Source organism: Mesoplodon densirostris, chromosome 14 (assembly GCF_025265405.1).
Source record: "Mesoplodon densirostris isolate mMesDen1 chromosome 14, mMesDen1 primary haplotype, whole genome shotgun sequence".
Classification (NCBI taxonomy): Eukaryota; Metazoa; Chordata; class Mammalia; order Artiodactyla; family Ziphiidae; genus Mesoplodon; species Mesoplodon densirostris.
In genome coordinates this window covers 88637658-88750410 of record NC_082674.1, presented here as the reverse complement: position 1 = coordinate 88750410, position 112753 = coordinate 88637658, and the positions used below count along the sequence as shown (strand labels likewise).

At 43.2% G+C, this 112753-nt stretch overlaps 2 protein-coding genes and 1 non-coding gene across 7 annotated transcripts; all 3 read right to left on the bottom strand.

Moving 5' to 3' along the window:
* Positions 1 to 5311: 5311 nt before the first annotated feature.
* On the bottom strand, positions 5312 to 5384 carry TRNAA-CGC (transfer RNA alanine (anticodon CGC)). The gene has a single exon. It is a non-coding gene; the product is annotated as a tRNA-Ala (tRNA).
* Positions 5385 to 18032: 12648 nt separating this feature from the next.
* On the bottom strand, positions 18033 to 54076 carry DGUOK (deoxyguanosine kinase). 3 transcript variants are annotated; one of them, XM_060117332.1, is made up of 7 exons: positions 53901 to 54076; positions 42115 to 42227; positions 29362 to 29549; positions 25098 to 25245; positions 19413 to 19528; positions 18719 to 18818; positions 18033 to 18273 (listed from the first exon to the last, which is right to left on the bottom strand). In XM_060117332.1, the coding sequence occupies exons 1-7, from the start codon at positions 54049 to 54051 to the stop codon at positions 18247 to 18249; spliced, it is 843 nt and encodes a 280-aa protein (XP_059973315.1). In that variant the 5' UTR covers positions 54052 to 54076; the 3' UTR covers positions 18033 to 18246. The 3 variants fall into 3 exon arrangements, with proteins under 3 accessions (XP_059973315.1, XP_059973316.1, XP_059973314.1); XM_060117333.1 differs by lacking the exon at positions 42115 to 42227; XM_060117331.1 differs by lacking the exon at positions 18033 to 18273 and having other exon boundaries at positions 18674 to 18818.
* Positions 54077 to 61169: 7093 nt separating this feature from the next.
* ACTG2 (actin gamma 2, smooth muscle) lies at positions 61170 to 84705 on the bottom strand. Of its 3 annotated transcripts, XM_060116810.1 has the most exons (10): positions 84601 to 84690; positions 81415 to 81543; positions 75141 to 75310; positions 74610 to 74738; positions 69080 to 69190; positions 68735 to 68819; positions 66965 to 67126; positions 65960 to 66151; positions 63826 to 64007; positions 61170 to 61391 (listed from the first exon to the last, which is right to left on the bottom strand). In XM_060116810.1, exons 3-10 carry the CDS (start codon positions 75264 to 75266, stop codon positions 61248 to 61250), a joined length of 1131 nt encoding a protein of 376 aa, XP_059972793.1. In that variant the 5' UTR covers positions 75267 to 75310; positions 81415 to 81543; positions 84601 to 84690; the 3' UTR covers positions 61170 to 61247. The 3 variants fall into 3 exon arrangements, with proteins under 3 accessions (XP_059972793.1, XP_059972792.1, XP_059972794.1); XM_060116809.1 differs by lacking the exon at positions 81415 to 81543 and having other exon boundaries at positions 84601 to 84705; XM_060116811.1 differs by lacking the exons at positions 81415 to 81543; positions 84601 to 84690 and adding an exon at positions 84431 to 84574.
* Between the last annotated feature and the right edge of the window lie 28048 nt (positions 84706 to 112753).

Sequence of the window (112753 nt, the reverse complement as noted above, 5' to 3'; positions counted from 1 at the left end):
GAGATTTCCACTCTAATGGGTGTCATTCCTCCCACTATGCATGTTCAGAGATTTAGATTAGTAGAAAGAAACCTGAGTTGAGGGAAGCATGGTGGGAGAGGAGAGTGACAGTGGAGCAAACTCAGTAGAAAGTAATGTGTAAATAAAAAAAGAATCCAGAAAAGGAAGGGACTCAGTGTATACGTCACCAGGGGCCTGCCTAGTACAGAAACTACTAGAAGAGCACAGCTGTGGCAGAAGCATTTCCTGCCTTCTTGCCACTCACTCCCACTCATCCTTCCTGGCTAAACTCAGGTGACACTCTGGGAAGCCTTTGATGATCTCTCGAGACTGGGCCCACCAATCATATCATAAGAATGAGTCACTACACAGTGGATGGGGACCATATCTTGTCCAGTGCCAGCTTCAGTCTGGGGTCTTGGAACAGAGGCAGAGAAACCAGTTGGAAGGCTGTTGCAGGAACCCAGGTGACAAAAAAATGATGGCCTCCATTAGGGCAGTGGTGGTGGGGATAAAGAGAAGTATGTATTGGAGAGATTTAGGGAATCAAATAACAGGAAGGGGCTGATTGGATGAGGGGTGGGGAGGAGATTTCTGGAAGAGCAGCAGGGTGGATGGTAGCACCAAGGGGCCTAGAGGAGGAGCAGTTTGCTAAATGAGGTCAGCAAGGACATGTTCCATTTGAGGCTCCTGTGGGACCGGCCCACAGAGAGACCCAGGAAGCAGCGCATAGAAGGGCCTGGGGTTCAGGAGGGGAAAGTGGCTGCACTCAGATCCTAGATCTACCTCTCGGTTAAACTTCAACATCAAATCCTCAAACGAGGTCATCATTTTTAAAAGGAACTTTAAAAAAAAAAAAAAGTGGGGAGTTAGGGGGAGGAAGCCACAGAAAATACGTGAAAATAAAAATTGTGAAATTCCTGAACTACAAATCCTGAGAATCCAGTTAGAGGAGTGCAAAGGCCTCCCTAAAAGATCGGTTCAACTTCAACCAGTTTGTCTCAATAACTTATTTCCGTATGTGGTTTCCATCCCATCTCCTGCTGAGCAGGGGCCTACTTGTCCCACCTGAGACCTGAACTTGGTATCAACCCCTTTCATCCTTGAGGGTCCCCTTCCCCATATCCTTTTATGGGTGAGGGTCAAGTCCCATTTGCAGGAACAGTGCAGGGCAGGGGGACAAATCTTCAGAAGCCCTACCAGAGACCCCTTTCTTCCCACTCAGCCACTGTGATACATAGGTGCCCTGAAGATTGAGAAGCTCTGCTTTAGAAGTCTGCAGGGGCTAGGGATAAGAAGGCTAGAGATGAAAAGGACACAGGTGTCCCCCATGGACCTGGGAGAGAGGTTCTTGGAAGTACCTGCACTGATGGATCCAGTCATTCAAGGTCACTCTAGCCTCGTTCCTGGGGAGGTATTCTGTGTTCCCAACATTGTACTATTTATCTGCTAAACCAGGGAGGGGATTATCAGCTTACGTCTCAGTCTACTCGCCAATCTCTAGGATGGTCCTAATGGTGGCATGACTAGGCCATCACCCACACCCACCTGATATTCAGCCATCTCAAACCACAGTAAAACTTGAATTTGAACATCGAGCCTTCGGGAAACAATCTAATTATTTATAGTGAATCAAAAGCCTGTAAGATAGAAAATGGGTGTTCAGGCAGAAAGAGGCCACAGTGAACAAAAAGACTGGCCATTCAAACAGGGATATAGGGATTTCCCTGGTGGCACAGTGGTTAAGAATCTGCCTGCCAGTGCAGGGGACACGGGTTCGAGCCCTGGTCCGGGAAGATCCCACATGCCGCGGAGCAACTAATCCTGTGTGCCACAACTACTGAGCCTGCACTCTAGGGCCTGTGAGCCACAGCTACTGAAGCCCGTGCTCATAGAGCCCATGCTCTGCAACAAGAGAAGCCACTGCAATGAGAAGCCCACGCACCACAACGAAGAGTAGCCCCCGCTCGCCGCAGCTAGAGAAAGCCCGCGCACAGCAACGAAGACCCAATGCAGCCAAAAATAAATAAATAAATTTATAAAAAAAACCAAAACAAAACAAAAAACAGGGATGTGCGTGGGCTAAGGGCACCTGAGTGAAGCAGTGGTGAGCACCCAGCAGGGCCTGCCCAGGTCCACAGGCCCAAGAGGAGCCTCACAGCTGCTGGAAAAAGAAGGAAGAAGAACAATGAAGTACAGGAAGTCTGGAAGCACCCCCCCACACACACACCGAGAGACCTGGAGAAGAGCTCAGGTTTACAAGCACATGCTGATCTCTGTAGGAAAGTCAGTGAGTAGGGTTTTTTGAAGATATCTCTGGGGCCTCTTGGCTGCGGAAGCCTTCTTTGGAGGAAGGCAGGTAAATGCCTTCGTGTGGTATGCCAGGTCTACCTACTGTTGTCTATGGGCACTCCTGGGACGTGGGCTCCAACATCAACACTGAAAGAAAACTCAGGATTAAGGTTGCCAGATTTAGCAAATAAAAATACAGAGCGTCCAGTTAAATTCAGAAGTCAGAGAAACAGCAAATAATTTTTTAGTGTCCATATGTCCCATATATTACAGGCCAGAGCAACCCTACTCAGGATTAGAGTCTGTACCCAAGGCATGGGACCAGGGCGGTGGGCGGAGGGGGTGCGGGGGTTGACCTGAGAGGAAGTTTCTACCTGAGGCCCAGTAGTACCATCCTAAGACCCACCCTGTTTTTTTTACAGGCTCCGGACACGCAGGCTCGGCGGCCATGGCTCACGGGCCCAGCCGCTCCACGGCATGTGGGATCTTCCCGGACCGGGGCACGAACCCGTGTCCCCTGCATCGGCAGGCGGACTCTCAACCACTGCGCCACCAGGGAAGCCCAGACCCACCCTGTTTTTGAATACAGAGTGGAAATGGGCTTTGGTTAGTTTGAGGGTGGGCAGTCTTTTGTGAGAGACTATGTCATCTAGTTTGCTTTTTAAACGTTTTTCCCTACAAAGGTGGGAAGTACCAACATGTTTTTTTTATATGTATCGGGTGGGGTAGTTCAAGGAACGTATACAATAAAAGGATCGTAGTTTTGATAATTCCAAGTCTGGTTCCTATAGGAGATGGACTGTTTCTTAGTTCAGACCATTAAAATCCTGCTTAACCAGAAAATTTTTTCTCACTTCAGCAGGCATTTATTCATTGAGACCTGTAGAAGAAAAATGGTAACTATTTACCTAATCAAGCAATCAAAAAGTATTTCTAAGCATAAAATCACTACATCCTTCTGCATGTCAACAACCCAAATTAAATGATAAATTCAGGGAAAATATTTGCAAAACAAATGAAAAGGAAAAGTGTTATGTAGTTGATACGTAAGAAAAAATCGCCCACAAGGGGACAAAAAGGCAAAGAATGTGAACACTCACAAAGAAGAAATACAAATGACCAAAAAAGATTGAAAGAGTCCAACCTCATTCATAATCGTAGCGAGCTGACAGATCACAAGATGAAAATACAGTTGCCTCTTGAAGAATACAGGTCCACTGAACCTGGATTGTTTTCAATAGTAAACACTACAGTATTACACCACCTGCAGTCGGTCGAATCTGAGGAGGCAGAACGAGGGCTACAGAGGGCTGACTACATTATCCTGGGATTTTGGACTTCCCAGAATGTCAATGTCCTAACCCCCGTGTTGTTCAAAGATCAACGGTACTCAGTGTTGCAAATACTGTTAACGGTTTTCTTTGCCAAGATATGCCACTGATGAGACCATAAACTCACGTACCCTTTTGGCAAGCAATTTCACATGCTTGTCAATACCTTCAAAATGTTTATACCCTCTCAGTAATCTCACTTCTAGGAAAGCGGTGCACAAAAATCAAGGTACAAGGGTCTTCGTGGAAGGCTTATGTATAACAGCAGAATTAGAAACAACCTAAATGTCCAACATTAAAGAATGATTAATTCATAAGATGTAAGTACAGCAGAACATGATGCAGCCATTCTAATAATTTCATTAATTTAAAAATTAAACAAACACAAGTTAATTATAGAAAAATGAGTATACAAATGAGCAAAAAGAAAAATCTGAAAAGAGTCTGCAGTCCAGTGTTAATCACTATTAATGTTGTGGACCAAACCTTTAAAAATCTTTTATGTCTTAATATTAAAATAGTGCTTTTGAAAAATATTTGGTAATATTGGAAAATATTTACCATATGAAGTCAAAAGAAAATAATCAGTATATATTGTATTATCAAGAATTTGTAAGTCAACATGCACAAAGATTGGAAGGGAATACCTACAAATATTAATAACGGGTCTCTGGATGATTTTTGTTCTTTATACCTTTCTTCTAAAATTTCTACAATAAATGGATATAATTCCTATAATTGAGAAATAGAAAATTATTATTGAAAATGCAAGTGGAACATTTATGCCTTAAAGCAGGTTCTCGAGAGAGCAGGAAGCAAGTAATAATGATTAACAGAATGGTTTTGACTTTGCACACTGGAGCCACCCTAGAGAACTTAAAGAAGCCATTGCCTGGGCCCCACCCTCAGAGATTCGTGCTGAACAGGGGCCAGGGCGTTATGCCCTTGGCAATATCTAGTCACTCTTGGGTGGGGGTATAATGTGCAGCTAGGCTGGGATGTGTTTATACGAGCCATCACAAGTTTCCCCAGGAGTCTAGGCCACTGTGGTCTGGCAGAGGAGGAACTGCAGGACCTGATTTCAAGCCCCAAGTGGCCTCTCTAGCTGTGTGCTTTAGGTGAGTCATTTAACTGCACCTTAGTCTATCTGCAAAATGGGAATATGTAATGCAAGATTTGGGGCGTGGCTTCAAGGAGAGGATGAATGAGAAAGTGCTGTGTGAAATAGAAAGCATATAGAATGTGCTGTTTTTGAGAACCTGGAAACTTAGATGATAACAACTGTCTTTGATCAATGAAATATCCTTGGCAACTTGGGAACCCATGCAAATAAACAGGTTTGTTTCTAAGCTGTGTCAGTCTTGTAATTTGATTTGATTCGGAGATCCTGTAGGCAGGTGCTGTCCAATGTGGATGCCTGGGGCAGTCCTACCCTGAGGGCTCATGGGCAGTGGACAGCAGCCAATAGATCTGAGTTGGTTCAGACCACTAGGTCATCTTGCTTTGAAAGGTATCTGGCCTCTGGAAGCCAAAGCTCTGTTCTCATGAAAATGTGCCTTTGCATGCTACACAAACACCCCAGAACGTCTACTTTTTCTTTTTTTTTAAAAATGAAAACAACAACAACAACAACAAATTATTTATTTATTTGGCTGCGCTGGGTCTTAGTTGTGGCACGTAGGATCTATTTCCCTGACCAGGGATCGAACCCAGGCCCCCTGCATTGCGAGTGTGGAGTCTTAACCACTGGACCACCAGGGAAGTCCCCAGAGTGTCTACTTCTAAATAAATGTTCGTATCTAAATCATCTCCTTGGGAGATTATGTGGTCATTGCTTAAAATGTCTTAGTAATTCCTCTTTTGAGATTGCCTTTGTCTAAGCTACATTATTTTCTGAGTATTTTCAATCAGTGAATTCATTCTCCATCCTTTGAAGAGAAGCTTAATTTTAGAAAGCAGCCAGAAATATCTTTCAGAACCAAACCTGACAAGTTAGATGGTATTCAAGCCTAGGTTAGATGTTTTATCTTTTAAGCGAAGAGGTCCCTTGTAAGGTACACATGTGTGTCTGTCTTGCTACCCAGTGTATTCCCGGCAACCTGTACAGCACCTGGGGCTTTGAGTGGTGAACAGAACCTGGCTCTCTACTGGGACCCAGAAACTTGCTCAAAAGGTAAGTCTGGAAAAGTTTTTGAACAAAGCAGCCTGTTTGGGAGTAATAATTTCTAGCTTGTATGTTGACCAGAAATCTGTCTCTTTCTTTTGATAAGTATGCTGTGGGTACACCTTGTGCATTTGGCTACGGAGAAAATGATGCAGATCCTTCCTCTTATTGGGGCTAATACTGGATTTAGTCTCCTAAGACAACACTAATCAGCAACACTGGACAAATCCAGGCATTTCTGGAATTATTTTTCATGCCAACCCAATCCACAAAACATGCAAACATGGTATTGTCAACAAGGACAATACCCAAAACATAATTCACTTTTTCACACAAGAATTTCAAGACACTGACATTAATCCAAGTTAGACTTGCAAATGAGCCAAGGTCCACAGCTCCAGGCACTAATGAATTTGAGGAGTACACAGTTCAGCAGCTCCTAGCCAGGACTCAGAGCATCTGCCTGCGAGTCAGAGCTCCTGGGTTGATTCTGCTCAGCTGTTAACTAGCTGTGTGTCTGGGGCGCCGGGGCCCGGGGCGGGGGTCGGATTTCACACCTCTCCCCTTGTTCTGTATCCATACAGTGATCTCACGCTCTTAAAGCCACCAGTCCTAAGAACAATGAAGGCGGACCGGAAGCACGGAGAGCAGGTTGCTAACAGCAGGCACCCCGCTGGCGGCCGTGGCGGGAAAGCAAGGTGCTGCTGCAGGAGCGGAGCCTCGGGGGGCGGCAGGAGCCAGTCTCCGCTGAGACGAGATCCCTGCTCTGAAGGAAAAAGAAAGCCAAAGACAGAGCTCAACTGCTCCTGGCAATGGAACCGTTTCCAAGAAGGGAACACAGAGGTCATCTGAGGTCAAGTTCAGGGCACGCAGCCAGCAGCCAGGCGGGAAGGAAGTTGCAGCGAATGCCCGCCTGCTCTCCCAGCCCTTCGCCTTCTGAGCACAAGTCCCGCGCCAGCCCCTTTGCCAGGGCGCCCCGGGGACTTCAGAGGTTCCTTCCAGACCCCGGCCTTCTGGCTCTGGCCTCGCGGACGCACCCCGCGTGGAGGCGCCGCGGAGAAGCAGGTAGAGTCAGCGAGTCTTTGGGAGCGCTGGGTCGGCGCCGGGCCGGCGTGTCTCGGCCGCCCCGAGCGCTCTACGGAAAACCTTCGAGGCTTCTTCGTCCACTGCCGCCCTCCTCCAGCCTCACGGCCTCCCCTGCCTCAGGCACACAGGACTCTTGCTTAGCTCCCTGCCTTTGCTCTTGGCGTTTACCCCAAAGCTCTGGAAATCCTGCTCTCATTTAATGCCCAGCTCGAATGCCATGTGACCCATGAAGCTCCCGTAGGGGGAAGTAGACCTGTTGCCATGTGTCCTGCGTCACACTTAGGGTCATGTTGTCTCCCTCCATTTGGGACCACGTTGTATCCATCCGTGACCATCGCATCATGTCTCTTCCTTCCTTGGCCCGTCCTGCCCGCCTGCCTGCAGGTCCTTGCCTTCTGCCGCCACCACACCCCCCACGTCGTCCTCCAAGGCTCAGCTCAGAGACAGACTGTGAAGGACTTTCCCACTGTCACCACCGCTCCACCCACACGGACACGCTGGCTCCAGTTTTTGATCGGCTACTTCTGTGCCCAGAAGTTTAGCTCCAGTATTTCTTATCCTTGGAACACCCTTGCAAAGTAGGTGCAGAGGTTATTTCACTTTCAGAGGTAAGAATAGAAGCTCAGAGAGGTTAAGGGTGCCCGAGTTGCACTGCTGGCTAGTGTGGCGCAGCCAGGATTGGAACCTAGGCTTGTCTGACACCAAACCCAAGCCTTCCATCCATTCCATGTGACTTCATTCATAGGGCAAATATTTTGAACATAGGACTGTAAGGATCTTGAAGATTATCTTTGTTTTCAATGCAAGAAACCTAAGGTATCAAGACTTGCCCAAGGTGACACAGTTTCTCCCTACACGCTTTTCTCATTCCTCATCTGTCAACTTCAGGTGGTCCCTAGTACCAGGTAACATTCCCTGGGGTCCCCATTTGCAAGCCATCTGACACAACTGCCCTGCAGCAGGGCCCCAAATCGGGCAAGAGAGAATGTTGCAACACCCTCAGAACCACAGCTGTACATATTGAAAAAATCCCCAATGACAGTCACTTAGAGTTTCTTTCTTGTGTAAAAGGAGTCTGAGGAGGGCAGTCCACAGCTGCTGCTGCTGCAGTTTTACCAAGTCAAGCCCCGGGGCTGCTGCTTTCTTCTGCAATTCCCTCCTCAAGGGGCACTCATGGTCCCCAGTGGCTCCAGGATCACCTGGGGCAGGGGCGCTGCCAGCAGAATCCAAGGGCTCACTGCCCATCTTCTATTTCTGCCATTTACTCTACGGATCACACAATCACATAATCTAGTCCAGAGGTGGATAAGCTGCTCAGAGCCTAGCTGGGAGCTGGCCTGGGACTTGGCAAGCATGTAGCATGTCGCTGTGAGCATAAGGGGTGAGGGCGTAGGGGACATGTCATTGCTTAGTCCAAGGGGCCCTTATTTTATTCATTCATTCATTCATTCATTCATTCATTTATTTTTGCTGTGTTGGGTCTTCGTTTCTGTGCGAGGGCTTTCTCCAGTTGCAGCGAGCGGGGGCCGCTCTTCATCGCGGTGCGCGGGCCTCTCACTATCGTGGCCTCTCTTGTTGCGGAGCACAGGCTCCAGATGCGCAGACTCAGTAGTTGTGACAGATGGGCTGAGTTGCTCCACAGCATGTTGGATCTTCCCAGACCAGGGCACGAACCCGTGTCCCCGGCATCGGCAGGCAGATTCTCAACCACTGCGCCACCAGGGAAGCCCCAAGGGGCCCTTCTTAAGCTCAGCCTACTTCTTTCCATTTGTTTAATATTTATTGGGCTCCTCACTCGTATGTGCCAGACACTGGAGAGACAAAGAGGAATAAGACTCACTCTGAGTCTAATAAAGAGACGAAGAAACAGATCCTTTTAATGCTACGTGGCAAGTGCCACAATAAGATATATGCCAAAGGCACACAACAGGAACACAGTGACGGGCACCTGACCCAGGTGGTGGGGGCGAGGCAGTCAGCAAAGGCTTCTTGAAGAGCGTGCTTGCTGCTGAAACAGATATGAGGCATATTAGGAGGGCTGTTACTAGCCTCAGATGATCGCCTGGATAGTGGGGATGAGTGAGAGGAGGAGTCAGACGCTCCCGGTGGCTGCAGGAATGATAGGAGAACACTGCACGCTGGATCTTCTCACAGATGCCCTGTGCTTTCTTGCCTCAGATCAGGTGGTCGCTTCCCCAGTGTTGCCTTTCCCATCGCTGCTCGCAAAGATGTGAATTTGGGCCCTTCTCGCTTTCAGGGTTTTAACCCAGGTACCCTCAGGAGGTGAAGTCCCCCTGACCCTGACCTAGTGAATCAAATACAGGAGCACGGTCTGCACCATGCAACCTCCAGGCCAGACCCAGCTGGAGTTTCCCAAGTGTCACCTGAGCCCGATGGTCCCTAGTGGAAACTTTGGCTCTAGAAAATCCATCTGTAGTGAACATCTCCCACTGTGTGAAGGACCACTGTGTTGGAGGTACAGCCCACCTCCCACAGTGAAGATGAACTCAGATACTGTTTTTCCCAGACTCCCTTGCAGCTACTTGGCATGTCAAGGGCACGTGGCCTAGATTCTAGGAGTCAGCTATCCCTACCAGAATCAGGTCCCTGAGAACTTTCTGTGACAGCCACAGTTGCAGGGGGGTCACATTCTCACCACAACTGTGGTGGACCCTCTGGGGCCTTGCAGATGACGGGCCCTGGGGCTTCATCAGGTTCACAGGAACTTGCTTCTCATTGCAGTTTCGGGCCATGATGGAGTCTTTGGTTGTCATCAGTCCAGCAGGGGGTGAGGCTAGGGTAAATGTGGGGACCAGGAGAGCACTGCTTGGTTCAGAGGACAGCGAGTTCAGAGGACTGTTGAGCTGGAACAGAGGGTTCTTTCACAGGGTCAGGGGAAGATGAGGCTGGAGGACCCCAAAAGCCCAGTTAAGGAACCTAGTCATCATCTTGCAAGAGGCACTGACATTTTTAAAAAATGAACTTTTATTTGGGAATAATTTTGGATTTACAGAAGAGTTTCAAAAATGGCACGGAGAGTTTCCATATATCCCTCACCCAGTTTTCCCTAGTGCTAACATCTTACATTATATGGTACATTTGTTAAAACTAAGAAGTTGACATTGGTACATTACTGTTACCCAAACTCCAGACTTGATTTGGATTTCACTAGTTTTTCCACTAATATCTTTTTTCTATTCCACGATCCAATCCAGGATACCACTCTGCACGTAGACAGCAACCTTTTTAAAGGAGAATATTAACATTATTAAAGGTGTTTTAGGAGAACCACCTGACACCAGTGGACAGGTTGGTCCAGGAAGTGGGATAGGAAGGCACTTGTAAAGGCAATCCAGAACCTTTGAACTTCCAAATACACCCCACTGCCCAGCATCTGAAGGGGCTTACCACCTTGAAGATGCAGGGCCTGCTCAGGGCCCCAGGGGGCCAAAGGTATATTTAGGATACAGCTGGGAGCCAAAAAAGAAAAAAGAAAAACTCCTTCCTCGGGAATTCTCTGGGGGTCCAGTGGTTAGGCCTCTGCGCTTTCACTGCCAAGGGCCCAGTTTCAATCCCTGGTTGGGGAACTAAGATCCTGCAAGCTGCGTGGTGTGGCAAAAAAAAAAAAAAAAAAAAAAAAAAAGATACACCTGGGAGCCTCCACCCAGCAGTGCTGGTAAGCTAGAAGGTCTTCCTACCCAGGCAACAAGAGCAGGCTGGTAAAGCCAGACAGGCAGCCAAAGAAATACATGCTTGCCCTGCTTGCCCTCTTTTCTGAAAGTCTAGACTTGTCTCCCTTACAAGCCAGTTTTTTTTTTTTTTTTTTTTGCGGTACGCGGGCCTCTCACTGTTGTGGCCTCTCCCGTTGCGGGGCACAGGCTCCGAACACACAGGCTCAGCGGCCATGGCTCACGGGCCCAGCCGCTCCGCGGCATGTGGGATCTTCCCGGACCGGGGCATGAACCCGCGTCCCCTGCATCGGCAGGCGGACTCCCAAGCACTGCGCCACCAGGGAAGCCCCCTTACAAGTCAGTTTGATGTGGAAGAGAACAGGCTCTGCAGGGGGTCAGGATGGACCAGGGTTTAAGTCTGGCTCCATCACTTACTGAGAGACCATGTGTGAGTTACTCAACTTCTCTGAGCTGCAGTTTCCTCACTGATAAAAACTGGAATATTAAACTTCCTTCATAAGATTATTGAGAGGATTGATTAACATCTACACAGTGTTCGGGAGGGGCTGGCACACAGTAGGCATTCAATAATCAGCTCCCTTTGACAACACGAGGGTGGGGTCTGGACCTATAATTTTCTTGTATATCCTCAAAGTGCTTAACATTTGGAAAGTAATTCATACATTGATGATTGTGATATGGAGCTCACACACCCAGTGACCTCAGAAAGGGCGGATCATGACTCCAGTTACAACATTCATTTATTTAGCAAGTCTCTGTTAGTCACTCACTACATATCAATAAATAGATACATGTCAGGCACTGTGCTAAGTGACTAAGATGGTCTGTGTTGAGAATGGCAAAGCCCAGGAGGGAGAGGTGCCTCCAGACAACTTTATTCAGGTCTGATACGTAGTTTGACATAGTTTAATAGGCAGAGGGTCCCAGGCACAAAGCCTGGATACTTGTGTGAGGGGCGAGGGACGAGAGGAGGAGCACGCTCAGGACTGGCAGAATAAGTGGGTCTTCCAGTTAAAGAAGAGTGGGGAGAAGGCGAGAGGGAGGGAGAGAAAAGCGTTGCGTTAGGCGGGAAACACAGGCTGTATTCTGGAACCTAGGTTAGTCTTGCAGTTTTATGGAATGAGTGGTGGGAGGTGAAGTTACAAAAACATGGCAGCTGGGATACTTCCACACGGGAAGGGCTGGAGGGCAGCTATCTGGTGGCAGGGGTGGGGCCTGAGACCCGACCTGAAGCCGTTCTTCTGCATAGCAACCACAGGTTTTTAATTCATGGTGTAGTTGAGGTATCTCAGGAAAGAGACGATTAGTGGTAGTAGTGATGGGCGGGCTTTGGCCGGGGCTTGGCCGGTGAGTGGGCGTTAGAGCCACTCCAGGCTTTGGCCACCCGCACCGAGAAGGGAGCCCTGTGAGCTCCATGACACACCAGGTAGAGTGAATGAATGCTGGCGAGTCCACTACACCTGCAACTAGAGAAACACAGTGAGGCGCAGAGAAGATTTGAGAGACTTCAGAGGTGAAGAGGTAGTCTTTGGTGAAAAGAGAGGGGACGGTGAGAGCTGGAGGGGCAAAGAGGACTCCGAAGCTTCTAGTGAGTCAACTGGGTAAATGGAGAAGCAGGAGAAACAGAGTTTGCTGGCTGAGGTGGGGGTGGGGTTGAGAACTCTGTCTTGTACACACTGAGCATAAGGGGTGTCCAGGTAATGACATCCAGAGGTCAATATAGCTGTAGCTTTAAAAGTCATCTTTCTGTCTGTGATTTGCTTCAAAATCATCTGAGAATGGTGGGTAGGCTATAGATGAAACAGAATTGGCTATGAGTACATAACTGAAGTGGGTGAAAAAGTAAAAATTAGCTCATGCTCAGGGGAAGAAAAAGCTGCCCTGCCATTCATCAGGCTGGGAGGACAAAGGTAAGGCTAGCTACAAAGTTACTATGAAACAATATTCCTCCCAAGGGCACACTGTGGCTAAAGTATCATAACCACCCCCTTTTTTGTGTGACTACTGCTTTCCGACTCACTGGGAAACCTTGTTCTCTAAAATGATAGACCATCAGAAACTTTGCTGTTTGAAATTTTATCAGTAAAAATGAATCACCCTTCTGTTGCCAGGAGGATCTAAGTCACTTTGACACAGGGAAGCAGTCTTTTTTTTTTTTTCTTTCTTTTTTGGCCTTACCACGTGGATGCGGGATTTTAGTTCCCCAGCCAGGAATCGTACCCATGCCCCCATCAGTGAAAGCGTGGAGTCCTAACCATTGGACTGCCAGGGAATTCCCAGGGAAGCAGTCTTGATTTGCAACCCAGGTTCAGAGCTTCAGATAAGGGGCTTCTGAGCACAACATTCCATGTTTATCTTAACTTTGCACTTTCTAAGGAAATGAACCTCTCCTTAGTGCAGTTCAGACCAGATGTTGACTCCTGCTTTGCACTGAGCCTATCAAAACATTGCTTCATTTAAATTTTACCAAAATTCTATCCTTACCCTAAGTCCTAGAACTCTCTCTTTGCCTGTTTGGTGAGACATGCATAGTTTCTCTGGTATGTGGGCTCCTTCATTTCAATGAGTTAATTAATCTGATTTTTGTCAAAATACAGGTCTGTTCCCAGTGATCTTGGGCTGATTGGTTATGACATGAGCAATAGGCCTATGGGAGTTCTCTGTACTCTTCTCTCCGCTATTGCAAATGATCCACATTTTCCATAACATCTCCAAGTTTTTAAAAAGTCCTCACCCCATGTTAATAGTGCACACCTTGACAGTGTTTGAGATTTGTGCAAGGCAGAATGATTGCCCCACGCCAGAAAAAGTCCACATCCTAATCCCTGGCACCTGTGAATGTTATTTTACTGGCACAAGGGACTTTGCAGATGTAGTTAAGGCTAAAGACCTTGAAATGGGAGAGTATTCTGGATTCTCCAGATGAGCCCAATGTAATCAAGTGGAACCTTAAAAGCAAAGAACCTTTCCCGGCTGTGGTCAGAGAGAAATGTGATGATGGAAGAGTCAGAGATGCAACATTGAAGAGGAAGGGACCACAAGCCAAGAAATGTGGGCGGCATCTAGAAGACAAAAAAGGTAAGGGAACAAATTCTCCTCTAGAACCTCCAGAAAGGAACACAGCCATGTTGATAATTTGATTTTAACCCAATGAGACCCATGGTAGAGTTCTGACCTACAAAACTGTGAGATAGTAAGTCTGTACTGCTTTAAATCACCTTTATGGTGACTTGATATGGCAACAATAGAAAACAAATACAAGACCACAAACAAGAGGAGTGGGTAAATACAGAAGTGAGCCAAGGGTGCCTAGGGCAACAGCAACACCTCAGAGGAGAGGAATCAAAGGTGAGCCGGCCAAGGAGACAGAAAGGGAGACACCAAGTAGTGGAAAAGCCAGAAGAGACCAACAAAGGAAAGAGTTCCAAGAAGGAGAAAGTAGGGACTTCCCTGGTGGTCCAGTGGCCAAGACTCCACGCTCCCAACGCGGGGGGCCAGGTTCAGTCCCTGGTCTGGGAACTAGATCTCACATGCTGCAACTAAGAGCTCGCATTCCGCAACTAAAGATCCCGCATGCCACAACGAAGATCCCGTGTGCCGCAACTAACGCCCGGCACAGCTAAATAAATAAATACTTAAAAAAAAAAAAAAAAAAGAGTCCAGAGATTTAAACTGCCTACTCTTTAAAGTGAGGGCTGAAGGTTAGTCTTTCAATTTTAAAATACATGTTATTTTCTTGCCTCATTTTCCCAGTGATTCTCGCATTTGTATATAAAACAGCCTCTTTCACCTGAAACTTCACCTTCTCCCTTCATGTTAAAAGCCTGAGAGTTTCAGAACTTTCACAACCTCAGTCCACGTTATAAACCCATTAAGGTAATTATTCTGGTTCTAGAACAGGTTTTACCACATCGTAAGCAGGAAAGAAATGTAGCTGTTTTAATGTGTTAATCCCAGTTATTTGACTCTGGGGGACCGTCTAATCCAAGAGTGAGAACAGCCCACCCAGACCGGCCTGCCAGTGCTGACCTAATCTCCATACTTAAACACTTCACCCGGACCTACCCCCACCCCCATCCTTAGAGTCCGAAACTACTTCTCAATAAATATGTACTCTCTCTCACCAGACCAGCTCAGCTACCAATTTGGAAAATGGAAAATTATTTCACCCAGGTGAGGCTGTTGATGGCTTTGACTATCTTAGAGAACATGTACGTTCTAAAGGCAACGTTTCCAAACAGGAAGAAACGCTGAATTTGTAGATTTTCAGACTTTAGAAGACTAAGTGAAGAGTGTGGAGAGGTGGATATTCTTAAACGATAAGCTCATCAACCTCAGCAAGTTTTGACAGTCTGGGCCTAATGCCTCATTCTCACATGAAGGCCTTGGCACACAACATTTTTCTCTGCCTAAATACCCCACTCATTCTTCAGAATTCAGAATAGATGTCACTTTCGTAGGGGGACTATCCCAGATTATGTTGGCTCCTCCTGTTATAGGACCCCACGGTACACCTGTACATCTTTTGAAGCAGTCACTACACCTGCAATACTTGTTCAGTGTCTATCACCCTCTCCATTAGATGACAAGTTCTGTGAGGTGAGGACAAGGTCTGCGTTCTGTTGTGTTCACTGTTATCTCCTTGGTCCCTAGCATATGGCAGAGAGTCAAATATTTGTTGATGACTAAATAAATGAATGAAGGGTGGGGGCCTAGTGCTGTTACTCTGGGTTTACAGGTGATTTCTACATTAGTGGCTCCTGGAAACTTAAATGGGAATGAAACATTCAGGCCCCTCAACGCTAAAGGACCCAAACCATTGAGTTTCCAAAACACACCTAGTACCCTGTGTTCATCGCTGGTCTTGTCCAAAGCCTGAAGCAGCAAATAAACACAAGAACAAGTGGGACAGATTTTCACCATGGTGCCAAGACAATTCAATGGGAGAAAAGATTCATCTTTTCTACAAATGGTGTTGGAATAACTGGATATACACATGCAAAAGAATGACGTTGAATCCCTTCCTTACACTCTACACAAAAATGAACTCAAAATGGATCACAGACCTAATGTAAGAGCTAAAACTATACAACTCTTAGAAGAAAACATAGGAGATGTTTGTGACCCTGGGTTATTCAAAACTTTCTTAGACATGGTGCCAAAATAAGTGACAAGAATAAATTTGACTTTATCAAGATAAAAAAACTTTTGTGCTTCAAAGGACACTATCAAAATAAAAATACAGGCTTCCCTGGTGGCGCAGTGGTTGAGAGTCTGCCTGCCGATGCAGGGGACACGGGTTCGTGCCCCAGTCCAGGAAGATCCCACATGCACGGCTGCTGAGCGTGCGCGTCCGGAGCCTGTGCTCCGCAATGGGAGAGGCCACAACAGTGGGAGGCCCGCGTACCACAAAAAAAAAAAAAAAAGGCCAAATAACAGAATTGAAAAAATGGACAAAGGATTTGAATAGACATTTTTTTCCAAAGAAGATATACAAATGACCAATAAGCACATGAAAAGTTTTGCTCAACATCATTAGCCATTAAGGGAATGTAAATCAAAGCCACAATGAGATACGACTTCACTCCTATTAGGATGGTTATAATCAAAATGATAGATGGCAAGGCTGTGGAGGAAGTGGACACGCATACATTGCTGGAGGGAATGTAACATGGAATTCTGGAAGTTTAGCAGTTCCTCAAAGAGTTAAACGTGGAGTTATCATTTGACCCAAAAATTCCGTTCCTCGGTATATACCCAAGAGCAATGAAAACATACGTCCACACAAAAACCTGTATATGAATTTTCATAGCAGTGTTATTCTTAATAGTCAAAAAATGGAATCCACATGTGCATCAATGGATGAATAGATAAACAAAATGTGGTATATTCACAAAACGAAATATTTAGTCATACAAAGGAATGAAGTACTGATACGTGTTACAACTTGGATGAAGCTTGAAAACCTTAAAGTGAAAGAAGCCAGTCACAAGAGGCCACATATTATGTGATTCCATTTATATGCAATGTCCAGAATAGGCCAATCAGTAGAGACAGAAAGTAGACTGGTGATTGCCCAGGGTGGGGCGCATGTGGGTGGGGATCGTGGGGGAGTGACAGCCGCTGGTGTGGCATTTCTTCTGAGGGTGATGAAAACATTCTAGAATTGATTGTGGTGATGGTTGCACGACCCTATGATTATACTAAAAACTACTGAATTGTACACTTTAAATGGGTGAATTGTATGGTATGTGAATTACATCTCAGTAAAGCTGTTAAAATTGTTTTAAGCAGGATAGGGGCTTCCCTGGTGGTGCAGTGGTTAAGAATCCGCCTGCCAATGCAGGGGACATGGGTTCGAGCCCTGGTCCGGGAAGATCCCACATGCTGCGGAGCAACTAAGCCTGTGCGCCACAACTACTGAGTCCATGCTCTAGAGAGCCCGCGAGCCACAACTACTGAAGCCCGTGCACCTACAGCCTGTGCTCCGCAACAAGAGAAGCCACCACAATGAGAAGTCTGCGCACCACAACAAAGAGTAGTCCCCGCGCACAGCAATGAGGACCCAAGGCAGCCAAAAATAAATTTAAAAAAAAATTTTTTTTAAAGTAGGATAAAGAAATGCCGTGCTATTTCAAAACATCCCACATTTGTTAGAAACCAATCTCACACTCGTTCTCCCAAGCATCAAGGGAAACACAGGTTTGTCTCCTGGGACACTCTGGGTCCCAAGCTCATTCATTTTCCTGCAGGCCTGTGCAACTGTCAAGGGCTCAGTGCAGGAATTCCGATGCCGGTGAATCGTGGACCTGCAGTCTTCTTTCAATGAAGCACTTCCATTCTATAGAGCCATGTATTTTTCTCTCTTAACAATAAACTGTCCTTGAAGCTTGAAGTGCAACACAAAAAATTTTCTTTCTTTCCAGCATAGACAGATTCACTCCATTAAGGTCACCTGAAACGCACTGGGTCAGGTGTTTGGAGCAGGCCAGAGTGCCAGGATGACCGAACCCTAAATATCAGATGCGGAACTTTTAGGCTCATGATTTGCTCTCTCCCTCCTTCCCTCCCTTTCTTTCATCCAGGTTCTCCAGCTCTAAGACAAAGGTCTAAATCCCACCCCATCCCCCAAACCAAGAGTGCTGGCTGGGAAGAGACAGCAGAGCTTCCTGGAGTTCGGGCTCCATTTCCTGGCTCTGGGGACTCACACGTGAGCAACCACCCACTCCTGAGTCACTGTACTTCCCTGCTTCATGCCTAAGGCAGAGCTTGGTTAGGGGTCCTAGAAGCAGTTCCCGCCCTGGCATGTCAGAAGGAGCCAGTGAACACACAGGGAAGTCTGGCTGGTGAAGCATTCAAGAAGAAGAAAAGCAAAGACTTTTCTCACGTGAAAATGGCCAGTCTAGAGGGGAGCTCAGAGCAGGCACCCGTAGATACACGCTGAAAGAAATGAACTGGATAGCAAAATCCACAAAAATGTAGACTTTATTTAAGAAGTCCTTGAGATATAAAAGAAGACAAAGGCAGGGTCCAAGGATAACAGAAACCTAACCCCTGCATGTCAGAGCACTCTAGGTGTAAAAGGAGATGGAAGTGGGGATGGGAAGGTGGGTGACTTGGTATTCTTCTGGCTTCAAAAAGTCAGAGAGCCCAGATCACAGCTAGAACATCCTGGTACTGGTTATAGATTCTTTACAAAGGTGTTTACCTGTGGGAAAGGGAACAACCAGAAGTTAATTTCACATTTTCAGGAGACAACACAATAGTCCATCCATAATGCATATGTAGCCAAGCCCATGAGTTTTTGTGAGGAAGGGAAAATAGGTATGGAAAGGAAATGTGACCTGCCCAGGGTCCTACGGTATCAAGTGGCAGAGCTGGAGAGAATCCAGAAGTCTCCTTTCCCTACTTCTAGAACACCTTAGAGGAGGGAGTCAGCTGGAAAGCACACGTTACAAGTCAGGTATTTAAGTTACTGGCCCCAAATATTATCGAGAATAGGGATTACATTAGTAACTTCTACAAGGCCCCACAGGCTTTGGAGTGTGAAATGCAATTTGAGGCACAATGCACGGGGCCCATACTGAAGTCTGAAGCAATAAACGTGCAAACAAGGAAAACTACTAGAAAGCAGGAGTTAAGGTCTTCCCCACCCTCTTCATGAGCGCTTCTTGTCTGGTTACTTCTTCAGAAAAATCGTCATTGACATCCAACACCAGCACTGGAATGTCCAGCAGGGCCTCAGAGTGGAGCCTGTAAGAAGCACGAACATTTAGGGAACAGAAGAAAGATGGCAGGTTTCACACACTCACCAGCCTTAATTCAGAACAGATCTAAGGCCACATACCTTCTTAAGGAAATTTCATGTAAACAGTAGCTTAAATAAAGGATTCAATAAAGCTGGCTGGGAAGATGAGGCTGAAATTCCTCTTTAGTCTTGAGACTGATACTGAAGGTCAGGGCCTCAAACATTTAAATGGACACCACATCAAGCCTGAAGGGAGGAAAGGCTGAAACTAGGAATGTCAACTTAGTACACTGACAATTTCTCTAAACTTTTTCAGCCCTTTACCCTGAGCCAACTATGTCATCATCATCAATCACCATGGTCAGTCAGGGGATGTCAAAAAACAAAAAAGCTGGAGAAACAGAATCTAATAACAAGTTTCTTGGAATATATAGATTATATCCAATGTTAAATTTCTGATTTGGATAATGCTTGACAATTCCAACCGCTTCCAGAACATTCTGAACCTGCTTAGGGGCTGCATGTTGAACTTCCTGTATTTTAATGACCGGCTGCAGGAAGGCAGGCCTCTGTCCACTGCTGCACTCTTCTCCACTTACGGGGTTGTTCTGCGGACAAGCCAGGCTTCGTGCTGAGCGTGAAGCTGCTCAAGATACGCCAACTCAATTCCTTTCTCCTCTTCCCTGGCCCTCAGGCGTAGTCTCTTCAAACAAACCTGGAAGACAATCCCCAGGATCTGCTGAGCTCTTTGGTTATTTCGGCTGTTACAAAAGCTGGGGTGCTCTCAGACCCACTTGCCATGTCTATCCTGGGCACTAGCACGACGACTTTGCTTCTGCTGCCTTGTTTTCTTATTCAACCACAGGTTAATAACAAACATCACCTACCCTGGGAACCTGGAATTAACCTCTTTTCCTCCTCCCGGCCACATCCAGGAAGTCCCCGAGTTCTCTTCAATCTCTCTTCAGCGGGCTCTCACCTCGCCTCTCTCCCCTCTGCCCTGGGCAGGCCCTCAGCCTCTCTCACCTGGACTACGAGCACGCGCCTTCTGGCTCCCTGCCTCCCGGAAGCGGTGAAGCATGTGGAAGGAGCACAGGCCCTAAAGTCTGAAAGTCCAGGGTTAGATTCCCGTCTTCAGCAGGCAGCAGCGGGGCCTGCTGGGTGGGCTTCCACCTCCTCCCCCTTCATCAGTCCCAGGGTCGCTGTGAGGATTTACAGGGGGAGCCCGTCAAGGTCCTGGCAAATGCTGTCCCTCCTCCCAGCTTTCCTGCTCAGCCCACCCTTCCAGAGTATTCCAATATACAGCTGTCCCTCAGTATCTGTGGTGAGCGGGGGTTGGTTCCAGGACCCCCTGAGGATACAAATATCCAAGGCTGCTCAAGTCCCTGATGTGTATGAAATGACAGTGGGCTCCCCGCATCAGCGGCGTCTGTGTCTGCAGATATGGAGGGGTGACTGCAACGGTATTCCTCTCCTTGCTTAAAATCCCTCACAGGGTCCTTATCGCCTTCAGCCTGGATTCAAGTAAGTATGCGTAACATCATATTTACCAAAGGGTAAGTAATTTGAAACATCTCTTTCACATCATGTCAAACACTCACTCTGGGGCACAATGCAAATTCTGCACAGGTTAAAGGTAAAGAAGTGAAATAAGTGAGGCTGAGACCAACTCTCCATCCTCCACTCCTTCCAGAGCGTGCACAGTTTCACTCTGACCAGAAAGTTTGAAGCACAGTGGCTCAGGGAATGTCAGCTTCTCCTCTACTGGTCATACAAGGCCACTCCCGGAGTCTGGCCACCCCTCCTAACTCTCCACTTTCACCTTCCTTAGCTCCTTCCTCCCCTGGACCCACGGCTTCAGCCAGACTTGACCTCCTGCCCGTGGTACAGATCAAGCTCTTCCACATCTCAAAGCTTTTGCTCTGAATGTTTGCTTTGCCTGAATTGCCTTCCCTCCTCTCTCTGCCTGGCAAATGCTTTATTATTCAATGTCACCTGTCCTGGGAAGCACAAGTACATTAACTCACTGATTTAGGACTTCTCTCTTTCAAACATTTAAACTTTATTGCCAAATGTAAACTTGATCTCCAAACGCAGGGTACAATATCCCTAAAGATGCACAGTCTTTGCTGTTTCCCTCTTGTCCCATCTTTCCTCTAAGGAAAGAAAATCATAAAAACACATTTCATTTATGATCTTATGTCCAACTTTTCAAACTGATTAACACGGATCTAACATGTTAATACTTTTAGCACTTATCCCTTTTCATCTCTTTCCCCTGAATTAAGAACTGCTCTAAACTTAGATGAAGTCCTTGTCCTAGGGATTCTATAATCTAGTTAGATAACAAGTAAAACGACATACGCAAAATAGCAAATCAAGTGCTGAACTGGGAGGTTTGGATCTTAAGTGCGGCGGTCGGATAAGGGAGGCAGCATTTGGGCTCAGGCGGTCAGAGGCGCTTCCCGGAAGAGGCAGGGCTCTGCCGTTACCTCTGGTGCCATTTTACTCAGCACCACTCTGCGGCCAGGCGCTACGCTAGGCCCTGGACACACACAGACCCCCGGTGGTATTTCAGCTGTATCAGGTGACTGAGGGAGGTCTGCACAGGGTGCTCTGAGGGCACAGTGACTGGGGGAGACCCAGGAGGCAGGCCAGAGTCCGTCTGGTTCAGGGCTGAGCGCAGGGCCTGGTAGAGCAGGTGGTCGATAAATATTGGCTGCACATGCTCACGGAACGTTTCCATCTCTGACCTAGTCTGTCTCTAGCGACCTTTCGCTCCTACTTGACTCTTTCCCATTCCTGCTTTCCTTCACTCTGGACCTCCTCTTCCTCCTCCGGTCATCCTGCCCCTACTGGCATCCTCATCCTCATCGCTGACCGCTTCCAGATGTCTCCCCGTGTTCCCCTGTCTGCCCATCACACAGCTTCACACCACCGACTTCCTGCTACCCAGTTCTCCGCCCCACTGAGGACAGATGTTAGTGACTTGTTGTATACTTTCAGAAAGATGCATGCATCTCACATTCTTAACCCCACCTTTAAAAAAAAACCCATACATGTAAAAGGTCTCCTACGATGCACTTAGTTCTTATTTTTCTTTACTTAACGTCTTGAAGATTGTTACATGTCAGTATAGTACTTTCTAGCTCTTTTTCATGACTTCAGAATTTATCAGTGCATGGATGGCGCATAATCTATTCCACCGGTCCCTACTGATGACTACTGGGCTGTTTACAATAACTTGCTATTGTAAACAATGTTGCCTTGCACATGCACCATTTTGCCTACGTGGGAGCATATTTATGGAGTAAATTCCAAAGAGCATGATTAATAGGTCAAAAGTATGTGCACTGCTAGTATACGCTGCCAAACCGCCTCCTTAGAGGCTGACCAATTCACATTCCTGCCAGCAAGGTAGCTTCAGGATTTCTAAATATAGCAAAGCTACCTAATTTTCCTGAGAGAAAAATATTATCAGAATTAATGAAAATGCGTATTTTTTAGAATGTGGCTTTATGGTTTCAATTATACACAGGGCAGAGCAATTCTTTTTATAAAAGCTATAATTATTCATTCATTGCTGGCAGGCAAACATTGATGCTAAAGTCTCTCCTGCTAAACTGGGCTAACATTTCCCTTTGCACTGTTAATTTGCTTAATAGAGCAAACTTTTCTTCCCTCCAGAAGCCTAGGTAAACTTCTATTTTGAGCATTTGGCATAATTGTTGCTTTACTGATATGGTTACAACAAGTTCTTAAAAAAAAAAAAAAACCTGTGCAGACAGTGCTTTAGTCTGGGCCCTCTGTACCTCAGCCCTCGTGGGGAGGACACACTGAACGTGAACAGGAAAGACAGTGCAGCTGGACATGGCAGCTGCTGCTCCACTCCCCTGCCCGCCGCATCCCCACCCCCGGAAGAGCTGCTGTCCAGACTGCTTGAAGCCAGAGACAGCAACTGGACACTGCCTGCTAGTGCGTCTGGCCACTGTGCTTCCCAAGCCCAGCATCCAGATGCCACTTGTTCCCAGGCCTTTGCAGCACGCTGTGTCCAGGCTGCAAACACGGCCTGGCTCTTGGAGGCACACTGGCCAGCTGCACTCTTTCTTCCTGATTCCATGGGCCACTGAGGCCCAGCCATTTCTCTTCTGATTTTTTACTGTTGGCCCGCTTGCTTTTTACAATTTAGGGGAGAGTAGGTGGGAAAGAGCAAAAGGCCCCACTTGAGCCCATCCCTCGAGCGCTGAACGTAGCATCTGCCAGGGGATTGAACACTTGCGCAGCTTTCTACACAGAGATGTTTTCACTTCTGTTCTGCTCTCTCTTAGGTGTAGTTCCCTTTGGGTCTCACAGAAGAGGTCCGTGGTGACTTCAGGGGAAGGATATCGACATTCCTGGCTCTAATGCCATCAACACAGCACCCAAATCCCCATTCAATATCAAAATGAATCAGCTATTTTTTTCTACCATCAAGTTGCAGTAATCCTTCAACCCTTATTGTACCCCAGCTGAAATGCCTCAGTTCGTCTCTCCAAAAAGATGTATCAGCCACACCATAAAAATAACAGTCACCACCACCGTCATCATCACCGTCTCTTCTCACAAAGTCATTCCAAGTACACAAAGAAGTGAGGAAGACGTTCTTCCTTCCCTTGCTGGGTCCCAGTGTCCCAGCAGGTTAGGTTAGGTTAGGTTAGGTTAAGAACCAGGAAAAGGCCAGGTCAGTACTTTCAATTCTTCTCTTAATGCTTAGCCCCTCAACCTACTTCTGCTTTCAACTATTCATCCCATGAACTCCTACTGGAAACCTGTCACCTCTTCAAAATCCAACCACAGTCTTCACTCAGTTCAGGTCCACAAGGCTCTGACTCATCCACGAGCCCTCCTGGGGGCCGGAAGTTTCCTCTCATCCTGAACCCCACACTCAGCTACTTCAAACCATCCTTCTGGCAGGGGCCTCCTTTTCCCCTAATCTGACACCAATCCCCACCCCTACAGTAGAGTCACCCTCATAATTGGCCTCCTCTATTCCTGCTCCCAGGCAATGAAGACTACTGTGCAAGAAGTCATAAATAAGCAAGGCAGCTACTTTCAGCTTCATTATTTTCACAGAAGGCTCTCAGCCCTCTGGCTTCACTGCATCTCTAGCTGAGTTTAACTTTAAACCTGAGACCCTATTTACTCCCGTGGAATCTCTTTATTTCCTCCTATGATCTAGCTTCTGCCTCACAATCTTCAGAAGCTCCTGACACAAAGAGCCCCGATACCTGGTCCCTGTCACACCCAAGGCATTCAAACTGGTCAGGCCCTTCCATCCGGTCCTCTCGTCTCTGGCTCCTGTGAGCCTGTGCAACTGGGGCTCTCCCACCCGTTTTCTGATCAGTCAATCTGCTCTCAGCCTTCCCCCTTCCACAAGACTCAGTCCTGTCTCTAGAAGCACGGCCTCTAGCCTGAAGGGAGCTTTCCCTCCCAAGATAATGTGGTATATCTGGCATTTGACCATATATCAGATAGTTGTCTAAAAAGGTGAGAACAACACATCCCTCAAAAAATACCCCCTGCCTTGACCCCCACTCCGGAAGAGCCCTTAGAGATCACTAGTCTGAGACACTGGATTTGACAGACAAGGACCCCTCTGGGGAAAGGTTTCCAGGGCCTGAGCACGGTCACTGCCTGTTGGCAGAGCCAAGGATCACTGCTATCTCCAGAGACTCCAGTGCTCCTGCCATAACATCACCCTACTGTGTGCTGGGCTGGCTCCACGGTCCAAGTCAGAGGGTCATGGGATGCAACTTCCACAGTCCATCTTGCCTTACCAGTGGCACCCTTAAGGTTCAAAAGGAGACTATAAATTAGGATGGTATCAGGATGAGGTGAGGAAACCCTTTTCCTCCGCCTGACGTGCTATTCAGGAAGCCATCAAGACCATCACAGACTCTGATGACCCAGTTAGAGGGAAGGAAAAGCTAAGGCAACTGGCTGCAGGTTAGCTGATCAGAGGGTCGAACCTTCAGACCCTGGTGATAAACATAAAGCCCAATTTTCTCTATGTGGTTGCTACATCAAGAAGGACACTTTCTATGCACAGTCATTGGCTTTAGCCCTCTATTTCAGAAAGCCTGTGGGTGCTCACGCTAGGATGGGAGGGTACGCATCCATGGCTCTCCGTGCTCCAGGTAATACCCACCATCGACTTTCTCCAACTGGAAAATCAGGGGCTCAGAGAACATCACCTCTTAAGTTTCATATGGCCCTAAAGTCTAAGGCTTTAAATTCGGTGTTACCTGGGGAGCAGCCTGGAGGTAGATGAAGCCATGTAATCTGAGCCGGCTGGCAAACTCCTGCAGGAGAAAATAATGCCAGTCCTGATAGATATGCCATTCGATGTCACTGAGGGAACCATTTTCAAAAAGAGTCTTTGCAAAGATATACCTGATTGGAAATGTAAGTAGGAAGGGGAGAGGGGAGGAGAATGGGAAATGGAATGAAAGGCCGAAGAGAGAGAGAAGCAAAAAAAAAACATCAATAACCAACTTGTTCCATGTCTGTCCAAACCACTTAACCTTTCTAGCACCTCATCAATCTTTTTTTTTCTTTTTTTCGGTACACGGGCCTCTCACTATTGTGGCCTCTCCTGTTGCGGAGCACAGGCTCTGGATGCGCAGGCTCAGCGGCCATGGCTCACGGGCCTAGACGCTCTGCGGCATGTGGGATCTTCCCGGACCGGGGCACGAACCCACGTCCCCTGCATCGGCAGGCAGACTCTCAACCACTGCTCCACCAGGGAAGCCCTCTTTTTCTTTTCTAACTGAAGTATAGTTGACACTTAACCTTTCTGGTCCCTCATCCATCTTTAAGAAATCTGAATTCTTCACCTATGTCTCTCCCTCCTTGCTCAACACTAAGATGAGAAGAGAATTTAGACTTTAGAGGCCAAAATCACAGCTCTCTGGATGGATTAATCCACTGGAAGAAAAGGGACACTGAAAGAGAATATCATTGGTTGCTAACCATTTTCCCTGCTGGAAACCAGTCAAAACATATAGCAAATGGTGCATGTAAACTCAAACTTGCATGTAGACTCAAACTTTTAAGATTGCCTTATTATTACTGCAAGTAAACCCCCAAACCAAAAGCCAATCTAGTATAAAGCACCCGCCACTTTTAATTTAAGGACTCAAGGCTTCTGAGTCTCCAGGCTACTGAGCCACCCTTTTGTCTACTTGAGCAGTAGAGCAGGAACTGTATTTAAGTGGTGTCACCTATGGAGCAGTAAACGCACTTCCTACTAACTGCACTGTTACCAAGAAAGCAGACCCTCCTCCAAAGCAAGCACATAGAAGCTCTTGCTTCCTCTGCTTCTGAGCTTCTAATCCAGATACAAGAAAGCTAAGCCTAAAAATCAAACTAGTTTTGCCCCTTGCTTACTTCCATAACTAAAGGAGCATCTGGTGGATAGGAAATACGAGTTAACTAGAAACCATCATGTCAGGAGGGTCAGTTCTGCTTTCAAACCTCAGGCATCTGGATACAAAACACAATTTACATCCTGAACAATGAACTCCGGTTTCTAAGGCAACGCTCAGCCACTGGCTACTTCTGGGAAAATGAAATTCAGAATCCTTATCTATGAATGGCTCAGGGAAGTATACACTGCAAGGCTGCGAGTGTTGCAATAAGAGAATGGCTTGCAGAGTCACACTCCTGAGTCTGGCCTGGCTTCAAAATTCACTAGCCGTGTCACCAGGGGCAAGACATCAAACTCTCAGCCTGCTTCTCCCTCTGTACAAAGATAACAGTTGAGGATTTCCCTGGTGGCACAGTGGTTAAGAATCCGCCTGCCAAGGCAAGGGGCATGGGTTCAAGCCCTGGTCAGGGAAGATCCCACATGCCACGGAGCAACTAAGCCCGTGTGCCAAACTACTGAGCCTGTGCTCTAGAGCCCACGAGTCACAACTACTGAGCCCACGTGCCACAACTACTGAAGCCCACGCGCCTAGAGCCTGTGCTCCGCAACAAGAGAAACCGCCACAATGAGAAGCCTGCACACTGCAATGAAGAGTAGCCCCTGCTCGCTGCAACTAGAGAAAGCCCGCACGCAGCAATGAAGATCCATCGCAGCCAAAAATAAATAAATAAAATAAAAATAAATAAATTAAAAAAAAAAGATAACAGTTGAACCTAACTCACAGAGTTGTGAGGACTGTACAGTGAGGACTGTAGGCACACTCACAAGGTGCTTACAAGAGTGACTGGCACACAGTACTCAAGACACCTTAGCTGTCACTGTAACTACTTCATCGTTAGGCTATGAAGGCACTGATTTGGGAGCTCCAGAAGTCAACTCTTCCAGCCTGGAATGGCTTAGCTACAGCCTAGCTGAAGGCAACAAAGAAAAGAGGCGAATTTCTAATTCAGTATCTGAAAAATGTTTTCAGCTTCTTCACAGGTAACATGGAAATTAAGATCTTATAAAGAGAAAGTAAATATCTGTTAGTAAGTCCTATAAAAGGGCCCTCGCCTTTTTTGAAGATGAGCACTTCTTTATTTCTGCAGAGCTGGTGGTGAAGGGGTAAGAGGGCATAGAAGGCCGTGGTGCTGCCTGCTGAGGGGAGGGAACCCTGCAGCCCGGATGCAGGGGCTGCAGGGAAGAACCAGCTTAAAGACCTAGGCGTAACGGTCCCTGCTCTAAAACCACATGCTATTATTTTCTTTCAACTCAAACAGAAAAGATTTAGATGTCTCCCTCCCTGTCATCCACTCTCCCAAACAAGCCATATTCCTGCTTTGGAACACATATGACACACGTGAGCACACGTGCAGTCTCAAAGTTCCCTGTTAGACTAAGGTCACCGTGAAAGCAGGGACTGGGTCTGCTCTGCTGACTGTTGCTGTCCAGTGCCTAAACACAGGCGGCATTCAACAAATCTGTGCCGAGCAAATGAATAGATGGATAAATGTTTAAAGGAGTGGAAGTCCCAAGATCTTGTACCTTCTAAACAAAGTATTTCTATTTCTAAGGGGTCTCTCACATGTCTATCTCATTAAAGGGCTGGAAATCAAAAGACTGGTGGTAGGGACTTCCCTGGTTGTCCAGTGGTTAAGACTCGGGGCTTCCACTGCAGGGGACACGGGTTCGATCCCTGGTCAGGGAAGATCCCACATGCTGCACAGCGAGGCCAAAAAAAAAAAAAAAAAAAAAAAGATGGTGAATATGTTTCCAAGCAGGTAGTAATATGTAATTCATCTTCCTAATTCAAGAGGCATGGCTTGGGAGAGGGGAAAGGAAAATAGGTAGTAGTATATCCAACAGTTGAAAAAGAACTAAAATCTATAGCCCAACCATTTATAATTCACATATTTCGCTTTTATAAAGAGTAGGCTCTCTCTTGGGGTCCACAGAGAAGGGATGCCTAGTCTATAGGGTTTGTTTTACATATCTTGAATGATTTTTAAGTAATGTCTAAAAAAAAAGTCACAGTACATTTACAAATGTATCCTTATTTTTTTCCCTCCAGGAGGCTTTATGGGAGCACTAAGGAGCACAGCTAGTTTTTCTAATTTGGAATTAAATGGGTAAGCAATCTGGTGTTTTCAGAAGTGAATGGACAATAAAAAGGCACCATTTTCCATTCTGGTAACTCAGGGGGCTTAATATAGACTATCAGGCTTTAAGCCACCATTTCACACTGACAGAGGTCATCACTCATCACCTTCAGATAAAAAACCCTCAGTGATGTCCAGATTAAGGCACCCTCACTTCATCTTCAAATGGATTATACACAAGTCAGAGACTGGTTTTGTGGCAGAACCAGGAATTCCAGAGCATAGATGGACTAGCGCCTCTAGAACAGATGGGCTGAATTCCCAAGCTATCTGCTAGCTTTCATTAAAAGTGACTCCCCGTCTCACTCCCTCAGGTGGTCAGGATGATGCTCTTCGTCTGACCTGTAAGAGACTGGATGTCCCTTACAGACTCTGGCCAACAATAAGCCCTGCCACACAACAAAGGATCAAAAAAGGTTAAATCCAAGACAGAAGCCAATTTTACAAATCTGCTATTTCTACTCAGAAATCCTTTCTTGAAGAATTTTTAAAAAGGGATAAATTTCTTTCTCCTGTCATTTTAGGAACACATTTTAATTCCGACTGCTTTTTTCTTCCAGGTGATAACCAACCACTGATTCATTTGGTTTGCTAGAACATATGCTGCTACTTAAGTGTCTATTCTGTGCCTTTTAGCATGTAATGGTTATACTAGGTAGCTACCCGCCTGCTTCTATGCTAGGAAAGAATAAGGAAACATAATCAGTGCCAATGTGAGAAATTAAATGCATTCAGATTATGAAAAACGCAGTCTCCTTTCTTGACATATATGGTAACTGTGAAATTATAAGTCTGAACAAATCTGTAGAGTGTTGTCTTTAAAAAGACACTTTTTTCAAGTATAATTTTCAATGACAAGAGCAGTGCAGAGTCTGAGCAAGAGGAGAAAACATGCAGCGCTAAGCACAGAGCCTGTGACGGGCGGAGGGCTCAGGGTCTTACCTGTCGCTGTATACAGACCTCTCAAAGATCTGTACTGCCTTCTTGGCCTCTAAGAGTTTCTCAGGGAAGGGCTCCAACTGTGCTTTCAGGCGGCTCATAAAAGAAAATGTCTGGAATGTGTAGCACCATCGTGCTGGCTCCTGGTACATCATATCCAGCAAGTTTCCGAGACTGGGGGCAGTGCCGGCCTAGAGGTAAATGATGGAAGAGGAGAACTTCCTAGAAGGCATGTTTACTTCACAGTGTTTACCACCCGCTACCCACCTGCCCACAAGGGTAACAATCAATGAGAGACGCAATCACAGAAGTTTCCTTCCACTAAACAGATATCATCACATCCCTCAGCTTAGTCAAAGCTACATAATCAAGGAAGAGATTTTCCTACCTTACGAGACAAGAGTCTGACCGAGGGAGATGACAATGCCACCTTCAGCCTACCAAGGGACAGCAGAGGAAGAACCACCCATAGCATCGGCACATTCACTGATTGGTGGGTTTGTGGAGCGTGTTGGAGGAGGGCTTAACAATCAACAACCATCTGAAACGCTACCTGGAATCAGACATTTCCACTGCAACACTATGCTGCTTCTCTTCTGAGCTTCCAATTTGTGGCTATTTCTTTCTAAAACTTCAACCCAGACAAGAAAGTAACTGATTATTTGAAAATCCAACCAACCAAACCGAGTTCTCTCTCTCTTAGAGCAAGGCTACAGTTGGTTAAACAAACAAATGAACAAACAAAAACAAAGCAAATCCCTCCTCCTCGATTCTAGACACTTTATGAAAGGCATGTGAAGACCCACTTACTCAGCATGTGCAGGTGGGAACGTGTCTAAGACACTCAGGAACCCTGGATTCTTTCCTGGGCTCTGCCACTGACTCAACGCAAAAGTGAGTTTTGCGAAAAGCACTCTGATCTGCGTTCATTCAGTCACCAAGAACTGAAGGCCTGTGTGGATAAGATGCTACGTGAGCTAGGTGCTCTAAGGGGTACAGAAAACAAAACTAAGATTTATCTCAATGTTCACTGCGCTATGTTATCTCATTTAATCTTCAAAACAGCATCATGACTGTTATGCCCATTTTCTTGAGGAGAACATACACTCAGAAAGGTTAAGGAACTTACTTGTCCAAAGTTTCATGGTAAGTGTTGAATGGGGACTCAAAACTGGCTTCCTCTAACTTCTTCATTCTAATACTTCTCCATATAAAGGTGAGCAAGACACGGTTCCCAAACTCAAGTAGCTCATAATGCATACGGAAAGGGGGTGACAAAGATATGGAGAGCTAGACTATAAAGCAGAACATACAACAAAGGGGTGATCACGGTATGGTGGAGGGAATCTGAGAAAGTTTCTGGGAAAAAGTGGAATTAGGCTGGGAAGTAAATGATACATGGAATCTCCACAGATGCAAATAGGGATTAAGAAGAAAGTATTTCAGGTAGAGACAAAAATACACGGGGTGGGGGGAAAGGTTAGACAACCACAGGTGGTCCAGTTTGGCTAAATATCACCCCTGGATTCCAAAGAGGGGTCCTATGCTTTGGAAGGCTTCAGCAGAGCATGTGTGTAGAGCAGAGTGGATCACAGAACAACCTCCCTGCCTTCAATCCTGCAGCCCACAAACACACTCCAGCCTCCCAAATGGCCCCTGGCTGAGAGCTGGAGGTTAAGGCAGGAGGACAAATGTGGATCTACTCGAGTCTCTGGTGGTGTCACCGGAGACTGGAGGGAGCCCATGGTTACAGCGTAGCTCTGGGACTGCAGGGCACTGCGATTGCAGACGCACTAGGTTGACTGGGAGGCGGGGGGATTCTACCGGCAGGCTTTGGGTTACCAAAGGGAGCCTGTTCCAGAATAAAAAACTGTACAGAGGGCTACCCAATTTCTAAAGAACCTATCTCAGCTACAGAACGTATGCAAATATCCCTTCAAACATATAAATGATAGAGGGACAATCATTGCATATAAAAATATCCAGCAATTCAAAGGAGTGGACCCATCCGTGTGTTCAGGACAAGCAGCCTCTCAGGAGACAGCTATTGACACAAACAGGAGGAAACAAAAAAATCTCAATGGGACTCGAGACTGCCACATTGATAAGAAGAGGCTATCATAAAAGAGGAACAACTGACTTCCCTGGCAGCCCACTGGTTAAGACTCTGCACTGCCACTGCAGGGGGCATGGGTTTGATCCCTGGTCGGGGAACTAAGAGCCCATGTGCAGCGTGGCGTGGCCAGAAAACAAACAAACAAAACGGAGCAATATGAAAAGAACGTTCTTAGAGGAGAAAAACGCAATTGCCAAAACAAAACTCCCAATGAAGATAGTAACCAGCAGACTGTAAACTGCAGTAAACCTAATTAGTGAATATCATACAGAATATAAACTCAAGAAATTTCCCCTAAACTAAGAGAAGAAAAGCAGAAAATTATGAAAGAAATAAAAAGAAATACAGTTTAGGAGATCCAATATACATTGTTATATAGTGGTAGGGTATTTTTCGTTTTTTCTTTCTTTTCTCTGAAAAGATACGTCAAGATGTAATGTCACTTGTGTCCTACCTGACAGCAGTGAATACAAATTTGTATCAAACAACTTTTCAAACAAAGGCTAAAATGATGTGCAACTTCACAGTACCCATATCTCAGACAAAGCTACCTAACAAAAGCAAACGGTTTTCCTTCTCATGAGATAAAAGTCCCATACAGAATGGTGAAATGCCACCCCCAATAAAAAAAGAGATCAGCAGAGGAAGACCACTACTCATAAGGTCTCCTTCTCATCAAATTTCACCATCACTGAGAATCACTGTCTAATAGAAACATGACATATCTCTAGGTATTTTAGAACAGAAAGGAAGTTTAAAACCATGCTACAACTAGGAGTTATAGTCAGGGGGAACTGATCAGATGAAAAAGAAGCCAAAATCAAAGAAAAAATTGAAGAAAATCTCTGAAGATGTGAGACTTTCCACCAGAGAAATTCACTAAGTACCAGAAAGGATTTAATATAGATTTACATATACAGCTTTCACACACACACACACCCAGACCTAACCTAGCAAGATGTCAACAATTCATGAAAGCAAAACAAAACAAAAACTTAAGGAGGGGAGAAAACATTAATTACTTATTTTAAAAAAAAAGATCAGAACCATATAACACTTCCCTACAACAGAACTAAAGACATGTTAAGACAAGCAATCACTCAGAAATTATACCAACCACGTTCTGAAAAAAAAAATCCTCTAAAATATATTTCAACCAATTGAAAAATGAATCAAAATAAAGAATTAAGAAATGGGAAGAAGTAATAAGAAGACAGTGGTCAGTGAATGACCAGTAGAACAGTTAAGTATAAAGTAATTATTATGAATGTGGTGAAGAAGTTTACTGCCAATTTCTATAGTTAAAAGAGAAATTTCAGGGAATTTCCTGGTGGTCCAGTGGTTAGGACTTGGTACTTTCACTGCTGGGATCCAGGTTCAATCCCTGGTCGGGAAACTAAGATCCCACAAGCCTTGTGGTGTGGCCAGGAAAAAAAAAAAAAAAAAAAAAGAGAGAGAGAGAAATTTCACTACGTAAAAACATTCTGGATCTATAAAACTAAAGATTTCTATACATGGGGGATGGAGTCTGGAGAAGAAAGTAATAAAAAAAGTAGTAAAATTTATTTTTTTCTTTCATAGAGACCCCATTAACATTGATAAATAGGTTTAAACATTTATATATACATATTTTATTGAAGTATAGTTGTTTTACAATATTATATTAGTTTCAGGTGTACAGCATAGTGATTCTGTATTTTTGCAATTTATACTCCATTATAGTTTATTACAAGATAATGGCTATAATTCTCTGTGCTGTACAGTATACCCTTGTTGCCTCATCTATTTTATACATGGTAGTTTTTACCTGTTAATCCTACATCCCTAATTTGTTCCTCCTCCTTCCCTCTCTCCTTTGGTAACCACAAGTTTGTCTTCTATATCTGTGGGTTTTAAACATGTATATTTTTAATTTAAATGTTTCCACTAGTAGAGTAAAAATACTAAAATTTCCATACGAATGAAGGGGAGAAAAATGAAAGAAATATTCAAATACAGCAAAAAGGAAAAAAAGGAGATGAAAGCACAAAGTAAGGTGGCAGGAATAAATTAAACATAATCATGATAAAAGAGGAAAATTCCCAGGAAAGGCAAACCCTAAGATTGGGTAAAAGCTAAAAATCCTGTTCATAGGTGAAACGCCTAAAACAAGATGACATACATTAGCTGAAAGTAGAGCGGCAGCAAAATCCACCAGGTAGATGCAAATAAAACGACTGTAGATGTGGCAAAGCTGTATTAAGAAAAAAAAAGCACTGGGACTTCCCTGGTGGTCCAGTGGTTAAGACTCCATGTTCCCAATGCAGGGGGCCCGGGTTCGATCCCTGGTCATGGAACTAGATCCCGCATGCCACCAATAAGAGCCCGCATGCCAAATAAATTAATTTAATTAAAAATTTAAAAAAGCATTAAATGCTACAAGACTAGTAAAGCAATAAAGACTCCACAAAAAAGTCATGAACCTTTTTACATGGACTAATAAAGCACTGAAATACAAAAATATAAAGTCAATTAAAAATACAAGGAGAAATAGACAAAACACAATAAAAGCATAAAACTTTAGTACACTTCTCTCAGAATTTAATAAAAAACAGTAGACTCTCAAAATAAGAACTTGGAGGATAAGACTCTTAATCATTATTTTTTTTCACATATCTGAAACTGGGATACATCTTATAATGCTTACTAAACGTAACAGACATTTTAATTATTCCTTAGAAGTGTCACTAAATTGATAATGTCTTAGAATCAATGACATCTTGGAATTTATAAAATATGTCACATCAAACTACATATACCTTACAGATAATACATATTCTTCTTAAAAGTCCATGGCACACTTATCAAAATTGATCATACATAGTCAATGAAGAAAATCTCAGTAAGTTTCCTCAGCGAGAAACTGTATAAGCCACATTGATCATAACAAAATAAACTTAGAATTAACAAAATAATAAGCATACAAAATCTACTCAGAATATGTAAAACACTAAAAAGAAATCTTAGGCAAAAAATAACTTAAAACTACAATTACAAACTCTTTAGAAATTTCAGTTAAATTCTCATATGTCAAAATCTAGAAGACAGGGCCAAAGCTTATCCCATGAAAAAAATTTCCTGTTGCAAATGCTTTTATTATTAAGGCAGAAAAAAGGGAAAAATACACAAATTAATCATTCACACTACGGAACTTTAAAAATGCAAAGAAATTCTGAGAAATAAATAAATTTAAAAGCAAAAATTAATGAATTAGAATGCAAGCCCCAATAGAATTAAAAATTAAAATCCATTAATTGGGTCTTTTTAAAAAGGACAAATAAATAGACAATCATCTATCAAACCTATTCCTCCCAAAATATTCACACAGATAAGCAACATCAGACAAAAGATACAAAAACTCTTGATACAGAAGAATTTAAAGTATAAAAGAATACATGTACTAATTTTACATTATTAAATTTGAAAATCTCAATAAAAGGACGATTTTCTAGAAAACAAAATTATCAAAACTGATTAAAAACCCTGAATAATAACTGAGGAAGAAACAGTTGTCTAATAACTATCCCCCCCAAACAGCACTGAATCCATGTAATTTTAAAACTGATTTCCGTCACACCTTGAAGGAATAGATAATTTCTATGCTAAAAATGATACAAAGCTTCCAATTCATTTTCATAACCCTGATGGTAAAACCTGTCAAAAACTATACACATAAATATAATACCAATTAAATTGATTCATACAAAATTCCAAACATATTAGCAAATTAATGCAACAGTGCACCATGACCAAAAGGGTTTATTCTAGGAATGTGAGGATGACATCATTATCCAATCTATGACTAAAACTAAGAGATTAAAAAGGAAGAAAGAAAGAAAGAAAAATCCCACGGTTATCTCACTAGATGCTAAAAAAGGCTTTTGATGAAAACTCAACATATGTTACTGATAAAAACAGTTAATATTCTAGTAATAGAAGTACCTCCTCCACATGGTCTATTGAAATGAATGACAAGCACAGAACTTAACAATGATACATTAGAGGTACTTTCACTAAACACAGAAAATATAAAAGTGACTACCATCACTGCTATTATTCAATATTGTTCTGGAACTTCTATCCAACAAAAGAAAACAGAAATGAGGTTTGGATATTGGAAAACTCTTACAAATGATTAGTATTTAGAGAAAACTATTATTTTCTAAAACCTCAAGCAAATAAAGCAAAAAAAAATTAATGTGAGAATTAAGTCACACAAGACATACAACAATCAACTGCTTTTCTTTCAAACAGCAATAACCACTTTGAAACAGATGATGGAAAAACAGATCCCAGTCACAATAACAACAAAATATATAACCACTCAGGAATAAACTAAACAAGACTATTACTGGGAATTCAGATAACAACTTGGGGAAAATCAGACTCCTGCAACTTTTAAAGTGACACAAAGAATAAAATCTTAAAAGCAAGAGAAAGAAAAACAAGTGCCTGTTTTTATAATCTTGGGCTGTAAGAGGTCTTTTTAAACTTTCACATCAAAGGCAGTAACTATGAAGAAAACAATAGACTTGACCACATAAAAACTTAGAAGTATTATATTGCAAAATACATCATACAGAAAAGGAAAGCAAAAATGACAAACTGGGGAGAGTATCGACAATATATGACAGAGTTAAGATTTTTTTTAACATCTTTATTGGAGGATAATTGCTTTACAATGGTGTGTTAGTTTCTGCTTTATAACAAAGTTATACATATACATATATCCCCATATCTCTTCCCTCTTGCGTCTCCCTGCCACCCACCCTATCCCATCCCTCTAGGTGGTAACAAAGCACAGAGTTGATCTCCCTGTGTTATGCGGCTGCTTCCCACTAGCTATCTATTTTACATTTGGTAGTGTATATATGTCCATGCCACTCTCTCACTTTGTCCCAGCTTACCCTTCCCCCGCCCCGTATCTTCAAGACCATTCTCTAGTAGGGCTGCGTCTTTATTCCCGTCTTGCTCCTAGGTTCTTCATGACCTTTTTTTTTTTTTTTTTATAGATTCCATATATATGTTAGCATACGGTATTTGTTTTTCTCTTTCTGACTTACTTCACTCTGTATGACAGACTCTAGGTCCATCCACCTCACTACAAATAACTCAATTTCATTTCTTTTTATGGCTAGGTAAAAACTGTATATGTATATATGTGCCAAATCTTCTTTACCCATTCATCTGTTGATGGACACTTAGGTTGCTTCCATGTCCTGGCTATTGTAAATAGAGCTGCAATGAACATTGTGGTACATGACTCTTTTTGAATTATGGTTTTCTCAGGGTATATGCCCAGTAGTGGGATTGCTGGGTCATATGGTAGTTCTATTTGTAGTTTTTTAAGGAACCTCCAGCCTGTTCTCCATAGTGGCTGTATCAATTTACATTACCACCAACAGTACAAGAGGGTTCCCTTTTCTCAACACCCTCTCCAGCATTTACTGTTTGTAGATTTTTTGATGATGGCCATTTTGACTGGTGTGAGATGATATCTCATTGTAGTTCTGATTTGCATTCCTCTAATGATTAATGATGTTGAGCATTCTTTCATGTATTTGTTAGCAATCTGTATATCTTCTTCGGAGAAATGTCTATTTAGGTCTTCTGCCCATTTTTGGATTGGGTTGTTTGTGTTTTTGATATTGAGTTGCACGAGCTGCTTGTAAATTTTGGAGATTAATCCTTTGTCAGTTTCTTCATTTGCAAATATTTTCTCCCATTCTGAGGGTTGTCTTTTGGTCTTGTTTATGGTTTCCTTTGCTGTGCAAAAGCTTTTAAATTTCATTAGGTCCCATTTGTTTATTTTTGTTTTTATTTCCATTTCTCTAGGAGGTGGGTCAAAAGGATCTTGCTGTGATTTATGTCATAGTGTTCTGCCTACGTTTTCCTCTAAGAGTTTGATAGTGTCTGGCCTTACATTTAGGTCTTTAATCCATTTTGAGCTTATTTTTGCATATAGTGTTAGGGAGTGTTCTAATTTCATTCTTTTACATGTAGCTGTCCAGTTTTCCCAGCACCACTTATTGAAGAGGCTCTCTCTTCTCCATTGTATATTCTTGCCTCCTTTATCAAAAATAAGGTGACCATATGTGCATGGGTTTATCTCTGGGCTTTCTATCCTCCTCCATTGATCTGTGTTTTTGTGCCAGTACCATACTGTCTTGATTACTGTAGCTTTGTAGTATCGTCTGAAGTCAGGGAGCCTGATTCCTCCAGCTCCGTTTTTCTTTCTCAAGATTGCTTTGGCTATTCGGGGTCTTTTGTATTTCCATACAAATTGTGAAATTTTTTGTTCTAGTTCTGTGAAAAATGCCAGTGGTATTTTGATAGGGGTTGCATTGAATCTGTAGATTGCTTTGGGTAGTAGAGTCATTTTCACAATGTTGATTCTTCCAATCCAAGAACATGGTATATCTCTCCATCTATTTGTATCATCTTTGATTTCTTTCATCAGTGTCTTATAATTTTCTGCATACAGGTCTTTGTCTGCTTAGGTAGGTTTATTCCTAGATATTTTATTCTTTTTGTTGCAATGGTAAATGGGAGTGTTTTCTTAATTTCACTTTCAGATTTTTTCATCATTGGTGTGTAGGAATGCAAGAGATTTCTGTGCATTAATTTTGTATCCTGCTACTTTACCAAATTCATTGATTAGCTCTAGTAGTTTTCTGGTAGCACCTTTAGGATTCTCTATGTATAGTATTATGTCTCCTGCAAACAATGACAGCTTTACTTCTTCTTTTCCGATTTGTATTCCTTTTATTTCTTTTTCTTCCCTGATTGCTGTGGCTAAAACTTCCAAAAGTATGTTGAATAAGAGTGGTGAGAGTGGGCAACCTTGTCTTGTTCCTGATCTTAGTGGAATTCGTTCCAGTTTTTCACCATTGAGAATGATGTTGGCTGTGGGTTTGTCATATATGGCTTTTATTATGTTGAACTAAGTTCCCTCTATGCCTATTTTCTGCAGGGTTTTTATCATAAATGGGTGTTGAATTTTGTCGAAAGTTTTCTCTGCATCTATTGAGATGATCATATGGGTTTTCTCCTTCAATTTGTTAATATGGTGTATCACATTGATTGGTTTGCATATATTGAAGAATCCTTGTATTCCTGGAATAAACCCCACTTGATCATGGTGTATGATCTTTTTAATGTGCTGTTGGATTCTGTTTGCTAGTATTTTGTTGAGGATTTTTGCATCTATGTTCGTCAGTGGTATTGGCCTGTAGTTTTCTTTCTCTGTGACATCTTTGTCTGGTTTTGGTATCAGGGTGATGGTGGCCTTGTAGAATGAGTTTGGGAGTGTTCCTCCCTCTGCTATATTTTGGAAGAGTTTGAGAAGGATAGGTGTTAGCTCTTCTCTAAATGTTTGATAGAATTCTCCTGTGAAGCCATCTGGTCCTGGGCTTTTGTTTGTTGGAAGATTTTTCATCACAGTTTCAATTTCAGTGCTTGTGATTGGTCTGTTCATATTTTCTATTTCTTCCTGGTTCAGTCTCGGCAGGTTGTGCGTTTCTAAGAATTTGTCCATTTCTACCAGGTTGTCCATTTTATTGGCATAGAGTTGCTTGTAGTAATCTCTCATGATCCTTTGTATTTCTGCAGTGTCAGTTGTTAGTTCTCCTTTTTCATTTCTAGTTCTATTGATTTGAGTCTTCTCCCTTTTTTTCTTGATGAGTCTGGCTAATGGTTTATCAATTTTGTTTATCTTCTCAAAGAAACAGCTTTTAGTTTTATTGATCTTTGCTATCATTTCCTTCATTTCTTTTTCATTTACTTCTGATCTGATCTTTATGATTTCTTTCCTTCTGCTAACTTTGGGGTTTTTTTTGTTCTTCTTTCTCTAATTGCTTTAGGTGTAAGGTTAGGTTGTTTATTTGAGATGTTTCTTGTTTCTTAAGGTAGGATTTTATTGCTATAAACTTCCCTCTTAGAACTGCTTTTGTTGCATCCCATAGGTTTTGGGTTGTCGTGTTTTCACTGTTATCTGTTTCTACGTATTTTTTAATTTCCTCTTTGATTTCTTCAGTGATCTCTTGGTTATTAAGTAGTGTATTGTTTAGCCTCCATGTGTTTGTAGTTTTTATAGATTTTTTTCTGTAATTGATGTCTAAGATATTCAACATACGAGTTCTTATGAAGCCATTACAAAAACCTGAAGATCTCAATAGAGAGAAAAAAAAAAGCAAGCAGTTTGAATAGGCAATTCACTGAAGAATACTAATAAATGGCCAATAAACATTAAAAAGTTCAATTCACTGGTAATCAAAGAAATGTAAAATAAAATAACACACCATTTTCTCACCTCTCAAATCAGAAAGGATGAAAAAAAGATAACACCCAGTGTTGCTGAAAATATGAGAAAAATAGTACAACTTTTCTGAAGGAAAATTTTATAAAATATAACAAAAGCCTCAACGAAACATGTTGTTTTTTCACATCAAAATTCCAGTTCTAGATTACCCTCAAAATTAGCTATTAAAAATAAAAAAGATATAGCTACAAAAATATTCATCATTGTGACACTGCTTATAATAGGGAGAAATTAGAAAACTAAGTATTCAAAATAAAAGACTGAACAACTAAATGATAGTACACCATATTATGCAGTATACAGCAACCATTAAAATGACATTACCTTGTAAATGTAAAAGGAAGAAGACCTTGGATATCAAGTGACACGCAAGAGACAATCACAGTTATTGTTTTAAAAGAGGTAATGTATATATGTTCTATACATTTATATAAGTGTATATAAATATATACATTTTCTCCTTTGTAGATAGAAATCTAAAAGGACAAAAATGTTAACTGTTTTACTACTGGATAATGGGATTATGGGAGTATTAGTTATCTAAGTTTTGACAAAATTTAGTGGTTTAAACAAAAAACATTCATTAAATCCATTTCTGTTGGAAAGGAATTTGGGACACAGCTTAGCTGGGTGGTTCCGCCTCAAGGATTTCCATGAGATTTCAGTCACGACATTGGCTGAGGCTACAGTCATCTGATGACCTGACTGGAGATTGAAGGATCTGCTTCCAAGACTCACTCACAAGGCTGCTGGCAGGAGGACTCAGTTCCTTGCTGCGTGGGCCTCTTCACAGACAGGTATGCTGCATTATATGGCAGCTGGCAACATCAGAGCCAAATGATCAAGAGAGAACAAGATGGAAGATACAATGTCTTTTATGACCTACCATAAAAAGCCACACACTGTTAAACCTGCTACACTGTATTCATTAGAAGCAAGTTACTAAGTCCAGGTCACACTCAAGGGGAGAATTAAGGTCCACTTCTTGAAGGAAAGAGTGTCAAACCATTTGAGGATATATTTTTAAATCCCCAAAACAGGGGACCTGTGGCATACTCAGAAAAAGATAATTTATTTTCTAAATGGAAAAGTTAATTTCACAAATACACACACACACGCACACATATACATGTACACATATGGCGACAGTTTAAAAAACAAATATCCTCAATAAGTATATTATTTGTCTGCCAAAAAAGGTAACACAATCCTAAGTTGGAATAACACATAAATGGCACCCCGAACAAGTTCTATGATATTCTATACCATTTAGGCTACATCCAGAATGTCCTGTTCAGCTCTGAGTACCACTCTTACTAAAATCTAGGTGGAAAACTAACAAACTGGAGCACATCTCCTAGATAAAGTTACTTCAGCATGAGAAATAGTCTGGAGGAAAATGGTATTTGGTTTCAAAGAGAGGAGACTGGAGGGGGAGAAAAAGCAGTCAAATCATTGCCTTAGAATGTACGAAGGGTTGCCATGTGGAAAAGTTAAAAGACTTAACAGGCAGAATCTGAACCAATGAGTCAGAGTCACAGGTATGCAAAGTGGCTCATACAAGAACTTTCTAACTATAGGTTGTAAAAACAAGAATGATGCGCTCAGTGAACGTTCCCAGGACTGCCGGAGTCTGTGGAGACTGAGGCGTGGTGCTGCCACTCCCTCAGCTGCCTCTAGGGTTCACGTCCAGGTTGGTTCTTCCCTCCTCACACTGATGTGGCTGGTGGTTTGGTGCTCTCCCAAAGCAACTACCTGACACTAGGGCTTAAGCCACGAGGCATACATGGAATGTACAGTGCTTGGGATAGCACTGTACATAGTATGCACTTTATATAAACGTTAGCTATTCTTTCTGCATTGGCTCAAAATGTGACAAGATGCTCTCTTAGGTCCCTTTCAATTTCTAAGACTTCATCAATAAGTTAAAATCATTATAATTAACTACTAATCCTTATGGTCAGTTTCAGTAATACACTTAAAGGTAGGAATGACAAAATTAATCTTCAAAGCCAGGATGGCTGGACATGCTTTGGGAAACCACAAAGAACAGAGACAGTCACTTATATAGACATGTAAAAAACACGAAAATCAAAACTAAACATATTCAAACAAGTCATATCCTCTCTGGTGTACATGGTCTGCTTTAGGCAATGAAGGTGCTAATATTTTAAAAAGGAGATTCAAACTGGACTACTTCACCTACTCAGAGCAAACTAGATTATTACAATTAGTTTATTCACCTATGCCTGACAACTACCCATCACAACTGAAAACTTACGTTTTGGGTGCCAGCAGCCTGGACATTCTGCCATGTTGCTACAGGTTCTGTAGCTACGTGCCACTCTGGGTAAGTTTGCGTGAGTAACTTCACAAAGGTGGATTTTCCCACAGCTGCAATGCAAACAGCATGTATTGGGATGCATCTCAAATCAGGGTTGCAGGAGAAGGCTGCTACTAAACTCTGCCACAAATGCCCAACTCAAGGGAACAAGTACCAGGTTTTCCAATTTCAGAACTCAGCAGCCACATCACTGTCAGACTAACCAGTCACCATAATGAATGCAGGCAACAGGGAGGAAAAATACCCTTAAGATTTGATTTGTAATTTTCATGTCCCACCTCTCAGAGGAAAAGAGTATTTAATAACAGTTAAAAATGGAATAGACTCTCAAAAGTAGACGAAATCAGCTACACGTGTTGTAAAGCTTGAATCGCACAGTCCTATTTACTCGGTGACAGTATAAAAATTACAAGTTTTTCAAGATAGAAAATGAAGACAATGACCCTCATTCATTCAACAAATCCAACCAATAGTCAGGGAGTGCTATTATGTGCTCAGACTGTCCGGCACTGGAGGTACAATGGTAAACAAAACACAGGATGGATTTTGCCCTCACAGAGCTTGTATGAGAGACAGATACCAAATAAACACATGAGTAACTAATAACAAATTGTATTAAGTGCTAGGAAAGAAAAATGCAGGATGGCTCTAATGTAGCTCAGGAGATCAAGGAAGGTTCCTCTGAAAAATGTTACCTGAGGTGAGACCTGAAAGGCGAGGACTGGTCAGGCCAAGAGTGGGGGAAAGGTTGGGAAAAGAGAAAAACGGCGCACAAGAAGACAGAAGAGGCATCTGTGGCCTTGAAGTGACAGTGTGATCAAACGAGGGAGAAGAATGGCTCAAAATGAGTGCGGAGAGGCTGGTAGGCAGGCCGGGGCCAGGTCACATGGGGCCCTGTACCACGGTAAAAAGCTTGAATTCTAGTCTAAGGGCAATGGGATATCCGTGATGATGGGTTTTAAGCAGGGAAATGACCATGTCATTTTTAAAAGACCACTCCACCTGCTGTTGCACTGATGTAGAATTAGGCAGACCAGTTAGAAGATAATAGTAGCTTCAACCAAGGAGAGCGCAGAAGAGGTGGAAAGTAGTGATTGCCTCGAGAAATATTTTGGAGATGAAATTAACCTAGTACCACAACATTCAAGTTCTCTTTTCCCATTTACACCAACATCTAGCCCATAACTTCCTGAATTCCAGACTCACTAAGAGCCCTCCAGACATTTCCACTTGGATATCCTACAAACAACTCAAAGTCAATATATTCCGTAAATGAACTCATCATCTTCCCCACCAAACTGAGCTTTCTCCCATATCCCAACCTCAGGGTAAGAGAGCACTATCCACTCAGTCAGGACTTCTTCCTTCTCTGCCAAACCTCCAGTGGCCACCAACTGCTTTTGAACCTGCCTTCTAAAATGTCCACATCTGTCCTTTTCTCTCTGTTCCCGCCTCCTGCTCAAGACCAGGCTTTCATTTCTTGCCTCTCCAACTCTGGCCTTGCCCTCTTCAATCCAGCATTCATACTGCAGCCACACTGAACACAAAGTAACACTGCTTAAAATCCTCTGGCTGCTCCCAATTGCCTTCACAACAAAATTCAAACCCTTTAGCATGGCCTACAAAACACATCAAAATCTGGCCCCTGCACAGACCTCTCTGCCTCACTTCCCTTCAGGCATCCTGAGCTCCCACTGGACCAAACTCTTCGCAACTCTAATCATGCCATGCTGTCTGCTGCAAATGTGACTTTGCATATGCTTTCTCCTCTCCTGGCCAACTCCTGCTCAATCTTCAGATTCTGCTCAGATACACCTCCTGTGTGAAGGCTTTCAGGACCCTGATGCCTCTAAGTTGGATTAGCTCCTTTGTGCTTGGCCTGGCAATCTGGGTAAGACTCCATCACTGCCATCGTAATTCTGTTTCTCTAGGTAGAAGATGGGGTTCCTTCAGGGCAGGAACCAAAGCCCAGACTAATGACCTAGCTGAATGAATAAAACATGTAATACATTATTAATTCCAGTTCCCTACGAAACCCACATTTGTTAAAAATCAAAACATGAACCATAACAATGTGCTTGGAGCTCAATCTCCCCTATGAGAGGTGATCTTTCTCAAGTGAGTTCTACCCTTAGGAGGAACCCAAATGGAAGGAAGAGAAGGAAGGGGGAGGCACCCTTCCAGGCAGTTCTATCAGCCACTCATGGTTACTGATCAGGAGCAAAGAGACATCTCAGCAGAAGAGCCCACACATCCGACATCCGACATTCATTACACACCACTCCAACCCCTCTCTGAACACACAGGGTGAAGAACAAACACATATATCCGTACACCTTGTACAGTCACACTCATCTCTCAGTCCCACCTCCACCCGACTCCTGTGTGCCTCTGCACATGTGCTCAGCCTCTGCTCTCCCACACTTCAGTGAACAAATGCCTTCCCCTGCTCTGCTCAGCCTGTGTCTAAATCCCTTCCCCCACTAAGCATAAGGCCCACCTCTTCCGCAAAGTTCAGGACATCTCCAGCTCACACCAAATTCCTACCATATTGGGCAGCTGAATCAAACAAGCAATATTTATTAACTGCCTCTGATACATTTAGCATTTAATTGTTTTGATTGTTTCATGAGCCTCAATTTTGGTTTCATAACAGGATCTGAATCTCTGAGGTTGGATCCCAGGAATCCACATTTTTAAAGCATGCCCCAAGTGATGGTGATGCAGACTTATACTGGAGATTGCTATCTAGAACAATCTGATCACAATCAACAAAGCTGGTTTTTTAAAAATATGGGTTCCAAAACCACATCCCAGACTACTAAATAAAACACTTTGGGCTTGTCATGGAGTGCCCAACAGAGTTGCAGGAATTACAAACTGGTTGAATTTGTTTATTATCAGATACCTACCTGTCCTGAATAGTCCCTACTTTAAAATATTTGGCACAGATAGTCAATATTTAGATTGCAGGTTGGTGATTAAGCCTAAAACATGGTCTCTGGCTATGGGCTGAAAAATTATTTTAATTAATATGAGAAGATGAAGGTAACTGATTTGTTAGATGGGTGGGGTTGAATGGTTGTTAGAATTACTTAAATTTTTTAAAAGTTAAAAACAACTACCCAAGGAACGACTGCAGATGGAAAGGAAGGGCCCTGAGGGTTAGGGCGCGCCAACTTCACCCTGAGATCAGACACTGTTAGTTCACCCAAGGGCACTCAGTACTCTGAGAAACCGAATTATGCCATTTAAACACACAAAACCCGGAATGCCAGTAAATGAGATGTAATGGGAAATATACAGTTCCAATTACTGGAACAGTCACACCAGGGCAACATCCCCACCTTACCCACCATTCCCCATTCCAAAGCTTTTGGAAATCCAGTTTAGCAATGAGAAGCCAGAGTTTCAGCAAAGAATGACAGTAAATGGTGGTGGAAGGTCCTAGGAGCTTTGCTATCCATGATGCTGTAGGGCTTGGAGAGCCTGGGTAATTTTCCATAGGGCGGCATTTCTTAAAACTGCATTTCAAGGGAACTCAGCTGTGCCAGGCACCACCCACAGATATGGAATAATTATTTTAAAAAATAATTCAAAATTATTTATTTATATTAAAACTAGACATAACTTTTTTAAAGCTATGATACCTGACTGTAATAGTTTTTTCCTTCCTTTTAAGAAGTTTTGTAAAACAGAAATATAGATCAATCGAACAGGATAGAAAGCCCAGAGATAAACCCACACACATATGGTCACCTTATCTTTGATAAAGGAGGCAAGAATATACAGTGGAGACAAGACAGCCTCTTCAATAAGTGGTGCTGGGAAAACTGGACAGCTACATGTAAAAGAATGAAATTAGAACACTCCCTAACACCATACACAAAAATAACCTCAAAATGGATTAAAGACCTAAATGTAAGACCCGACACTATCAAACTCTTAGAGGAAAACATAGGCAGAACACTATGACATAAATCACAGCAAGATCCTTTTTGACCCACCTCCTAGAGAAATGGAAATAAAAACAAAAATAAACAAATGGGACCTAATGAAACTTAAAAGCTTTTGCACAGCAAAGGAAACCATGAACAAGACCAAAAGACAACCCTCAGAATGGGAGAAAATATTTGCAAATGAAGCAACTGACAAAGGATTAATCTCCAAAATTTACAAGCAGCTCATACAGCTCAATAACAAAAAAAACAAACAACCCAATCCAAAAATGGGCAGAAGACCTAAATAGACATTTCTCCAAAAAAGATATACAGATTGCCAACAAACACATGAAAGAATGCTCAACATCATAAATCATTACAGAAAGGCAAATCAAAGTTACAATGAGATATCATCTCACACCGGTCAGAATGGGCATCATCAAAAAATCTAGAAACAATAAATACTGGAGAGGGTGTGTGTGGAGAAAAGGGAACACTCCTGCACTGCTGGTGGGAAAGTATATTGATACAGCCACTATGGAGAACAGTATGGAGGTTCCTTAAAAAACTACAAATAGAACTACCATACGACCCAGCAATCCCACTACTGGGCATATACCCTGAGAAAACCATAATTCAAAAAGAGACATGTACCACAATGTTCATTTCAGCTCTATTTACAATAGCCAGGAGATGGAAGCAACCTAAGTGTCCATCGACAGATGAATGGATAAAGAAGATGTGGCACATATATACAATGGAATATTACTCAGCCATAAAAAGAAATGAAATTGAGTTATTTGTAGTGAGGTGGATGGACCTAGAGTCTGTCATACAGAGTGAAGTAAGTCAGAAAGAGAAAAACAAATACCGTATGCTAACACATATATATGGAATCTAAGAAAAGAAAAAAAAAAGGTCATGAAGAACCTAGGGGTAAGACAGGAATAAAGACACAGACCTACTAGAGAATGGACTTGAGGATATGGAGAGGGGGAAGGGTAAGCTGTGACAAAGTGAGAGAGTGGCATGGACATATATACACTACCAAACGTAAAACAGATAGTTAGGGGGAAGCAGCCGCATAGCACAGGGAGATCAGCTTGGTGCTTTGTGACCACTTAGAGGGGTGGGATAGGGAGGGTGAGAGGGAGATGCAAGAGGGAGGGGATATGGGAACATATGTATATGTATAACTGATACACTTTGTTATAAAGCAGAAACTAACACACTATTGTAAAGCAATTATACTCCAATAAAGATGTTAAAATAAATACATAAATAAATAATAATATATATATATATATATATATATAAAGAAGTTTTGTATTTTTTTTAAGACAAATGTTTTAAAGTATTCCCAGGGGTCGCATAAGAATGGCATTCTCTGCTTTTCCACTGCTACACTGGCCTCCTCCTAGTGAGCAGAACATCTGTATGCACCAAAGTCTCTCTTCTTCAGGCAACGCTGGGCCAAATGACAAATGCCTCCCTCTGGTCTCTATGCTGAGCACTAGCCTCTTTTGATATCATTACCTCAGACTTATCACAATTAAGTTAGATCCCGGCTTAACTGTTCTCTTTCAATATACTTTTTAATATCATGAAATTTGGGAGGTATCAGATGTCATAAGCAGCATTAAATCTCCCTTTAGGGCCTTGGCTATCACTGTACTTTATTATGCGTGCCATGACTTGAGAAAGGGTGGGAGGTACTTTGTTAGAGTACATTATATCAACATGTTGATTTTTATTAGCACAGGGATCGTCATTCCACAGGCTGGACCAAAGAGTTCTGCTGTTAACATTCATCTCTTCCTAAATAATAGTTCTTTTCTCCCACAAATTTTTCTATAAACTACAATGCCTGTTATAGCTACATTATACTAAAACCTAGTAGTAAGATAATAGTATCTGATGTAACACTCAAAATGATGTATTATTTTAAATTTAATATAGTTGTAGTTCATGGCAGCCTCTTTAAATATACCATCATCTTCAGGCATTTTCTTTGGAACAAGATGTAAAACCCTGTACCAAAAAGCAAACAAAAGCAGTAAATATAAAGCTGCCTATCTTTAAACAAAAAAATTCTTCCAAAGAAAATTTAAAGCCTTTATTTCAGGAACCACATGTGATGCTGCATTCATTCATTCAACCAACAGATGTTTACAGAGTAGCGACTAATGGTGGGTACTATAACAAAAATGATGAAGTGAGCTGAGATGCTGCCCTCAAGGAACTTATATCGAGGCTAAGCACCCAGGATCAAATAGGCTCTGAGCCTAAAAGCATTCTGGGGAAAAAAAATCACTCAGCTGACTTAAAAGAAACTTGATATATTTCAGCCCTGATTACTTTTATCTTCTTTTCATGAGAAAACAAAATTTGTTGTTTAAAAAAAAAGTTCCTCACAGCTTCCAGAGTACAACTCAAACTTCTGTGTTTAGCACGAGACCCTTGCTGATCTGGAATGCCCTCACCACCTCTGCCCACCAGTTGATTCATCCTTTCACTGTCGCCTTCTCAGTGAGGTCTCCTTGAACTCCCTCCAGCTCCACTTTATCCTTGGGCAGAGTTAATTACTGCCTGCTCTGGTCTACAGAGGCATCACACTGTAATTATTTGTTGACTCACCACTCTCTCCAGCTAGACTGGGAGCTCACTTTCTGAAGACAGGGACTAACTTTATTTCCTTCGCATCCTGAGTCTCTGGCCAGGTGCTAAGAATGGAGATGGATGGATGGAATGAGGTGAATCACAGAAACAGAGAATCCAACTTATTCCAAACATTGTATATTGGATACAATGTTTGGATTAAATAGGTCTTTTTTCCCCTAGAATTCTTGCCCAAATGTTTATACTTAATGAAAGTAAAAGATGACATTAGTGATGTTAAATCACTAATTTTGAATGCTGGAGGATATGTTATTTAGGGAAGCTCTCCACTGCTTTACATACAAGTCTCTAGATGGCAAAAGTGAGGTTTCTTCTCTGTTGGGTCTTTGAAAATCAAAATGAAACAAACAGAAACAAAATAAAACAAAGTGAGACTAGTCTGAGTTGACTCACTGACTGTATTTCCTGCGGCGATCCTTTCTTCAATTTAGGTTTGTAATCATAAAATAACTGGCTTTGGAAGGAGATAATACACTTTAGTGATGAACAAACTTAATAGATAGGCTAGGTATTTTATTTTTTAGACTTTAAGGGATTCTAGGTTCCAAGCTTTTGACTCTTAATCACACATGGCATATGGCTCATAACACAGGCTAGATGCCCTTACCTGCTACTTCACTGATCCATTTTCCTTACATGCTGCTATCTGCACCCACAGGATCAGCTTAAGATTTAGAGCAGCAGGACTACAAGAAAAGCATATCTAACTCTATGATAAACATATCTAACTTCAGCTGGGACAGGGGTTCACCTTCCCCTGTTCCGGTTTCCTGAATGGACACTCTCATCTGGGGGGATGCCACCTGTGGTTAGAGAGCAAGAAAACTATTTGATCTGATGGTAAGAGCAGTTTACCGTATTTCCTCTGTGGACACCAATGAGTAACTTCCACATGGATATCACGGCGCAGGATTCAAGCATCTGGTAAACACTGAATGAGTAGGACGGGCCAGGTGTGGGTTAGCTGCTGGTGACACAAAGATGAACAGGACACTACATGGCTAACCCAGGGAAGGTACTGAAGGTGCGGACAATCCCAACAGAACTCAAGTGCTTGCAGCAGTTGAGGGTACAAAACGTTCTGTGAGCACACCGAGGAGGAGGTGCCCCATTCTGTCTGGGGAGAGTCATCACAGTGTGTGGGGTGATGGAGAATAACAGGAGACAAAAGTAGAAAGAGCCAGATTAAGGTCCCCCAGTCCACTTCTCATTAGTCACACTTTCTTTAGGCAACTGCCTTCACTTCCAAGGCTTCAACAACTCCCCCCACAAGTCAACAACTTCCATAGCTGAGATCTCAGCTCCAATCTGTCTCTTCACCGCAGGCACTCACCCTAATCTACCTCAGAGCATCTATCTCTGTTTGTCTCAGAGGCCCCTCCTCCAAGCATCACGCTTACCTCCCCAGACTTCCTCTGCCTTTATTCCCATCCTCAGGTTTCAGAGTCACTGTCCAAATTGAACCTCCTTATCCCTCACCCCCAAGGGGCCACCAAGTCCCGTCAATCCCACTTCCAAGCTCTTTCTCAAACCACCACGTCTTCTCTGTTCCGCCATCCTCTCCGTTCAGGCCTACACCTTCCCCCCCTCCACCGACTACAACAGCCAGAAAACCTAGTCTGTCTACTCCAAACTCTGTTCCTATTCATACATTCAACAAATTGGATGCAAGGTACGATGGGTACTACAGCAAACGAGACATACAAAGTGCCTGCTTTATGAAGCTTTCTTTTTATTTATTCGTTCTAGCCAATTCCCTTTTAAAAATTAATCTGGCCATGGCACATACTGGCTTTAAGTCTTCAGTATCCTCCCACAGCCTACATGAGAAACTCCTAGCTGTTCGACATCTGGCGTATCCTACCCTTCCAAACTCTTGTTCTGCTCTCCTCTCACAGGCCCTTTAAACTCCAGGCACAAGCCTGATATGAAAAGTGCATGTTTCTTCAGGCTCTGCGTTGGCAAGTGTTCCTTCCTGTGCCTGGAACACTCCTTCCTCTGGGGTAGGAATTCCTACCCCAGAGATTCTGAGTTTCCACGTCCAAACATAGCACTCATCACACAGCACAGAAATTATGTTTAGAAGTCTGCTCCTCCCACTTAGCTGTGAGTTCCTTAAAGGACTGCATGAGAAAGCAAGAAGGATGCACAGCAATCTGGAAAGGTGAAGAAGCAAAGGTCGGGAAAATCGGGAGAGGCAGCTCACACCTCACCTGATGGTCTGTCCAAACCAATTACTTTGTGAAACACTCTGTACCTCTCTGGGCTCCGAGGACAGAGCTTCCTTTAGGGGCGTGTTTCCCAAAGTACGGGACAGAACATCTTTAAATAACACCACGAGGCAGGCAGCCCTTCTCATTCCTTTCAATGTTTCTGATCTGGCTGGAGAAAAACACACAGCTGTGGTGACTGGTCTCACTTTAAATTCAAGACCACTCAGTCCAAATGGGTCCTTAACGCCGCCCAGCAATTCTCTATTTCTTCTGCTCACTCACCAGACTATTTCATGCCTTTCCTCTCTCTTCACACTCACTCATAGCTGATCTTTCTTCTTATTTCACTGAGAAAACGGACACAACCAGAACACCTTCCCCAAGTTCCTGCCACGCCTGCTCGAGTCAGTAATCATTTATGTTGCCGTTCTCCCCGTTATTAGGGATCAACTGTGCTCCAGGTAAAGCCAACCTCTCTCCACTTGGGCAAGAGATTCCATTCCTTCTTGCTTACTAAAATCACTCTGGCAAGTCTATCCTCTCTCCTGTTTCACCAATCTTTTCCCTCTCTACCAGCTTATAAAAATCATCTAATTCCTCTAACAAAAAGAAAAAAAAAACGAAAAAAACAACCCTTTCAACCCTCTTCCCATTTCAGCTACCATTCCACGTCTCCCCTTTCTAGGAGAACTTGCAAATAGTTGTCTTAACCCACTGTCTCCAATGCCTCACCTCCCATTCTCCTGGAACTTATGCAATCAGACGTTCACCCCTCCCACTCCTATAGATTGCTCAAGTTCACCAAAGAGCTCGATTACTTAAACAGCATTACACAGTCGATCATTCCTTCCCCGAACACCTTCGCTTGGTTTCCAGCATATCATTCTTTTGGCTTTCCTCCTATTTCAGTGGTCACTCCTTCTCAGTCTCTTTTGCTGGTTCCTTCCTGTCGCCTCTATCTCTCTAACGTTTGCGTGCCCCGGACGTGGTCCTTTTCATCAACACACATACGCTCCTGGCTTTAAATACCATCTACATGTGTAACTCCAGTCCAGGGAGGCTCTCAACTCTGGACTCACATATCCAACTGACTATTCAACAACCCTACTTACATATCTAGGAAGCATATAAAAACCTAACATGCCGAAAACCAAAAACTTGACCCTCCGCCCCCGGGCTGTTCTTCCCACATTTCTCCATCTAAGAAAACTGGAACTCTGTCTTTCAAGTTGCTCAGGCCAAAATGATTAGAGTCATCACTGACCCCTCTTTATCTTATACTCCACATCCTCCTGTTACCAAATCCAGTGTACCCTACCTTAAATGAAAGTAGAACCTAATCACTCCTCACCACCTCCACTGATACCATCCTGGTCCAACACACCATAACTCATCATTGCAACAACTTCCTGACACCTTCTATTTTCAACATTATCAGCCAGAGTGATCTTTCCATAATCTAAGTCATGTCATGTCACTTGACTGCTCAAACCTTCCAACAGTTTCCCATCTCAATCAGAGTAAAAATCCATAATGGACTATACAGTCTATACAATCCAGCCACCGCTTACCAACTGACCTCATCTCCCCCCACCTTCTCCCTTGTGCACTCCACTCCAGCCACAACGGCTTTCCGCCTGTTCCCTGAACACACTTCCCACCTCAGGGCCTTTGCACTTGGTCTTCCCTCTGCCTGGAAGATTCTTCTCCCCATTATCCACATGGCTCACTCCTTCACCTTCTTCAGGGTTTTGCTCAAATGTCACTTTCTCAGTGAGGCCTGTCTTGATCATTCAATTTAAAATGGCAACTTCCCTCAACCCCTCATCCCTGAATCTTCTCCATCACATTCATTATTATCGAACATACTGTTTACTTTGCTTGCTTTATATTGTTTATAGTCTGTCTCTCTCTACTAGGCCTCCCTGAGAGCAGAGACTTTTATTTGCTCTGTTCACTGCTGTATTCTCAGTGCCAGGAACAGTGCTAGAATATGGAAGTGGCTCAAAGGGCTGTATGTTTAATTTGTAAACTGAGAGATTCTCGGTTTGCTGCTAGAATGTCTTCAATACTTAACACTTGCTAATCCCTTTTTAGGGCTCAGCACTTTAGCAGGTAAAAGCCTCAAGTAGGAATTTAGTAACATTAGAAACATTTAGTAACACTGAAATGTTTTGCTTTCATTTTATTTTAAAATTATTTTTATTTAAGGTACTGGACTTCTATTCTCCCTTATAACAGTTATTTTTAATTTAACACACATTTTTAAGTTTAAAAAGTGAGCTGCTTCTAAGAAAAATGCTAAGAAGTTATAGTGGGAACTGCAAAGAGACATGGCAAAAATAGTGAAAGTGGTATTTGAATGACTGGAGTTTAGGAACTCTCTTAGGGTAGGGTTGCCAGATAAAATAAGGACACCCACTTAGATTTGAATTTTAGATTTTTTTTTTTTAGTGTATGTTCGAAATATTGCATAGGACACACACTAAAATATTATTCGTTATCGGAAATGCTATTTTAAATGGGCATCCTCTTTTTCTCCCCTAAATCTGGCAACCTTACCTTAGGAGAACAAAGAAATTGCACCCTGCTCCTGGTCGCATCCATTTTTCTCTACCAAAACAAGCTAGCTCTTGTCTTATCTACGGACTGCGTGGCTTTTATGCTTCAATAAACCTGTCCCTGTGGGAGAGTACTGAGGCCTGACGTCTGAAAAATCCAACTGGCAAAGGCCCACTGCGCACCTTGAGGGGGGAAAGGTTTGGCAGCTTAGAACAAGCAGTCCGGCCGCATCTGCTCGAGAGGGAGGGGGTTCCAAGCCCCCTTTCCCAACCTCTCAGGCACCTGCTCTGCGGAGGCCGAGGCTTGGCAGCTACTTCCCGGCCCTTACCAATGTTGCCTTCGATGGAGAGCCTTCTGGGCCCGCGCCCCGCGTGTAGACCCCTGGAGGGCGGCACACCCTCGAGTGGGCTCTCAGCCATGGACTTGGAGGATGCTCGCAGCAGCCTTAGATATTGCCGGCCGGCGATCATCCCACCCATGATTCACGCAGCGATCACTTCCGCTGAGAGCACTTCCTCCCACGGTGTTCAAGCGCTCCGGCGCGCCGCTGACGTCAGGCGAGAAGTGGGTGGGTTGAGTTGGCTTGAGGGGAGGAGCCAAAGGGACCACTCTCTTCTCGCGATGTTTGTAATAAAGTGTTGCAAAAAGGAAGAGTCCTAATGTGGGGAACGGGAGAATTTAATGGCAATTGGAGTTGGTACCGCGCGGTTCGCCCCTCCGTTTCTGCCCACTGGACAAACAACGTTTAAAACGACACATAAGTCAAGAATTCCATCACCTTTGCACTTTTGTATCGCTTTAGAATAAATTTCATAACTAAAGACAAATAAAAATAATTGTAACTTTAAACGAGCTTTTTTTCCCCAAGTGTTTGTTGTCTGGCTTTTATCCTAACATGGGAAAAAATTGGACAGTTTTAAGTAGGAAAATGATGCAATCTGATGATTTACACAAATTAACTTTTTCCCATTCCCTGTAACTTGCACCACAATGCCGGCACCTTATTGAATAAATTAACAAATTAGTTTGTCAATTACACCCCACCTCTTATTTTGCCTCTTGAATAAAGTTCACTCAATCTATTTGCATCGTAGCCAAAAATTCCATGAGAATAAAGAGGGTGGCGGCTTAGGGACTATGTGTGGAACTCGTTTAAACCAGATAGATTGGGTTCTGTGGGGGTGAACCATGGCGGGGTGAGGAGGGGGGCGGGGTGGCTGGTGGGGATTCAGAATAGGGTTTGTAAAAGCTTGAGAAGAGCAAGGGTAGAGAGAGATTTGCTGGTGTATAGAACTGGAGTCTAGCTGTTGGTGGAGAATTGTGTTCTGCAGAGAGACAGGGACAATTCTGAGCTGCTGCCAGACTGGCTTTTTCCTGCCACACTCCATGGTCATAATGACTTCAGAACTAAGGATTTATGAAATATTGTCAGAGGGTGCGTCCACCTTCCCCGCTTGACTTCCACAAGAGTCAGACCAGGAGTTAACAGGCAATCTGGCATTCGGGCGGCGCTCTTAGACATGGGAGTTTTCAGGAAACCAATCTGATTGCCAGAAGGTTTGGAGAGGGGCTGGTGGCTGGGACTGTTGTAGGAACAAATGGGGCACAAGAGGGTGGTCATGTCCCAGGTCTCGGGTGAGTCCCTGGGACAGGCTGCCAAGTGAGGGTCCTTGACTTCTCGCTGGAAAGAGTTCAAGAGCGAGATATAATAAAGTGAAAGGTTTATTTAGGGATATACCCACTCCGTAGAGCGTGGGCCATCTCAGAAGGCAAGAGCACCAGAGGTGCGGGGGTGGTTAGTTTTTAAGGGCTGGGTAACTTCATAGGCTAACAAGTGAGAGGAATATTCTAACATCTTGAGAAGGGGTGGGGATTTCCAGGAATTGGGGCACCACCCACTTTTCGGCCTTTTTTGGTTGGCCTTGGAACTGTCATGGCACCTGCGGGTGTCATTTAGCATGCTAATATATTACAGTGAGTGTGTAATGGGTCTCTAGGTCTACTGGAAGTCGACTCTTCTGCCATCTTGGGCCTCATAGGGTCTAATCGGCTTTTGTGGTATCCCGTTCTTCTTAATGGCTGTGCCATTCTTTTAATGACTGTGCCCTCCCGCCTTCCTTCCTGTCTCAGGGTAACTGTTTGCAGAGCAGGCACAGGACCTTTTTCCTATATTGTTGTTTATATGGGATGGCTGAAGTGACATTTGTTTATCACATTAAGCACAATCTATTAAAACACAGATTGCAGATTTATTTAGGATAAGCTGAGTGGAACACTAAAGGATACTGGAGCAGCTAAAGTCTGTCCCACCCCCCACTCCCTCCCCCGCAGCCACCTCTCTGTAGAAATACTACTTACATTTCTCTATCTATGTACACTCTGACTTGGGAAAATATTCATCCAAAAAAGTCTGAGAGGCCGTCTGCACCCTTATGGTTTCCCTTGCCTTCATTGCCCTCAGGGTCACTGTGAAGGGTAAATATGGAAGTTGTTGGCAGGTTTAGGTGCAGACAGGCAACTAATCTGTTCCTAAAAGTTAGAGCACCTAAAAGTCATTTAAAAAAATTTTACAGTGAAGTACAATAGATAGTGAAGAAAAGAGCATGTATTGTAAGTGTACAGCTTAGTGCAATTTTCACAAGCTGAGCACACTCTATTACCCAGGTTCAGATCAAGAAACAGATTACCAGCATCCCCAGAATCCATTTCCCCTACCAGTTACTACCCCCAAAGGTAACCAATAACCTGACTTCTAACAGCAGACATTAGTTTTGCCTGTTCATTACATAACTGAAATCATGCAGTAAGTACTTCTTTCATTCAACATAATATCTGTGAGATTTATATATGTTATATATGTAGTTGTAGTTCATTCGTTCTCACTGCTGTATGGTATTCCACTATGTTGTTATACCACAATGTGTTTTATCCATTCTACTCTTTTTTTTCCAATTAATTAATTTATTTGGCTGCGCTGGGTCTTAGTTGCGGCATGCGGGATCTTCGTCGTGATTTGCGGGATCTTCTAGTTGCAGCATGTGTGATATAGTTCCCTGACCAGGGATCAAACCCGGGCCCCCTGCATTGGGAGCATGAAGTCTTAACCACTGGACCATGAGGGAAGTCCCCTTATCCATTCTACTCTTGATGGACATTTGAGAGTTTCTAGATTAAAGCTATTATAGATACCATTGCTATGAATACTCTTTCTTCTTTTATATATATATATTTATTTATTTATTTGGTTGGTTGGTTTTGGCTGTGTTGGGTCTTTGTTTTTGTGTGCGGGCTTTCTCTATTTGCGGCAAGTGGGGGCTACTCTTTGTTGCGGTGTGCAGGCTTCTCATTGTGGTGGCTTCTCTTTGTTGTGGAGCACGGGCTCCAGGTGCGTGGGCTTCAGTAGTTGTGGCACGTGGGCTCAGTAGTTGTGGCTCGCTGGCTCTAGAGCGCAGGCTCAGTAGTTGCGGTGCACAGGCTTAATTGCTCTGTGGCATGTGGGATCTTCCCGGACCAAGACTCAAACCCGTGTCCCCTGCATTGGCAGGCGGATTCTTAACCACTGTGCCACGAGGGAAGAAGTCCTGCTATGAATATTCTTGAATACGTCTTTGGTAAAGTTAAGTACACATTTCTCTTGGGCATAAGCCTACAAGTGGAACTGATGTATGCTGGGCTTCAGTAGATATTCCCAAAGAGTGTGCAGTTGCACAGTGTTTGTACCAGTAGACAGCACCACCATCAGTGAGTGAGTGCGCTGGTTGTTCCACATTCTTGCCAGCAACTGGTATTGTCAGTCTTCTTCATTTTATTCATTCTGCTGTATAATGGTGTCTTGAAGTTTTAATCTGCATTTTCCTGATGATTAATGAAATGGAACATTTTCTCGTATGTTTATTAACCATTTCAGTAACCTCTCTTGTGAAGGACCTGTTCAAGTCCTGTGCCCAGTTTTCTGTTGGCTATCTGTCTTTTACTTACTGTTATTGCTCTTTGTATATTCTGGATATGAGTCCTTTGTGAATATTTTCTCTCACTCTGTTCCTTGCTTCTAAAAGCTTTTACATTTGGGGGATGTATAGTGTTTAGTGTAAAGTAAGAAACTAAAATGTCTTTTGCCTGTTAGTTATCCCACTATTATCGATGATCCTTCTACTCCTCTGTATTTCTTTATGCTTGTTTTATTATGTTTACCATGCATAAAAGTTCAATATCTTTCTTGATCTTAATTCCAAATTTCCAGGAGAGAGACTCTGATAGGCCCAGCTGTGGCCAAAAGGTAAGCTTTCAAGGAACAAATGTGAGTGTTGGAGCCGCGCCCCAACGTGCACGAGGAGGAAGGAGGGCGATTAAAGGAATTGTGCGGAGCAAAAAGGGAGAAAAACTGGTGGTGGTCAGTGCTTCCTGGAAAGCGGCGATATGTTGGTGAGCAGAATTACGTCCCACTTGCCTGGAGGAGTAAGGTCACTCCCTGCTGCTGCGGGATTGTCAGGCATCCGCTGGAGTTTATGAGTAAGAGTTGGTGTTGCCCCACGGGACTCCAGTCCTTCAGCAGCCATTCCTTCATCCAGTATTTGCTGAGCATCTGCTATGTACTAGACACTCTGCTTCGTCCTTAGAGAGCGTTCTGAAGTGCTGCTGACAAGTACACTGATCCGTGTGACCAAAACGCTCTGCAACCATTAAAAATGGGGAGATAAACATACACAGATGTGACCCTGACTTGCTTCTGCAGCTTGGTGTCTGGTCAGTTATATTCTCATCTACATCAAAGATATTCTAACGTACTGGATTGTGCTAACTCAGTTTGGTTAAGCTGGGAAGTACGCTTCCAGAATCTCCTTCCTGACAGGGCTCTGAGTTCGAGTTGGTCAAAAGAGGACCTGGTGGAGATTTGGAAAGTAGAGTGGGAGCCTCAGCTGCTCTGAGGAGATCTCTGTTGTCAGACACTGTGACAGACAGATGTGCCCACAGATAGATCCCAGCTACTTCTCAAGGCCTAGTGACTCCTCTCTGATCCTCCCACAGTTCCCTTCAGACCTTCACTTCCCCAGCTTGTCCTACTTTTGGGCAGTCTCATTCCTGAAATAACCCCCTTATCCCCATAATGTGCATGGTGGCTCTGCTCACCTGAATGAACTCTGACTGATAGACCTAATCATAAAAGGAGGCATATAGGGAGTGGTTAAGAGTGTGGATTCAGACAGCTAGAGGTGAGGATTAAGAAAGATAATCCACGTGCAGCATTTAACACACCTGCCACACCGTTACCAACCAATAGGTATTACGTAATAAGTAAGGTAATACTAGCATTACTCAGTGCCTGGGATGTTATTTCTATTTAGTTGACTTCCTACTGAATTTACACTCTCCTCAAGCCACTGTAACTGATCCATGCTCTCCTGTCTACTAGCATAGAACTTGCCTTCCCCTGCAGAATTCTAGGACAGCACTTACTGAAGTGGGGTAAGATCAGGTGGGGTAGGGAGGGTCATCCTCCCCTTCTCGCCCCACATGGAGACTCTGTCGTGCCCCCCCACAGCAGGCAGGGTCAGCTCTCCACACTGCCCTGGCGGCATCTCTGTGCCTGGGCATCCTACCACCTCTTCCCTGTGCTTTCTCTCCCAATAGCCTGTGCCTGTGGCTCTTCTTTACAGGGCTGCCCTCAGCCTACTGGAACCCTTTTCCTGCACAGGAGGAAAGCCTGGGACTTTCTGTCCCCCAGGAAGCACCTTCACTTATCACTGATATGTGACCATGAAAGCCTGGCTCATTGCCTGCAGTAAGGTTTATATTCCAGGGCTCTCAGGGGACCAGGCAGGAGCCACCCTTTTCTGTCCTGCCTCTCCCACTCTACCCACTGATTTCTACCGAGAGCACTTCCCTAATAAATCTCTTGCATGTGAGTCCTCATTTCAGGGTCTGCTTCTGGGAAACCTGTCCCAAGACATAAATCCTCTAGGGGTTTTTGAAAGTATGCTTCTTGGGGCTTCCCTGGTGGTGCAGTGGTTAAGAATCCGCCTGCCAATTCAGGGGACACAGGTTCGAGCCCTGGTCCAGGAAGATCCCACATGCCGCGGAGCAACTAAGCCCGTGCACCGCAACTACTGAGCCTGCGCTCTAGAGTCCATGAACCACAACTACTGAACCTGCGAGCCACAACTACTGAAGCCTGCACACCTAGAGCCTGTGCTCCGCAGCAAAAGAAGCCACCACGATGAGAAGCCCGCGCACTGGAATGAAGAGTAGCCCCCGCTCACCGCAGCTAGAGAAAGCCTGCGCGCAGCAACGAAGACCCAACGCATCCAAAAATAAATAAATAAAATAAATACATTTATTTAAAAAAAAAGAAAAGAAAATATGCTTCTCTACTGCACCCCCAGTGGGCAAGTGCAGGGATGGTGGAGGAAGAATGTCTGACATTGAGGTCCATGTGCTTCCACTGGGCTCCACTGTCTCCAAATGGGTGTGTCTGGGAAGAGCAGGTAGGCTCTGTTCAGGAGCATCAAGGATGGGACCTGGCCAGGTGGCAGGATCAAAGCGCACACCAGGCAGGAGTAGGGACTTAGTTCTGCCAATAACTAGCTGGGCAATCTAGTTAACTAGCAAACTAGCTACAAAATGAGAATGACACTAGTACCTGCCTCATAGGGCTGTGGTGAAGGATTAAATGAGAAAATCCATGGAAGCTCTTAACCTAGTGCCTGGCATATTATAAGCATTCAATCAATGTTAGCTGTTATTATTATCCCGTATTTTCTCATAGTGTTTTGTGAGGGCTTCTATTTCACCTCAAATCGTTGTCTTATATGTATGTGTCTGTCTCCCCCTTTATGCAGTGTGAGCTTGATGGGCAGGAATCATCTTTGTGGGGTACATAAATCCCATTTGGCCTCATCCAGTAATTGTAGATGCCAAAAATTCAGTAAATACTTGTGAAATTAAACAGACTTGACCAAGGGCAGGGAGTGGGTAGAAAGTAATGAGAGAGAGACAGAGACAGAGAGAAAAGGAGAAGAGGGAGGGGGAACAGGAGTGCAGGAAGAGAAAATATTCTTCTTGGGATGCTGCTCCTTTTTTGATTAGTTTTTGGGACAAAATACAACTTAGTCCTCAATGACAAAGGACCTCATAGAGATCTTAAGCCCACTATGACCATCCTTCACCTAAGTTTAAATAACATTGTGTTTGAACCACTCACATGTTACAGCCTATAAGCCCTGCGTTTCCCTTTCTGTTCACAGTCTCTAGTGTATCACCCTTGAGTACAAGGACTTACATCTCTGAAAGCCCTTGTTTCTTAAGCCTCCTCCCTCCAAGAGTCATCTAGTCCTCATTCTTATTAATGTTCAAGCTAAAGGAAATAAGGTGGTATAGCAGAAGAAGCACTAGGTTTTAGCGTCACATACACTTGGATTTTTAACCCTGGCTCTGTGTGATCTTCAGCAAGGTGTTAACTTCTATGAGCCTCAATTTCCTCATCTGTAATAATAGAACCTACCTCTCAGGGTCATTGTGTGGATGAGAAATAGGTGTGAAAAGCCTTTAGCATTGTGTGTGAGAGTCAGCCCAGGAAAATAAAGAGCCCCACACAGAGAAGTAAGGCTTGCAGGTTTTAATGTTTCATGATTGTTAACAGAGCAGTCTCAAGGAGACCCCCAGAGAACCTGTTCTGACTTTAGAAGCACTTCCTGTGGACGATGGAGGGCCCAGCCTCATCATACTCTGGCTTGCTGATCCACATCTGCTGGAAGGTGGAGAGAGAGGCCAGGATGGAGCCTCCGATCCAGACTGAGTACTTCCGCTCTGGGGGAGCAATAATCTGCAAAGAGCAAATGTGGTGAATCATGATCAGTCGCCAGGGAATAGGGAAGGTGGTCCAGGAATCATCTCACCACACTGCCAGACTGCCCTGGAAAAGAACAGCCTCTGTGGTCAGAAAGGAACAGGAGAAACCTTGTGGTAGATTAGACTATTGCTCAGATTGTCACTCGCCCTCCCACCCCATCCCCCTGCCTCTCCATGAGAAGAGTTCAGTGTTCCACCCTGTGACTTTGGGCTAGGCCCTGTATTTGCTTCGGCCAATGGGATGTCAGCAGACTTGACACGGGGCTAGAAATGTGTTTCAGGCATGCAGGTGGGCACACTCTCTTGGGTCTCTGCCATCTTCATGAGAAGAATTTCCCTTGAAGAGCTACTAGACCTTTAGCCTGGGCCCCACAGTGAGAGATGTGCCCCTGACCTGAGTTGGCTGGGCCTGCAGAGCTGTCTAGCCAAGCTTGACCTAGGTCAGCTGACTCCCAGCTGACCTGCAGATGCCTGAGCAATAAATGCTTATTATTACGGGCCCTGAAATTTCATAGTTGCTGTTACCCAGCAGTAGCTAACCAATACAAACATCTGTAAGGGGAGTGCTGTTCTGTTCCTGCCTAGAGTTTGGATGCATGAGCAGCTTGGGCTGGGATTCCTCCATTCCTGAGTCTAAGCCAGTCTACTCAATAGTCTCTTGTATCTGAGAAGTTCTCAAATTCATACATACCACTGGGATTCCTGAGCTTGGCCTTTAGAAATTGGTTGTCATGTCAGACAACTTTGAACTCCACCTAAAAGTATATCTAAAAGGACCATGACTCTTCAACTAAGTCCTGTCTCTGAAGGGACTAAGAATTCAGTGCTAGAACAAACCAGACATGAAATAGATTTTTTTGTCTCTTAAGAATCTCCCTACATATTTCCTAAATTGCAGAGATCATGGAATAGCTAAATAAGTAGGGTCTTTAGAAGTTATCTTATTCAGGCAGACAAAAGTCACCCCGTTGCCCCTTTGACAGATACCTCAGCGACTGGCACAGCCGCTAAGAAGGTAACAGATTTTACTGCTGGGCAGTTCTAGTTGTGAGAAAACTCTGGGTTGTCTTGGGCTGGAGGCCCTAAATCTCAGCCCCATTCCCACCATACTCCATATCCTTCCACACTTCCATATCCTGGGGTTTGCCTCACCTCCCCCAGTCCAATGTGGCTGGGGTATGTGTACCCGCACACATCCCCGGGCACCTTTGCTTACTCACTCTCGTTCCCCTGCCTGCAGTGTGCTTTCCCCCCCTCTGGTCTTATTTAAGCTGTTCTTCCATTGACCATGTCTACTAATCAGATCTTAAACTCCTGGAAGGCCGGCAATGTTATTAAACTCAGGGCAGTGGCTCGTAAATTGGAATATGCATCAAATTGTTGGTGTCCATTTATAAGTGTAAGTGATGGGGACACCCCAGACCTGATGAACCGGAATCAGGTGTGGTATCCTGACACGTGGTCCTAGTAAAAAGCCGCTGCCCCAGGCCTGGCACATTGCCCCCCACGTGGCAGACCTCAGTGAGCGTGGCTGCTCCAATTGGCTCTGGGTGAGAAGAGCCCGCTGCTCACCTGTTTTCTGGTGGCCTGTTCTGCTTCCCTGTGCCAAGCACCATCTGCTAGGCAGGGGGAAAGCCTTTGTGCAGAAGGTTCTTAGAATACTGACATAGAGAACACACTTCCTCAGATCAGGGCTACTCCCCAGAGACCAACTTTATTGTGAGACTTTGTAACTTTCAACCTATTTGTTATTTCTATTTCACTCCTAACTCTTTCTAGTCCTGCTGGTAGCAAAGTTCCTGGAAGCCCTAAAAGTGTCTGTCTGATTGCTTGGGGACCAGAGGCTGGGGAGAAGTGGTAAGACAGGTGGGCTCCCGTTCTGATGAGGCCTATGCGGTGAGAAGCATTGTGTGGGAGGGCTGTGACCAAGATGGGACAGCACATCAGAGGCTGTCCAGGAATCAAGGAATGTTCCTGTGAGTTTGAACCAGCAGCCTGTCCTATAGCCAACATTCTCTCTTTGGAACTTTCACCCTCCTCTGGGGTGACACCCAAGTCCTTTTTAAAGGTTAAAGGTTAAAGATGGCGTGGGGTTGCCTTCTTTTCTTTCCCTCTTTCCCTCCTCATTTCCTCCTCAACCCCCTCAACTTCTCTCCATTCCAAATTCTTTCACCTCCTTCTCATATGGGGTCCATGACATTGTGTTTGAGAGCCCAGGCTAAATGTGTCTCCCGCTTATGAGTGCCCAAAGAGCATAATCCCCCAAGAGGAAATCTGTCTCGGGCCAGAATGATGGAGCACCCAGGAGGCTACCAAGCTGTAAGCCTGGCAGCCTGACTCGGAGCATCTCCCAGGTACACAGGTCTTTGTACAAAGAACAGGATGGAGGGAGCCGGGGCAGGACCCACCTTGATCTTCATGGTGCTGGGGGCCAGGGCTGTGATCTCCTTCTGCATTCTGTCGGCAATGCCGGGGTACATGGTTGTACCCCCAGAGAGGACATTGTTGGCGTATAAATCCTTGCGGATGTCAATGTCACACTTCATGATGGAATTGTAGGTTGTTTCATGAATTCCAGCTGACTCCATGCCTAGCAGAGATCACAGTAGCTCATCAGCATCCACTGTGCCACACCTACAGCTCCTCAGGTGACCCTTCTGTTGGTGCAGCTACCCTGGTTTGCCTCAGTCACCTCCCTAATGGATTATAAGATCAGACTCTCTAACTGGTCATTGCCCTGCCTTGAGGTTCCCCCAGTTCTGACTGAGTTTTCACACTGTTCCCTGATGAATATTTCTAAAGGAATACTTTCATTGTATCACTTTTTTCACAGCTTTATTGAGATATAATTCATGTACCATAATATTCACCCCTTTAAAGTGTATAGTTCACTAGTTTTTAGTGTATTCACAGAGTTGTGCAACCATCACCACAGTCTAATTTTAGAACATGTTTAATACCCCCCAAATAAACTCCATGCCCATTAGCAGACACTCTCCATTTTCCCCTGCACTCCTTCCCCAGCCTTAGGCAACCACTAATGTATTTTCTATCTCTATAGATTTGCCTGTTCTGGACATCTCATATAAATGGAACCATACAATATTTGTTCTTTTGTGTCTGGCTCCTTTCACGTAGCATCATGTTTGCAAGGTTCAGCCATGTTATAGTCTGTTATAGCCAAATAATATTCCATTGTATGGATATACCCATCATATCATCTTTGCCTATTGGTTGACATCTAGCTACCTTAGTCTGGCACCAAGATCTTCCACAGTAAAAGGCCCTGCCTGCCATACCAGCTCACGCCCACTTACCTGGGGTCCCCCATCTCCAGTCTTTTTTCCATGTGATATAATTCCACACTGTAGATAGAGGAATCTTCCTAAAGTGAAATACTGACTTTGCTACTCTGCCGTCTAAAAACTTCCAGGGGCTCTACATTGCTGATATGATTAACCTCCAGGCTCTGTGTGTGGTCCAGGGGCTCTCTCGTTTCCTCTGCGTGCAAACACACATACACACACACACACACACACACACACACACACACCCCTCACCCATCATGTCCCAAGCAGAATATGACTTGTCACTCCTCCACACTTTGCACTTACCTTTCCACTTACCTTGCGTGCCATTCCCTACTCTGCACTCCTTCCATTCCCAGACACCATAAAATGATACTCATTCTTCAAGGTTCTATTCAAATATTCACCTTCTCTGAGAAGCCTTCCCTGATTTCTTAGACCTATAGCACTTTGTCCAGTTTGCTATTTACCACTACACTATATGTCAACATTTGCTTACAGGCCTTTCTCTTATACACTTCTCAAGAAAGTAGTTATCTTTGTATTAAATATTATCTTATTTAATCCTTGTGGCAACCCTATCTAGTAGGTACTATCATAATTTCCACTTTATAGATAAGAAAACTGAGGTTTGAAGAAGGTAACATGTCCAAGGTACAGCACTTGAAGGAGCAGAATCAGGAGTTAAAACCAGGTCTGACCCCCAAACCCACCCTGTTCACTGCTATAGGTTTCAGACCCCATGATTTTTTTTTTTTTTGTGGTATGCGGCCCTCTCACTGTTGTGGCCTCTCCTGTTGCGGAGCACAGGCTCCGGAAGCGCAGGCTCAGCGACCATGGCTCACGGGCCCAGCCGCTCCGCGGCATGTGGGATCCTCCCGGACTGGGGCACGAACCCTCATCCCCTGCATCGGCAGGCGGACTCTCAACCACTGTGCCACCAGGGAAGCCCTCAGACCCCATGATTTAAATGTTGAGGGATCCAAGAGATATTTCATGTTTTAATCTCATTCTTAGTTTCATGTTTATATTCCCATCCCACTTTTCCTTTATTCTGATTTCCTTACCCTTATATTTAAAATTAGATTTTTATCTAGCTGTATTGTTTATGTATTTTTGGTCCTTCCTGGAAAACTATAGGCTAAGTATCAACAATAAACAGTGGGCGTGACTCCTGGTGTTTCTCTTCCCACCCCTGCCCTCCGATTGGCCAGGACTACGGGCCGAGCCTCACCAATGAAGGAGGGCTGGAAGAGGGTCTCGGGGCAGCGGAAGCGCTCATTGCCGATGGTGATGACCTGCCCATCCGGCAGCTCGTAGCTCTTCTCCAGGGAGGAAGAGGAGGCTGCCGTGGCCATCTCATTCTCAAAGTCCAGGGCCACATAGCACAGCTTCTCCTTGATGTCCCGCACGATTTCCCGCTCAGCTAGAAAGAGTAGAAAGGACAGAGGGTCGATACTCAGCTCTGTTAGTCTGGTCGTCCCCTCTTGATCTCCATGGAAACTTCCTTCTTCCTTCTCTTTCGGGTTCATCTCAAGATGAATGCTAATGTTTTCATTCCTCTTTCTAAAGTGAAAGTTCAAAATCTCGATGCCCAAGCAAAACTTTGCATGTGCTTTTCGTCTTGCTCCCATCACTCAGCCCTGACAAAGCTGCAGGCCTTCCTGAGGGCCTTTCAGGACACATTTCTCATCCAGATGGAGGCTTATATGCTGGGGTTGTACAGAATCTAGGAAGGCTCCTACCTAAAACCTCTTCCTGCCCAGGGGCCCACTTCCCCTTAGAAATTCAGACCTTACTTATTCCGTTTGTCCTCAGACAAACCATAAACCCCCTAGGTAATGAAATGTGCCACCAGATTCTTACCACCATTCTGCCGAATAAAAACTAGCTCTGATCCTGGTGTGCACAGGGACAGGGGTAGCAGGTCCCTGGGGAGGGAAGGAGTGCTGTGAAAGCACACTGAACAGAGGGCAAAGCCAAGCGCTTCTCAGGATGAGTAGGTCTAAGCCTTGTCTCCCTCCCCAAGGTGTCGTGGTTGGGAACATTCCTCCTTAAATAAGGCTGCCCTGACTATCTGGTCTGATCTAGGGGCCCAGCCCCAGCCTAGGGCCTCCCCGTTTACCCTAAAAGAGTTTGAGGACACAGGGCCACTGACTTCTCATTAGTCATGAGAATTTCTCGTCCTAGATCAGATTTGGTTCTGAGCTCAAGTCAAGTCCAGAAAGAGGCTGGGTACCTGTGGTCACAAAGGAATAGCCTCTCTCTGTGAGGATCTTCATGAGGTAGTCTGTGAGGTCGCGGCCAGCCAGATCAAGGCGCATGATGGCATGGGGCAGTGCGTAGCCCTCGTAGATCGGGACATTGTGGGTGACACCGTCCCCTGAATCCAGGACAATGCCTAAGGACAGAGAGGATAAGACCTATGAAAACCTTTAATATTTTCTTTCATCTGTCTCTTTCTGGGACCTGTTACCAAAAGATCTTCAACTACGATATTTTTCTTTAGCAGCTAGAAAATTCACCCATGGTGAGAATTATCAATCATATTTTTTGTGTACATCAATTTTTGTGTATGTCGGTTTGTTTTCCCAAATGAGACTCCAGGCATCTGGAAGGCAAGTGAAATGTCTCCTCTTCTTATATTCCTTGAAACACTTTCACAAAAATGCACACGTAAATTGGCATCTAGGCTGCATGTTCTTTAGTGAGACTGGATAATGTGCATATCCTTCAGGCATCAAACTAACACATATGCAGTGTGAAAAGGACTATAAAAACCAGCTTGAAAAAAAATAACATTCTCTACTGATGAAACTTTTAATAAACCATGAAAGGAAATAAGTTTTCTCAATGTGATAAGAAATCTCTCCTGATCCAACAGTCACATAATTGATGGGGAAACACTAGAGTATTGTTACTGTATTATTATTATTTAATATTGTTCTGGATGCTCTAGCCAATGCAGTATGACAGAAAATACAAATAAGAGGTACTATCATCAAAAGGGAACAGAATCATCATTATTTGCAGATAACGTGGTTGTATACTTCGAAGACCTAAGAGAACCAGCTGAGAAATGATTAGAGTTAATCAGATGATTCAGTAAGAGCCAGATCCAAAATAAATATCCAGGGAGCAGCCGCTTACTCTTCTACAGGATGCTGGTCACAGCATATTTTATAATAAAAAATAAACATTGGAGACAACCTAAAGGTCCTGCAATAGAGAAATGGTAAAATCAATCAATCAATCATGGAGCCATCACACAGTGACTACCGTGGGGCCACTGAACATGACGTTCACAGCATAAAACCAAGCGCAAAGCACAGGATACACAACTGCATTTACCTATATTTCCCCATCACCGTCCTTATCACCTGCAGTGAAATTATCCTTTACTTTCATCTCTCCTCCACTAGGCTGTTAGCTCCATAATGGCTGGTCCATCTAGTTTGACAGTGTGTGCCCATGGCCTGTAGTGTTTGGCACATGGTAGGGAGTAATGGAAAATATTGGAATGAATGGATAAATGGACAAATCAATGAATACATGAATGAATGTTTGAAAGATGTTCATGCAAGCTGTCAAGCCCCTATTAAAAATCACTTTATTTTGAAGTTCTCTCTGTTTCCCTGAGCTCCCTTCTATACCAAGGCCACATCATACTTACACATCCAACATCATAGGTTCTGCCATTGCTGCTTCGTGAGCAGAAACATTCTAGCATTGTTGGAAAGGGTGTACAAGCTCCCAGACTAACCACTGTGAGGGAAATGGCCCTTGCAGGTTGTACTGGTCATGGTTTGTTCATGTACATTCTTTCCAGCTATACTGGGTGGACTCGCATCTGCATTTTACATGGGCTTCCCTTCTGTTATCCCTAACCAAGGTTTTCCTTGGACTTTGACTGTCCCACTGATTCTTCTGAACAGGAATCTCTGCAGGAACCCAGCTTTCCCTTCCTCCCTCCCAAGTCAGAAAGGGAACGGATGACAGGGCTACTCACCTGTCGTGCGGCCAGAAGCATAGAGGGAGAGCACAGCTTGAATGGCTACGTACATGGCAGGGACATTGAACGTTTCAAACATGATCTGAAAGAACAATGCAGAATAGAAGACTATCTGGCAGAAATCACAGCACCTCTTGGTCCACAGAATGGTTTGTAATTTTATTAAGGGCAGGAACTGTGCTTATTTACCCCACTCCCACCTCCCATACGTTCTGGCATGGACTACAAACACAGCAATTCTCAAAAATTTCTGTTGCATTGATGCATGGATGGGAGAAAGAATCTGGCCAAGCACCCATGTTGTGTTCTTGTGCCAGTGCTCAAGTCTTCCTGGTCTCTTACCTGCGTCATCTTCTCCCTGTTGGCCTTGGGATTTAGGGGGGCCTCCGTGAGCAGGGTGGGGTGCTCCTCAGGTGCTACCCGCAGCTCATTGTAGAAGGAGTGGTGCCAGATCTGGTTGGGACAAAAGTCAGATGAGTCCAGCAGACTCCCAGTGGGCTGGAGACTTCCTATGGACATGCCCCTGCTGGGGAGGATGGCACGATGTTCTCAGAATGGACTGGATCTGGAGAGGAGGCCTGTCAGCCACGGGAACTTCTGATTGCTCTTTAGAGGTTATATTCCTTCTCAACAAGGCCCCAGACAGGACTCAGACCTGGGGCCAATATACTTAGTGTGTTGATTATTTCTGTCTGACCTTGACTCCTATTTACACCTCTCCCTGGTCTCCCCTGCTTTGTGCCCTGAGGGACAAGGCCCTCTGCAGCTCTCTGGCTTCTGGCTGTGCTTGGCTGATAGAAGATACCAGCAAGAGGTTGGAGAGGGGGCGTGGGGAGGAGGGCAGGGTGATTTCCCGGCAGCGCTGTGGGCTCCCTGAGCACAGCTCCTGTGGCGCAGCCCCTCCTCAGGCTCCAGATCTCACTGAGCTCTAGTCGCGCTGCCCTTGCCTTTCAGCCTTCCAGCTGGAAGAGCTTCCCTCTGTTGCTGGTACTTGATGCCTCTGCATCCCTTTCTGGTTCCCTAACCCTGCTCACACCTCTGTAAGTAGTCCTTCCTTAAATTAATTTCAGAACCCCAGCTAAGTGTATACTGTCTCCCGCCGAAGCCTGACAGATATGCATTAACCGTCACTGTCTATGATTGACCAGGCTGTTCTTTAAAGCAGGGTTTCTCAACCTCAGCGCTTTAACATTGTAAGTTCAGTAATTCTTCATCGTGGAGGGCTGAAGTGCATTACAGGATGTTTAGCAGCATCTCCGTGTTCCACCCACTAGATGCCAGCAGCACTTCTCCAGCTGTGAGGGGCAAAAATGTCTCTAGACATTGCCACATGCCCCTGGGAGACAAAATCGCCCCGGTTGAGAATGACTGCTGTAGAGGAAGTTACCCGCTGTGTACTGTTCCCTCTTTAGTGATCCAGGACAACAAACAGGAGCCTTTATTTCAGAGGAATTTGGCAAAGAGTGGCAGGGACACGGGGCTTTGATTTCCTCCGAGGTGAGGCACAGGGTCCTCTGATTCCATTGTACCCATGTATTTAGGGACCCCTGGCTTTGTGCTAGGACGGTGCTAAATGCGATCTTAGCTTCAAAGTCTGGAGGGGAGAAAGGCAGTCAAAAAGACAAAATACCAGACACGTCCATATTTTCATGAAGGAAGAGGCAGGAGAAGATCGTTTTCCGGGAGATTTGAGTAGGCCCTGAAGGCAAAGGAAGGTCTCCAGAGACTGAGGAGGGCATCTTAGCAGAGCAAATGGCACAAGCAGAGGCCCTGGGCTGCGGAGGTGTCACAGGAGGCGTGAAGGAGATGGCAATTAGGCTTAACAATGTGATGTCAGTATTTCCTCAAATGTGGGCCCCGCATGCTTTGGGATAATTGTTATAGGTGCAGGTTCCTAGGCTGCATCCCAGGCCCACACATCAGAATCTTTGGGTGGGAAGGGAAAGCTGGGAAGAAGTGAGAGAGTGGCATGGACATATACACACTACCAAATGTAAAATAGATAGCTAGTGGGAAGCAGCTGCATAGCAGAGGGAGATCAGCTCGATGCTTTGTGACAACCTAGAGGGGTGGGATAGGGAGGGTGGGAGGGAGACTCAAAAGGGAGGGGATATGGGGCTATATGTATACTTATAGCTGCTTCAGTTTGGTGTACGGCAGAAACTAACACACCACTGTAAAGCAATTATACTCCAATAAAGATGTTAAAAAAAAAAGAATCTTTGGGTGTTGGGCCCAAGCACCTGCACTCCATCTTACTTCATTTTCGGAAGCTTTTATAAAGTATTTTAAAAGTTAAAGATGTTGACAATTTTTAAATTAGGAAAATATTTTTAAGAGGAATAAAAATTTCTCATATTTCCCTTACTTAATAATAAATAGTTAACACTTTGGCTTTTTTCTTCTCCCTAATCTTTCATCTTTATGTATTTTAAAATTTATTACTACTACCATTTATTTACTTCATATGCTTTCATTTATTTATTATTTACTACTTTTACACTTCTATGGTCAATTTTGTTTCCTGTCACTTTTCAGTTAATATAACATAAATACTTTTCTTTTCCATAGTAAACATTTATTTTTAATAAATTGAACTAAATTTTTTTAATTATTATTATTTTTATTAGTCTCTGCTTTACAACAAAGTAAATCAGTCATACATAAATTTTTTTAATGTTTGCACAACATTTCTTCATGTACCATCATCATCATATATTTAATCACATTACTATTCATGGTATCTTTGATTTTTGTTTATAAATAATCTTGTGAAAACTATCTTTGTACATATTACATTTTCTTTTTTCTATTCAGGATGTTTTCCAAAGAAAAAATTCTAAGAATGGAATTACTGAACTAAAGAGCATGGCAATTGGAAAACTTTTTGGTTTCTCTCACCCACAAAGAGGCTAATTTTGTCTTTACTTCAGAATAGAAATTGCCTGTTTCACCCTTAAGTGCATTCAGTGTTCTTGCTCTTAATATGAAATAATTTGATAGATAGAGTTAATACGTAGTTGTTTTACTTTGAATGTTTAAATAAGTTTTTAAATAATTTTTCAGATACGTTTAAACTTCTTCAGATTTTCAACTTTTGATAATTTCTATTTGGCCAATTATCTGGTCATGTCCCTTGATTATTTGTCTGGTGGAGACTTTGTGTTTTTAATTATCAGTTTACATTAGTTGTTTATATTAATCCTCTTTTGCACTTGTGAATTATTTTTGCAATTTGTTGTTTGCCTTTTAAATTTGGTTTTGCTTTTCACATATTAGAAGTTATGATTTTTAAGAAGTCACATTTGTCATTCTTTTTCTCTGACTTCTTTCACCAGAAATATGATAAATACTCACACTTACTGTATTGTATTTTTTATCATTTGAATTTTTATATTTAACTTTCATATTTAATTGATATGTGTTTGATGAAATTGTATGAAGTAATGGCCATAAACAGATTCCCTATGCCCCAAATAATGAATCGGTTGTCACAGAATAATTCATTGAATTATTGAATCCTTCTCTACCCTCTGGTCTTGGAAGTTTCATTTACCATGTATTTCTTTTTTACCTCTGTATTGGCACCAAATTGTTTTAATTTTTATAACTTTATATTATACTTTACTATTTGGATATAGCAAGTCTCCTCTCATAGTTTTTCTTATTCATTTTATTCTCATAAATTTTGTCTTATTTATTTTTCCACACTTTATGATTATCTTGCATAATTAAAACTCATGATATTTTTAGTCAAACTCATAGAAGCAGAGAGTAAAATGGTAGCTACTAGGAGCTGGCGGAAGGGAAAAGAGAGGCTATCTTAGTCAAGGCATACGAAGTGCCAGTTATGCAGGGTGAGTAAATTCTGGAGATCTAACATAATATATTAGCATGGTGACTAAAGATAACAATGCTGTCCTGTATACTTGAAATTTGCTAAGAGGGTAAATCCTAAGTGTTCTCGCTGCAAGGGAAACTATGTGAGGTTGTAGATATGTTAATTAGCTTGAATATGGTGACTATTACATAATGTATACACATATCAAATCATCAAGTTGTATACCTTAAATATATACAATTTTTAAAATTGTGAGATTTTTGTTAGAATGGCAATGAGCCTATAAATCAATCTGAGAAGATTTGACGGCTTTACCCTATTCAGTTTTTCTTTTAAGGCACATAATATATTTTAGGGGTTTCTTTAAAGAGTTCATATTACTACGGTGAATAAAATATTTTGTCTATTATGTTTTCAAATTAGATGTCATTAGAAATATAATAATATGTGCCACGTATTGAGCATTAAGTATGTTCCATGCCTTGGGATTATACTAAATATTTGCCTAGTTCAACCTCCAAAGCAACCTAATGAAGAAAGTATTTTTATTTCCACAAATAAGGAAGCTGAGGCTTAGAGGGAGGGATTTATTCCTAGATCTCCCTGCCACTGACTCCAGTGTCTGTGCTCTTAACCATCCCACAGAGTGAAGTAAGAGCTATTGTATTTTTATCTATTTATGTCACATTCAGAGTGACTGAATCTAGGGTTTAGAGAAATTGAATCTAGGGTTTAGAGAAAAGTATATGTGTACTACAGATTTCAAATCAGCTTTCTTTATTCCCAGGTGCAGTCTGCTCAATAAGCTCTCTATTACATTTCAGAAGACAGTCATTGCAGAAACAAGAATTCTCAGACAACTGTCAGTGGAATTTATCAAAAGAATATTCGAAATATTGTACAGCAACTATACTTCAATTTTAAAAAAAGAATATTAGAAAGGCTCTATTAGCATTTTGCACGTGATTTTGTGGAACACAAACTACCATTTAAAAATTACCCCCTGGGCTTCCCTGGTGGCGCAGTGGTTGAGAGTCTGCCTGCCGATGCAGGGGACACAGGTTCGTGCCCTGGTCCGGGAGGATCCCGCGTCCCACAGAGCGGCTTGGCCCGTGAGCCACGGCCGCTGAGCCTGCGCGTCCGGAGCCTGTGCTCCGCAACGGGAGAGGCCACAACAGTGAGAGGCCCGCGTACCACAAAAAAAAAAAAAAAAAAAAAAAAAAAAAAAAAATTACCCCCCCGTCTTCTTTTTTTAAAATATTTTATTTTCATTTATCATTTACAGGTGGTTTGTTCTTGATATTAATATTTCCTAGGTATCTAGTGAGAGTTTGATCTTTTTTGTGGGAGGGGCCACGTGGCATGCGGGATCTTATTTCCCAGACCAGGGCTCGAACTCCCGCCCCCTGCAGCGGAAGCGTGGAGTCCTAACCGCTGGGCTGCCAGGGAAGGCGCCCCCTCAACATCTTCTGACATGAAAAAAGCTTCTAGAAACCGGTAGAGATACCTATTTAAAATTTTCACTAGAGAAGCATCATACTAATGTAGCATCAATGCACCTGTCTGAGGTCATAACAGGGAAAATAAAGGGGAGAAACTACTTGTCTTTCTGGAAGCAGCAGAGCATTTTAAAGAAGGATAAGCACTGCGCTGGAGTGAAAGCTGGAAAGGATAAAGCTGGGACTTAGGCGGGACCAGGTCCTCAAATGCTAGACAGGGAGCTAGGAACCTACTCTTGGTTAGTGAAGAGTCTGAGGAGATGAGTGACATGAGCCGGTCTGTTTTTAGAAAGACAAGCTTTGCAGAAGTGCAGAGAATGAATTAGGTTGAGTGAGGTAGGAGACAAAGAAATCAGTCAGGAAGCCATTGGAATCGTCTAGTGAGAGATGTTGGCAGCTGAGGCTGGGGAATGCCCAGGGGATGGACAGGAAGGAAAGAAGATGTGAGGAACATTGCAGAGGGAGAGTCGGCAGGGCAGAGGTGGGTCTTGATGATGTCAAATGAGCACACTGAAGGGGGGTCCACCAGTACCTTCTCCATGTCATCCCAGTTGGTGATGATGCCGTGTTCAATGGGGTATTTGAGAGTTAGGATCCCTCGCTTGCTCTGAGCCTCATCCCCGACGTAGCTGTCTTTCTGGCCCATTCCCACCATTACACCCTGCAATGCAAAAGAGAAGGAAGGAGAACGGAATTGGCCGAGAGCTCCACTTGGAGGGATTCAGGTACTGGAGGGTCCCTGCAGGAGGTTAAAGGTAGGGAACATGTCCTTCTTCCCCTGGACACCAGACTGCAGGAGACAGGGAGAGGCAGGTACCAATGAATGTGGAGATGGTAGGAGGGAAGGCGGAGGATTTCTTGTGCGCTTGTCTCTCTTCTCTGTCCTAAAACAATGTCATTTTCTGGGAGAACAGGGCCCATCCACACACATCTTCCTCTTAACTTACCTTACCTTACTCAGCACACACGCACACACGCACACACGCGTGCAGCTCAGCATAGACTCCACAGTGCAGGGCATCCTCCTACTAACTCAAAGCCTTGGGTCCAGGTGAACACATACCTGGTGGCGAGGGCGACCCACAATGGAAGGAAAGACAGCCCGGGGGGCGTCATCTCCTGCAAAGCCAGCCTTGCACAGGCCAGAGCCATTGTCACACACGAGCGCAGTGGTCTCCTCTTCACACATGGTGAGTGTGGCCGCGTGCACCAGGGGCTAGAGCACCTAGGGACCTGGGGAGAAGAGAGGTAACTGGCCACTGGTCAAAGTCATGTCGGAGACCGGCTTCTTGGCTGTCTTGCGGCCTGACCCCATCGGCAACCAGGACCTAGTTGCAGGAGGGACAGGTGTGGACCTGGCCCCTTACTCTCTGGCATTGGGGCTTCTTCCCTCTACCCTACTGTTTTGGGCTGAATTGTTTACTCCCCAGTTTCTATGTTGAAGTCCTAACCCTAGTACCTCAGAGTGTGACAGTATTTGGGGATAAGGTCTTTAAAGGGGTAATTAAAGTAAAATGAGGTCATTAATCCAACATGACTGGTGTCAAATATGCCTAATTCAATAGAACAGGTATCTTTATAAGAGGAAATTGGAACACAGACACACACAGAGGGAAGATCATGTGAAGACACAGCAAGAAGACAATCATCTACAAGCCAAGTTGAGAGGCCTCAGGAGAAACCAGCCCTGCTGATACCTTGACTTCAGACTTCTAACCTCCAGAACTGTGAAAAAAATAATTTCCCTTGTTTAAGCCAGTCTGTGGTACGTTATTATGGCAGCCGTAGCAAACAAATCCACCCGCCTCTCGAAGACCTAAAATGACTACAAAGCATTAATCCAATGGAAAGAATCTCTAAAGCTTTGAAGTTTAGAAAAGGAATTGAAAAAATTTGCAGTAAACATAAGTAAGGGTTATTATTTGCTACATAAAAGAACTCGTACAAATCAATAAGAAAGAAGTAAATAGCCCAAAAGAAAAAAATAAAAAGACTGTGAATAGATAACTGACAGAAAACGAAATGCAAATACCCAACAATTACAGGAAAAGATGTTCCGCCTCACTAGCTATCAGGAAATGCAAATGAAATAAGGCCATTTTCACCCATCGTATTGTTAAGATTCAAAGTTTTATTATAGGTGTTGGCAAAGTTGTGGGAACACTGGCACTCTTTAATCAGAGAAACACACCAACACACAATCTGGTACTATCCAAAAGTCCCTTGTGGGACACTGTACTGAGGTTAAGAGAAGGGCCAGGCAGATCGACATGGACTAAGGTGGATAGATTTCTAAACCATTCTGCTGAGTGAACAAAGCAAGTTGCAGAATAGAATGTCCAGCATAAAACAATTTATGAGTTCTTTTTAGAGCACAAAACAATATTGTGCATTTTCCATAATTTTCTTTTTGTGTGGATGTGAACACATAGAAAAAGTTCTGGAAAAAAAAAATCTAAGACTGATCACAGTGGTTACCTGGAATTGGGAAGGTGACTGAGAGGAGAAGTGCCGCAATGTTTTAATTGTTAACAAGGAGACTGTATCCATGTATAGTTTATAATTAAAATCAATCATACACATCATTAAGGAAAAAAAGGTGCAGGTAAAAATGTATAATCCTAAGGGTAGGAGCCCCCTGAGGAGGACAGGGCAGCCTGAGAGGAGAGAGGAAAGTGAGAGGATTCGTGATGGGACTCACTGTCCCTGTTGCTTCAGATGGAGAAAAACAGAGAAGTCCTTCCTCCAATGCTGATATCTGAATTGGGACGACTGCAAAGTAACGAGGGAATGAATTTTTCTAACGTCTGTTGCGGGTTTTCTTTCTTTGGGTGAGAGGCAGTATGAAAAGACCACACCCGACAAATTCTTGGCACTTGGTGAAGAAAGAGAAGCAATGGCGGCTCAGGAGATGGTGTGCGGATTGCCTTCCAGCCTGAGAAGCCCCCCAGGGGGGCAGAGTGGAAGTGGGGAGGGTCCCAGCTCAGGGGGAGGTGGGAGTCCAGAGAAGAGAGGCACGAGGCATGGAGAGAGAAGGTGGCTGCAGAGGACAGCCCACCAAGCTTCATTCGGAATGAGCGGCAGGAGGGGAGAAGAGAGCTGCCCTAGACACCTGGGACGCTGGTCCTCCAGCTCCCTTACGTGGAAGGAGGACAGCAGAGACCATGACCAAAGCAAAGAGGAGACAGTCACAGGCCTGCGAACGGGAGGTCAGAAAGGCTACCTAGAGACTGAGCAGAAGCGTATTCACACAGTTTGCAGGCTAAAAGGAAGCCCTTGCCTGTTATGTTCAAAGCAGGGTGCGCACTAGGGGAGAGGCCCACTGTGACTTCTTGAATCCAGCTCTGCTTGTCCTTGCTGACCCTCATGTTCACCCATGGTCACAGTGATCAAGTCCCAGTTCTCGCACTTGGCCTACAAGGCCCAACAGGCTCTGGCCCCTGCCTGTGTCTCCAGGCTCATTTCCCCCCTGGCCCCCCTTGGCCTTCTCACTCTGGCTATGTGGAGTTCCTTTCCATTCTCCGAACGTGTCATCTTGTCTCCCTCTGGCCCTTTAGACACAGGATCTGGAACACCCTTCCCCCGACCTATTTGCTACTGACTCCCATCACCCGTCAGGCCTCTGCATCAACACTGCATTTTCAGTCTCTCTGGCCCACCGGTCTCAGTTAGTGGCCCTTCTTTGCCCCACAGCACCTTGAGCTTGTCCCAGCAATGATCAACTCTGCACATCTGGGCTCATCTGTAGCTCTGTAAAGGCAGGAGCTGGGCCTGTCCTGTTCTCCAGAGATTCTTCAGGAAGCTTAGCATAATGTCTGTCACAGGGTGCGCTCTTAAACCTTTTTTTATCCAGATGAATGAGTGAATGAATCAATGGACGTCAAGGAGAAGGATATTCAGAATAACAAAGGTAGAACAAACACTGGTGAGAGGACACTGGTCTGAGATGAGGTGGAGATTGAAGGAAAGTACCTAGTTGTTCAAAACAATGTTGTCTCTGGTCTGAACAGTTTCTGGATTGCAGGGAAGATCCCTAACCTTCTGCCATGTTAGACCAATGGAGAAATGGAGAGATGTCAGGAGATGGAGATGGCAGATGTTGTTCCAATATTCAAAAAGGGAAAGAAGGCAGATATATAAACCTCAGATAATCTTGATATGCAAATTAGGCAGGTTTCCAGAAGGTGTTATTAAAGAAAGCACTATTAAGGAAGCAGTGGGCTTCCCTGGTGGCACAGTGGTTAAGAATCTGCCTGCCCAGAAATAGAGGCACACATGTAGAGAGCAAACATGTGGACACCAGGGGGGGAAAGTGGCGGGGGGTGGTGATGGTGGTGTGATGAATTGGGCGATTGGGATTGACGTGTATACACGGATGGGTATAAAATTGATGACTAATAAGAACCTGCTGTATAAAAAAATAAATAAAATAAAATTCAAAAAAAGTAAGCTTCTTCCAAGCAATTCAGAGGGAAATAGAATATAAAATTTTAGAATTTTAAAACATTTTCCCCCTTCTGTTGTTTTCAGAGGCTTTGGGGGTGGCGGGGGGAGGTGGTGGTAGTGGGATATTGGAGTTAGAATAGGCATAACATAAAAACAGTGAATTTTACTAAGGAAAATGAATCCCAGGAATTCTGTTCAAATAGGATAGACTCTTGTGTTGTACTAGAGGTGTCCTGTGTTGAAGATAGTAGGCTATATGGGAGTATTTGTCTAGAAAAGAAAAAAAATTTATTAATTGGTATTTTATTGATGACAATAAAGTTGGAATATGATAATTTAAAAAAAAAAGAAGAAGAATTCGCCTGCCAATGCAGGGGAACAGTTTCAATCCCTGGTCCGGGAAGATCCCACATGCCGCAGAGCAACTAAGCCCATGCACCACAACTACTGAGCCTGCGCTCTGGAGCCTGCGAGCCACAACTACTGAGCCCACTCGCCACAACTACTGAAGCCCATGCGACTAGAGCCCATGCTCCGCAATAAGAGAAGCCATCACAATGAGAAGCCCGCACACCGCAACGATGATCAAATACAGCCAAAACTAAATGAAATAAAAATAAATAAATTTTTAAAAAAAGAAGCAGTGATTTCTTGTAATTGATTAGGGTTTAGTAAGAACAAATGTTGGCAGACTGACAGCCTCCCTTTTTCCACAGGACCCCCTGGCTGGAAATGCAGGAGGAGGCGGGAGACATTGAGCTTAACTTGATCTTGGCATCTGACAAATTCTCCTGTGATATCTCTATTGATAAAGCCATGTGGGCTGAACAATAAACCAGTTAGGCATATTTACAGCTGCCTGAGTTATTGTCACTGAAAGGTGTTAATTGATAGGTCACTGTCAACCTGGAGGCAATGATATGCCTCAGAGCTCCACTCTTGATCCTTTCTCATGTGACATGTTTATAAATGAGTTGGATGAAAATATAGAGTACATGCTGATCAAATGTCCAGATAAAACACACATGTTGGCTGGAAGAATCGAAATCCAAAAGATCTCAAAAAGCAGAGAAAATGAACTGAATCCACTAAGATTAAATTTAATAGCATAAATATGAGGTTGCGGATGTGAGTCTAAATAACCAAACTGTGAAAGCTCTTGTTCAGCCTCTGTGAGCAGGGCCTGGGGTCTTGTTGACGGTCTTCAGTGTGCTGGAGCCATGATAAAAGCTAACCCCACCTTCGGCCAGAGGGCTGTGTCCGGTTCTTAGGGCCACCCTTGCCAGCAGAGCTGTGGGAAGGTGGGCCCCCGTTCACGGCTGACATGGCAAATTGTACTACTTTTCTAAAGGGGAATTCAAAAATACTTATCAAAAGCCTTAAAAGTGTACATATCTTTTAACTCCACAAAGACACTTCTAGGAATTTATCCTTGGGAAACACTCATGGGTGAGTGCAAAGATTTGGCCAACTTTAGTGCGAAAAAATGTGATTGAATAATAAGTAAAATGGTTTCTAAACTAGGTTCCAGAAACCTCCCTACAACAGAGAGAGCGGAATATTTCATGTCCTGGAAAAAGTGCAAGCTGCTTTGTTAGGTGAAATACATGTTCTGTGGTTCCATTTTTGGCAAAAATGTATTTTTAATTTTTAAAAATTGGGAGCCTTTCACATACATTATCTAGTTAATCCTCACAAAAGCCCTGAGGGAAGATATTTTTAGTTCCATTTTACAGATAAGGAAACCAAGTCTCAGAGAAGTGAAAGGACTTAGCTCTCGGGCTCCTCACTGGGAGAGGCAGGGCTGGCCTCAGCCCAGGACAGGCTCCGAAGCCTGGGCTTGCACCTTCCCCACCACCTCGGTGAAACCCTCACGACTTCTCCATGTTTGGTGTTTTTGCTTCTGACTCTAGCACTGTTAGCAGCAAAAGCCCTAAAACAAAAGGGCCTGTGTGCTTTTCTCTCTCTGAGCCTCTGAGCCCCTCCTATGCCATGCCTGGGTCTAGATTTATGTTGACAGCCCCTGCCTCGCTGTTTAGCACATAGTAGGTGCTCAGTACATGTTGGATGGCAATCCCACCACCTGCCTGGCCTCCCCTGACAATCTGCTCTGCCCGGTCCCTGCAAGCTGAGCTCGAGTCCCCACAGGCCAGTCTCAGGGCTGCTCAGTCATGTGGGCCTGATTTAGAACCACACAGGGATAGTCTTCTTCACAAGCTGGTCACAAAGAGTTGTGTTTCCTTGTTCTAGCAGGTGGTCCACCTTGAGGAGAAAACAACCTCGGAAGCTAGAAGGTGGCCAAGAGGCAAAGCTGCACCTCTGTGACTGCCTCCCTCTGGGGTCCCCTCTCTCTTGTGACTTATAGTTCAAGGCTGTCTGGCTTTTCAGTGAACCCTTTTGTCTCCCCTTGAAGTTCCCCACCCATAGTAAGAGAGAACGCTGGACTTTGTTTCCCAGCAGCTGAGACATCTGGCCTGGAGTGGAGCTTGGCGTGGCCCGTGCTGTGCTGCCTGGGGAGAAGGCTTGGACCCTGGAGCCAGGCGCTCCTGGAATGTTTCTGCCAGGGGAAATTCTAAACTTCACTCAGCCACTTGCTGGTAATTTGTGGCTAGACTTGAGCGTGTCAACTGAACCAGAGCCAACGTCACTGTGGTTTCCTGGGTCACAACCACTTTGCAGTCGCAGGAAGCCGAGTGCAATGCTCTGGCTGTTCCAGCACGTACTACATCTGGGCTTCATTGAGGATTTCACAGAGTTAGAAACACAGCTCCCCACTCCTCTCCGAAAAGTGGCCAAAATCCAAAGACGTAATGAGCACAAAGAATTTGCTCACCCACGCATCCCCCCGGCCACCCCCAAGCAGACACGAGGACAAGATGAGAGCCCCCTACCCTCGCTCTGAAGGAGAGGGTTTGGCTTCAGAGTTCTCTCCTGCACTTCCGTCTTCACTCTCCTCCCTCTGGGCACCCCTTCCCATGGCCAAGGCCCACGGCTCCCTCTTTGGCCTCCAGTTTCCTCAACTGTAAAATGGAAATGGTGACATCTATCTCCCACGATAATGGATCAAATGAAATAATGGAAATGAAGTGCTTTATAAATTGGAAATCCATTTAAATCAGGGTCAGCAAACCAATGCCTGTTTTTGTGAGGTCCGCGAACTAAGAATGGTTTTGACATTTTTTAATGGTTGCAAAAAAGCCAAAGAATAAGATTCTATGACCCAAGAAAATTATATGAAAATCAAATAATAAATAAAGTTCTATTGGAATGCAGCCACACCCATTCACTACATACTGTCCATGGCTGCTCCGTGACAATGGCAGAGTTGAGTAGCTGTGACAGAGATCTTTAGACTCACAAAGTCTAAAATATTTACTATCTTGCCCTCTACAGAAAACATTTGCCAGCCCCTTTTGTAAAGGGCCGCAAAAATAATAATTCTTATGATCTCTCTTACTCTCCTCCATTAGATCTTGCTCCCCGGATGAAGCCTGCCATACTGGAAGGAGATGAATTGATCTCCTTCACCAATCAATGATTATTGAAGGCAAGGTTGAATTTATGCCAGTTCCCAAAGACGTTTTCATTTTAGGGGAAAGTTTGAGTCCTAAAAGGAGGGCCTCTCAGATAGTGAGATTTCAAATACTAGTTGGGGAAACATCTTGGAGTGAGGGCTTCAAATGACAAGTAAGCAGCTGCCTATTATGATCTGCAAACACATATATCCATACAGTGACTTCACAAGAAATACTCCTATGGTGGAAAATTCTAGCAGCACCTCTTATTAACTTCGGGGTATCTCGACTTGGTTAATATACACTAATTAAATTAAAAATGGCTTCTGACTAGCAATATTTCTGATCCTCAGGAATCTGCCGTTTGGACCTGCTCTTCTGGCTTTTACCTCGGCCACTCACTCTCTCCCCTGCTCAGCTCTAGTCCCAACCCCTCTCCTGAGCTCCAGAGCCCATGGGGCATCTACGCCCCATGCCCTGGCACCTCAGCTCCACCTCTGAGACTGCTGTCCTCATCACCGTCCTTTGACTGGAATGGCCCCTCAGAGATTTGCACCACCCACCCAGGATGGAACCCAAGCCCAACACCCTGACTGCTTCCTCCTCCCTCCCAACCAGTCCCCAGGCCCTCTTATTTCTGCCTCCATGCAGCTCCAGCCACCAACTTGGGACCACTGCGCACTGTTGTAGCACTCTTGCCCTGTTCAGTCCACTCCCCTCACAGCCGCCCCAGCAGTCCCTTCAGAGGGCAGACCTCTTGCTATCATCCTTCTGTGGTGCCCCATTGCCCAATCCCTAGTAATCTGGCCCTGCCTGCCCCTCTGACCTTAGCTTTCCCTGCTTCCTGCCTTGAAATCTATATTCAGTGAAGTTGAGCCCCTTAAACAGTCCCAAAGACCATGCTCCCTCTGTCCTGGGACTACCCCTACTTCAGGACCCAGCTCAGGTACCTCTTCCTCCAGGAAGCCTTCCCTGATAACTTCTGGGCTGGGTGAGGGGCTCCTCCTGTGCTTTACCCCTTTCATATATTTATCTTCTCCATGGTTCTCATCTCTCTCTCCCAGTGATTGCAGAAGCCCCTACACTGTCCCTAAGGAGCAGAGACAGTGCCTGGTACATAACAAGTGCTCAATAAATGTTGTCAGAATGAACAAAGGGAAGGAAGAAAGAAATCTAGCTTCAAGGTCATGATGTCATTCTGCCCATCTTGGTTTCCCAGGCGTAACATGTAGAATCTCTGCTCATTAGAGTTTCTCTAGTGCCCATGAATCTCTGTCACAGGAATCTCTGTCTTGCTGCAGCCCAAGGGCTAACCTCAAGGTCTAAACCCATTCAGATAATAAAAGCAAGTGCTACAGACTCCCTATGCAAAGTGTGGTCCCACACCAGCGCCTCAGCATCACCTGGAAGTTTATTAGGCATGGAAATTATCGGGCCCCACCCCAGTCTACTGAGTCACAATCTGGGGTGGGGGAGTGACAAAGCAATCTGTGTTTTAACAAGTTGTCCAGGTGATTTTTAAAGTCTGAGCACTCAGGGCCAGGCCCTGACAGTGTTGACCTGAGCACTTTATTCATATATTATCTCATTTAATCCTCACCACAACACTGCCAGATAGGTATTATTACCATTACTCCCATTTTACAGGTGAGGAAACTGAGGTCACTTAGTAACTTTGGTAGCTGGGGAGTCTGCCTCCAAGGCCTGCAATCACTACCCCAGCCAGCCTCAGCTGTAAAGAGATGTTAGCAGACTCTGTTTGCAAAAGCGGACACAGACCCTTGGTCTATTTTCCTCTGACTTATTTATGCTCTTGTGTCTGTGTGTGTGTCGTTGGGGGCAGATGATGGCATTGGTGGGTGGTTTCACAGCCAGGTGGGGGTCTTTTGTACAAGTTGCTTAACTTCTCTAAGGTCGCAGTGTCCTCATCAGAGAACGAATTAGATGGTTCCACTTCCTTCCAGCCCTAAAACCTCATGATGCCCCAGGACACTTACTCCACTCCACGCCACTTTTTGCATCCTCCAATGACCCTGGAGCCTTCAAGGGTGAGAAAACTCTTAGCCAAGGATGAATCAGAGAGACCCGCGGGGGTCTGAAGAAAATACTCACCCATCCCCAGCAGACACAGACACAGGGGCCATCATTGGTCTGGATTTAAATGCCCCGAGAAGAAGTCATTTCTCTGAAAAGCATCTGTTCCCCTAAAACAGCCTCCCAGACATTCTGAGCCACAACAAAGCACACCTCATGGGTGTAGATCTACGCTGGCTCTGATGAGCAGTGAGACTAGCGACCGCAGGTGACACATCCCACCCACCACCCAGTTAGGAGGGCAGGGAGTCCCGTTCCAGGCTGCTCCTGCCCAAGGATGCTCCATGGCCAGAAATACCTTTTCCTGGCAGGCAGCAGTGTGCTTGTAGGCAGAGTTGCACACCGAGGGTCTTGACGTGTGACCTGGGCCAGCGTCACAGAAGCCAGGCCAATCTGGAGGTGCCTGCTGCACCCAGGGGTCCGGCAGCCCCAGAAAGACAGAGACGGCAGAAGCTGTATAGTACTCACCGAGTGTATGAGAGGTCCTTCTCCCAGTGACTGAGGGCTGGTGTGTCTTTGGCATAAATACCAGAGCAATATAAAACCCCAGAGGCGGATCTTCTTTAAGCAGAGTCCCTAAAAAGGCCAGCTGACGGTGTGTTAGCAGTATTACCATATAAGGTGTTTTTTTCAATAAATCGGCCTTGGGGGGGTGCGGGAAGGGGGTTGGGTAGAGTGAATTATCATTTGAAAAATGTATGCGAAGGACGCGACAGGCAGCAGCCTCGGTGCTGGCAGATTTGTTCCTTTTATGCTGCACTCGCATAAACAAAACTCACACCAGGCCTTATAAGCTGCCCAGACTGAGGCCAGATGGAGCTCTGCTACTGGAGAGAGAACCATACCAAGAATGGCAGTGGGCCTCCTCCCTCCACACCTCCCTACTCAGGCCCTGAGTGAGGCCCGCCACCCCTGGGCAGTGTCCCCAAAATGGATACAATTGTGCCTGGTCTGGCGCAAGCCCAGGACAGCTAAAAGCCAAAGGGAAAAGCCATCCATACCTGGGAGAGCAATTCTGTGTGCCCTCCTCACCTGCTGCCCCCCCCCACCCCGCCACAAGCTCCTAACCCCTGGGCTGAGTCACCTGGGGACCCAGGACGGCGGAAGCCTCCTCTGGAACCTCACTGTCTCCCTCCTTTCTCCTTTCCTTCCTGGATTCCCTCTGCCAGTCCCTGAACATTGGGAATACAGCCCAAGGTAGCTGCTTCAGTGTGGAGGCACAGCTAATAAGACTCGCAAGCCTGTGGGCTTGTCCACAGTCCTGAGGTTCCTGCTGTTCTTCTCACGCCCTCTTCCTGAGTAGCTGCTTCATTTCCCAAGCTAGCCGCTGCCAGCTCTATGGCAATTACTCTCACCTCCACATTCCCACAGTCCCAATGCCTCATGCCTGATCCAGACTAAAATTACGGATTGCCTGTCGGACATCCCCACCCAGATGACCCTCCAAAACAGAATCCTCGTCCCCTACCCTCGATGCTGCCGTGCCTCCTGGGTTCCCGACTTCAGAGTCCTTCCCCTCGGTCCTTCAAGCTAGAAACCTGAGTCGTCCAGACCCCTCGCTCTCCCTCATGCCCGCACCCACCTGGACACCTTTCTGGTGCCCCTCCCCTCAGAAAGCCTCTGCATCCTCCCTGCTGGCCCTGCTCTGCTTCCGGCTCTGGTCCTGTCCAGCACAGCTTCCTGACTGGTCTTCCTGACTCCATCCCATCTTCAAACCCAGCAGTTCCCAAAGTATGGTCCCTAAGCCAACTGGAAGGCAGCGACTGCATGATCTGGAATGGGTTAGAAATGCAGATCCTCAGGTCTCACCCAGATGGATTGAATCAGAAACCCTGGGGGTAGGACTCAGCCATCTGTGTTTTACAAACCTCTCCCCTCCCACCCAGGTGTCCAGGATACCTACCCTTCACCAGAAGAATTGTGCATTGAATACCTGCTTACGCTGCCCTGGGCCCCCAGGTGACTCAGCCCAGGGGTTAGGAGCTTGTGTGAGGGGAAACAGGTGAGGAGGGCACATGGGATTGCTTTCCCAGGTATGGATGGCGTTTCCCTTCGGCTTTTAGCTGTCCTGGGCTTGCACCAGACCAGGCTCAATTGCACCCACTTTGGAGACACTGCATGGAGTTCTCAGTGGGCTTGGGTGTCGTAACACAGTGGCTCGGTGTAGGTCTGTCTTGCCCATTAACTAAGGACTGAGGCAGGCAAAGGTATGGGTAAGGAACGGCCACTGCTTAGAGAACCCAGAGGAAGGAAGCAGGGAAGGCTCTGCATGGAGGCTTGTGATTGCCCCTGCAGAGAAGGGACGCTGTGGCCACCATGAGGTATACTTACTCATCTTTTGACCATTGGCCTCAGTGCTTAGCACCAAGTCTAAGTTCCAGGCTCCCTGGGAAGCTTCCCTGAGTCTTTCTGGTCCCTGAAAAGGCCCTCGCTGTGGATGGTGGGGGGCATGCAGGGCAGCTGATGAGGTGGGAAACGTCCAGCAGGGACACAGTACTGTCAGTCCCGACTGGGCGGGGCAGCTAAGAGCCAGCGCCCAGGTCGTGTGCTATCCGCTAGTCTCCCTCCTTGGGAGACTCCATTCTCTTCTAATCATTCTGCGCTGTGGCCAGGGTGAATGTTCACACCTTGGTTGGCACAATCAGCTTATAAACAATAAAGAGCCTATAATCAAAGGGAACTGGTTGTGGTTCAGGGTCCAAACAATCCAGAGATCACAGAGGAAGGCCATCTGAATAAACTGAAGCCCTTAGGAAATGCTTAGGGAGGTGGAGTCTGCCTTGACTTTGATAGAGAGAAAGAGGTGGAGGAGGCCGGAGGCTAAACCAGGTGCCAGAGGTACTCAGTTTTTTATAGTATGAGGAATCCCACCCTTAAACAGTTATTTCTTTGGTTTTTTTCCTGGTTTCAAAAATAATGCAAAAAAATTCAAAGAATACAAAATTGTGTATCGTTTCCAACAATTTCATACAGACCCGAGTCAGAGATGGCTCAGATGTGCTTTCAGTATGATGTGTATTCTTTCAGATTTTTCCCAGATTTTTTGAAGTAATTTTTATATTATTTTATAAAAACAGGATTATGTTATAACATATGTTTTTACAACTGCTCTGAAACTTCCCACGTTCTCTTAATAATACTCTTGGATGTCTGTCCAAATCAGTTCATATAATTTTTTAAACCCTAACATAGTTTTCCATAGTAGGGATATACCATAAAACTTTTAACCAATATTCTATCGATGGGCTCTTGAGTCATTTCCAATTTTTCACTTATGCAAACATTGCTGCAGTTAATAAAACTTTATATATTGTGCCTTTCTGTGTGTGTGTGAGTATATCTACATGGTAACTTTCCTAAAGTGGAATTGTCTGATCAAGCACGAACATTTGAAATATTGATGGAAATGGCCAAACTGTCCTCCAAAAAGGTTGTACACTCTTGCCCATAGTGTATGAGAACACTTCCTTCTTCACACTCTTTCAGACCCTGAGTGTCAATGGTTTTTTTTGGTCCATAACATTTGTTTATTACCTTTGGAAACATGCTAATTTTCATGTGACTCACCACATAAGAATTGGTTTAGTTTTTTCCTCCCGATTATAAAAGAAATGCATTCAATGTTTTTTTTTTTTTTAAAGGAAAATGTGGAAACAGGTGTTTGCATCTTAAGATGTTTGTTTCGGTGGACAGTTGGTCAACTGAGCATCTTTGCTTCTCTGGCTCTCTTTGTGCCCCAAAGAACCATGTGGCAATTAGCCATCTTTTAAACATTTCCGAATCCAAAAGGAGAAACTTAGCATCTTCTTGTTTTAAAATTAAAAATTTAAATTATTTGGTAACTCATGAGAATGAACATGTTTGGCATTTATTAAACTTTTTGGGGTGGGGTCCTTCTCTGAGAATGGCTGGCTCATGTCTTTATCTATTTTTCTATTGGATGGTTTGCCTTTATCTTCTTGAGTTTTAAGAGTTCTTGGTATATTTCATTAGTGATACCATTAACCTTTTGTTTATCACAAGGGTTGCAATTATTTTCCCTCCAGTTTAACATTTATTTGCCTTTTGGCTTTGTCTGGCAGCATTTGCCTTATTGGAGTTCAATCAAATGTTTTCCCTTTTTGGTGTCTGTGTTTCATAACATCCTTAGTTCTTTAATTTTCTATTTTATTTTTAATTGTGGTAAAAAACACATAACATAAAATTTACCATCTTAACAATTTTAAGTGTTCATTTCAGTATTAATAAGTATATTCACTTTGTTGTGCAAACAATCTTCACAATGATTTCATCTTGCAAAACGGAAACTCTGTACCCATTAAACTACAACTCCCTATTCCTCTTGACAATCACCATTCTGCTTTCTGTCTGGTTGTGACAATCCTGGGTACCTCATATAAGTGGAATCATACAGTATATGTCTTTTTGTGACTGACTTATTTCACTTAGCATAATGTCCTCAAGGTTCATCCATGGTGTAGCATGTGTCAGAATGTCCTTTCTTTTAAGGCTGAGGAATATTCCATTGTATGTATGTACCACATTTTTTTTTACATCTTTATTGGAGTATAATTGCTTTACAAGGGTGTGTTAGTTTCTGCTTTATAACAAAGTGAATCAGTTATACATATACATATGTTCCCATATCTCTTCCCTCTTGCGTCTCTCTCCCTGTGCTATGCGGCTGCTTCCCACTAGCTATCTATTTTACGTTTGGTAGTGTATATATGTCCATGCCACTCTCTCACTTTGTCACAGCTTACCCTTCCCCCTCCCCATATTCTCAAGTCCATTCTCTAGTAGGTCTGTGTCTTTATTCCTGTCTTACCCCTAGGTTCTTCATGTATTATTTTTTCTTAGATTCCAAATATATTTGTTTTTCTCTTTCTGACTTACTTCACTCTGTATGACAGACTCTAGGTCCATCCACCTCACTACAAATAACTCAATTTTGTTTCTTTTTATGGCTGAGTAATATTCCATTGTATATATGTGCCACATCTTCTTTATCGATTCATCTGTGGATGGACACTTAGGTTGCTTCCATCTCCTGGCTATTGTAAATAGAGCTGCAATGAACATTTTGGTACATGACTCTTTTTGAATTATGGTTTTCTCAGGGTATATGCCCAGTAGTGGGATTGCTGGGTCATATGGTAGTTCTATTTGCAGTTTGTTAACTACTGTTCTCCATAGTGGCTGTACCAACTCACATTCCCACCAGCAGTGCAAGAGTGTTCCCGTTTCTCCACACCCTCTCCAGCATTTATTGTTTCTAGATTGTATGTACCACATTTTGTTTATCCAGTCACCCTTTGAAAGACAGTTGGGTTTTTTCCACTTCTTGGCTACTATGAATAATGCTGCCATAAACATGCGTGTACAAACACCTCTTCAAGACCCTGCTTTCAATTCTTTTGGGTATATACTCAGAAGTGAAATTGTTAGAACACATGTTAATTCTATTTTTAACTTTTTCAGGAACTGCCACACTGTTTTCCACAGCGGCTGCACCATTTTATATTCCCACCAACTGCTCACAAGTGTTCCAATTTCTCCACTTCCTTCACCAACACTTTTTGATAGTGGCCGTCCTAATGGATGTGAAGTGGCATATCATTGTGTGTGTGTTTTTTAAACTAAACAGACTTTATTTTTTATTTATTTATTTTTTTGTGGTACGCGGGCCTCTCACTGCTGTGGCCTCTCCCGTTGCGGAGCACAGGCTCTGGACGCGCAGGCCCAGCGGCCATGGCTCACGGGCCCAGCCGATCCACGGCATGTGGGATCCTCCCGGACTGGGGCACGAACCTGTGTCCCCTGCATCGGCAGGTGGACTCTCAACCACTGCGTCACCAGGGAAGCCCCCAGACTTTATTTTTTAGAGTAGTTTAGGTTTACAGAAAAATTAAGCAGAATGTACAGAGAGTTCCGTATATCCCCTACAACTACTCATGCATAGCCTTCCCCGCTAGCACACTCCCAACTAGAGTGGCACATGTGTTAAAACTGATGAACCTATTGATACAATGACATATCATTAACCCCCAAAGTCCATAGTTTACATTAGAGTTCACTTTTGGTGTTGTATGTTCTCTAAGTTTAGACAAATATATAATGTCGTGTATCCATCATTATAGTATCATACAGGACAGAATCACTGTCCTAAAAATCCTCTGTGCTCCACTTATTCATCCCTCCCCACCCTCCAACCCCTGGCAATCACTGATCTTTTTATTGCCTCCATTGTTTTGCTTTTTCCAGAATGTCATATAGTTTACATTGTATAGTATGTAACCTTTTAAGACTGGCTTCTTTCACTTAGTCACATGCATATAAGGTTCCTTCACGTCTTTTTATGGTTTGATAGCTGATTTCTTCTTTTTAAAAATTAATTAATTAATTAATTTTTGGCTGCATTTGGTCTTCTTTGCTGCACACGGGCTTTTCTCTAGTTGCGTCGAGCGGGGTCTACTCTTTGCTGCGGTGTGCAGGCTTCTCACTGCGGTGGCTTCTCTTGTTGTGAAGCACAGGCTCTAGGCACGTGGGCTTCAGCAGTTGTGGCACATAGGCTCAGTAGTTGTGGTTCGCAGGCTCTAGAGTGCAGGCTTAGTAGTTGTGGCACACGGGCTTAGGTGCTCCACGGCATGTGGGATCTTCCCGGGCCAGGGATCAAACCCGTGTCCCCTGCACTGGCAGGCGGATTCTTAACCACTGCGCCACCAGGGAAGCCCCTGCTTTCTTTTTAGTAGTGAATAATATTCCTTTGTCTGGATGTACCACAGTTTATCCACTCACCTACTGAAGGACATCTTGATGCTTCCAAGTTTTGTTAATTATGAATAAAGCTACTCTAAACATCCTCGAGCAGGTTTTTGTGTGGACATAACATTTTCAACTCATTTGAGTAGATCCCAGGAGTGTGATTCCTGGATCACATGGTGAGAGTATGTTTAGTTTCATAAGAAACTTCAAACTGCCTTCCAAAGTGGCTGTACCATTTTGCATTCTCACCAGCAATGAATGAGAGTTCCTATTGCTCCGCATCATTGTGGTTTCAATTTACATTTGAGCACTTATTTTTAATGTCAAAAAATTTCTCCCATTTCACAGTTGTTGATGTTTCAATTTCTCTGAGGGAAGGAAACAGCAAATCTCATTTATCCAGACACTCTTTAAAATAAAATTTTGTCATTTTATGTTTTGTCAAAATAGAAATTCATTGATGTCTTCTGATTTAAAAGGAGTTCAAAACATTTCAAGAAAAAAAGAAAACGTATGAAATGGAAGATAAAAATCCCCACCATCCAGACAACCATTATGAACAGATATTTTTCAATACAAATACACATTTATAGTACTGTACACACTGCTTTATATGCTACATAATTTATTTCACTTTTTATTATCTTTCATTTGCCACTAGAATATCAGCTCTAGAAAGGCAACAATTTCTTTTCTTTTTTGCTCGTTGTTGTATCCCCCATGACTACAGGAGGGCCTGATACATGTGGGCCCTCAAGAAACATCCGTTAAATGAAGAAATAAATAAATCCCACTTTTAATCACTTAACAAAATGTCTTGGAATTTCTTGTTTTCTGTGTCCATAAACATAGATTTTCATCATTATCTATTTTATTGGCTGCATGTATTTCAATGTATTTATCAAACATTTATCAATGTATTTATCAAATCAGTCCTTTACTGATTGACTGTAATAAGTAGTTTCTGCTTTGTCACTATTGTAAACAATACTGTGATGAATATGCTTTTACTTATGTGTGTGTACCTATGGGAGTATCTCCTTAGATCATTCCAAAAGGAGAAATTTCTTGGTTAAGTAGAATACACATTAAAATATATATATATATATATATATATATATTTATTTGGTTGCACCGGGTCTTAGTTTCAGCATGCAGGCTCTTTTAGTTGTGGCATGCGGGATTTAGTTCCCTGACCAGGGATTGAACCCAGACCCCCTGCATTGGGAGTGGAGTCTTAACCACTGGACCACCAGGGAAGTCCCTAGAATACACATTTTAATTAGAAATAATTTTGCTAAGCCAGACCTCCAGAAAGTCATTGCAACTTATTCTCCCACTAAGATATGAGAGTGCTTATTTTCCTGGAACCTAACTAGAGCGCATCAAACCTTTTTTTTTTTTTTTTAAATGCTTTACCCAGTTTAAATTATGTCAGAGATTGCTTCATCTTCTGCTTGTTTACAACTAAGAACTTCAATGAGCCAAAGTACCAAGGGGAGCCAAACTGCTTTACTCCTATTCTTAGAGCATACTCTTTACTGTAATTATTATCCAATGTATTTCTTTTTTTAAATTAATTAATTAATTTATTTATTTATTTATTTATTTATTTTTGGCTGTGTTGGGTCTTCGTCACTGAGCGCGGGCTCTCTCTAGTTGTGGCGATTGGGGGCTACTCTTTGTTGCGGTGCGCAGGTTTCTCATTGCGGTGGCTTCTTTTGTTGCAGAGCACGGGCTCTAGGCGTGCAGGCTTCAGTAGTTGTAGCACATGGGCTCAGTAGTTGTGGCACATAGGCTTAGTAGTTGTGGCTCGTGGGCTCTAGAGAGCAGGCTCAGTAGCTGTGGCACATGGGCTTAGTTGCTCCATGGCATGTGGGATCATCCCGGACCAGGGCTTGAACCCGTGTCCCCTGCAGGTGGAATCTTAACCACTGCACCACCAGGGAAGTCCAGCCAATGTACTCCTTTAAGCTTAATTTTAAAAAAACCCTATTTTTACTTTTGTTTTTACATATAAACATTCATTTTTAAATACTGAGTCTCAAATCCAAGCATTTTTGAGCACCCTAATTACATACTCCTACTATATCTAGTCCACATCCTGGAAGTATTATCTTCTGTTAATTATTCACTTTGTACAGTTAGAAAGAGGAAGGACAAGAAAAGAGATGGTCTAGAAAGGCCAGTCAATCCAGTTGTTATTTTCCCTGGTCTTTAAATTTATAGTAAAGGCTCAGAGAAGTCCTAGAGTACAGTAAACACTAAGAATTTCCCAACTGATTTGCCCATAGAACATTTTGCAGAATAGAGTTCTACAGATGATCCGCTTGAAAACACAATTAGTTGTAGAGTCCTGGTCTGGGTTTGAATTACAGCTCTGCCCCCTACTATTAACTTTAGGCAAGTTAACATCTCTAAGCTTTAATTTTCTCATCCATAAATAATATTTCTTCATATGACTATTGGGAGGAATAAATGAAATCATGTGTGTAAAGCTTCTGGCATGTACTAAGTGTTCTGTAGCAAGTAAGTGGAAGCTGCACTCTTACCATATCAGGGCTCTCACCTAATCAGGTCATTTTATCAGGCTCTACCATTGATTTCATCAAGAACTATGTCCTACACCCTGAGAAAACCATAATTCAAAAAGAGTCATGTACCACAATGTTCATTGCAGCTCTATTTACAATAGCCAGGACATGGGAGCAACCTAAGTGTCCATCGACAGATGAATGGATAAAGAAGATCTGGCACATATATACAATGGAATATTACTCAGCCATAAAAAGAAATGAAATTGAGTTATTTGCAGTGAGGTGGATGGACCTAGAGTCTGTCATACAGAGTGAAGTAAGTCAGAAAGAGAAAAACAAATACCGTATGCTAACACATATATATGGAATCTAAAGTAAATAAATAAATAAAAAGGTTCTGAAGAACCTAGAGGCAGGACAGGAATAAAGACGCAGACGTAGAGAATGGACTTGAGGACACGGGGAGGGGGAAGGGTAAGCTGGGACGAAGTGAGAGAGTGGCATGGACATATATACACTACCAAATGTAAAATAGATAGCTAGTGGGAAGCAGCCGTATAAGCACAGGGAGATCAGCTCAGTGCTTTGTGACCACCTAGAGGGGTGGGATAGGGAGGGTGGGAGGGAGATGCAAGAGGGAGGGGATATGGGGATATATGTATATGTATAGCTGATTCACTTTGTTATGAAGCAGAAACTAACACACCATTGTAAAGCAATTATACTCCAATAAATATGTTAAAAAAAAGAAAACTATGTCCCACTCACTGTCTAGATCACCTAGGTTAGATTTGGATTATTCCTAAAACTGATACCATACATTTCTTGGTTTGTATCATTTCTGTAGATGGCTGATCTAATTAATGTTATGATTCTTAACTGCACTTTGGGAGTTAGCTTGCAGTTATCCTCTTGTGACTATCAATACCTTCCATACCTTTCATTAAACTGAGGGACAAATTATACTAATGCCCTCACATTTTGTTTCACCATTTTATTTTAATCATTAGTTTCTAGAATTAGTATTAAGGCCTCTTTGGGGACCAGAATTTCGTTTGCCACTTCTTATACTTGATATCTTTCCCCTCACTTTCAATCTATGTGTGTCCTTTGCCCTAAAGTGGGTTTCTTGTAGGCAGCATACTGTAGGCTCTTGTTTTTTAATCCAATCTGCCACTCTGTGTCTTTTGATTGGACTTTTTAGTCCATTGACATTTAAGGTAATTATTGATAGATATGTATTTATTGTCATTTTAAACCTTGTTTTCCTGTTGATTTTTTATTTCTTCTTTGTTCCTTTCGTTATCTTTTTGTTTTTCCTTTTGGTTTGGTTTGATTTGGTTTTGGTTTGATGATTTTCTTTTGTATTATGCTTGTGTTCTCTTCTTTTTGGTTTTTGTGAATCTATTGTGTTTTTGATTTGTGGTTACCCTGTTTTTCAAGTATGTTAACCCACTACTATATCTACTTGCTTTAGACTGATAGTCATATAGGATCAAACACATTCTAAAAAAAAAAATCAGGGCTTCCCTGGTGGCGCAGTAGTTGAGAGTCCACCTGCCGATGCAGGGGACATGGGTTCGTGTCCTAGTCCGGGAAGATCCCACATGCCGTGGAGTGGCTCGGCCCGTGAGCCATGGCCACTGAGCCTGTGTGTCCAGAGCCTGTGCTCCGCAATGGGACAGGCCAGAACAGTGAGAGGCCCGCGTACCCCCCCCCAAAAAAAATCATCTACATTTTCTTACTCTCATCCCTTACATTTTATGATTTTGATGTCCTCTTTTACATTTTCATGTTTATCCTTTTCCTATTCATTTTGGTTATCACTTTCACACAAATTTATTTTATTTTATTTTTTAAATCTGTATACTGGCTTGTTTAAGTGATTTACTTTCCAATTGTGATTTTCTCTAACCTATAGATTCTTGCTTCTTTTCTATTTTTTAATAGATCTTTATTGGAGCATAATTGCTTCATGATACTGTGTTAATTTCTGTTGCACAACAAAGCGAATCAGCCATATGCCTACACATGTCCCCATATCCCCTCCCTCTTGAGCCTCCCTCCCACCCTCCCTATCCCACCCCTCTAGAAGACTTTTCATTATTTCTTTTATGATAGTTTTAATATTGCTGTATTCTTTTAGTTTTTGCTTGTCTTAGAATTTCTTTATCTCTCCTTCTATTCTAAATGATAATCTTGCTGGGTAGAGTATCCTAGGTTGTAGATTTTTCCGTTTCAGGACTTTGAATATATCTTGCCACTCCCTTCTGGCCTGCCACATTTCTGTAGAGAAATCAGCTGATAGCCTTATGGGGGTTCCCCTGTAATTAACTCTTTGTTTTTCTCTTGCAGCCTTTAGAATCCTCTCTTTAACTTTGGCCATTTTAATTATACTATATCTTGGTGTAGGTCTGTTTAGGTTCATCTTGTTTGGGATCCTCTGTGCTTCCTGTACCTGAATATCTATTCTTTAGGTTTGGGAAGTTTTCAGCCATAATTTCTTCAAATACAGTTTTGATCCCTTTCCTCTTTGTTCTCCTTTTGGGATCCTTATTATGCATAGATTGTCACACTTTATATTTTCCCATAGGTCTCTTAGACTGGTTTCATTTTTTTTCTTTTGTCTTTGTTTGTGTTCTGATTGGTTGATTTCCATAAGTCTATCTTCCAGATCACTTATTCATTCTTCTGCATTATTCAATCTGCTATTTATTGCCTTTAGCTCAGGTTTTGTCTTGGCAAATGAGTTTTCTACTTTTTTGGCTCCTCTTTACAGTTTCTAGTTCCTTTTTTTTACAGCAGTCTGCATTTCTATCAATAGCTTTTCTTAATTCCTTCAGTATTTTTATTATCTCCTTTTTGAACTCATGTCTATTAGACTGAAGAGGTCTGTTTCATTGTTTATTCTTTCAGGGGAATTCTCTCGATTTTTAAATTGGGAGTGGTTCCTCTGCTTCCTCATTTTGCTTATATTTCTCTTATTCTATGAGTTTAGGAGAAACAATTATCTCCTGTGGTCTTGGAGGCTATTTTTATGTGGGAGCATCCCTGTGTAGCCTGCGTGGGTTTAATATTTTTGGTGAGAGGGCTGTTTTTAGTATGGATGGTTGCTGCCTCTTTCTTCAGTGTGGAGCATCAAACCTTTTAACCTTCACAATCTAATAGGTGAAAAATAGTGCTGTACTGGTTTTAAATTTGCATTTATTTGGTTATTAGTGAGTTGTACGTATTTTCTTGTTTATTGTCAATTTGTATTTCTTCTTTTGTAAATTGCCTGTTGGCGTTTTTTTGCATTTTTATTAGCATGCCTAATCGTTTCTTATTGATTATAATAATTCTTTATATACTTAAGATATGAATTAACATTTTGTATGCCGTGAATGTTGCAAATAGTTATTCCTAGTTTGTCATTTCTTTTAAAATTATTTTCATGGTATCTTTTTTAAAAAGGAAGTTTTACTTAAAGTTTTTTTAAATTGAAGGATAACATACATTTAGAAAAGTACACAAATGTTAAGTGCTCAATGAGTCTTTATACCTGTATAATCATTACCCACATCAGGTTTACACGTAACCTCTCCCAGTTGATAATCCTCCCAAGGTAAACACTACTCTGATAAAGCTTTAACTTTTGATGTAATAATATCTGTTTATCCTTCATGGTATGTATCTTGGGGCCATATTAAAAAAAATTCCTTTACTCATAATTATATAAATATTCACCTACATTTTATTCTGGCACTTTCATTATTTCATTATTATATTGAAATCTTTATTTAATCCAGCTGAAATCTAGTCTAATGTAAACAAGAGATAGGGATCAAACTCCCCTGTCTTCTCTCTTTCTTCAAGGCTATTACCAGCATTATTTGTTAACTAGGCAAAATCATTTATAAACTAGTCAACACCATCTCCATGATTTAAAATATTCTCTCTTTCTATATTCTACTGTCTTCCTTTATTTGCCCATTTTTGCACCAGTATCTCAGCATTTTAAATATAGCTCTAAGTTTTAATATCTGCTGAAGTAAATATTGCACTGGTATTCTCTTTCAAATATTTCTGTTATTATTGCTCATTTATTCTCCAGAAAAACTTTTAAATCATTTTGTGAAATTCTCTCACCATATCCCCTGAAAGAGTTGAGATCCTAATTGGTTATATTGAATTTACATATTAATTAATTAATTAACGTATTTATGTATTTTTGGCTGCACAGCATGTGGGATCTTAATTCCCGGACAAGGGATTGGATTGAACCCATGCCCCCTGCTGTGGAAGCGTGAAGCCTGAAGCCCTAACCAATGGACTGCCAGGGAATTCCCTACATATTAATTAAGAAAACATCTATACCTTTATATAATTGTATGTCTTTCCATTTATTCAAAACTTTTTAATGTCCCTTAATAAAATCTCAAGGTTTTCCTCATATAGACCTTGCACAGTTCTGTTTTTCAAACTAGGTTTTTACGTTTTTTTGATGCTACTATATTAATATTTTTGTTATATTTTCTATCTGATTACTGACATATAGGAAACATGCATTTTATTATATACATATATAATATATTATTATACACACATATCTAGTCATTTTGCTAAACTATCTCATTAGTTTGACGGGGTTTTTTTTGAGTAGATAGCATATCATCTGAAAATCATATTTATTTAAACCAATATTTCTACATTTTATTTAGTTTCTTATTTTTATTACACTATTTAGTACTTTCAGAACAATGTTTAATGTTTTGCTCTTACAACTGGCATCCTTGTCTTTAATGAGAATGCCTCTAGTTCAGTGTTCTTAACCATTCCTACAACCCTCACAAGCTCTAATTCATTAAATATGAGGTGGCACCCAGGCAACTGTGTTCTGTTAATTACACAGATAATACTGAAACATGTTCCCAATATGTCATTGAGGATCATGATCTAGTATTTCCCCATTAAATATAATTCAATATAACATGCATTATTTTACATATTATGGAAGTATTGTTCCAGCAAACGTTTATTAAGAGTTATTAATTGGGAGTTGGATTTAGTAAAATGTCTTCTCAGCATCTCAATGGTCCTCCCTCTAGGATAAAATCTGAAAACACCTGTTTGAAGGCACCAGTGAACTATCAAAATAGGACATAAGAGGCCAGGTTTCTGGAGACAGAAAACTCATTCTGGTGAACTTGATATTCTATGCCATTTTCCTCTTGAGACATCTTTCAGTGTTTAAGCAGCATAGGGCAGAGACCAAGAAGTTGAGCAAGAAGCAGTAACTGAGAGAATGGGAAGCTTATCAGTACTTTTGGCAGACTTATGAGGTTAGGGAGAAAAACACTGGAGTTCAGAGCCCACTGTGGAGGAGGGGCACTGTCAAACACTCCAGGCTTTCCTCTGGGACCTGTGATGGTTAACTTTATGTATTAACTAGGCTAGGCCACAGTACCCAGATAATTGGTCAAATATTAATTGAGGTATTTCCGTGCAGGTATTTTTTAGATGAGATTAACATTTAAATCAGTAGACTTTGGGTAATGCAGATTATCCTCCACAATGTGGGTGGGTCTCATCCAGTCAGTAGATGACCTTAATAGAAGAAGACTGATCTTCCTGGAAGAAGAAATTCTGTCAGCGGACCACCTTTTGGACTCAAACTGCAATTCTTCCCTGGATCTGCAGCCTGCTGGCTGTATGTGCTCTCTCTCTCTCTTTTTGGTTCTATTTCTTTGGACAACCCTAACTAATACTGTCCCATAAAAAACTATGCTCTAGAGAATAAGGGCAAGCCAGAGATAGACCAGGTCTTACAAAGACTGAACCCAGTTTAAAATAAGTTCAGTTCCAGATTGGAATAAGGTGATTTCTAACTACCTGTGAAAGTTTAGAGTAAATTCTCTCTAGAGGAAGATAATAGTATTAAGAGCCTGTACAGATATTTGTCCACAGTATCTGGCATCCAATTGAAAAATTATCAGGAATACCAGGAAGTAGGACTGAAACAGAAAAAGCAAACAATAGAAACAGATCACAGATGATCTATATTTTAGAAAAATACAAAAAAGAGAAATTTGGAATATGGTGAAAACGTTTAACATATGTAATTGCAGTCCTAGAAGGAGAAGAAAGAATGAGACAAAAAGAATATTTGAAAAATAATGGACAAGAAATTTCCAACAACACAGGTGAAATACATTAAGCTACAGATTCAAGAAGTACTGTGTATCCCAAGTAGGATAAATACAAAGAAAATCATTCCTAGACACATCATAGTGGAACCATGGTATGCAGGGTGGGGGAGGGGGCGGGGTGTGGAATATTAAGATAAAGAGAACAATTTAAAAGCAATTGGGTGGGGACTTCCCTGGTGGTGCAGTGGTTAAGAATCTGCCTGCTAATGCAGGGGACACAGGTTCAAGCCCTGGTTAGGGAAGATCCCACATGCCGGGGAGCAACTAAGCCTGCGAGCCACAGCTACTGAAGCCCGGTTGCTAGGGCTCCGCAACGAGAAGCCACTGTATTGAGAAGGCTGTGCACTGCAATGAAGAGTAGCCCCCCTTTTCTGCCACCAGAGAAAGCCCACATGCAGCAACAAAGACCCAACGCAGCCAAAAAGAAATAAATAAAATAAAGATAAAAAATTTTCAGCTCGGTTCTTTGTGACCGCCTGGAGGGGTGGGATAGGGAGGGTGGGAGGGAGACGCAAAAGGGAGGGGATATGGGAACATATGTATATGTATAACTGATTTAAAAAAATAAATAAATAAATTAATTAATTAAAAAAAAAATTTTGACTGCATATTTGATGATATTAAATCAACAATAATCAACACAGCTTATAAGAGATACGCCTAAATGCAAGGATTCAGTAAAACTGAAAGCAGCACTAATCAAAAGAAAGTTGTACTAACATCAAAGGTTTTAAGGCAAGGAAGAGTCCTAAAGATAAAGAAATGTTTTATAATAAAAAAGAGTCAGTCCACCAGAGGATATAGCAATTCCACATTTATATGCACCTAACACACACACACACACACACACACACACACACACAGAGCAAGGGCAAAAACTGACCAAACAAAAAAGAGAAAGACACGAATTTGCAATCACGTTGATAGATTTTTAACACTGAGAAAATTCTCAGTAACTGATAGGACAAGGAGGCAAAACAATCAGGAAGGATTTAGAGGATCTGAACAACAGGATTAACTCTATCTGTGTACAGAATGTTGAGTGAACATTTTTGTTTCCCTGAATCGTCGCTATGGCCCCAACTGCAAACAACAAGCTATAGGAGATGGCCAAAAAACAGAGCCTAATGTCTCCCCCAAGGCTTACTGAGAGGCAGCTCAACCCCCTACTTTCTGGGAGCAGCGTCCCTGCCCCCCACTCGGAGTCCCCAGACACCTATGTGAGAAAGCTAGAGAGAGAAGAAGACTGAGCCTTCCCAGTTGGAGCCCTCAGCCTTGGAAGGAGAGAAGTGTTATGGTGAGAGGGAATTTCCTCTTTTCTCTGTGGGGAGGGGAGGGCTGCTAATAAGTAACCCCTGCCGAGTGAGTGGGGATTCCAAGAGGACCTTTGTAAGATCCAGGTGCAGTAGTTCTCATTCTCCTTTTGGGTGTCTGCCAGTGCAGAGGCTGTATTGATCTGCCCTGAGCCCACCTGGAGGGGTTTGGAGGAAGGCAATGAGACAGGGCAGACAGTGGGGAAGTCTGTGGAGCAGACTGGACACCCGCCATTTGGGGTGTCCTCACAGGTCCAATGGGCACAGGGAAGGCGGTTGGGCTTCAGCCTTCTTGCCAATATCTAAGCCAAGAGAAAGTCTGTGGGTGCACCCCTGGAGGGTGTATCCCTAGAGTGGGGCTAAGGGAGGGTTAAAGCGTTTGAACTAGACCAGATTTCCCATATCAAGGAAGTGTGCAGTTTAGGTGGGGGTCACTGTTTGCACAGAATATACCAAAAACCCCACATGTGATTGCTATGAGATAGCCAGCACTTGGACAGTCAGTGCTAAATGCAGAAGTGACAGCCAAAGGAAGAACTCTGAAACCCATCAGCCAGCTAAGTAAAAAGACACATGCCCTTTTCCTGCCTGCCCTCAGGGATGACCCCCAACTCTGGAGGAGCTAGGAATGGACATCACACCCCTTTCCACTTTCTAGGAGTCCTGAGCCTTGGGCTGATCTGGAAGGTGTCCCAGGATCCCCGTTCCTTCCCTTACTTATTATCAGGCAGTTCCCTCCCCCATTCCTGCCTGTATCCTTCCTGGAAGCCTTTGTGATGTGTGCCCCAGGTGGCTATTTTCAGCCTGGGAAACAGGAGAAGCTAGAGGGGAGGATGGGGGAAGGGGGACTGGAGGGCTTTAAATGTAGGGTTGGGAGCCTCCCTGGTGGATGGTTCTTTTTTTTAAAAAAATAAATTTATTTATATTTTTATGTATTATTTTTGGCCGTGTTGGGTCTTCGTTGCTGTGCGCAGGCTTTCTCTAGTTGAGATGAGCAGGGGCTACTCTTCTTCATTGCGGTGTGCGGGTTTCTCATTGCAGTGGCTTCTCTTGTTGCAGTGCTCGGGCTCTAGGCGTGCAGGCTTTAGTAGTTGTGGTGCACAGGCTTAGTTGCTCTGCGGCTATGTGGGATCTTCCCAGACCAGGGCTCGAACCTATGTCCCCTGCATCGGCAGGCAGATTCTTAACCACTGTGCCACCAGGGAAGCCCTGCTGGATATCTAAAAGTAAAGCTTTATCTGACACTTCAGGCCTGCCCACACAGAAGGGTGGCTTTTAAATGAAAGACACGCCCCCTCTCCCTTCATTTCGTGATTAAGGGCTCTGGTTTCCCTGGGAAAGGCCTCAGCGTATAGGGACTCAGCTGAGCCTGGGCTGTTAGGATCCTCTGTCCATCTCTCTAGAAAGGCAAGGATGTTCCTCTGAAAGACAAGAGCCCGCAAAGCGTGACTTGGAGCAAACTACTGGCCTTGGGCCTTACGATTATTATTATTACTGTTATTGATAGCTGCTACTTATTGAGTTGGGTCTATGTGCTACAAACTGTATGCATTCCCTTATCTAAACGTGGTATTTTCCACATTTTAGAGAGTTGAGGACTTTGAAGCTGGGGAGGGTAAGGCACTTATTGAAGTGACATAGTCAGCAAGTGAGGGAGCCAGGAGTCCACCCCAGGTCAGTTTAGCTTTGGAGCTGGCTCTTAACTGCAGTGTTATGTCCTCCCCTAGTGCTGAGGGAAAAGATATATTTGCCATTTGGAATTAGCTGAGAACTGGTAGTGTTCTGAAAGTGAGGATCTCCCATAACAACGTAATGCAAATAATTTAGAATCAGCCTTAATTTTCAAAATGTTCTTGGGTAGCCAGAATAACCTTTAACAAGTCAAATGAAAAAGTTGTGAAAAAACAAAATAGTAAGAGACCACTCAGGACTTCACAAAAGTTAAGGTTTAGGATACAGTTTTTCACTGTCTTAAAAATATTTTACTTTGAAGGGGAGGAGAGAAATAGGTGAGGGAAAGTAGAGGTACAAACTTTCAGTTACAAAATAAATGAGTCAAGGTATGAAATGTACAATGTGGGAAATATAGTCAATAATTATTTAATATCTTTGTATGGTGCCAGGTGACAACTAGACTTATCATGGTGATCATTTTGAAATGTATAGAAATATCGAATCACTATGTTGTACACCAGGAACTAACACAGTGTTGTAGGTCGCTTATGCTTCAAAAGTAAACGAATGAACAAACTCATAGAAAAAGAGATTAGATTTGAGGTTACCAGAGGGTGGGGAGCGGGGGAATGGAATGAAAGCGATCAGAAGGTACACACTTCCAGTTATAAGATAAATAAGTACTGCAGAAGTAATGTACAACATACTAAAGATAATTAACACTGTTCTATGTTATAAATGAAAGCTGTTAAGAGTAACAACTCTCCAAAGTAACTCCTAAGAATTCTCATGACAAGGAAAAGAATTTTTCTCTATTTCTTCAGTCTAACACTCTCCCAAGTGAGTTATTTCATCTGCCTATATGAGATGACGGATGTTCACTAAACCTACTGTGGTCATTTTTCACATACATAAGTCAAATCATTATGTTATACACCTTAAACTTATATTGTGCCATATGTCAATTATATCTCAATTAAATGAAAACATATATTTTACTTCAATAATATCTTGTGATGAGAATGGAATCTGGCAACAAGGGAAGACTCCAGAAGGGTTTTTCGAGTGGTGACCCTGGAAAGCGAGTTCGTGTGGGACGAAACGCTGAATAACATCTAGGAAGTTCATGGGCCAGAATGGGGGGTATTTCCTGAGGGCTGATCCAGGCTGAGTTCTGACACCAGTACTTTTCCACTCATTAAAAAACAAAACAAAACAAAACAAAAACTGATAGTATCTTTGGATGAGCCCCCTGCTATAAAAAAAAGAAACGGAGATACCCTTTTTTATTCTGATGATATGGCTTTATATTTTTTGGGAAAGGAATGGTCTGTATACACAACAGTCTTTATTAGTAAACTATGGACAGAAAAGGGCTACAGGTCAAAATTATTACCTAGGTAGGTAGTCCCATGTTATTCCCAAGTTCATAAATGAGGAGACAACCATATTGTTCAAAATCTGATTCCCCAATTTGCTGTACAAAATCCCTTTGTGGTTACTGCAAGTCCCTTTTCTGCTGTGAAGTGGGAATCAATGTATTAAGTGGGCCTGTGGGCTCTCTTACTCCACCTTGGTGAGCTGTGTTAAAAAAAAGTTTGAAAGTCAACAGCCTCAGATCTTACTTAGCCGCCAATAAAGAATGGCAGCTAAACTCCAGGTACTTGCCAAAGATTACAATTCCAAGTTCACTGTCACTAAATATTTATTAAAATGTCACCAGAGAGAAACTTGGAGTTGTTTAAAATCCATGCAGTCCACCTGAGCTCTCAGATATGACAAAATACATCCCTAGGTTAAACCAGATTTACAGACAGCTAGGTATCTGAGCTGAACTATGCTGCCTGCCCCGACTCCCTGCGTTCCAGTAGAATTACTTTTACTACATATTGTGCTGTAGTGAGATGCCATCTTTTATATGGAAAAACATAACCTTCTATGTGCTGTTTGGCTTTATTACACAAATGTTTATATTATTTATGACATCACATATCATGTGGCCTATCCATGGTGGGAATGTAAGTGATCATGGTTTACTTTTTTGCTCTATGACTGAATCTGCTTTGTTGTATCCTTGTATTCTATATTCCTTTGCCTCTACATTCAATTTATTTTCTCTTTGTAGTATTTTACATGTCCTGGAAAACGTTTCTACTAGGTATCCAGAGTCTAGCATGGGGCTTGGCACTTAGTAGGTATAGAGTTAATATTTGCTGAGAGAATTAAAAGTGGAATACAAAAAAATTACAGAGTATAAATTAAATTACCTAAGTAGAGGATAAATAAATAAAGATGAAAACATTCATTTCTCCTTAACTTGGGTTCCCTCAGTACTCACGCACAGAGTTGGTGTTCATTCTGTGTACACTCATCAATACGAATAAATTGGTCTTGTGCTAATTCATGGGAGTATAGTTTCTTTATCTTATTCCATTATTTTCTCCCTGAAGACAGAGAGTATAACATTTACTTCCTGTGTATTTTAAAGAGTGCCCTGCACACAGTAGGTGTTCAATAAATGCAAATTAAATAAATGACCCATGGTCTGGATGTGTGACCCACCTTTTGGGAAGTGAAAGGGTTACTACCCCATAGTCCAGCTGCTGTTATCTAAAGCCAATAGCACTTGGTGTTTTCATTTGCGTTTTATTCGCTTGCTCACTTTGGGTCATTGTGCCCACAGTGGTGATGGTGCCCTAGCTTTTTCTTCTAGGCACTTATTGTAGGCATCTGTTGCTTTTGCCTGCCCAGCATCCATTCCTCCCTTAATGCCATCAAATTTTTTCTTTGGAGAATGAATGTTCCCCCACTCCTAGTGCATATAGTTCAGATGGGGTATACATATAGAACACAGGCCTGGCCAATCAGAGCATTCCATCCCCTTGGCCACAGTGATTGGTCCAAGGATGAAGTCATGACCAAAGTCATGACCCAATGACTCAATGTCAGGACTTGTTGGAACTGTTGGACATAGAAATTCTCTTTTTCCTGCTGGATTTACCAAGACAGTGGGATATAAACCTATAGCTGTCAAAACTACCATATTGGAAAAATGTAATTAAATGAACAAATATTGAGTATGTAAGAGCTAAGAGAAGAACACAAAATGAGCCTTGATGACAATGGGCACTGGATTCAGCTGTGCCTGAACACCAGTTTGAATTGAGTTTTCTGTAAGCACAGTGAAAAGAATTCAAACCAACACAGGATTCTGTTCTCATTATATGGTCTCTTCCTAGGCCACGTTGAAGCTCCTAGGGCCATATCAGAGGCCTTGTGCTTGCAGAGCAACACTGGGACTGGGAAGTAAAATATTTGTGTGAACTTATCCTGAGTCTACTATGGTTCAATTAAAAATAATTTAAAACTCCTAAGCCAATGGAAAGGTATAGAAGACTAAGCTGGGTGAAAGAAGTTCTAGACACAGATGTTCAAGCATGGCAGGCAGGGGTGTTAAGAGCTGTTCAAGGTGGCAAAGGGGTCAATGTTATAGATGGCATGAACCATATCTTAATGGAGTTGTGCTTTGGTATGATGCTATTGGCTTTTTTTTAAGGCAAAGGGAGATGAAGAGAGGAGACAGAGGGGTAGGGAAGCTAACTACAGGGAATGACTGAGGAATATCTAAGAATAGTCTTACTTCCTTTAGTTTAGGTGAGGTTTCCATTTCTTTCACCCATCAATAACCCATTACTATTTGTCCAGCACAAGTAACATCCTATATTCTCACTCAGGCCCAGGAAAAAAAAAAAAAACAGAAATAACCCTTGGGCCACTCTGGGAGTTCTTTTTTGGAGGAGGGTGAGGTGGGGTAAAGTAATCCTTCCTTAGGAACTGAGCACAGAGGAGATCTGCCAGTAAGCCCAGATGGATACACAGGAGTTCTTCAGGACAAAGCCCGGAGGTTGTCTTCTTTAGGTCAATTCTTCCTTATCTTTCCATCCTCCAGGTTTTGTCCAAAGATCTCTGCTGCTAGCCCTTGCAGCAAGGTTTATTTTGAATGGGTTCCAGTGGTGAGGTCACCCTCATGGAAGGTTTCCATATATGACATGCCTCTGTTGCTGTGCCCAAGAGCATTCCTAAGGCCCTTTCACTGATGCCGTCCAAGAATAAGGTCTTGGCTTGATTCCCACATTGAAGGGGCAGTGGAGCTTTGGTTTCTGAAAATAGTAGGCATTGTCCTTTCTGTTCAATATAAAAACGATTCATGTTCTCTGTAGAATATTTGGAAAACTCAAAAAAGTATAGAGGGAAAAAAAGAGAGCAATCATGCCACAATTCTATCACCTACAGAAAACTACTATTAATATTTTGGTGTATTTCTTTCCCATAGTTTTAATGAATGCATATATCTATACATATTTTAGGAAGGCAGTTTTGCACCGTGGTTGAGTGTGGGTTGGGAAGTCTGACACCACTCATTTGCAGTTCTGTGGCCTTTGGCAACTCCAAAAAAGAACTCCCACAGTGGCCCACGGGTTATTTCTGTTCTTCTTCCGAGGCCTGAGTGAGAATATAGGATGTTACTTGTGTTGGACAAATAGTAATGGGTTATTACTGGGTGAAAGAAGTGAAAACATCACCTAAAGAAAGTAAGACTATTCTTAGAAATTTCTCATTCATTCCCTGTAGTTAGCTTCTCTACCCCTCTGTTTCCTCTCTCCACCTCACTTTGCCTTGAAAAAAGCCCCTGGCATCATACCAACACCAAATTCCATCAAGATACGGTTCATGCCATCTACAGCATTGCCTTACCTCCTTGAACAATAAAGTTTGCTAATTCTTAACCTATTCCTCCACCAGTATGCTATTATTTAAATTTATAAGTTTATAATAAGAATTACCTGGTAATAAAATTTCCCCCAACACTCTTCATCTTTCAATTTTGAAAAATGGTTATTTCACTTATTACAGATTAATTTTATTTTTTTTAATTTTTAAAATCATTTATTTATTTTTATTTTATTTATTTATTTTGGTTGCCCTAGATCTTAGTTGCAGCAGCTGGGCTCCTTAGTTGCGGCTCACAGACTCCTTAGTTGTGGCTTGTTGGCTCCTTAGTTGTGGCATGCAAACTCTTAGTTGCAGCATGCACATGGGATCTAGTTCCCTGACCAGGGATCAGTCCCATGCCCCCTGCATTGGAAGGTGGATTCTTAACCACTGCGCCACCAGGGAAGTCCCAGTTCCAGATTAATTTTAGAATAATCTTTTCAAGTTAAAAAATAAAATTTTTGTAGACTTGCATTTAAACTTATGGTTTAATTAAAGAAGAATTAACATCTTTAAAGCATTAAATCTTCCCTTCATGGAATATAGAATATCTGTCTTTCCATTTATTTTCTTCATGTCCCTCTGTACAGCTTAGTTTTCTTTATGTAAGTCCTGAACATTTCCTGTTAATTTTGTTCCAAGGTGTTTCATAGTTTTGGTTGCTAGGGTGAATGAGCATTTTTTTTCCCCAATCACAAGTGGCTATTCCCTGTACTAGAAAGCTACAAAGAAGTGTTATATATCTATCTATCTATCTATCTATCTATATATATATATCTCTTTTAGTGGACAATTTTGCTGCTCTTATTAGGCCTAACCGTTTTTTTTTTTTTTTTTTTTTTTTTTTTTTTTTGCTGTACGCGGGCCTCTCACTGCCGCGGCCTCTCCCGTTGCGGAGCACAGGCTCCGGACACACAGGGTCCGCAGCCATGGCTCGCGGGCCCAGCCGCTCCACGGCATGTGGGATCTTCCGGGATCGGGGCACGAACCCGTGTCCCCTGCATCGGCAGGCGGACTCTCAACCACTGCGCCACCAGGGAAGCCCAGGCCTAACCGTTTTTAATGATTGATTATCCTTAGGTTTTTAGGTACTTAGTTTGCAGCCAAAAACTGTGTCTTTTCCAGTAGTGTACTCTTTATTCTGCTTCAGGACATTGGCTAGATTATCCTTTCAGAACACTGTTAGATAACAGTAGTTAGAAAGGGTCTGTCTTGTCCCTAACATTATTTCTGTATGAAGAATGATGCTGGGTGTTGTTTCAGAAGATATATTTTATCATGTTAACAAAGCTTTTCTTTCCTAATTTATTAGGGGAGTTTGAAAAATAAAGAATAAATGTTGATTCTCATGTCAAATACTTTATTATTATCTATGAAAGAGTCTTGGGTCTTTATTTTCTTTTGACCTTCTTCTGTGAGGTATTATATTAGTGGATTTCTTTTGTGGGGCCAACGTTACCTTCTCAACAAACTCATCATGGGCTCTAGGGTTGGGCAGACCTGGGCTGCCATCCTAGCCCACCACTTACTAGCTGGGGGGGTCATGTACAAGTTCTAAATGGGGATGCACAACAAATGCTGGCAGTTATGATACATTATTCCTTCACTATATTGATGAATTTATTAATGCTTTTATTTAGGAAATTTGCATCTGTATTGTTGAGGTTGATGTGAAATATATGTGTATATGATTTATTAGGTTGTGTTCACAAAAATGAAATATGCTCGTTTTTTAATTTTCCTATGCTCTGCAGCAGTTAAAAACAGCAAGAGATATTTATATACCCATGTTCACAGAAGCACTGTTAACATTAGCTAAGAAGCAGAGGCAACCCAAGTGTCAACTGACAGATGAGTGGATAAACAAAATGTGGTCTATACGTACAATGAAATATTATTCAGCCTTAAAAAGGAAGGAAATTTTGACACATGCTACAACATGGATGAGCCCTGAGGACATTATGCTGAGTGAAATAAGCCAGTCACAAAAAGACAAATACTGCATGATTCCACTTATATAAGGTATCTAAAGAAGGCAAATTCATTGAGACAGAAAACAGAAGGGTGGTTGCCAGGGGCTGGGGGGAGGGGAAAAGGAAAGTTGTGGTTTAATGGGTACAGAGTTCCAGCTTTGCAAGATGAAAAAGTTCTGGAGATCTGTTTCTTAACAACTTCATTGAGATGCAAATTCATTCGCCAAGTTATACATAGGACTTTCTTAAAATGTCCATTCGTTGTATCCCTTTGTTCACTTCTAATTTTGTATATATTTTTCTTTTTCTCTTTGTCTACTTTATTTTTTCAAAGAATAACATTGTGAATTTATCTACCAAGATTCCTATTTATAAATTCAGCAATATCTGCTATAATACTCCTTTCCTTCCTCCTGGCTTTCTTAGCATATTTTGTTATTCTTTTTCCTAATTTGAGTCAAATGCTTATTTCATACTTTTGGTTCTTTCTTATTAAAGCATTTAAGGTTCTAAATTTCCTTCTCTGTATAATTTGTAGAAAGTTCAGAAGTTTCAATTTGTGATACTGCATTATCACTCATCTCTAAATAACGACAAATGGCTACATATGTAGTTTTTATTTTCTCATATGCTTTTCTTCTTTTACCTTCTAAGAGGTAACCTTCTATAATCATAAAAGGTTAAGCAAATTAACTTTAATTTACTTAATTAAAATAAATTAAATTTGTTAATTTTTAAAATTAAATTTTAAATCTTTAAAATCATTATTCAAACTGTGTGCATATTTATTGCTCTGTTCCTTAAAAAACCAAAGCTTTCCCACTTATTAGCTGGGTGACTTTGGATAAGTCTGTGCATTTAATTCCTATCTTATTGATTGTCAGGCACTGTTCTGGGAGCTGAGAATACAAGAGTGAACAGGACAAAAGTTGCTGTTTTCACAGAGTATTCTCTCTCTCTCTCTCTCTCTCTCTCTCTCTCTCTCTATATATATATATATATATATATATATATATATATACATATATGCTAGAAATAAACAGGATGATTTTAGCTAATGACAGTATGCAGACAGTAAAGAAGATGTGGTAGAGTGATGGGGTAGAGACGTTTTTGTTCTTGTTTTTGTTTTAATTTGGTGCATCAGGTCTTAGTTGTGGCACGCGGGATCTTCTCTGAGGCATGCGGGATCTTTTGTTGCGGTGCGCGGGCTTCTCTCTAGTTGTGGTCCGTGGGCTCCAGACCGCGTGGGCTGAGTAGTTACAGTGCACGGGCTTAGTTGCCCTGCGGCGTGTGGGATATTAGTTCCCCGACCAGGGATCGAACCCGCGTCCCCTGCATTGGAAGGTGGATTCTTAACTGCTGGACTACCAGGGAAGTCCCGGGGTGGAGGTGTTTTAGATGGGGTTGCCAGGGAAGACCTCCGCTAACTGCTAGGTCCCATGGACTCATCTTGGTCCTTAGCCCAGAAGACCTCTCCTGAGCCATTTGGAACCACTCGCCTCCCCCTTTTCTAAACTGCTGCTTTCCTTGGTTTCTGTGATGAGATAGGAGTGACTTCGTCACCACTGTCTGTTGGTTTCCTCCGTCTCTGACCTCCGCCTTTCAGGCTTTAGTGCAGGCACATCTTCCCCCGCCCACCCTGTTGGGCAGCACAATCCTCTGTCCTGGCAGCTGGAAGAAGAGCTCAAAGGCTGGCTCCCTCTTCTGAGAGCTCTTGCTTGTATTCAGACCTCTGGCACAAGGTGACACTGGGGCGGCGGCACAGGCTCAAGATACAATGTCTGAGTCGAGGCAGTAAGATGGCTTCCCACAGGCGGAGGTTAGGGCACAAGTCCACCTGGCTTTCTAACACACGGCTCAACACCAAGGACATTATTTCAAGGAAGGGCTCAGCAAGAGAAAGTAAGGAAGTACGGTGCTGACTGAAAGGCACTCAACACAGTGCTAGAAAGCAAACATGGTCCTATCCTTACATGACAGTTCAGCGACCTGACTCACATAAAATAAGAAAACACTGCAAAACAGCAAAGAAACACATACCAAATTGTGGGAAACAGGCTACAAGCGCCACTGGAGCTCAAAGAAGGAAGCCCTCAGAGCGAATTTATCAGTTCAAGAAGACACTGACGGTAGAACTTGAACCAAGCCCTCAGGGAAGCAGGTTTCATCGCCACAGGACACAAGAGCCCATGGTTATTCAGTGCGACAGGGCTGGATTCTGGATCCAACAGGATGAATGATGCTGGGCTTACCCTGTAAGGCCCACTTCTAACCCCAAGGAGGCAAAGGTTAACGAAAAATTCAACCCTGGACTAAGGAATGAAGACTTCTGTGAAGAGGATGAAACTTCTCTTCCTCTTCTTTTACCTCAAGAAATAGTTGGAACAACAAAAGTGGGAGATTCAAACAAGAGTGGGATGGAACCAGGGGTTAAAAGATATGGTGCAATCTCTTTAGGTCCTGGCTCTGCTCTGGGTCTTAGGGGAAATGAGTAGAAGTTGGGAATGTTTCTTCTGATTCTTGAGGTTCTCAGTTTTCCAGTTCAGAACATCAGGGCAGACCAGAAAAGATATTTGGAGCTGAGGCTCAGTTAGTGATAAAGAATGTGAATCTATCTGAGGAGTCCTCTAGCTGGAAGCTGGAGGTGGTAGAGGTCTCGCAGGTGGAAGTTAACGGCACCTCAACTCTGACACTTGCAGAGACACAAATAACAAGCAGCTTAAATCTTTATATTGAATATGGCATCTTTACAAGTCTCGTAGGTGCATATGGAGTTCATTCTAACCTCATTCAAGGTAGGTATATTAGACTGATCCCACTTTACAGAATTTTAAAGAAGTTTGGGAAGTTAAGTGACTTCCTGGTGAATGAACAACAGTTGGGCCTAGAAGCAAAGCCTTTAATGTTCAGTCTGGCACTTCCTCTCAAGAGGATAATGTTCCAGTGTTCCAAACAGGCCTTCTCAGTGCCTCAAGCAAAGCTCCTCACAGAAAGAAATGAGCCTGGCCTCTGAAGTTCCACTCTGGGCTCACAGGCTTGAAAGATCCTTGGACAAACTGTTCTCCAAACCCAGGTGGGGTTCATATACTGAGATATAGTGGGGAGGGGTTGGGAGGCACAACACAAACTGGACTGTTTTCTAGGGAACATCTGGTCTGATCCAAAAACTGTTCTCAAAGTCCACTTGAGGCAGCCCAAAGTCACAGGGTTCACTGGGCCTTCATGTCACTGAGGCTTTGCTCCTAGCCGTCTCCAGGCCTGTCAACCCCCACATGAAAAACTCCTTCCACTGGGGAAACTGAAACCCAGAGACCCTGACTACCTTTTATTCACAATATTCCTTTCCTCCTTTCCCTACAGTTCTGGCTCCTTTCTCTCACTGCCTTACCCAGTCT

Excerpts from the sequence above, each read along its gene's own strand:
- ACTG2 (XM_060116809.1), bottom strand. The coding sequence starts at position 75,266 with ATGTGTGAAGAGGAGACCACTGCGCTCGTGTGTGACAATGGCTCTGGC. Across the intron at positions 68,820-69,079 it reads ACAGGGAGAAGATGACGCAG|ATCATGTTTGAAACGTTCAA; the intron begins GTAAGAGACCAG and ends TTGTTCTTTCAG. Across the intron at positions 67,127-68,734 it reads TGCTTCTGGCCGCACGACAG|GCATTGTCCTGGATTCAGGG; the intron begins GTGAGTAGCCCT and ends CTCTGTCCTTAG.
- DGUOK (XM_060117331.1), bottom strand. The coding sequence starts at position 54,051 with ATGGGTGGGATGATCGCCGGCCGGCAATATCTAAGGCTGCTGCGAGCA. Across the intron at positions 25,246-29,361 it reads AGGTCTGTATACAGCGACAG|GTATATCTTTGCAAAGACTC; the intron begins GTAAGACCCTGA and ends ATTTCCAATCAG. Across the intron at positions 19,529-25,097 it reads ACCTCCAGGCTGCTCCCCAG|GTTTGTTTGAAGAGACTACG; the intron begins GTAACACCGAAT and ends ATTGTCTTCCAG.